The sequence below is a fragment of the Emys orbicularis genome, chromosome 2, assembly GCF_028017835.1.
Source record: "Emys orbicularis isolate rEmyOrb1 chromosome 2, rEmyOrb1.hap1, whole genome shotgun sequence".
Lineage (NCBI taxonomy): Eukaryota > Metazoa > Chordata > Testudines > Emydidae > Emys > Emys orbicularis.
In genome coordinates, this window is record NC_088684.1 from 293,065,486 (window position 1) to 293,209,664 (window position 144,179).

The window sequence follows — 144,179 nt, forward strand, 5'->3', positions numbered from 1 at the left end:
CAGTGCCTTCCCACAATTCCCCTGTGGGCCTAGAAGGACCAACAAGTTCTCCCAGAAGTCACTGGGAAAGAGACTACGAGAGCCGTTCAGCTTGCTGCAGGACTAAAGATGTGCCCCCAGAAGTCGTAGCGACACACAGGGGGGCACAGCACCAGTGCGGGTGGGCTTTATAGTGGGACTGCTCAGACCCAGGCTAGTCTAACCCAGGCTAACTCTGCAGTGAAGACACCCCTAATAAGGCTATTGGTAAGCACATGCCTAAGATCTCTGAACTTATGCCTTCTCCCCATGCTGCCTTTGCCTTTTTAGACTCTACACTTTCCAGGGCAGGAACTGAGCCCTTCTGTGCTTGGGATGTACCTAGAGCACCGTTCAGGTACTACTGCAACCAAACCAAGAGGTTATTTTTTCTTAGTCAATGATCAGTTTCCCATTGGGCTAGACACTGTGCAGACACAGAGAGGATGCTCCCTACCCCAAACAGGGCACAACATACTTGACATGGTTTTGTTCACGCCTTAGTTTTTCCCAGTTGCTTTTATTATTGCACCTGCGTGTCTATATGTAAAGTTGTATGAACAAGTTGCCTCATAGAGCGAAGGGTTGGGCTACAGACGGATTCCTCTTCTAGATACTTTTGGTGCCTTTCATCCCAACGATTTAGCATGGGGCTCCATCATTTCCATCTCTGGCACGCTCCTCTCCAGAGGCGGCTGCAAACATGCCATCAAAAGTCAAGGGAGACGGAAGAGTTTTCACAAGAACGTTGGGGCTGACCTTAATTTTCAGGTCCATGAAAACTTTAGCATCCATGCAGGACTTCAGTTTAGTATCACATAGGGTTGCCAACAGTCCCTTATTAACAGGGACGTCCCTTTCCCCGCCCTTCCATCTCTGTACAACACAAGCGGAAGTTGTGAGTGCTGCAAATAGCAGCAAGAAATACCCCTGGTGAATGTAGGCAAGTCCTGCTTTTTATTATTCATAATACTATTGGGAGAATGGGTGGGGCAGGGATGCTAAGAAAACAGTCCCTTATTTTTTAAACATCATGTTGGCAACCCTATAAAACGTTCTCCAACACAGTGGTGCACTTTGGAAAACCAAGCTGGTTTGGCACGTGTGGTGCTGTGGAATCAAGGCATTTTGAGGCCAATATTCAGGCTGCTCTGGGTAGCACAGCATTTCTCGTGGAGCTGAACGCCACAATGCAGTATCTTGGGTAACAGCGATGGGTGGCATCAAAATCTCAAGATCAGCATTTCAGAAAAATCTGGTTATTAAGGGACTTAAAGCAGCCCTACAAGTACCACTAGTGATTGGATGGATACAAGCTTGAACCATAAGAACGGCCATACTGGGTCAGACCAAAGGTCCATCTAGCTCAGTATCCTGTCTACCAACAGTGGCCAATGCCAGGTGCCCCAGAGGGAATGAACAAAACAGGTAATCATCAAGTGATCCATCCCCTGTCGCCCATTCCCAGCTTCTAGCAAACAGAGACTAGGGACACCCTCCCTGCCCATCCTGGTTAATAGCCAGGGCAGGCTCTACCTTTTTTGCCGCCCCAAGCAGCGAAGCAAAGAAGGGAAAAAAGAAAAAAAAAATCGGAGTGCCGCCCCCTCAGATTTGCCGCCCCAGACACCTGCTTCCTTAGCTGGTGCCTAGAGCTGGCCCTGCTAATAGCCATTGATGGACCGATCCTCCATGAACTTATCTAGTTCTTTTTTGAACTCTGTTATAGTCTTGGCCTTCACAACATCCTCTGGCAAAGAGTTCCACAAACTGTCTGTGCGTTGTATGAAAAAAATCCTTCCTTTTTTGTTTTAAATCTGCTGCCTATTAATTTCATTGGGTGACCCTTAGTTCTTCTGTTATGAGAAGGAGTAAATAACACTTCCAAGATTTTATAGACCTCTATTATATCCCCCCCTTAGTTGTCTCTTTTCCAAGCTGAAAAGTCCCAGTCTTATTAATCTCTCCTCATACGGAAGCCGTTCCATACCCCTCATTTTTGTTGCCCTTTTCTGAACCTTTTCCCATTCCAATGTATTTTTTTTGAGATGGGGTGACCACACCTGCACCATAACGGAACTTTCCAATAATGGGTTCTGAGATGGTCTTTTCTAGTCACCACATGTTCTGAGTTTTTCACAGATGTATTTAAGACTGGTCCAGAGAGCCAATTCTAGGAGTCTGGGGAAAGGCTCTGATTTGGTCTAAACCAGCCCATTGTTCTTTCTTCCTTAAACGTTAAGCCATGTTTCTAGTCCATGCAACTGTGATAAGCCACATCCCAGCATTGTATTATGCTGCAGTGTCTGCATTCAGACTAGAATCCCAACAGAGATCTTTCATCTCACGAGGAAAAAATAGGTCCAAGCCTTATTTTGGCCAATAGACACTCTGAAGCAAGCTCTTCACACCAGACTTTCACACAGCATATTGTGTTAGTGTCAGGGTGGATTTGATTTAAATCACTAGTTAGGAAGACTCAATTTAATCATGGTTTTCTACATAAAAGTGCATTCTTGTTGGTTGTTATAATCTTAATACATATTCTTCACAACTCAGAGATAGATGTAGGTTTCATTTTTAGAAGGTACACACTATATATTTTTAAACAGTGATTTATTTTGAAAACTTTTCAGATTATTTATCAAAAAATGAATGATCGTTTGGTTATTTCAGTTACCAAATGTAACTGAACCAGATATTTATGAAGTCGTTGGGAGGTGAACGATCTCCAGTTCAACAGGTTAATCATTACTATTTGGAGGATTTTCTTGCCATGCTGTCATTCAGTATTCTGGATTTTTTTCTTCAACAGCAAACATATAATATTTTAACAAAACAAGCATACGTCCCTCGCTTCTCACATATATTTCCAGACTTCTTCTCCTTGCCCAGATCTATCCTGCCCCCAACAATCTTCTATTCATTGAACTTTGCACTTTTAGAGAGAGGTAAGGGATTGATTCTGTGTACACAAACCAGCTAGCAGCCTCCCTCCTTATTCCCAGTGCAGAGTCCCAAGCCCCAGTACTCACAGCCCCATGCAGCTCTGGGCAGCCGGGATACTGGGTCCTTCTCGGGCGAGTCCCCCCGGCACAATGCTCCTCCTGGCTCCTGTCCTGGGGTGTCCCCGCTCGGCCCTGTCCTTCCCAGGCTCCAGGCAGGTTCTCTGCTGCTTCACTTTGTGAGGGGCTGCGGGCTGCAGCCCTTCTCTCTCTGGAGCTCCAGAGCCACCCCCTGGAGTTTCCCTCCATTCTCTCACTGCTCCCCCTCTCCCCTTAGGAAAAAGATTTAAAGGGGCCATGCTCTCTAAACCCAAAGGGGTTACAGGAGATTGAAAGCCAGTTGAAGGAATTGAAGGGTCCGCTCTTGGAGTTTGTTCTAATTGAGAGGGAGGTTGTAGGGACAGAAAGGCCTACAAAAAACATGACAACAGCGAAGCTGAGACCACTATCTGTTCTGCTGACCGACATGGTCTCATTGTTTCCTTGTGCTCCCCCATTTGTCCGTATCCGTGTGTTGTCTCTTGTCTTCGATTATAAACTCTTTGGGACAGGGACGGTCTTTTTGATCTGTGTTTGTACAGCACCTAGCACAGTGGGGTGCTGCTCCATGACTAAAGCTGCTAGGCTTTACGTTAATATAAAAGTGAGATGGTAAAAGTGCTGAAGTAATGTGAACTCAGGAGGATCAGGTAAGTACTATTATGGACCTAGTAATAGTTAAGGAGAATTAAAGGTCAGGTTGGCAACAGTTCTCATGATCTTGACTATCAAGTTTGGTAAATCTAGGAGAGAGATGCTAGGAAGATTAGCATTGCCTAGAGCTGGTCCCAAGAGTGGGCAGTATTTTCTGCAGTTTCAAAAGCACTTTCTTTTTAAGTGTGATGCATCAAATCCCGGAGAGATGTTCAGTTTTCAGATTTGTCCTCCCCAACGCCACCAGAAATGGGGGAGAAGAGGGAAGCCACAAAGACCACATGTTTATTTTGATCTGACCAAAAAAAAAAAAAAGTTTTGAAAAACCCAAATGTTTTTTGCGGGAGCATTTGTATTATTTGAACAGGCTTCCTTCAAAAAATAACCTTGGGGGGCAAAATTATGATGACTAACTGAGCTTCTTCTATCCCCTTCGATATATGAGTGAAATCCTGGGCCCAATGACAAAACTCCAATGGTCTTAAAAGGGCAGAATCCTGGGCCCTAGGAGTCTAATGAGGAAGTTATAGATCCCGGGGGTAGGGAGAAGAGGGTCAAGAGCAGTTAATCAACAGGACTATATGGCGCTGTGGTTTCAACCCCAGTGACACATAAGCAAAGTATGTGGGGGAAGCACAACCAGTCCGAGTTGGCAGCCTCTCTCGCTTTGCACAGCGCTAAGCAGGCAACAATGGAATCCGAAATGTCTAGTTATGGAGTTATTGGGTGAAATCCTCCCAGGCTGATCGTTCCCCTCTATTCGGCATTGGTGAGGCCTCATCTGGAGTACTGTGTCCAGTTTTGGGACCCACACTACAAGAAGGATGTGGAAAAATTGGAAAGAGTCCAGCGGAGGGCAACAAAAATGATTAGGGGGCTGGAGCACATGATTTATGAGGAGAGGCTGAGGGAACTGGGATTGTTTAGTCTACAGAAGAGAAGAATGAGGGGGGATTTGATAGCTGCTTTCAACTACCTGAAGGGGGTTCCAAAGAGGATGGATCTAGACTGTTCTCAGTGGTACCAGATGACAGAACAAGGAGCTATGGTCTCAAGTTGCAGTGGGGGAAGTTTAGGTTGGATATTAGGAAAAACTTTTTCACTAGGAGAGTGGTGAAGCACTGGAATGGGTTACCTAGGGAGGTGAATCTCCTTCCTACAAGGTTTTTAAGGTCAGGCTTGACAAAGCCCTGGCTGGGATGATTTAGTTGGGGTTGGTCCTGCTTTGAGCAGGGGGTTGGACTAGATGACCCCCTGAGGTCCCTTCCAACCCTGATATTCTATGATTCTATGAACCCCAGTACACAACTTCTATGGGTTCACTGCATGGACCAGAAACTCTGACACTCCCCAGGAGCTGAGAAATAGTGGGCAAGTCAGAGGAGCAGGAGGAGATCATAGCAACTGCCATGATTGCTAACGGACTGCAGCTGGGGTTGTCAACATTGTATTTCAAAAATACGGGACTTTTTTCTTAGCACCCTTATGGGGGAGGAGTACCCTGTACCCAAAGGTGCCAGGGGTGGGGTGCCCAGTACCACAGGGGGTGGGGAGTACTAGCCATGTGGAAATTAAGGAAACCTTCCACTCCACGCAGCAGTCAGGCAGTCTTGGCTGCCGGGACCCGGCTCCCTGCCCATCTGGCTCCCCACCTGCACAGGGGAAGTGAATAGGGCAGCACTACAGGGCCTGGTGTCGGGAAGGGAGTGGAAAGATGCACCTGGGAGTACTGACCCCCTGCTGGACAGGGCCCCCTCCTGACTACAGCCCTTGAGCATGGCCCTGTCTGCTTTCCCTGCACCAGCTTTGTCTGGAAGGGTAAGTGGATGGGGCTGCGTGCCCTGGAGCTGCGCTGAAGGGCCAGGCTCAGGAAGGGGCTGTCTGGCAGGGGGCTCGGTACTCCTGGGGTGTTGTCTTCTGTTCCCCACTCGCAGAGTGCCCACCAACATCCCCAGTAGAGGAGCATAACTGCTAGTTGGTGGCTGCTGCGGCAGGCAGGGAACATGGTGGGCAGGGCAGGGAGCCTGGTCCTGGCAGCCGAGACCACCAGCACAGAGCCCTGTCCATTTCCCCTGCCGGACAGAGCCCGCTCCTGACTCCAGCCTTTCAGCATGGCCCGTCAGGGCTTCGTGCCCCCAGCAATAAACTTACCATGTTCCCCCCCGGGGGGCATGCCCCATAGTTTGGGATCCCCTGCCCTATAGGTACATTGGTTCAGTAAGTCACGGGACCGATTCTGCATTACTACACTGTCTAATTGTACAAACTTTATAGCCTTGGACACCAACATAAGAAGACGACGACTGACTTTACGTCAGGAGAATAGTTTTAATATGTTGAAATACAGGACAAAAGGCATCCCGTACGGATTTAGTACAGGACAGGCAATTTGCCATGTAAATAAGCGACATCCCTTGTAATACAGACTGTTGACAACCCTAAAGCCTGCAGCCCACCTGCCCGGATGCCAGGGTCCAGCCTTTGTATTGGATACTGGAAGGAGAGGATTCCAGCCCCCCTCGATCCAGGCCCGCTCCCCACCTGGTCCCTACACAAAGTTTGCCTGCGCTGCTCTTGCTGAGGGAACTAGGATCTCGGCTTAGCCTTTGAAAGCAACATCTGTTCTCAAAGACTGGAGAGAGGTAGAGCGTCTGGGCCGGAGCCAGAGCCCGCGGAAGTTGGTGAAAGTCTTTCCATAAAGAACGTGCTTTGGATCAGGCCCTAAACGACTTCTCTCCAAAGAACGAAGCCTGTGAATTGAAGACGGGAGAGAACTTCCCCGCAGTGCCAGGGAAAACAATTCAGAGCAGTTAAGCACATTACATCATCATCAGAGCAGTTAAGCATATTACAACAGTGCCGCTTCTCCCCTGCGCCTCACGCTGTCTCTTGGCTTCCCTCCTGTCCTTAAAAGGAAGGCAGGTAAGATGAGCACCAACCTTAGCAGCAGCAAGTGCCAGTCAGGTGCCAGCAATCTGTAAGGCAGTGGTCTCTGCTGCCCATCAAACCCCACCAGCGACCCACCGGTGCTAATCCACCCTCAAACTCCCCTACCCTGAACTGCCTTCTTCCCGCAGCTCCATCTCATCTCTCCGCTGTTAGTTCCTGCTATAGCAGGGCTGGCTAAACTGGCTCACAAGCCACAGGCGGCTCTTTTACAGTTAAAGTGCAACTCACGGAGCCCCCCACCCCCGATTCTCCACCTACCAAACTGCAGGGGGCGGGGGTCGCTCGGGACCTCTGCCTTGCAGCAGGGTGGGGGGGGTAGGAGCTTCTGCCCAGTGGGGAGTAGGGTCTGAGGGCTTCTGCCCAGCAGGGCACAGCTGCCAGGGCTTGGGACTTCAGCAGGAGTGGGGCTGAAGCCCTGACCCACATAGGTGCACCCTGGCTCTTGAATTTCTTAAGATTGCCATATGTAAGTCTGGCCACCCCATGCTATAGCTCCAGAGCATTGTGGGAGCGGTCACGAAAGAGTCCATGAAACAGAACTGTGCTACCTAAGATACTTATATGGCACCCATCACCATTGCATCCCCGTGCTTCATAACCAGTAGTGTATTTATCCTCACGACGCCCCTGTGAGGCAGGGCAGTGCCCATTTTACAGACGGGGGAACGCAGGTCCCAAGAATAAGCAGCCTGCCCAAGGTCCTGCAGGAAGCCTGAGGCATGAACTTGAGCCCAAGAGCAGGAACGTGAACCCAAGTCCTAGGCCAGTGTCTCAACCACTGGGCCATCCACCCTCTGCGATGTGTCAGACCTCTAAACTCATCAGCACGGAAACGGGCCACTTAGTACAGGACTATTAACACTGATCCCCTTCTCCTCCAGAGAAGGATTAGACAACCCTCCATTTGGACGAGAGCTCACCAGGTGTCTGTACAGCACCTAGCACAGCAGGCCACTTTGGGGTTTTGAGGAGACCTCTGAGAGCTACTGGACTGCAAATAAAGTCAATGCAACCTGGCAAGACAGTTTACCTGCAATCAGCGTTTGGAGAGGCTTTTAAGATACCAAAGTTCACCTGCATTCCAAAACGCTCCAGCCGGGCTTGCAATCACACCAGGCTAGTCTAAAACTTCGCAGTAAACTCGTCGGGAGAATGACAGCAATTGTGCCATTTGCAGAGCACCCGGGCACGCTCTTCCACCGTGACTAATAAGCCTGGTATTTGTTTTTGCTCAGCCAGGGAGGCTTCCAATCCTGAGCTGCACGCAGGGTTCTGAATCTGGCTTCACCAAGCTACTGATCCCAGGTAAAAATCGGAGCTTCCTGCCTCGTCCGGGTCTGTCTCATTCGATACAGGAACAAGTTCCCACACAAACAGGCTCCAATCGGTCTGCTGAAGAAAGGTGGCTCCAGCTAGATTCTCCCCCTTCCTTTTGCCAGGGTCATCTTGCGTTTCTCCTAAGAGGTCTCAGGGCTCCTATTTTAACCTTGTGACACTGCTGAGGACTCAATTTCTCTCCCAGTGCTGCTGTATCTTACATTCACCAGTAGCACCAATATCCACCCCATCCCCGCCCCTAATTAAGACACCTTGAGCCCTCCCTCCCCTTGATAAGAAAGCAGAATGCCAATAAACCCTGCCTGTGGCAGACACTCCAGGAAATGCACTGAATTCTACCACCACTGGCACAATTAAAGGGCTCTCCACGTTCAAAAAGATTTCAACTGCATTTTACCGTGTCTATTTAATCCGGGGAGAGTCACCTTAAACACTCCCTCATGCAATCTGGCCATTTAAGGTCAAGCGAAGGCAGCTTTAACTACACACTGGTGGCTAAAATAACTTACTTTACATAAGATGAACAATCATGTTTTCCTTGGGCTGCTGCCGCTTCAGTTCCTCTGGGCTTCTGAGCGCTGAACTACCAGAGTCTCTGATCACCACACCCACAGCTCCCTTCCTCCCTCCCACAGCAAGTTGCCTACTTCGCTGAAACACAGATCCAGGCCTGTGTACTGGGCAAGAGACACAGGGCCCCGAGATAGAATTACCAAACCCTCAAAGGGAAGCTAGGCATTGGCTGCTCATTACCTTTGTTCTCCAGTTGCTTAGAAACAAAAAACCCCTGTCGCTTCAATCCAATGGGTCAATTACTGTTATATGCATGTTAGAGGCATGTAAAATAGAAGTATGATTTAAAGGGAAAGTCATTCAATGAATTCCTCTCCACTAGGTTACATCCCCTGGATCACCACGTCCAATATCTCCCCAGCTCCAGGCAACGTATTGCCTCCTCCTCCTGTGTATTTCGGTGCTTTCCATGATCCTTCGCCTTGCATCATTTACCTTGCTCGGCAATTTTCACACTTGTCTGGCTTCTGCTGTTAAGAGCAGCAGGAGAGTCAGATCAAAGCACTGGGAAACAGGAGAGCCATTGCTATTCAAAACACACTGTGCACATGTCTGTTGCACACTAAACATGCTTACATAATACATGTGTTCCCCACGGCAGCACACAAGCTGCTACACCTTCATGCGGTCAGCAGCAAGGGAAGATTTTTAACCACACCTCCTCACCCCCCCACCTCCCGCTGCCCTTCAACCTACCAGAGCCCTCTGCCCAAAAGCCCTTCCGCTTTTCTAATCAATCCATCCATAATTAACAAATCCATGCAATCCTTCATCAGGCAGCAAGCCTACCCCATGAGTGCTGCTAAACAAAGCCCCGCACTGTCCCAGCCTGCTTCGGGGAGCGCTGGAGAGCAGGAACAAAGCCCCATTCTCTGATTCCCCAGACGCTCCGACGCTACAATTCACTGGCTTTCCTCCCCAGCTGGAGGATTTACACGCCGCAGGAACTTACTAGCGCAGGAGGTTCAGGGCTCATCAGGCCATCACTCGGAGGATGCCCACTGCACAAAGGAGAGTGGAGGGGTGTCCAGGCTGGGGGAGCCTTTGTTGAGGGTGATTTATTATACTGACTTCCTCCCTGCTCCCCCGGAACTCCACGGTCCTTTTCAGCACGGCACCTGCACCATAATTCACTGTCCACTTCAGCGAGGGTGACTTGCCCAGCTCGGCTGTGCAGCAAGCAGTCCATATAAGGCATGCAAGTATACACAGAGCAGGGAACAATCCTATACCGCAAGATAGGTCCCTTTTCTTTTCCAGCCTCTTAGGTCCTTAATGTCACCCTCAGATTCGATCCATAAACTTATGGCAAGATGAAGGGGTTTGTGGTTAAATGCAGGGCTCCAAGCCAAGAAATCTAAGCCTTATTCTCGGCTCTGCCATATGTTTCCTTGGTCAAGTCACTTAACAGGTTACATCTGTGCCTCAGTTTCCCACCTCTGTCAAATGGGGAGAATACACCTAACTAAAAGGTGGGAGAAGAGATTTTGCTCCAAGGTGCAATGGGATGGCAGGGTATCATAAGCGGCATGGCTCTTCTTAAAGGAAAACTTTTGCTTCCTGTTTTCACCCGCTCAGGAAGTCCAAGGGTGGAGCGTAGGGAGCTATATTTGCCTTGGACCAACTCCTAGGAGCTGCTTTTGAAACATTCAATTGACGTGTTTGGTCCGCGGCTTGAAGAGAAGTCACTTTCCCTGGTGGTACACCACCGAGCAGAAATCGTCTTTCTGGTGCACAGCGCAAGGGGTTGCTTTATTTACAGGGCTCTTGTGGTCCATGCTCCTTGTATGAACACATTTCTCTCAGGCAGGGCTGGGCGGGGATCTGAACCCAACAGAAACCAATCTGAACTTCCAACAGCAGAGCCAGCTGGTACTTTTAATCAGAGAATCTCAAAGCTCATAGCATTAGCATGCCCCACCACTAGGGCCCCCCCCCCCCAACTGTCTAATGGCACAAACCCAAACACCCTTGCCCTGCCCCCTTCCTCGAGGCCCCGCCCCTTCTTTGAGGCCCTGCCCCCACTCACTCCAGCCCCCTACCCCCGTCGCTTGCTCTTCCCCACCCTCACTCACTTTCACCAGGCTGGGGCAGGGGGATGAGGTACAGGAGGGAGTGCGGGCTCTGGGCTGGGGCTGAAGGGTTCGGAGTGTAGGAGCAGGGCTGGCCTTACCTTGAGGCGAACTGAGGCGGCCACCTTAGGTGTCAGACTGGGGGGGGGGGGGGCGCCACTAGGACCCAGAGTGTAGAAAATTGTGTCTGCTGCTGGTGCGAGGGGGCATGGGGGCGTCATTTGAGCGCCCCGCCTCAGGTGCCAAAATGTTGTGGACCGGCCCTGTGTAGGAGGTGGCTCCGGGCTGAGCCTGGGGCAGGGGTGTGGGCTCTGGCAGAGAGTTTGGGTGCAGGGTGCGGGCTCTGGGCTGGGACAGGGGGTTGAGGTGTGGCGGCGCTTACCGCGGGCGGCTCCCGAAAGTGACCTGCACATCCCTCTGGCAGCGGCTCCTAGGCAGGGGCATGGAGCTCCACGCCCTGCCCCAGCCTGCAGGCACTGCCCCCACAGCTCCCATTGGCCACAGTTCCCAGCCAATGGGAGCTGTGGAGTTGGCGCTCGGGGCAGGGGCAGTGCGCAGAGACCCCCGACCCTCCCAGGGGCCACCGAGACAGTGCCGTTGCCGGCCGCCTCCAGGTGCAGAGTGGAGCGAGGGCAGGCAGGAGCCTGCCTTAGCCCCGCTGTGCCGCCGGACAGTTAGCACCCAAAATCTCCCGGTTTGGCTGCAGTAGCCTCCGGGAGATAGGGCCTGATTCTGGGAGACTCCCGGGGAAACCGGGAGGGTTAGCAACCCTACCCACCACCCCCCTAGGCCACAGGGAATCATCCTCCACTACTTTACAAGCAGATGTTCACGACACCCATTCCCTCCAGAGCTCAATGAACTTTGGACTCATCCGGTGCACTAAGTGCCTCAATAAACACATGGGTGCAACCAAAACACTTGCAGGTGCACACTTCCAAAACAATCAGGCTACAGCGGATCTCGGTTCTCATTTTCAAAGGGAACCGGCACAACACCTTCAAAAGAAGAGCCTGGGAGCTTAAATTCATAACTCCGCTAGATACTAAAAATCATGGACTGAATAGAGATACTGATTTATGGCTTATTACAAACAATCTAAAAGCCACTAACAGCCCCTCCCCACCAAGCTGCCTCCCCCCCCCCCCGCCCCGCCCACCCTTATCACTGGAAAGGGTGTTAATGGGCCACTTCCCCTTGAATGGTCCCTTGAAATGTGTTAACTACTTACACTAAAGAATCTGTTCCACCTTGTATTGAGCTGTGATGCTGTGGGCAGGTTTACACTGCAGTTAGGCACCTGCGGCTGGCTGGTGCCAGCTGACTCAGGCTAAGGGGCTGTTTAATTGCAGTGTAGACAAAGCCATTTGGGCTGGGGTTGCAGCCTGAGCTCCAGGACCCTCTCACCTCGCAGGGTCCTAGAGCCCAGATTCCTGCCCGAGCCTGAATGTCTACATCACAGTTAAACAGCCCCCCAGCCCAAGCCAGCTGGGTGACTAATTACGGAGTAGACATACCCTCGGAGTACATTTCCCAGCCCTGAAGGAGAGCTCTGTGTAAGTGTCTCTCTCACCACCAGAAGTTGGTCCAATAAAAGATTGCCTCACCCACCTGGTCTTTAACATCTGGGACAGGGGTGCCGGAATGGGAGGGTCAGGGGGCCATGGCCCTCCCCCTTTTTGAAAAGGGATGGGCCTGGCTCGTCCATGTTTCTCCACGGTGGACCCTGCTCCCTTCCCCACTTCTTCCCCCCCTGAGGTCCCACCCCCTCCTCAACCAGGCCAGCAGCTGGTGGAGCCTGTGCAGTTGTGGGAGCCATGCGGACCCTCCACCTGCCCGTGGTGTGCCCCCCCCCCCCGAGAGCAGCTCCCAGCCCGTGTCCCCGCCACCCAGGGCGGATGGAGGGTCTGCGCCGCAGCTCCCCACAGATGCTCGCATGGCTCTTACCATGCCCAGGCTGCAACTCTGAGGCCCTATCCTCAGGCCAGAGCCGGATCGGGGTAAGAACCATGTGGGCAGCTGTAGGGAGCCTGCATCCCTCCACCTGCCCTGGGCAGCGGGCCTGAGGGGGCAGAGAGACGGGGGCTGCTCTCGCACACACACACACACACACACACACACACACACCCCGCCTCCTAGGGCAGGGGGCGGAGCCTCTGAGGGAAGAGGAGGGGGGCCCCTGGCCCCCCCACTTTTGGAAAGGCTCTGCCACCCCTGATCTAGGGCCAGCACTGCTACAAAATACTGCATCCAAAATGAATACTTCATTCTGATGTTCCAAATGGAAGACCAACAAAACTAATTTTCAGCAACATACAGATGTTCATCATTCCTGACCAGCTCACGCAGGAAGTTGATGGCACAGCCAGAAATAGACCCCAGGCATTCTGATTTGACCTGGTCCTGTCCTTCAGCCATGAGACCGACCATCCATCCTGTATGACTGTCCACGGCAGACAGTCACCACCATGACACAACACGAATTCCTAGTACCCTCCCACGAGTTCTCAGAGGCGCCTTTACTCCCACTGTCCACCTCCCCTTCTTCCCCAGGCCTGGCTTCACTCCTCTGCCACTCACTCCCCACACACCACCATGCCACAGTTACACAAGCTTTGCACCCGCCCATCCTCCAATGTCTTCAGCCATTCTTGGATTTGAAGACTCCGGGATGAAGGATTGAATGATGTACTCACTCCAGGTCTGTACTCTGGTATAGCGGATAAGGCCTCGGCCTGTGTTCTATCCCTGGTTCTGCCACTTGCCTGCTGTGTCACCTTACCAAAGTCCCTTAATCTCTCTGCCTCTGTTTCCCCTCCCACCTTTTCTAGCTAGATTTTCTTCAGTGTCTCCTGTTCTATGTACGTTCATTTTCTAGCACAATGGAGCCCTGCAATCTCAGTTGCAGTCTCTAGTCATAATACAAGCAGCTACCAGCCTCCCCTCCTCACCCAGCTGGATGGGAGTGCAGGAGAACAGGGAGATCCAACATCCATATTGAAAAGCCGCCTAGTTCCGAATCCTTTTCTATCAAGGCCTTTGGGAGCAGCACATTTGCATGGAACATCCCCTGCCTATCAAAGGGCATCCTGGGGTACCCAGCCTTTAAGGCACCTCGCTGCACCTGCCTTAAGCGTGGGGAAGCGTTACCTGTACCTGCCAGGGCTCAGCTCCCTGGCTCTCCCAGCCTGCTGAAGCATAAGCACCCCCCACTCAGCCTCGCAGGCTTTGCTGTCCCTCAGGAAGGCCAGACACAGGGATTGGAGCATGCCTTAGCCCTCCAAGCATCCCCCTGCGGTGTCCAGCCCCTTATCCACTGGACACAGAATTATCAGGCTTGTGGTTCCCCAAGGAACAGGACACCGCAGCCTACACCTTAGAGCTGTTTATAGAGAAAACTTCCTCTTGCTTATTCAACAAAGAACAGATTCATACGATCGCAAACAAATACTCGGAACAAAGGAAAGGTTTGTAAGAACGAAAATCACAACACGGGCTAGAGCCCAAACTCAGCTAACAAGACGCACGGTTGTCTAATAAGGCACTGCTTACCCCCAAGTCCTTCTTCACAGCGTCTTTCACCCAGAATGGCTAAGACCCTGCTTTCCTGAGGCCAAGCCCCCTGGCAGCTTGCTTCTCTCTGACAGATGTCCACTGCCCAGGTTTCTTTCTGCACCCTCAGAGGTATCAGCTGAGAGCTTTGGTCTCCTCCCTTTGGGCCCTCAGGCTGTTTATCTCTTCTGGTTAGTTTTCCTTCTGAAGTCCCCACAAGCTGTAAATTAGCATTTGACTTCCTATGCTAATAGACTTCTATTGTAGGACACACAATACACAACATTCTGCCAGGGAGATGAGGGTCTCCCACCTCTGGTCTGGAGAAGTCGGTCTCAAGTCATGGTACCTTGAACTACAAGGCCTTGAGCATATACATTTCCCACCCACATCTTAGGCATTCTCCACACATACATTTTGCAAAGATTATGCTGACCGGTGCGCTGAAAACCTACATGACACTCTTTGGTGAGCTACCCTCCACCCCCCATTGGATCTCTGTAACCTGTATGCCCCCCACCAGTTGGCATCAAGGAGGTCCTTGGGTCACAAAGGCATTTACAGCTCTGATAGCAGGTAATGGAAAATCTCATCCTACTGCCACATGTTTATGATTCTACAAACCGACACCACAGACCAGACCCTCCAAGGGAACTAGCCTGGTTTGCATCCACTCAGGATGTGGCCCTGTGTCCCCAAAGAGGGTTTTCGGTAATGACGGAGTTATTTTCCCCTCCACCCCCAGTTGGGGCTTTAAGGAAGTTGGTTTATAGCTCAAGTTCCTCTGTTCTGTGGGAGTGTAGAAACTCCTTCTTCTCTGCCCTGCGGGAGGCGGGGAGGAAAGAGGTGTCAGGGCAGCTGATGACGTGCTGAGTCAGCACCAGAGGGAGTGGTTTGCAGACAATCCAAGGGCAGTGCCAGCTCATCTTACAGGAACTATTGGTTATTTAAGTTTTAGTTCGGGGTGATTTTTGGTTTCTAGGAATAACCTTACTTAAGACAATGCGTCACTGCTTCAGCTGAAGGCACCACTGAAGCCTGGAGCTGTACAGAGCCATCCCCAGCAGCTCACACTTGGGATTAATTCAGTGCATTCACAAAGCCTCAGCCCTGCTCAGGTCACAACAATTGAGAAGCCTTGCCTCTCCTCACTATAAGTAACATTTCATCATCCACCCTTCCTTCCAGAATGCTTCTGAAGAATGGGGGGTGTCCCCGGAGGATTTGGGGACGGGGGAGAAGAGATGTCATCCCCGTGTCAGATTATGATCCCTGCATGGTTAGTGTAATAACCCATGCCAAGAAGCTTATGCAAAGTATGGAAAAAAACAATCCCAACTATACGTACAGAATGATGGGGTCTAAATTAGCTGTTACCACTCAAGAAAGATCTTGGAGTCATTGTGGATAGTTCTCTGAAAATATCGGCTCAATGTGCAGCAGCAGTCAAAAAAGTAAACAATGTTAGGAACCATTAGGAAAGGGATAGATAATAAGACAGTAAATATCATATTGCCGCTATATAAATCCACGGTATGCCCACACCTTGAATGCGGTGTGCAGTTCTGGTCGTCCCCATCTCAAAAAACCATATTAGAATTGGAAAAGATGTAGAGAAGGGCAACAAAAATGATTGGGTTACAAAACAGCTTCCCTATGCAGAGAAACTAAAGAGACTGGGACTGTTCAGCTTGGAAAAGAAACGACTAAGGGGGGATATGATAGAGGTCTATAAAATCATGACTGGTGTGGAGAAAATATTAATTTACCCCTTCTCATAATACAAGGGCAAGGAATCACCGAATTAAATTAATAGGCAGCAGGTTTAAAACAAACATAAGGCAGTACTTCACACAATGCAGTGTCAACCTGTGGAACTCGTTGCCAGGGGATGTTGTGAAGGCCAAAAGTATAGTGGGTTCAAAAAACTAGATAAGTTCATGAAGGATAGATCCATGAATGGCTATTAGCTGGGATGGTCAGGGACGCAACCCCATACTCTGGGTGTTCCTAAGCCTCTGACTACCAGCCAGATGCTGGGACTGGATGACAGGGGATGGATCACTTGATAATTGCCCTGTTCTGTTCATTCCCTCTGAAGCACCTTGTATCGGCTACTGTTGAAGACAGGATACTGGGCTAGATGGACCATTGGTCTGATCCAATCTGGCTATTCTTATGCTACTGCCTCCAAGCAAATGGAGCTTGCTTTTAGATCCAGGTGTCCCAGGTTCAGTTCCCACAGAGGACCTGTCAGGTGCATTGTTACATTAGCAGAACCTTAGTGTACACCACAGTTCAATAATGCTCTGCTTAAGACGACAGGGATGAACTCATTCAAGGAAAACTAACCCACACCTTGGTCCAAATCTTTTTTCCAAATGAGCTACCTCCTAGCCTTGCTAAAATGTATCTCAGGAGGTTAGGCTAAGTCCCAGTGCTTCCCTGTGGTTTTAATCAGCCAATGCATTCTGGTTCATATCTCATTCGAAGCAGCCCCAGAACGATGTGGCTTTGAAGACAGCGGTTCTCAGGGGACTTGAGATCCCAAGCCAGACCTTCTCCTTCACAAATGGAATCAGATCTCAGAAATACATGCAAAGGAACGGGGAATTATCAAAGCCCCTAAAGTTGTTTACTTGTATTCCTGTTTTATGCAAACCTCTCTGTCCAGCCCTTGACAAAGGAGGAGTAATTCTTCCGCTCTACTCCACGCTGATTAGGCCTCAACTGGAGTACTGTGTTCAGTTCTGGGCGCCACATTTCAGAAAAGATGTGGACAAATTGGAGAAAGTCCAGAGAAGAGCAACAAAAATGATTAAAGGTCTAGAAAACATGACCTATGAGGGAAGGTTGAAAAAATTGGGTTTGTTTAGTCTGGAGAAGAGAAGACTGAGAGGAGACATGATAACAGTTTTCAAGTACATAAAAGGTTGTTACAAGGAGGAGGGAGAAAAATTGTTCTTCTTAACCTCTGAGAATAGGACAAGAAGCAATGGCTTAAATTGCAGCAAGGGCATCTTATGTTGGACATTAGGAAAATCTTCCGAACTGTCAGGGTTGTTAAGCACTGGAATAAATTGCCTAGAGAGGTTGTAGAATCTCCATCTTTGGGGATTTTTAAGAGCAGGTTGGACAAACACCTGTCAAGGATGGTCTAGATAATACTTAGTCTCTCCTTGAGTGCAGGGGACTGGACTAAATGACTTCTCAAGGTCCCTTCCAGTTCTATAAAGGGATGTGCTGGGAATTTCCTAACACAACCTGAAGCCAAGCAAAGCTTAAGTGTGAACTGGTGATGAGCCAAGTATGCGGAAAAGCTCATCATAACATCAGTCAACTGGGGGATGCATTTGCACAAGTCAAGTCATGTTCTAGGATGTTGACAGAATTTGATCCTAATGAGGCAGCAAAATTTGGTAGTTTTCATTGGGTTTAGAGGATTATTTTGAGTTCATTCAAATGCAACCCTCATGAGATTTAGGGTGAGACAGGAGGACAGACTCCAGTGAACTGAAACAGCAGAGTTTTGCAGGGCTGAATTGCTACCTGGCAGAATATAATCCAGAGCACAGGTAAATCAAATCAACAACAGATCTATAGATCCCAAGGCCAGAAGGGACCATTGTGATCATCTAGTCTGACCTCCTGTAGAATGCCGGCCAGAGAACTTCCCCCAAACAGTTCCTAGAGCCCATCACTTAGAAAAACATCCAGTCTTGATTTAAAAATGGTCAGTGATGGCGAATCTACCACAACCTTTGATAAATTGTTCCAATGGTTAATTACCCTCACTGTTAAAAGTTACACCTTATATCTAGTCTGAATTTATCTAGCTTCAATTTCCAGCCACTGGATAGCGTTAAACCTTTCTCTGCTAGACGGAAGAGCTCATTATTAAAGAGTTGTTCCCCATGTAGATACTTCGACTAATCAAGTCACCCCTTAACCTCCTCTTTGTTAAACTAAGTAGATTGATCTCCTTGAGTCCATCACTATAAAGCAGGTTTTCTGATCCTTTAATCATTCTCATGGCTCGTCTCTGAACCTCTCAAGTTTAATCGACATTCTTCTTGAACAGTGGCCACTGGTACTAGACACAGGATTCCAGCAGCAGTTGCACCAGTGTCAAATACAGAGGTAAAATAACCTCTGTACACCCACTTGAGAGTCCCCAGTTTATGCCTCTCAGGATCTCATTAGCCATTTTGGCTACAGCATTGTAGTGGGAGCTCATGTTCAGCTGATAATCCACCACAACTCTTTCAGATAGTCACGGCTACCCTGGACAGAGTCTCCCATCCTGTAAGTATGGCCTACACTCTTTGGGGTTTTTTTGTTGTTTTTGTTTTTGTTTCTTTGAAAAGGAGGAGGGGCAGCTCCGGGCGCCGGGCAGCCAGGGGCGCCGGCGATGACGGGGCTGGTGCCCTGCTGGGGCTCGGGGGTCCCAGACGCTCCTCCATGCCGGGCCAAGGGGCAGTCCCTCCGGACGTGCCCCATCACCCGGTAGAGGTAGCACCAGGCCTCCCCCGTGGAATAATGCACCCGGTAGCAGGCCCCCTGGTAGGGGACCAGGAAGGCCTAGGTGAATACACGTACCCATCTTAAAATGCAAATTGTTTGCTTTTGCCCAGTTTACCAAGCAATCCAGATTGCTCTGAATCAGTGTCCTGCCCTCTACATTATTTACCAGTTCCCCAATTTTTCGGTCATCTGCAAACTTTATGAGTGACTATTTTATGTTGCCTTCCAGGTCAGTGATAAAAATATTGACTAGCATACAGCCTAGAACCAGTCCCTGCAGGACCCCACTGGAAACATACCTGCTCAGTGATAATTCCCCATTTACAATTATATTTTAAGACCTATCAGTTAGCCAACTGTTAATCCATTTATTGTGTCCATGTTAATTTTATATCTTGCTAGCCTTTTTTTTTTTTAATCAAAACGTCATGCAGTATCAAGTCAAGCACCTTACAGAAGCCTAAGTATATTACATCAACACTATTACCTTCAATCACCAGACTTATTTAAAAAAGATATATATCAAGTTAGTTTGATGGGGTCCATTTTCCATAAACCCACATTGATTGTCACTAATTATATTACCCTCCTCTAATTCTTCATTAATCGCGTCCTATATCAGCTGCTCCATTATCTTGCCTGGGATTGATGTCAGACTGACAGGTCTAGAATTACCCAGGTCACTCCAGAACTGCGAACAGAAGCAGCCATTTCAGCAGAGGTGAGAGTCTTAGGAGATTAGAGAGGGGCCATTTAAGGAGCTCACACGCACACACATACTGGCAGCATGGGAGAAAGCATGAAATACAATGGACTAGCTAACTAGTGGGCAGCAGAGGCAGAAGGGATGTGGGTCAGGACTCGCAGAAGGTCTTCATCTCCCCCCGGCGCAAGTCAATGTTACATGCATCTCCCTGCTTCTCTCCTACTGCTGGTTCCCATGCCTTTTGTCAGGCAGAAATCAATAGGGCACCGACTTGTGCAGAAGGAGAGGGTTAGTTCCTGGTATCTATTGTGAGGATGGGCTGGATGGACTAGTGGATAAAAGACTAGACCCGAGCTTAGGAGAGGTGTGGTCTGTTCCTGGCTTGGCCACTGTCTTCCTGTGTGACCTTGGCCACTGTGCCTCAGTTTCTCCTTCCACACACCCCACCCCCATCTGTAAAATGGGCATAGCACTTCTATCCTCACAGTTCCCTGGGAGGTAGGGAAGGCATTAGTGACTGGGATGTGGTGAGTTTTTATGGTGTGATCATACAAGTACATAAAGAGGCAATGCAAGAGAAAAATTGTATTATTTGACAAGATTATTATAAATTACTACGTTATTGCCCTCCGAGGATTTTGAAGGGCTTTTGGAACACGAGTGGATTTCACCTCAACACACCCAGGAAATCAGCAGTGTCCTCATTTTATAATTGGGCAAATAAAGGCAGAGAGATGACAGTTTCCTCAAGGCCGCAGCCTGGCTGACAGAACAGGTTCTATCCCGGACTCCTTGTCTTGCGCCTTATGCAGGATCCCTCCCACTCAGCACCACTCTCCCACACAGCTGTGAGGAGATGTTTGGCCACAGGAGTGACCCAACCCTTCTGAAAAAATGTAGCTCCCTCCTGGGACAATCCACTCTGTTTCCCAAAATATCACTTGAATAGCAGCCTAGCTCGATTTTGTCCTAAATCAGCGTCACGCTAGCCGAAATGGAGCGAGACGCATTCCTTACCAGGGTGCGGGTTATCCGCCTGACCACGCAGCTCCATGGAGTGGAGAGAGAAGTTGTTGACAGGAAGCTGCCTGTTTTGACTTTTCAGCTACTTTATTTACTAGCTTTTTAAAAAAAAATAACCAAGAAGTCACGGTTTTATCCCAAGGTGCACTGCAAAACATTCCTTGTCAACATGGAAACCGCTGGCAGGCGGCCCGAGCTTGGCACGACTCCACATTAATGTTTAAACAAGTAACTTGACGCTCAAGTTGCTTTTACAGAATTTAAAAGGAAAGCGTATCTACAGGACACAGAGTATTTGGGGTTTCTGTATAAATAGACAGGGAAGTGATTCTGCCCTGACACAGAGATGTTATCATACTTCTGTGGATAGTTAGAGAAGGAAACGGTCGCTGCGGTATATATAGCTTAGCAGGGTCATAATTTGACTAATCAAGACTAGCAATACCATGTACAATCTCTATACTGCTCCTCCAGTGGACACATTTCAGGTTGAATCCATCACTGGGGCACGCCCTGCCTTCATTTGCCAATACTCTTCCTCCTGCATGTTAATTTTGTAATTGCCATTTATTTCCGTCAGTCTAGATAGCAAACTTTTCTGCCCTGCCCCAGTGACTGAGCTCCTCTGCCTTTATTCTCACAGCACCCATGAGAGAAAGCAATGCTATTATCCCCACTGCTCAGATGGGAAACTGAGGCACAAACAAGCTAAGTGACTTCCCCTAGGTCACACATTTAGCTAGGCTTGGCAAAAAAAAAAAAAAAAATTATTATTTCAATGAATATCAATGTTTGGGGAAAAATGCTTAAAATAATCTATCAATTTAAAATTTCCAAGTTGGAGGATATTATGAGTAGGGGTCTACCACATTTGCAGCTGTGAAACACAAGTAATGGACCGTGACAGCTGGTCTTTTGTGTACGTTTACCCTATATGATGGTAAAAATACACAGCCTCTCTCAAACTCAGGGTCTTGACCCCAAAGGGGGTTGCAAGTCTATTGTGGGGGAGGGGTCACGGTATAGCCACCTTTACTTCTGCGCTGCCTTCAGAGCTGGGTGGCAAGAGAGCTGTGGCTGCTGGCCGGGTGCCCAACTCTGAAGGCAGCACCGCTGCCAGCAGCAGCGCAGAAATAAGGGAGGCCTGGAATATACCACTGTATGAACACAGCCGCAAAAATCTGCTTTTGATGCCCTGACCAACCCGCAAAAAATGTGTGATTTCGCGGAGATTTAAGTAGACCCCTAATGATGAGGAGGTCAGACAATAACTTATGACAGTAGATGCTGACATTCAAAGTTAAAGCTATGAACTCACAAGTCCTGCAATATTCCCCAAAGCTTCAGCTCCTGGAGTCAGGGGATCCCATAAGAATCAGCTCTCAGTGAAGCAAGGAGTTTCTAGCCCTCATGGCTGTAGAGAAAAGCTTCAGAATCATGAACCCTCTAAAGACTTGGAAGTCAAAAGGCAAATAAAGAGAACTCAAACTTTTTTTTTTTTAAAAAATCTCATTTTGGGGGCCCTAGCTTGTTATTTTGGAATCCTTGGAAATGGCAATACTGCTTTTCAATGACCACAGCCAAAGGCAGCCCTTGGTAAACAAGCGTCCAAGTGCATTTGCTGCAAAGGTCTCGAGTTTGGGCCCTGAAAACTATACCAGTGTACTAATACCACAACTACAGCTGGGGTGGGTAAGATCTCGACTAGGGAGTATGCTCTCCAGGAAATTTGAAGATAGCTGCCATTCATCAAGCTTTCCAGGAGCAGGCCGTCTCTTACAAAGTTTGTACAGCACCTAGCACACTCGATGTTGCTTGTCCAGAAGTATTTTTAGGAGTCCTGAGGACATGTTCTCTGGTGGCAGGGCTAATTTAACAGTACCCAGGGAAGCGATAACTCCCTGAGACCCCAGCAAGTCAACCTCACACTCCCTTCAGTTTGGAAATTGGGGGGTTTGCTGGAAAAAAATATGAACTGTGCTGAAAAGGGCAGCTCTTCCGTGCCATAAACAAGACACTAGTATGTGTCTATTGCATCCCGCCTGGGTGTAGCGAAACACGTGAAGTTTGATAAAGATACGGTAGGTCCATTTTATTGTTATTCTAACAGATTTGGAGTCTAGCTGAGACTTCTTTTTTAAAAGAGATCATTAGGACTAGTTTAGTTCTTCTTCTACCCCAAGGGTTCATAAACCCCATTTGGAATCTGGGGAAAATGGACGAGCCTAGGCCACTGCTAACAGAGATCTGTTAGTCTTTAAGGTGCCACCAGACTCCTTGTTGTTTTTGTAGATACAGACTAACACGGCGACCCCCTGATAGTAGGCCACTGCTGCTGTATTATTTCCTGCCTCCTCACTGCCACATCATGACTTCTCTTGGTAAGGCAGGGAAATGTAGGAGGAGAGGATTTCCTACTATCACTATGTATATCCAGGGCACTGAATTGGCTGGCAGCATGGGAAGGGTCAGCATTTAGGCTTTAATGGGTGGTTTTCTCTAATGTTATACTTAGAGATTTCCCTCCTCCACTGCTCCCAGCTCCATAGGCTGATCACTAATGCGGACACAGGCAGACCAGCTTTGCCTAGATTGTTTGTAACTCACCATATATATATGGAAATATTTCCTTTTGTGCTTGATCTATAATCAGGGACCTGCGTAAAGCAACTAAGCCGTGATACAAGTGGCTAGAACACTTGGTGAGAACAGCAGATTTGAGAACCTGCACCTTCCCCCCTGTTCTTTATTGCTGGGGAGGTGATCCCACATTGCTCCAAGAACAAGCATATGTCCTTGTCTGACTCCTGGCCACACATGACCGGATCCCCTCCGAGAAAAAGAGCTACAGAGGGCAGGATGTAGTTACTAGTACAAGCATTCAAAAATCGTCATAGGCCCCATAAAATCCTGAGCAACTTAAAAAAATAAAACAAGTTTGGGGACTTCATTTACTGTTTTTGAGCCGGGGGGGGGGGGGGAGAGGGGGGAGGTGTGGAGGTGGGGGGGAAAGGTGGGGGCACAGTTTAAGCTTTTCCTCACAGCTCATTTGTTAGAAGCTTATTTGAAGGTGAAAGCCTAGATTGCCCTATACAACATGCCTCCAGGAGCAGGGACTTCAAGAGGACAAAATATCACAAGACACATGCTAAAAAAATCATTTGAGCTGGCAAGCCTGAATTACCCCTGAGGGAACGTGTCTAGAGCATCGGTCTTTTGACTACTGCTGGTTGGGAATTTCTCCTGGAAGTTTTTTTTTTTTTTTTTTTAAACTGGAAAATGCTGATTTGTTGAAACAAATGTGTTATGGGACCAGATTGGTGTCGATGGAAAACACTTTCACTGGGAAGGTCTCAGGTCCAGGATGGAATTTCTGGTAAAAAATGAGACTGAATGGCCAATAGCCTGATGGCAAGGGAGAGCCCCCCCACACCCAGTTAATCCCTGCTCACAGCAGAATTTCTCACCACCCATCATTCTGAAACAGGAGGAGAAGGGACTTGAACCTGAGGCTCTCACATCCCAGGCGAAAGCCCTGATCACTGGGCTATTAGCTATTGCAGGGTGCAGTCTGCCCCATTAAAAGATTTGAAAGGTCTCATTTGTTCTGCATTAGAACAAAGCCAAATTTGTCATGAAATGGAATTCTTGTTTTCCCGCCAGCCCTAACTTTAACCACCTTCTTGCTAACACACCTTGGTATCCGTTTCATCTGCATGATGGCGCCTGTAACAATCCACTGCCCCCGGGCAATGACTTAGTACCAACTCAACGGATAGTTTCCCCTACTAAATCAGCAGCCCGCACAGCTTCTTGCAGTATCCGGGAGTTCCGGGGAGGTCTTTGGTCCAAGTCATCTCTGATCAAACCTACTTAGGGCTCATTTACATCAAGAAGTTTACCAGCAGCTTTGTACGGCTACAGTTCTACCTAGACAGCATCCGCTGGGGAGGTTCTTCGTCCAGAATAAGTGTCTTTTTCCAGCTTAGTTCAAACCGCTTTCAGAGTGGCACAGACTTGAGATCAGATGGGGCCTGATAGCATATGGCTGCAAAGTCTTTTGGGATGAAAGATGCCTGATAAATGTAGCACATTAAGAACTCCTCTCTGCAGCTATTGACCCTGCCAGTATTAGCTAGCTACAACACGGATTACACAGAGCTTGGCTTCCTGCCAGTGCCAGGCTTACAATGGCTCCTGTGGCACCACAGAGCCAGGCCCATGCTCAGAAAGCGCCCCGGCCTACTCCGCTTGCACTGCACCCCGAGACCCCGCTGGCTCCCCCTGCCCACCGCTTGTTCCTCTTGGCCTGCTCACTGGCTGGCCGAGGGCTCCTCTCCGCCCCCCTGGCTCCACCCCCTGCTCCTCTCAGCCCCCTGGCCGGACCCCAGTGTACCTCTGGCTCCGGGAAGTCTGCTTCCCACCACCTGTGGGGCCCCGCCTGTCGCCCCGGAGCTGAACCGCCCGGACTGGTGCAGAAGCCCGGCCAGTCTCAGAAGTCGGGGGGGGGGGGGGGGGGGCTTGGCTGGGCTACTCCAGGCAAGTGCGTCTTGAGGGACCCCAGCCAGCGCCCTGGCCTGGCTGATCGCACCACTCCTGATGGGACGGAGCGATTCCCGGCCCTGGGACCGGCCCTGGCTGTGCTACCGGCTCAGCCCGGCAGACACAGTCACCTCCCAGCAGGGCCGGTCAGTGCGGCCTGGAGGCAGGGCTTGGGGAAGTGGGTCTGTGGAGCGTATGGGGAGTGCTGGGCTGTGAAAGGGCAGGGAGGATCTGTGTGTGTTGGGGCACTAGGGAGGGGGGTTCTGTGGGGGGTGCTGGGCAGTTGTGGTGGGGCTGTGGGCAGGGTTGTTGTTGTGCAAGGCACTGTGCATTTGTGGGTAGGTCTGGGGGGGGGCGCTGGGTATAGTGGGTCCGGGGGAGTCTCTGGCCATAGGGAGTCAGGGGGCGTTGGGTGGGGTGTGGCTGTGTGGTGTGGCATGGGACTACCCTCGAGGGGAAGGGGCACGCTGGTAGCACAGGGCCAGGCAGACCACTGTGCGTCTGGCAACTGCTGGTTTGTAAATAGTGCCCTCGCATTGGGCGAAGCAGGGCTGCCCCTGCCATGCCCCATTCCCTCTGGCTGGCCCCTCACTCCGGGGACCGACCCCCTCACGCCATGCTCCATTGCCTCCATGGGGGCCCACAAATATGTTTGGCACCGGGCCCACAAAAGGTTAATCCAGCCCCGCTTGCCGCCCTTCTGGTTAGGGAAGAGACATTGCTATCGACCAGCCAGGAGAAAACAAGACAGGAGAGCTGGAATCAGTCATCGGCTGTCCGGAAGCAGGGCTGTAATAAGTAAATAGCTTCCCTCTCTGGGGAGCGGGGTCTGATCTCCAGTCTCCACCTTGCTGGCAATGTTAGAGCTCAGAGCACTGCCACCCCTCGGCCCAGAGCAGTCTGTAAGCGACACCCATCTAATTAATTAATGACTCCCCAAGGCTGGCGCCGCAACTGCTGGACTGGAAAGCAAGGCTGCAAGGAGTGGAAAGGACTGCACGGGGTAGCTTCTGGCAGATGCCGAGAGTGCTGCTGGAAGCTAGCTGGCTATCAATCACCCTCCCTGCTTGGGCTCCAGTACAGAGAGCAAGCAAGAGAGAGAGACAGAGGAAATAAGATGGCGTGGGATCCGCATCCTCTCTGCTGGCGAAGGTGCTCTGCCCTCCTGCTGTCTTACTCCAGAGCGGCCATGAGCCAGTTAATAGAGGTAAGAGACCTCCCCCACTTGGACTGGGAGAAGGGGGGCTACTGGTGGAGCAGAAAGCAGGTTGCATGTAGCTTGTTTTCTTTGCATGTTACCCAGGAGGACCAATGTGGAGAGTGGTGAATTTAAGGTAGCTCTGAGGAGTTAGAGGTTTGCTTAGTTGAAGCTTGTTGCTTCCTGTGTTCGAGGGATGCACCTGGATACTACTGTACATTTAAGGTGGTCAACAGTCAAGCAAAGGCAGCCAATAGTTAGGAGCCATTTTACAGTGGCTAATGGCTATGACAAACTGTACCTCTGACTTCCCTTATTCCCTCATGCATCCAAAGTGATGCTGCCAAGAGCATCTTTCCACACCCCTCCTTCTCACTCCCTCCACTGGCTTCCTCTCCTTCTGCATCACACGCTAGCTCCTTCTCCTTTCCTTCAGCACCCCGCACAATTTCACCCTGCCTGCATCTCATCCCACTAGTCCCAGCCAAGGCACCCTCTAACCCGTCTCCTTTGTGCCATTCGTTCTCCTCTGAGGCCATTCCTTCACCTTCCTCCATGTGGCCCTCTTCTCGGAGCCCTTCACAATTCACCCGGCCAGCTCATTCCCCTCTCCGCACCCAGGGGGCTAGTCCTCCACCCCAAAACCTTCCAAGCTGTCAGAAGCCCTCTGTTGGGCCCTATGGCTCCCTAATAGGCCTCCCCTCTGCATTCAGCACTCAGGCGGTATACAGCACCTCCTACTGGGCAGGTATTCACCTGGGCAAACAGTCCTCTGAGCTCCCTGTGGAAAACACCTTGTCCTCTAGGTCACCCTCAACCCAGCTGGAGGGGGGAGGAGAACACATTGAAGAAACTTCATGGCTCATTACTACGAACTGGCAGGCAGTGGCTATAACTTATTAGTTCTGAACAGAGTCCTGCACTAAAGCACAAGCAAAAAACAAAAAACAAAAAAAACTACTGTCATAATAACTGTATCTAGCCCAGCAGTTCCCAGTCACTTCTGGCCAGACTAAGATCTGTGAGGGATCAGTCTATGCCTACTGCCTCCCATTCTCAAGGGATGCCGGCATGCAGAGCAAGCCAGTTTCCCCAGTGGGTCAGAGGATACGCTACCACCTCCACAGTGATTAACACACCAGGAACCTCTAAAGCTATAAGGCTTGAGCTACAAGATCCAGGGTCCATGCTGGGGGGCTGTAACACTCACCTCTGTGGGGCGGTTACAGTAGGACACATTGACCAGTGGGTGACACCTCACTGAGTGGGAGATTAGCAACACCAGCACAGCAGAGGGAAGAGAAACCCGAGGGCTGTATCAGCATGACATGGGAGCCAGTGATTAGCAGGCTGTGTTTCTATCCTCCATGTCACCTTGGCTGGGAACTTCACAGCCTGTGGGCTGCAGGTTAAGAACATAAGAACGGCCATACTGTGTCAGACCAAGGTCCATCTAGCTCAGTATCCTGTCTACCAACAGTGGCCAATGCCAGGTGCCCCAGAGGGAGTGAACCTAACAGGTAATGATCAGTGATCTCTCTCCTGCCATCCGTCTCCACCCTCTGACAAACAGAGGCTAGGCACACCCTTCCTTACCCATCCTGGTTAATATCCATTAACCGACTTAACTGGATAAATTCATGGAGGTTCTCTTTTAAACGCTGTTATAGTCCTAGCCTTCACAACCTCCTCAGGCAAGAAGTTCCACAAGTTTTAGTAGTTAGCCACTAGGTGACAGCTAGCTTGAGCTTTAGGTCACAATAGGGACTCCCAGGCTGTGACCTGAGCTTTGCCACTGACTCACTATGTGTCCTTGGTCAAGTCACTTAGACCAGTGTATTCAAATGGATCCACTAACTTCACATGTCAAGCTGGACATGCCTAGGGCTATTGCACCTGCAGCCTCCATTGAAGCCAATGGGAACAACAGCCCCATCTGAACACCAGGCCACAAGTGTCAGACTCTCCAGAGTGCTCCACACTCAAAGCTGACATGTTTCACAGAGATGCATCAATTTCCAAGGGAAGGTTTTAATGCTTCCAGGTCACTTCCCCAGACAGACACCCCAACTGAAAGCCAGACATCTCCAATCCAAAAACCAGCCATTTCGGGCCAGGCCGATTTCTAAAGGTTTTGTCTTCGTGTCAGTGTGGAGCAAAGACACATTTTGAAACCTTGAAATTTGCCCCAAGACTGAACTGTCAGCCTCCAGCCAGCTCTTTTCATGGCAACACGTACGGCCGGATGTTCAGAGGCCTCAGCAAGCAACAGGCCGAGCCCTCTGGAAAATCTGGCCGCATCTGGTGCCTCGAGAAGAGCAGAAGTCTTTCGAAAGCGCGACCTCCGTTGTGGGTGCTGGGTTCTTAAAACTCTGGTACTGTCCCCCCAAGTCAGGCACCCAGAAGGCAAAGCACCCAAGCCCAGTGAGCACATTTCAACTATTGGCCTTAGCATGACCGGGTGGAGCCCCCCTTTGGGGAGGCTAGCCCCCAGCTCTTTCCCTTCCACCCATGCCCTCCCCATGGCCGGAGCCCCAAGAACCCCCCGCCTCCCAGCCGGAGAAGCCCTGAGCACCGCCCCCACCACCAATGGCCAGACAGGCGTCGTGCCTTCCCTCCCCTCCCTGGACCCAACCCGCCCAGGGGAAAGCGTCTATTAGAAGACGTTTTTGATATGTCTCATGCAGGTTCCGGGGCAGCTGAGGAGGTGATATATGCCTCAGCCGCCCCGGAACCTTCATGGGGCATAATAAAGCAAAATCTTTGCTGCCAAACCCCGCAACTGGGGGTCCCGTGGCCACGGCAGAGCCTCCCCTGGCCTATTATACCCACCGCCCATGGGCCTTAGTCTCAGTCTCCATTTGTAAAGGCTGCGTAATTACAGGCTGTTCTAAACCACTGCAACAGCTAAGTGTTGTTACCTCAAATGACTCACTGGGCCTTAACAATGCGATCGAGAGATGGAAAAATGAGAGACCCAGCACCTTTAATTCCTGCTAAGCCAAGCTGTTCGAATGAACACTGCAAAGATGAAAAGCATTAAGCAGCAAAACATTTCACTGAGCTCAAGAGAGCCCCTTATGCAGGGGCGGCAAGTTGTATGGGCCCATGTAACACCAAAAGACCCTGGGACCTCTGGAGCTTAGTGCATGAGTCTCTACCGCATGAGCTAAAAGCCAATTTGCTGTTAGCGAAGGCTGTAGAGCAGACTCATTTTTTAATCTCTCGCTCTCTCAAGTGGTCTTGGTGCCACTAGATGGGACCGAGCACCACACCCAGGAGGTGTGTGGGCAGTGGTGAAAGTAAACTGGTACGGTCCGGTACGGCGTACCGGCAAGAGCCAGTATGCCGTGCCGGACTGGACCGGCTTCAGGGGCCGTGATTTAAAGCCGCTGCGGGGAGCCCCAGGCCCTTTAAATCGCCGCCGGAGCTCCGGCAGCCGGGCTCGGGCGGGGATTTAAAGGGCTCGGTGCGCCGGCCGCTGCGGGGATCCCCGGGCCCTTTAAAACCCCGCTGGAGCTCCGGCAGCTGGGCTCCCGTGGTGATTTAAAGGGGCCAGAGCCCCGCGGCCCTTTAATTCGCCCCTCCCCCGGGGCTTCCAGCCGCCTCTGCAGCTGGTAGCTCCGGAGTGATTTAAAGGCCCTGGGGCTCCCAGCCACAGCCAGAGCCTTTAAATCTTGAAAGGCCCCGCCTCTTCCGGTTGAGGCCACGCCCCCGCTCAGGACTCCGGCGTACCGGTAAGTCCTTTAAGTTACTTTCACCCCTCTGTGTGGGTTACATACTTTCCCTAGCTGAGGAAGCACGTCCCAAGCTTCAGAGACTTCCCAGCTGAAACTGCGGACAAACCCCCACTTGTAACGCCGACAGACCCCCGGTCGTCAGCAGGCAGGATTAAACCTGGGGCCTCTAGAGCTTAGTGCAGGGGTCGGCAACCTTTCAGAAGTGGTGTGCTGAGTCTTCATTTATTCACTCTAATTTAAGGTTTCGCGTGCCAGTAATACACATTAAAATGCCCTCATGCACCACCCCAGCTCCCCCCTTGCCTAGGGTTACCTTATTTCAACAATCAAAAGAGAGGACGGGGGGAGCCCTGCCCCAATCCACTCCCTCCCACTTCCCACCCCCTGACTGCCCCCCTCAGAACACTCAACCCTGCTCCTTGTCCCCTGACTGCCCCCTCCTAGGACCCCTGCCCCTAGCTGCCCCCCAGAACCCCACCCCCTACCTAAGCCTCCCTGTTCCTTGTCCCTTGACTGCCCCCTCCTGAGACCCCCCCACCCTAACTGCCCCCCTAGGACCCTACCTGTCCCCTGACTGCCCTGACGCTTATCCACACCCCCACCCCCAGACAGACCCCCCCCAGGACTCCCACGCCCCATCCAACCACTCCCCGCCCCTTGACAGGACCCCCAGAACTCCCAACCCTTCCAACCCTCCCCCTGCTCCCTGACTGCCCCCTGGGACTCCCCTTACCATGCCCATGCCAGTCAGACGCTGGCTCCACGTGGAGGCAAAACACGCTGCTGGGCTGCCGCGGGCACAGCCGCTCCCCCGCAGAGTGCTGAGGCAGCAGGAGGGGGGAGCGCCGGGAGGAGGGGCGGTGGCGGCTCACACTCCCAGGAGCCGCAGAACCCGAGCGCAGTGAGGGGGGAGCCGGGGGACGCACCTGCCCGGGCTGCGGCCCGGTGCCCCCCAGCGGATGCATGCGGGCGGTGGTCCCCGTGCGCCCCCCAGCTCCCCTCTCGCCACGCTTGGGCTCTGCGGCTCCCGGGAGTGTGAGCCGCCACCACCCCTCCTCCCGGAGCAGGCTCAGGGCCCCACGCCCCAGCAGCTCACACTTCCGGGAGCCGCAGAACTCGAGTGCGGTGAGGGGGGAGCCGGGGGGTGCGCCTGCTGCCGGTCTGGGGTCCTGGCCGCCGGCCCCGCTCAGCCTCCTGCCAGCCTGGGGTTCCATTCACTCAGCCGGCAGAGGGCTGAGCGGGGCCGGCGGCCGGGACCCTGGCTGGCAGCCACGTGCCAGGCAAAATCGGCTCGTGTGCCACCTTTGGCACGCGTGCTGTAGGTTGCCGACCCCTGCCTTAGTGCATGAGCCTCTACCGCATGAGCTAAAAGCCAACTGGCTGTTAGTTACGGCTGTAGAGCAGACTCATTCATTTCTTTTCAGAGTGGTAGCCGTGTTAGTCCGTATCAGCAAAAAGAACGAGAAGTCTTGTGGCACTTTAGAGACTAACAAATGCAGGCATCCGACGAAGTGGGTTTTAACCCACGAAAGCTTATGCCCAAATAAATTTGTTAGTCTCTAAGGTGCCACAAGGACTCCTCGTTCTTTCTTCATTAATCTCTCTCTTAAGTGTCTGGGTGGCCCTAGATGGGACAGAACCCCACACCCAGAAGGTGTGTGGGTTACACCAAGGCTCCAGCAACTTCAGGGCCCGAGGGGGGACCCAGCTCACCAATATTTGAGGCCAGGTCTCTCCCCCAGCCCCGCCCCCATGCGCCTCCCCCGAGCATCCCTGCCTGGCCTGGCCAGCGAGCGGCTGCCCCCTGCAGCTCGCACTGCGCTCCCTCACTGGCCGCTGCTGCAGCCGGCTACAAGGGAGCGGTGCAGGGGGTAGGCAGAGGCGGCGGCTCTGCGCCTGCGGAGGGAGGAGGTGCATGGCACACCCCCACACTACCCGGCAGGCGACTCCGAGTCATCTCCAGGGGGGACTTATCCTGGCTGGACCTCCTGAGCAGCAGCCTGGGGGGGTGGGGGGGTGAGTATCGTGCCAGGGAGGGGGGTCCCCCGTTTGCTGCTGCCAGCAGAGAGAGGGCTGGGAGTCATCCTCCTCTCTGGCCCCAAGCCCCGGGACAGCCTGCCTGCCACACCCCACACCCCCTCCTGCACCCCAGCCCTATCCCAGCCCAGAGCCCACACCCAGCACCCAAACTCTCTCCCAGAGCCTGCAGCCCAAACCCCCTCCTGCACCCCAACCCTCTGCCCCATCCCAGAGCCTGCACCCAGCACCCAAACTCTGTCCCAAAGTCTCGCACCCCTCTGGCACGCAAACTTCCTCCCAGAGCCTCCACTCCAAGCCTCCTCCCGCACCCAAACTCCCTCCCGGAGCCTCAGGTAGGTGTGTGTGTGGGGGGGGGGGGGGGGAGGACTTGGTCCCATTCTGGGCACCACCAAAAATTATACAAACCTGCCACCCCTACCTTTATGGAAGAGCAGAAGGATGGTCTAGTGGTTAGTGAGCCTTCCTGGGGCTTTGGAGACCTCGGTTCAAGTCCCTACACTCCCTTAGCCGCTCTACTCCACACATAGGGATAATAGCACTGCCTAGCCTCCCAGGGCTGTTGGGAGGATAAATACATTCATGGTTGTGAATCACTCTGATGCTATTACAAGGTGGGACAGATAGAGACCTCAGCTTGATGGAAAGGCTGTCTTCCAGAACACAAGACAGGGCTCCAGAAAGAAAGTCAAGACCTTGGCCTGTGTGGACCCTGGCAATTGAACGACAAAAATTTTGTCGCTCAGAGCTGCTAATCCCCCCCAACAGACAAAAGTTTTGCCACAGCAAGCGTCAGTGCGAACAGCACGTTGTCAGCAGGAGCATTCTATCGACAGCACGAACGCCAGTCGTTGGGGGTGGAATTAGGGTGACCAGACAGCAAATGTGAAAAACCAGGACAGGGGGTGGGGGGGGGTAATAGGAGCCTATATAAGAAAAAGGCCCCAAAATCGGGACATCTGGTCACCCTAGGTGGAAGTATTTTGTCAGCAAAACAGCAGCTACACTGCCCGACTTTTAGCGACACGGCCGTCTCGCTAAAAGCTGTGCGATGTAGACAAAGCCTAAAGGATTGTCAGGATCATATAGATATTTCCTACAGCCAGGAGAGGAGCTCGGATAGCTACAGTGCGTCAGCTTCCATTACACTGCACCCATTTAAAACCGCTTTGTAGCTATGGCCTGTTAGTCTGCATCATTTCTCCATCCCCCTCCTCCGCTGGCACAGTCCCAGTGGCGATCAGCTGTGAACTCCAGCGGTATGCAACTTACAAGGGGCAAGCTGGTAACAGCCTGCACCATGGTGCTTTGCCTACCAGGCAAGAGAGGCTGAGACCACTGAAGAGACCCCGGGGCAGGGCAAGGCAGGCATGCCTTACATCACTTCCTAGAACCGCCTCTCAGACATCAGCAGTAACATCAATGGAGTCAGTCCACATTTATACCAGGACAGAGTGTCATCCCCTTTGTGTTTTAGGGCCACCTATGGCTAGGCTATGAAAACATTATAGCTATTTGTAGGACAGGAGAATCATAAAGCTTTGCTTCAGAAAAGTATAGAGAAGTCTCTGTCCTAGGGTGACCAGATGTCCCGATTTTATAGGGATAGCTCCAATATTTTGGGCTTTTTTTTAATATATGGGCGCCTATTACCCCCCACTCCCATCCCAATTTTTCACACTTGCTATCTGGTCACCCTACTGTCCTTACCTGATCTTCTTGCTGCTGCAAACTTAGCCTACTCAAATGCCAAGTGGATCAGTCTGTGTGTCTCCCTGATCACTCCCATATTATCTTGCTGTTGCATCACTGATTTGCACATTCACCTTTTTATTCCTCTCCCAGGGCTTTTTCCACCCCCTTATTCTTTTTACCTGGACTTTGTCTTCTGCTAAAACCTTTCTGTCTTGTGCTCTGGGCCTGCGTCCTTACACTTTGAAGAGGCAAAGCAGCCTAGATGAAAACAGGAACTGGCCTGAGAAACAGAGTCCTCAGCTCCCCTTCCTTTCATTGATGCCCCCTCCCCTGCCATTTTAGGGCGGAGTTTGTAGCTATCAAACCAATGGTTGGCTTGAAGAGTTTGAACAGCAGATTTAACTCCACCCTAATGGGGAGAAGCATCCAGAAAGACCTCCTTAAAAAGGCCTGGATTGGGTGGAGGTGTCAGAGGGCTAGACGGTTCACCAGGTGTTTAGCATTCAGTGTCTGGTTTAGTCAGTTCAACCCCTCTTTAAGTGTCAATGTTGTGTTGTTTGAGGAGTGACCTAGCATTCTTGGTGTGAACTCTTGCAAATTCAAATACACACCCGGAGTTGAATTCTACCCTTTTTACTCTTTATTTATTAGGCGTTTAGAGCCAGATCTACAAAGGGATTTAGGCACCTACATCTCAGTTTTAGGCACCCCTGCAATCCAAAAAAAAACCCTGCTTAGCTGTCGCCTAATCCTGTAGAAGCTTAAACTCACTGGACACCTAACTGTTTGCTGTAAAAGGTCCCCCCACAGCTTAAGTTTCTGCCTTTGCCCATGCACCCTGCTGCCTGTCTCATCCCTAAACACCAGCACAAACCAGGAAAGATGAACATTCCTCTGCCTGCCTTCCTCAAAGGGGAAGGAGAAGAGATTTGACCAGGGATCCCCTACCTCTCAGTACAGTGCTCTAACCACCGATCTACAGAGTGAGTCTCATGCTGTGTCTGGCCCAATTACTATTTAATTATTTAATTGAAGTGGCCTGGCTTCAACAGGAAAGACTAATAAAGCCCCACCCAAGACTATCCCAAAGTGTTCACCCAAGATATGGGGATTTCCTGAGCAAATCCTGTCTCCTCAGCAGGTAGAGGGGAATTGCACTCCTATAGTCCAACTAGTTATTCTAACCACAAGGCTAATGGTTATACACTAGGGCAAGGGTAGTCAATTATTTTTTGTCAAGGTCCAAATTTCTTGGTCAAGGTATAGGCAAGGTGCTGACCCCAGAGGGGGGAGGGAAAAACCCCCCACCAATAATGATAATGAGTAAACAAAAAGTTTTCAGGGTCCATTCAAAAGCGTCTGGTGGTCCAGATTTGGCCCCCAGTCTGCCTAATGACTACTCCTGAGCTAGCCCCCCCCCTTCTTTCTTTGCCCATCCCCTGCCCCCAGCAGGAGCTTAACTCATTCTCGCAAGAAGCAGCTTAGGAGCCTAAGTCACCTGACTCAAGGGGAGGGGTTCCCAGCTATAGATTGCAAGAAGCACAAGGCATCTCGCTGCAGTCTGGTCTTAGGCATCAAACCAGGAGTACCGGAGCCCTCCCAAAAGTGTGGGGGGGCCCCCCACCCCCTGAGGCCCCCCACCCCCTGAGGCCCCGCCCCAGCCAAGCCAGAAGCCCCCCCCTGCCCATGTCTCAGGCCCACCACCCAGGGCAGGTGGAGGGACCCAGACTTCCCACAGCTGCCCGCACGGCTCTTCCAGACCCAGTTCTGGCCTCAGAACTGCAGCTCAGGATAGGTGGAGGGTCCGCGACTCCCCAGCTCCTCACAGCTGCCTGTGCAGCTCTTACCATGGCCGGGCTGCAGCTCCGAGCCCCCCCCCGCTGGAGCCGGGTCAGGGAGAGCCATGCAGGCAGCTGTGGGGAGCAAGCATGGAGTCGCGGACCCTCCACCTGCCCTGGGCCAGGTGGGGACACGGACCGGGGGCTGCTCTCAGTCCCCACCACACTGCGGGCAGGTGGAGGGTCTGCCATGGCTCCCCACAGCAGGGGTCCACCCTGGCCTGGCCGGGGTGTGGGGCCTCGGGGAGAAGAGGAGGGGAAGGGGTCCGCCCTGGGGAAAAGTGGACGGGCTAGTCCACTTTCAAAAAGTGGGTGGGTCCTGCCCCACCCCAGTTCTGGCACCAAATACCCAGGAGAGGGGCAGGATTAGAACACAGCCCTCTCAGCAGCATCTCCCATTGGCTGCCCTAGACAGCTCCCTACCTAGCATGCTGGCTGTTGGGGATCCCATTGTTAGGTACCTCTTTCTCCCCATTCATCGCCTAGATGCCTAACTCAGGCTTGAGATTCCAGTGTTGCTCTAGTGATTTTTCCAGGCTCCTAAAAATTAGGAACGCTCAGGTTTGCAACACCAAGGTCCCTTCGTGGATCCGGGTCTTCCCGCCTGTTGCTCTTTGCTGTTACACTCTGTTTGGACCAGGCATTTGGAGCCGCCCAATGGGCAAAGAAAAGTCTGTACCAAGAAATGATGCCCCAGACTGTGACCCCTCCTTACAACAAATAAACAAGACTCCCCTCCCCTGAAGCTATAAAGTAATAGACTCCTTGAAAGCTGTTTGTGGACCCCTAGGTCATGAACCCCTAGGTCATGAACCCAGAAAAGCGTTCCGCTTCTGGCCCACCAGCCTGCAGTGTCATTAATGTGTGAGCAGCCTGGACCTGAGAATGAAGGGAGCCCTCTTGTCTGCCAATTAGAAAAGAAGCACTGTTACCCACTCAGTTTAAGGCACACAGCCTATACCCTACCGAAGGCTCAAGGCGAGGCCTAGTCAATTTAGGTACCTGCCTTTCCCAGGGGACTCAGGGCTCTATGGGACTGCGGAACCTTTTCCCAGTGACAGAGCCTTACACAGCTGTGCTCTAAACATCTATTTATTAGCAACACCCACACCAAGCAAATCTCTTATCCTCACCACTCCAAATATACAGACAAAATTCACCCGATGGCCAGTCAGGATCCTCTCGTCTGGGGGTTTCCAGCAATGCCTCTGCACGTCATGGTCGTGCAGAGGGGTCAGAGTTCTAGCAGCTTGGTGTTAAATTCCAGTCTGGAGATGGTTCCCAAAGAGCATTGTTGTTTTTTTTTTGTTACATTATATAGGTAAAACTAGCTACTTCCTTTAACTTCACTAAACCTATCACATTATTCAGGACCCCAGGTAACAAAATTTAACCAATCACACACTGGCACCTATGTTTTCTCCTCCCTGCTCAACCCTTTTTACATTTTATCTTTCATGCCCAAATTGTCACTTATTTATGACCTTCTTTCTTTGTGCAGATGGTCAGCATAAATTCACTGGTCAGAGTTTATCTTATCTGTTTTACCAATTCTTGGGGGCTTTCATAGAATCATAGAATATCAGGGTTGGAAGGGACCTCAGGAGGTCATCTAGTCCAACCCCCTGCTCAAAGCAGGACCAATCCCCAACTAAATCATCCCAGCCAGGGCTTTGTCAAGCCTGACCTTAAAAACCTCTAAGGAAGGAGATTCCACCACCTCCCTAGGTAACCCATTCCCATAACCCCTTTCTGTTTCCTCCCTAAACTTCCCAGCGCCTGGGTGTCTCTACTTTACAACCCTTGGTGTTATAACGCCTGTTAGGGGCATTCCTGAGGTGGGGGCACCTTAGCAGCAGTGGAGCATTTTTTCCCCTTAATTTTAGTGGTGAAATCCTTGAGTTTCACCCAAGGCTGGTTGATTCATAGATTCATAGATTCTAGGACTGGAAGGGACCTCGAGAGGTCATCGAGTCCAGTCCCCTGCCCGCATGGCAGGACCAAATACTGTCTAGACCATCCCTGATAGACATTTATCTAACCTACTCTTAAATATCTCCAGAGATGGAGATTCCACAACCTCCCTAGGCAAGTATGGGGTGAGTTAAATCTCAGGCCTACAGCACCATCCCAGTGATGTGAGGCAAACCTGATCAGTCTTCAGAGAAAGGGGGCAGAAAGCCGAGGACTCTTTTAAAGGACTTTCCTGGGTGAGATAAGGAGACAGTTTCAGATGTCACTTACTCTTCCAGAATCTTCCTTGTTCGAATCACCATAGCTTGATAGACCTCTGTGATCTCTGCTTGATCTGTGTGGGATATGCTTAGCAGGAAGTGTACATTACTCTTGGATGTATGTATTGAAGAGCGTTTGTAACCTTCATGGGCTGCGTGTTCCCGTGGATGTCCATTATATGAAGGCGCAGGAGATCTCTTGACATCCCTTTCATAGATGAAGCCCCTGTGTACTTCAGCAGTATACCATTCTCGGGTCTTCTTATGCTAACCATAGTCTAGACTGGAGGTCTGTCATGTAGCAAGCAGCAGCTCGTTATGAACTAAATAACAGTGAGAGTAAGGATCCCTTCACAACACTTCACCCCATGTGCAAATATTCCCCTTTCAAGGGGATGGGGAGTCTGTGTTGCAAAATATTGTGATCCATTGAATTTATTATTACAGTCAGTAAACTGAGAAGCCATCTGATTGGCTAGTTAGTCTTGGCTGCATTACAGTAGTCAGGAAGGGTCTTTAATGGGTGCGAGGTCCAGTGAGCTAAACTTGACACTTGCAGCCTCTGGTCCTGATCCTGTGTGATAGTGAGGCCCTTCAGTTCTCATGAGAGATGCTCCACACCTGAGGCTCTCTTTCAGGTTAACATGGACTGAAGGCTGTATACCCCTGCAAGATCAGTCTTAAGGTGGGTGTCTCTCATTAGAGCTCACCTCCATTAAAGCTTGGAAGGTAGAATCATTGGCAAGCTTGGAGAACAGCGGAGAACAGGGAAGAGGTTACTTCTTAACCATGGGAGCTTATCAAGGTAGAGTTTTCCTTTTGATTTTTTTAAATTAGAGATGGGGCCAAGGCCTGACAGTCTGGATTTCAGGTGATTCAAATTATTTGGCTCTGGACTGGGAGGGAGGAAGACTTTGTGATTATAAATACCAGAGGAAGATCTAGGTTCAATCCTAGCACTGCTAAAAACTTCCTGTGTGATCTTGGACAAGTCACGTAATCTCTTTGTGCCTCAGTTTCCTTACCGGCAAACTGGGCATAATACTTCTTTTCTTGCATTCTTTGTTTGCTTTCTCTGTTTAGGTTGTGAGGTCTTTGGGGAAGGGACTGTCTCTCACTATGTGTATGTACAGTACCTATGTGAATGTACAATGGAGCTTTTGGTGCTAGTGTAAGACTCTCACAGTATATTAGCCGGTTATGATGACAGCAAGGGGGAAGCAGCTACATAGACTCATAGACTCATAGACTTTAAGGTCAGAAGGGACCAATATGGTCATCTAGTCTGACCTCCCGCATGATGCAGGCCACAAAAGCTGACCCACCCACAACAGAATCTTCCAGCCTGCGACCCCTGCCCTATGCTGCGGAGGAAGGCGAAAAACCTCCAGGGCCTCTGCCAATCTACCCTGGAGGAAAATTCCTTCCCGACCCCAAATATGGCGATCAGTAGAACCCCGAGCATACAGGCAAGATTCTACAGCCGGACCCTTATTTTACCCGCGATGGCACGTTAATGCCTAATTGACTAAAATCACGTTATCCCATCAAACCATTCCCTCCATAAACTTATCAAGCCTAATCTTGAAGCCAGAGAGGTCTTTCGCCCCCACATAGAAACAAGGTAATATTTTTAAATGTCGGCTCCAGAGTGGGGTTTGGATGCCAGATGCCCTCCAGTCGCAGACTGTGATCCAATTTGGGAGCGTAGTCTGGACTCAGCCCTGGTTTTAAAATAAACTTGCACTGAGATTTAGTGATGGAACCACTTTGGAGAAATCAGCTCCCCCTGTTCCAAACAACCGATAGGCTCGTAGTAAGTTTTTGAACAGGATGGTATGACAGGGCTGCCTGGGATGGCAGGGACTGGACTCAGTGACCCAGGAGGTCTCTTTTAACCATCTTCGAGCCAGTCTAAGCACAATACCAGGGCCCTCCAGCACAGAAAACAGGAGTCTCCACGGCTCGTGCTACAAAGCTGGGTCTGTACCAGCCTCGGGTGCTCTGTGGATCGGGCACAGACAGGGACACATAACACACAGTGACTAGTGGGTTACACAGGCAGAAGGCAGTGGAGGACAATGTAGGGGCTGTGTGAGAAGAACACTGTTCTCGCCAGGCTTTCGTCTCCTCAGTCATTCTGGGAGGCTACCCATGAAGTCACTGAAACCCACTGAACGCTTTGGACCTCATCCTGCAATCACCCCAGGCTGGTGGATCCCCTGTACCCATACAGAGCCTCATAGGTCTCTGCAGAAGTCCGCCTTCTTGGAGTTCGTTTGGTCTGCCTGTTACCCTCCTGCTACTTACGGGTGTGTGTGTGTGTGTGTGTGTGTGAGTGAAGCCCAGGCTCCCACAACAGCCTGTTACCTATAGAACCATAGAATATCAGGGTTGGAAGGGACCTCAGGAGGTCATCTAGTCCAGGGATTCTCAAACTGGGGGTTGGGACCCCTCAGGGGGTCACTAGGTTATTACATGGGGGGTCATGAGCTGACACCCTCCACCCCAAATCCCACTTTGCTGCCAGCATTTAGAATGGTGTTAAATATATAAAAAAGTGGTTTTAATTTATAAAGAGGTGGGGGGTCGCACTCAGAGGCTTGCTGGGTGAAAGGGGTCACCAGTACAATAGTTTGAGAACCACTGATCTAGTCCAACCCCCTGCTCAAAGCAGGACCAAGATATGCCTAATCCCATGCAATTAGTAATAAATGTTGTTTGTTCTCCAAAGCAGGTGAGTTGTAAGCACAGCATCCATCCGGGCTAATTACATGAGACATTTTAAAAGGACATTGAGGAGTGGTGTCTTTTAAGTTTTCTTTCGGCTCCATTGTGTAATGCTGCAAATAAAGCTTCTGTCCCTCCCAGCTATCTCCTTTTCCAGTTGGGCAAATATGATCTCTCCACCCTGCCCTTTGTCGGTTTCTGATGAATCAGATATGAACAAGGGTGTTTCTTTTGTGTTTGTTTGTTTTTTTACTTAGAAGGAGCAGTGTCAAATAGTTCTGACCTAAAACATGAACTGCTTGTAAAAGATTTAATGCTGTAGACCAGGGGTCAGCAACCTTTCAGAAGTTGTGCGCCGAGTCTTCATTTATTCACTCTGATTTAAGGTTTCGCGTGCCAGTAATACATTTTAACGTTTTTAGAAGGTCTCTTTCTAGAAGTCTATAATATATAACTAAACTATTGTTGTATGTAAAGTAAATAAGGTTTTAAAATGTTTAAGAAGCTTCATTTAAAATTAAATTAAAATGCAGAGCCCCCCAGACCGGTGGCCAGGACTCAATCAGTGTGAGTGCCACTGAAAATCAGCTCGCGTGCTGCCTTCGGCACCTGTGCCATAGGTTGCCTACCCCTGGTCTAGACCTGGTCAGCACTTTACAGTCCAGATCATTAGATTCTAATTGAGGTTCCACTTCAAATCCTGAGGGATAGGTTCTGCCCCCCAATTCCTGCAGTTTATAGGAGCCATAAAGGCCCCACAAGGGGCTGGGGGACTGAAAGGTCACTATGTTTCCCCTTCCCTGTCCCTCCAAGACCCTGCATAGAGGGAGGGAAGGGGGTGGATCAGGACAGGCCCGTAATGCTCTGGGGAGTCTAGTTTATACTTCAGCCCGAGAGAGGCTGTTGAACATTACAGCAGCCGGACACTTCTGTAACTTACACCCGAGGCCATTCCAGACCCTAGAGCAGCCCAGAATCCAGAGGCAAACTTTGCCCCGCCCCCTGTGCACCAGCTTTCCTGCTGCGCCCCCTAGAGGTGCAGCATAGAATTGGACCCTCAGGGTACAGCTTCACAGCCAACCCCCCCCCCCAAACAACCCTTAAACACCCCATGATATGGAGTTTGAGAGCCTGGGTCAACTGACTTGGGCTCACACTATGGGGCTAAAAATAGCAGTGTAGACGTTTGGGCTCGGGCTGGAGCCCGGACTCTGAAATCCAGCAGTGGGGAGGGTCTCGGAGATGGGTTCCAGCCCTACCCAGAATGTGTACACTGCTATTTTTAGCCCCGTTACATGAGCCAAGCAAGCCCAAGTCAGTTGACCTGGGCTCTGACACTCGCTGCTCCATTTTTTTAATTTGGATTTTGCTGTGTAGATGGACCCTACGTTACTGATAACCTTTTTTCTTAAACACAGAAATGATGCCCACAGCATATGCAGGGGCTGTGATGTTCCATACATAGTATTGTTTAGTGGTTACAGGAGGGATCTATGTTACCCGCAAAAAATCTAGGTTCAAGGCTCAAGGCGTGGTCTGGTCAATTTAGGTCCCTGCCTTTCCCATGGGGCTCAGGGCTCTACGGGACTGCGGAACCTTTTCCCAGTGAAAGAGCCTTACACAGCTGTGCTCTAAACATCTATTTATTAGCATCACACACAGAATACGTATACCAAGCAAATCTCTCATGCTCACCCCCCCCATATACAGACAAAATTCACCCAATGGCCAGTCAGAATCCTCTCGTCTGGGGGGTTTCCAGCGATGCCTCTGCACGTCAGGATCGTGCAGAGGGGTCAGACTTCCAGCAGCTTGGTGTTAAATTCCAGTCTGGAGATGGTTCCCACAGAGCATTAGGTTTTTTGTTACATTATATAGGTAAAACTAGCTACTTCCTTTAACTTCACTAAACCCATCACATTATTCAGTACCCCAGGTAACAAAATTTAACCAATCATGCACTGGCACCTATGTTTTCTCTTCCCTGCTCATCCCTTTTTACACTTTATCTTTCATGCCCAAATTGTCACTTATTTATGACCTTCTTTCTTTGTGCAGATGGTCAGCATAAATTCACTGGTCAGAGTTTATCTTATCTGTTTTACCAATTCTTGGGGGCTTTCATAGAATATCAGGGTTGGAAGGGACCTCAGGAGGTCATCTAGTCCAACCCCCTGCTCAAAGCAGGACCAATCCCCAACTAAATCATCCCAGCCAGGGCTTTGTCAAGCCTGACCTTAAAAACCTCTAAGGAAGGAGATTCCACCACCTCCCTAGGTAACCCATTCCCATAACCCCTTTCTGTTTCCTCCCTAAACTTCCCAGCACCTGGGTGTCTCTACTTTACAACCCTTGGTGTTATAACTCTTGTTAGGGGCATACCTGAGGTGGGGGCACCTTAGCAGCAGTGGAGCATTTCCCCCCCTTAATTTTAGTGATGGATATCCTTAAGTTTCACCCAAGACTGATTTGGTATGGGGTGAGTTAAATCTCAGGCCTACACCTAGGAGTCAGAGGTCATAAAAAGAAATACTATCCACCCCAAATGGAGGCTAATGGAACCCTGCATGAAAGGAAGCATGCCAGTGTGATGGGAATTGCTCTGAATCAGTCATCTTCATTAGGAAAGGACTGACGTATCTGTCGCCCAAAGAGAGGTGTAATTTGAGAGCGGCTCCGAGCTGAGTTCTCCTCTCCGGTGTTTGTTGCAGCTGTGTTAGAACTGCAGTTTCATGCACGGAGAAGGAAGGAGCACTACTGAGCATCAAACATTGTGCACTTAAGAATTCCCAACCCCTTCGGCATGTCTTTAAAGGACATTGCCAATTCAAATCTGGCTCTAAATTGAAATTTAAGCCAACAAAAATGTTTCTTTAACAACCACTTCAAAGATCCCAGCAAGTTTTGAACCTATGACTTGCTGCATCACAGAGCAGAGTTAATTAAATGAGGGCCGATCTGCACTGAATGCTTATGTCAGTGTAGCTACGTCACTCCAGGGTGTGAAAAATCCACACCCCTCAGGCTACGTCCTCACTACGGCGGGGGGGGGGGGGTCGATTTAAGCTACGCAAATTCAGCTACGCGAATAGTGTAGCTGAATTCGACGTATCCGAGCCGACTTACCCCACTGTGAGGACGGTGGCAAATCGACCTCCGCGGCTCCTCCGTCGACGGCGCTTACTCTTACCTCCGCTGGTGGAGTACAAGCGTCGATTCGGGGATCGATTGTCGCGTCCCGACGAGACGCGATAATTTGATCCCCGAGAGATCGATTTCTACCCGCCGATTCAGGCGGGTAGTGTAGACGTAGCCTCAGTGATGTAGTTATACCGACCAACCCCCCATGTAAACAGCACTATGTCGGCAGGAGAGTTTCTCCCACTGACATAGCTACTGCCTCTCTGGTAGGTGGATGAACTGCACCGACAGGAGACAGCGTCTTCATTAAAGTGCTAGAGCAGCCCATCCGCACTACTTAAGCGTAGATGGTCAGGGAGTGGATTAACTACAGAGACAGGAGACACCCCCGCTCCCATCACTGCAGTGAGTGTCTACACTGCAGACATGCTGCAGCTGCAGAGTTTTAAGTTCAGGCATAGACTGAGTAAAAGGATCAACTCTGTTAGCAGTAGTAGACTCTTATCTCCTACTAAGCCAGTTTCCAGTGAGTGCTGTGGCAGGTGCTTTGTTGCTGAGTTACATTCCCAGAATTTATTTTAAATCAGTTTTCAGTGGAAGCCATTGTTTTTAAATGAATATTCCCTTTTGGTGTTTGCAACCCAAACATAGAGACATGGCCCTAGTTCAGGAGGACCGAGACTCCGGCATTTAGAGGGCACGTCGTCACTACCCGCCGGATCGGCGGGTAGCAATTGATCTATTGGGGATCTACTTATCGCGTCTAGTGAAGACGCGATAAAATCGATCCCCGATGGCTCTGCCGTCGACTCCGGAAATCCACCGTGGCAAGAGGCGGAAGCGGAGTCAACGGCGGCACGGCAGCGGTCGACTCGCTGCCATCCTCACAGCCAGGTAAGTCGACCTAAAATACGCAACTTCAGCTATGCTATTCACATAGTGTAGACCTAGCCTAAGGTACTTATACAGCCTCCATTACCATAGTAACCGAGTGCCTCACAGTCTTTGATGTGGGTGGAGCTGGTTGGGAATTTTCGACGAAAGATTTTTTTGTCCAAAAATACTGGTTCGGTGGAATGGAAACTTTTCTCTGGAAAAGGTCAGTTTTCAAGCATTTCTCGGCTCAAAAACTTTGGGAAAAAAGTTTCCAAATTGGCACCATGGAACATTTTTGACATTTTCATAATGGAAAAATTCTGGTTTTCTGGTACAAAATCACTTTTTGTTTAGAAAGTTGAGCTAATTAGAGTAAACAAATGGTCAAAATCAAGCCACAATGCTTGGAAATGATCAAAACAAAACATTTTGACTGACCCAAACCATTTTCCCCTCTGGATTTTTGGTTCACACAAATTTTCAAGATTTTTTTTACTTTTGGTCCCGATTCAAGATAGGAAAACTTTGCAAAATCCCGAAATTTTTCACAGGATGAGTAAACCATTTCCTAGTCATGCCTAGCCTTTCCTCTCTCAGCACACCTGAGAGGTAGGGCAGTGTTATTATCTTCATTTCACAACTGAGGCACAGAGACACCAGCTGATATCCTCCAAGCTACATGGGGAATCTATGGCAGAGCTGAGCCTTGAACCTACATCTCCTGAATTCTGGTGGGGGAGTAACTGATAGGGCTCTGTTTTATGCTGAGAGACGCCTATGGTTTCTGTTGCTACTAACGTCTACTGGCCTTTTTCATAATTTCATGACTCTGAACCCCCTACTGATTTCGTAAGGGCTTGTCTACACTTAAAACACTGTGCCGGTGCAGCGCTTCGGTGAAGACACTATCTATGCTGATGGGAGTACTGTATCTAGTTTTGGGTCCCACACTACAAGAAGGGTGTGGAAAAATTGGAAAGAGTCCAGCAGAGGGCAACAAAAATGATTAGTGGGCTGGAGCACATGATTTATGAGGATCGGCTGAGGGAACTGGGATTGTTTAGTCTGCAGAAGAGAAGAATGAGGTGGGATTTGATAGCTGCTTTCAACTACCTGAAGGGGGGGTTCCAAAGAGGATGGACCTAGACTGTTCTCAGTGTGGTAGATGACAGAACAAGGAGCAATGGTCTCAAGTTGCAGTGGGGGAGGTCTAGGTTGGATATTAGGAAAAACTATTTCACTAGGAGGGTGGTGAAGTGCTGGAATGGGTTACCTAGGGAGGTGGTGGAATCTCCTTCCTTAGGAATTTAAGGTCAGGCTTGACAAAGCCCTGGCTGGGATGATTTAGTTGGGGATTGGTCCTGCTTTGAGCAGGGGGTTGGACTAGATGACCTCCTGAGGTCCCATCCAACCCTGAGATTCTATGATAGGCAATCCACCTCCCTGAGAGGTGGTAGCTAGGTCAATGGAAGAATTCTTCCCTCAGCCTAATGTTGCCTACACTGGGGGTTAACTGTGAATTTTTAATGCCCTTGAGCGATGTAGGTATACCAACCTAATTCCCTAGAGTAGACCAGCCCTAAGTAAGACAATGTGGGTGAAGTAATATCTTTTATTGGACCAACTTCTGTTGGTGAGAGAGAAAATGTCTAGTAAAATTATGAATTTAAGCTCACAGGTGTTGTGCATGTTTCCTTTGAGGATGGGGACTGAGAGGCCAGATATAGAGTGATCGCTTTGTGAAAAGCGTTTGCCCACCGGTGATATGGTCTTTTATAATTTTTCTGTGTGAGTTCGTTCAAGAGCGCAGGGATTGTCTGTCTGTTGTTATTGGGACAGTTAGTGCTTTGGATGGGGTACACCACAGGCCGTTGTTGGTGTCACTAGGCATAACCCTAGGTAACTCGGGAGGGTGGAAGACCACGAGTGTCGATGAAGCCTTCCTGCACTAGGCCTAAATGAACCAAAGTTCCTCCATGTTTAACTCTAATCGATCTCAAAAGCCAGGGGCAGAAATTGGAATGTGTAACAGTCAGTTATCAATTGCAACCCCACTCATACCGGTACCAAGCGGTAATAATGAGGCCTGTATGTTTCTGGCTGAAGGGGAGATAATAAATCAAAGGGAAACAGGACCAGATAACGGTTTAGAGAAGTGGTACTAACGAGCTAGACTTATAGCCGCCAAAATGATTTAACTGCTTAAATGTATAAACATGGCTTTTGTAGAAGAAGGGAGGGGGAATAGAGGGGGGGAAGAGAGAAGGGAGGGGGGAAGAGGGAGGAACTTAGCTGTGAAATGTATAAAAAGAGAAAAACTGCTTATGGTGGTGTGCTTGATCTGAGACGTGCCAGTCTCCTTGCACCGCTTTGAGATCTCAAATAAACTTTGTTTGCTTCTCCACCCTGGTGTGTTCATTGGCGCGAAGCACACCGGGCAACGAACCCCGTTGTTGCTGTCCTCGGGCCCTCTGTGCCGGCAACACCGTGATAGGGATGTGTCGGACTCCTGGATCTGAAAAGGTGGGTTGTGGAGGGTGTTGATCCTTGTAGCAGTGGAGATATGTCTACAGGTTTTGCATCCATTGTTCTGGGAGGGTCTGGTGCCACTTTGAATTGGTGTGTCCTGCTCTGTGGGGATCTTGCTTATGATGATGAGCTTCGGGAGAGGGGGAGGGTTGTCTGAAGGCCAAAAGAGGGAGTCCAGGGAAGATTTCTTTCAGAACGTGGTCCCCATCAAGTATGGGTTGTAATTAGGGCTGTCAATTAATTGCAGTTAACTCACGCGATTAACTCAAAAAAATTAATCGCGATTAATCGCACTTCTAACAATAGAATACCAACTGAAATGTATTAAATATTTTTGGATGGTTTTTCTACATTTTCAATATTGATTTCAATTCAAACACAGAATACAAAGTGCACAGTGCTCACTTTGTATTTTTATTTTTGATTGCAAATATTTGCACTGTAAAAATGATAAACAAAAGAAATAGTATTTTTCAATTCACCTCATACAGGTACTGAAGTGCAATCTCCTTATTGTGAAAGTGTAACTTACAAATGCAGATTTTTTTGGTTACATAACTGCACTCAAAAACAAAACAGTGTAAAACTTTAGAGCCTACAAGTCCACTCAGTCCTGCTTCTTATTCTGCCGATCGCTAAGACAAACAAGTTTGTTTACATTGACGAGAGATAATGCTGCCTGCTTCTTATTTACAACGTCACCTGAAAGTGAGAACAGGTGTTTGCATGGCACTTTTGTAGCCAGTGTTGCAAGGTATTTACGTGCCAGATATGCTAAACATTCATATGCCCCTTCCATGCTTCGGCCACCATTCCGGAGGACATGCTTCCATGCTGATGATGCTCGTTAAAAAAATAATGCATCAATTAAATTTGTGACTGTACTCCTTGGGGGGAGAACTGTATACCTCCTGCTCTGTTTTACTCGCATTCTGCATATCTTTCATGTTATAGCAGTCTCGGATGATGACCCACCACATGTTCGTTTTAAGAACACTTTCACAGCAGATTTGACAAAACACAAAGAAGGTACCAATGTGAGATTTCTAAAAATAGCTACAGCACTCGACCCAAGGTTTGAGAATCTGCAGTGCCTTCCAAAATCTGAGAGGGACGAGGTGTGGAGCAGGCTTTTAGAAGTCTTAAAAGAGCAACACTCTGATGTGGAAACTACAGAACCCGAACCACCAAAAAAGAAAATCAACCTTCTGCTGGTGGCATCTGGTTCAGATGATGAAAATGAACATGCGTCAGTCTGCACTGCTTTGGATCATTATCAAGAAGAACCCATCATCAGCATGGAAGCATGTCCTCTGGGATGGTGGTTGAAGCATGAAGGGATATATGAATCTTTAGCACATCTGGCAAATAAATATCTCGCAACGTCAGCTACAACAGTGCCATGCGAACGCCTGTTCTCACTTTCAGGTGACATTGTAAACAAGAAGCAGACAGCATTATCTCCTACAAATTATAAACAACCTTGTTTGTCTGAGTGATTGTCTGACCAAGAAGTAGGACTGAGTGGACTTGTAGGCTCTAAAGTTTTACATTGTTTTATTTTTGAATGTAGGTTTTTTTGTACATAATTCTATATTTGTAAGTTCAACTTCCATGATAAAGAGATTGCACTACAGTACTTGTATGAGGTTAATTGAAAAAGATTTTTTTGTTTTTTACAGTGCAAATATTTGTAATAAAAAATAAATATAAAGTGAGCACTGTACACTTTGTATTCTGTGTTGTAACTGAAATTAATATATTTGAAAATGTAGTAAACATTAACAATATTTAAAATAAATGGTCTTCTATTTTTTAATTGCACGATTAATCGCGATTAATTTTTTTAATCGCTTGACAGCCCTAAGTTGTAATTGCTTGTTTAATGATACCCCGTATGGTTTCCAGTGTGCTAAGTGACAGCTAGGGGCGTGCGGTTGGAGGGGTTTTATTCTGTATTGAAGTAGGTTCTCTTGGAGTATTTGCTTGGCCTGTTCATGAGGTGAGCTACTTCTCTGGTGGAGTGTCCTTGTTTGGTGAAGGCGGTTTAAAGTGCGTTAAGATGTATATCCCAGACTTTCTCCTTGGAGCATATTCTGTGGTATTTGAGAACCTGGCTGTAGAAAACAGATGTCTTGGTGTGTTTGGGGTGGTTACTGGATCTGTGAATGTAGCTGTGGTGATCTATGGGTTTCTTGTATATAGTTGTTTGTTGGGTTCCATTGCTGAAGCTGATTGTGCTGTCCAGGAAGTTGATGCTAGTGTGGGAGTGTTCTAGACCAGTGGTTCTCAAACTAGGGCCGCCGCTTGTTCAGGGAAAGCCCCTGGCAGGCCGGGCCGGTTTGTTTACCTGCCGCGTCTGCAGGTTCGGTTGATCGCGGCTCCCACTGGCCGCGGTTCGCCACTCCAGGCCAATGGGGGCTGCGGGAAGCGGCGCGGGCTGAGGGACATGCTGGCCACCCTTCCTGCAGCCCTCATTGGCCTGGAGCGGCGAACTGCAGCCACTGGGAGCCGCGATCGGCCAAACCTGCAGACGCGGCAGGTAAACAAACCGGCCCGGCCGTTCAGGGGCTTTCCCTGAACAAGCGGCGGCCCTAGTTTGAGAACCACTGATCTAGAGTGAGTTTAACGGATGGTTGTTGAAGTTGGGTGGAAATCTATGAGGGAGTTTAGGTCATCTGTCCAGAGCATGAAAATATCATCAATGTAGCTCAGGTATATCATTTGGTTTTGTGGTGCATTTATCCAGAAATTCTTCTTCAAAGTTGTCATACTGGGGAGCCATCCTAGTGCCCATGGCTGTTCCCATGGTTTGGACAAAGTGTTTGTTGTAACATTGTGATGGGTGAGGATGAAAGGGATGAGTGTCGTGATGTGTTTGGGATGGATCTCTGAGTGTTGCCTATTGTATGGTAGGTATTTGATGCAGGGAGCGATGACATCATTGTGGGGGATGTTGGTGTATAGGGCGATGACACCTGTGGTGGCGAGGATGGTGTTCGGAGAGAGGTTGTTATTGCTGTGGAGTATCTGGAGGAAGTCGGTTGTGTCCTGGAGGAAGCTGGTGCGTGATTTAACAATGACCCCTGATATCTTTCTAAATGAAGCTTTTGCAGGATTATGAACACATGCAGTCTACACTAAGGGGCACAGATGATGTAATCTAGTCTCCAGGTCCTTGATCTTCTTAAGCACATGCCTAATCTCAAGCACGTGAGCAGACCTGATGTGTTTACCCTTAAACACAATAGGACCGCATGAATAACAGCAGACATGAGCTTAAGTATCTTGCTGGATCAAGGACTAAGGCCTGGTCTACACTAACCCCCAAATTCGAACTAAGGTTCGCAACTTCAGCTACGTGAATAACGTAGCTGAAGTCGACATACCTTAGTTCGAACTTACCGCGGTTCAGACGCGGTCCACACGCGGCAGGCAGGCTCTCCCGTCGACTCCGAGGTACTCCTCTCGCCGAGCTGGAGTACCGCAGTCGACGGCGAGCGCTTCCGGGATCGATTGATCGCGTCCAGACCAGACGCGATCAATCGAACCCGGAACTTCGATTGCCAGCCGTCGAACTACCGCGGTAGTGTAGACCTGGCCTAAGAGACCTGGCTTCTATTTCCTGCCATGATACTGACACATGGGCCCAGATCCTCAGCTGGTGTAAATCAGCATGGCTCCACTGACATCAACATATGTCAGCTGAGGATCTGTCAACCTGCCGCACATCTGTGGAATAGGGTAACAATGCCTGCCCCTCTAAGTGCTTCGAGTCATCCAGCTGCAGGGCGCCGTGTACAAGGCAGAATTAGGATAGTCTTCCCCCAGTGCCTGTTAAGGAGCCCCCTGAAGGGAGAATTGACAGACCGTTTGACTCCCTGGTGAAGTCGCTGTCAGATCTTGAAATTTCCTGCTGTAAAACAAACTCAGTTATCTCAGAGCACAAATTATTGATGAGCTGATGCTTGCAGTGAGACTTCCTTCTGACCCGACCCTGGCTGTAGCAGTGTGATCTGTAACTGAGCCGCTTGGCAGGCTAAGCATGAACCGCCGCTAGAGGCTGAATTACATCTAGACTAACAGTACCAGGGGGTTGTGAATTACAGGACTAAAATTCCACCCAGAAGGGTCACCAGGAAACCATGCTAGGAAAACTCAAGGCAGAACGTCACAAGAGGCAATTGTCGACCCTGCACTTCTGCTGATGTCTCTGGTCTCACTTGGTCACCTCCCCTGCTCCTAACTAATCTTTTCATCTCTGCCCCCTGTAACGGGGTGGTCACTGCACCCTGCTGGGTTCAGCCTCCTGGCCCCGCTCCCCAATGAGTCAGGGCCACGGCAAGCTGGTGGCACACCCATGCTCTTTATTCCTGCGGCCGGTCCCCACCACCAAGCTCTAACTACGTACAGATTATTTACAGGTTTGGCCTAGCACAGGCCTCAGTGGCAACAGGGGAGCAGGCTCCTGGCTCCTTCTGAACCTGCTGTCCTGCCCTGGTCTCTGCCCCCCCCCCCCCGCCCCACCTTGGACTCGCTTCCTCCCAAGCTTTTAGCCCCTGTTAACGAGGCTGGCAGGTGTGGCCAGTTTCCAGGCCAGTCCTAGCTCGTGGCCCAGCTGAAACACCCGGTCGACAAGGAATCCTGATGGCTCCAGGTCGTTGAATGTCTGGTTCGCAGCGCCACAGCGGGGCTGGCAGGCTCCTGGCTAGCGCTGCACCGTGGCCCACGCGGCTCCCGGCTCCTAGCCTCAGGGGCTGCCAGGGCGGGTCCGCGTGCTGCCCCGCCTCCCGCCCTCAGGAGCAGCTCCCATTGGCTGGGTCAGGGCAGGGGAGGAACTAGCGCCACTTGTGAGCGCTCAGCAGGCGGCTGTTGAGGGGTCACCTGGTGCACGCTTCTCCCACTGCTGCCTGGCCTCTTCTCCTCGCGTGGGTCGGCTCGAGCTGCGGCACGTGCCCTGCGGCCAACCACGGTCTGTCTGTCGGCCCATCGCCAGCACCAGGAGTTGGAGGTGTGTGTATCCCCGTCTCCGAGTGATGGGAATGGGGCTGCACCCCCATCCCCCTCACTGCATCCCTCCCCGTACCAACCCCCCTGCACCCCCGTCCACCTCACTGCATCCCTCCCCGTACCAACCCCCCGCACTCCCTCCCTCTCATTGCATCCCTCCTCGTCCCAACCCCCCTGCACCCCCATCCCCCTCACTGCATCCCTCCCTGTCCCAACCCCCCTGCACCCCATCCCCCCATCACTGCATCCCTCCTGGTCACAACCCCTCAGCACCCCCATCCCCCCTCACTGAATCCCTCCATGTCCCAACCCCTCAGCACCCCCATCCACCTCACTGCATCCCTCCCCGTCCCAACCCCCCTGCACCCCCATCCCCCTCACTGCATCCCTCCCTGTCCCAACCCCCCGCACCTCCATCCCCCTCACTGAATCCCTCCCCGTCCCAACCCCCCTGCACCCCATCCCCCCATCACTGCATCCCTCCTGGTCACAACCCCTCAGCACCCCCATCCCCCCTCACTGAATCCCTCCCCGTCCCAACCCCTCAGCACCCCCGTCCACCTCACTGCATCCCTCCCCGTCCCAACCCCTCTGCACCCCCATCCACCTCACTGCATCCCTCCCCATCCCAACCCCCCACATCCCCATCCCCCTCACTGCATTCCTCCACGTCCCAACCCCCCGGCACCCCTATCCTCCTCACTGCATCCCCCCCCTCTCCCAACCCCCACACCACCTCCCTCTCACTGCATGCCTCCCCATCCTAACCCCCCTGCACTCCCATCCCCCTCACTGCATCCCTCCCCTTCCCAACCCCCCACATCCCTATCCCTCTGTCACTGCATTCCTCCCCATCCCAACCCCCCACATCCCCATCCCCCAACATTGCATCCCTCCCCGCACCCCCTCCCTCTCACTGCATGCCTCCCCATCCCAACCCCCCAGCACCCCCATCCAGTGGCGTAGCCAGCTTCTCAGTGCAGGGGGGAACAACCATAAAAAAGGCGCCCCCCCCCTTGGCTCCTCCTCTGGCCACGCCCCTCCTTGGCTCCTCCTCTGGCCGCTCCGCGCCCTCCCCCCCTTGGCTCCTCCGGCCATGCTGCGGCCATGCTGCGCCCTCCCTCAGAGGGGTTTCGGGGGGGGGGGGGGGCGGGCGCGGGGAAAGGGGTGGCAGGCGGGTGCTGCTCGCTTCTCACAGGGGCTGGGGGGAGTGGAGCAGTGGGGCGGGCAGCAGCTGGCGGGCAGATCCCCTCTCCCCGGCAGCTTTCTGGTTCCCTCGCCCGGGCAGCCCAGCATTTTTTTCAAAAGCGGAGCCTGCCGGGCCGCCGCTGGGCTCCTGCAGGCAAGGGGGGGGGGCAGCACGGCCGGACTCCGGAGGAACCATTTGGGGGGGCGGCGGGCACGGCCGGAGGAGCAAAGCGGCCGGGCTCCTCAGCCATCGTGCTCCACGCTCAGCGCGGCCGCCTCCTGCGGCGGCTCAGGGCTTGGCGGCTGAGCACTCCGCAGCTGGCGGGCAGATCCCCTCTCCCCGGCGATGTTGGGGCCGCACTGAGCGTGGGGCGCGATGGCCGAGGAGCCGGCCCCTTCGCTCCTCTGGCCGCGCCCCGCCGCCCTTCCTCAAATGGCTCCTCCGGAGTCCGATCGTGCTGCCCCCCCCACTTGCCTACAGGACCCCAGCGGCGGCCCAGCGGGCGCCGCTTTTGAAAAATGTACTGAGGGGAAGCGGCTGCTTCCCCTGAACCCCCCTAGCTACGCTACTGCCCCCATCCCCTTCACTGCATTCCTCCCCGTCCCAACCCCCCTGCACACCCATCCCCCTCACTGCATCCCTCCATGTCCCAAACCCCTACACCGCCATCCCCCTGACATTGTGAAATTTCCTTTTTTTAAAAAGAAATTACCCTTTTTGACTATTTTGCTGCCAGCTCTAGCGTCCTGTAACAAATAAAACCTGAATTTAGCATAATACAATAAATATGCCTGTTTGGGCCTTGGAGTGAAAATGATCAGGTGAGAGAGGGTCGGGGGAGAGCAAGTGACGGGGGTGAGGATGGAGTGGGCGGAGGGCGGGGCCTCAGGGAAGGGGCGGGGCAGGGGGCGGGGCAAGGGTGTTCAGTTTTCTGGAATTAGAAAGTTGGCAACCCTAGGCTCAGCCCCAGCCCATTTCCCCTGATTGGGGCTGGAGTGGCAGGAGCTGATTAGGGCTTCCCCTGCGGCGTCCTGCCACAACCCCTCACACTTGGCTCCGTGCTACCGTTCCATAAGCTTGGGGAAAAGTTCCTACTTCCTGTGGGTCAAACAAACCCCCTTGCTTTAGCTAAACTCTTTCTTTCCAGAGAGTCAGAGAATTTAAAGCCAGAAGGGACCATTATGATCCTCTAGTCCAGTGGTCCCCAAACTTTTCAGGTTACACTCCCCCCTTAGTCCTGTCCATGCCCCCACCCCCGGAGTCAGGGCCGGGTCACAGCTCCTGGGGAGGGGGGGGCGGACACGGACACGGACAGGGTAAAGGGGCTGAGGCTAGGGCAGGGCCAGAGCAGAGCTGGGAATGGAGTGGGGCTGGGTGGTGCCCCCCTCCAGACCTTTGGGGGCTGACCTTGGCCCCGTTGCACCCCCCCCGAATATTCCTCCATGCTCCTCTAGGGGGGCACGCCCCGCAGTTTGGGGACTTCTGCTCAAGTCTGACCTCCTAGCAAGAGAGGCCAGAGAATTTAATCTGGTTATGCCTGTTTTAATCCCAATAACTTGTGTTTGACTAAAGAATATCTTCCAAAGAAAGGAATCCAGTCATGATCTGAAGTAATCAAGAGGTGGACAAGCCTTAAAGCACATTTCTTCCATCAGACTTATCACCAGTGATCCATCCGAGAAACGGACTCAAAACACAGAGCCGGCAGCTGCTCCATAATTAAGTTTGCAACATGGGTTTTGTTCACCATACAGCCAGATTTGCTACTTTGCTCTCTCAAGTCTACAAACCAAAGGAGATGGCCTCAAAAGTGGAATGTTCGATTAATTCAATCCATGGGCAGAAGGGACCATTATGGTAGTTTCGTCTGACCTGAGACGAGCGGGGGTGGTTAATGAAAAGGAGTGACCCATTGCTCCATCCATGACCACATGCTACCTGAGGGCCCCACAGTTATTGCTAGGGCTGGGGAGGTCTTATCAACTTGCCTCCTTGTCCGTATCTTAAAATTGTGCAGCAAAATTGTGCAGTGTAAACCCATAAAATCCCTCATCTGTATTTATTTAGGAGTAAATGATCCACCTCAGCTGACATTGGACTTGATATGGGAAGAGAGGAGTCTATGCCTCATGTGAGATGTCCTCTGAAATGCACGTCCCCAGAGCTCCTTACGGTGGCCACCCTCTCCCATCCTTGACAGTTTAAGAAGCCATTGGGAGGCCAGGCAGTGGAGTGAGTGGCTGATAATCTGTTCCACAGCTGGTGCAGTGTCAGTCGCTGTCCAGTCTCCTCCTCGTCATGAGAGCGAGTGTGGACACAAACCTGCGGGCACATGAGCAGGGGAGGGGGTGCGGGCTCCTTAGAATCATAGAAGATTAGAGTTGGAAGAGACGTCAGGAGGTCATCTAGTCCAACCCCCTGCTCAAAGCAGGACCAACCCCAACTAAATCATCCCAGCGAGGACTTTGTCAAGCTTGACCTTAAAAACCTCTAAGGAAGGAGACTCCACCACCTCCCTAGGTAACCCATTCCAGTGCTTCACCACCCTCCTAGTGAAATAGTGTTTCCTAATATCCAACCTAGACCTCCCCCACTGCAACTTGAGACCATTGCTCCTTGTTCTGTCATCTGCCACCACTGAGAACTGCCGAGCTCCATCCTCTTTGGAACCCCCCTACAGCTAGTTGAAGGCGGCTATCAAATCCCCCCTCACTCTTCTCTTCTGCAGACTTCACAGGAACAAGGGTGCCCATTGCCCTGTACTCATATAAAACCCACATGAGGGGATGGAGATGCTGAGATTCAGCCCCTCCCCCCCCCAATGTAGCTCTGCATACAGGCCTGTGCCTCAGTGCTCACTATAGGGTCTCGCCCTGAGGAGTAGGTATCTGTGCGCAGAGGAGCTAGACAGGACCGGTGAAGGGGAGGATGCATCCGTCCCCCAGCCCCTCCTTCCCACCCACATCCACATGTCTGACCCCATTTGGACACGGGGGTGAGAGCTTCACCAGGTCTAGGGGGAGGGGAGGGATGGGTACCTGTTGGAAGCAACATGGGCCAGTGTCAAAGACACAGGCCTAGGTGTCAGGAGACTTGCTTCCATTCTTGGCTGTGCCACTTCCCTGCTGGGTGACCTTGGGCAAGTCACGGTCCTGCTCCGTGCCTCAGTTTCCCCACCTGTAACATGGGGATAATGATCCTGACCCTCCTTTCTACAGGGCTTTTGAGAGCTACAAGAGAAAATTGTCCCTGAGGGTGGCAGAGGTAGTAGTGGGAACAAGGGCACCATGGACCAAAGTAGCATAAGTTATGGCAGACGGGGGGGCGGGGGGGGGGCATCAGCTTTTGGTTAGATCCAGAGAAACCCAGGACATCTTAGCTACAGACGCCACCATAATCAGCCGGCAGCCCGTGACACAGGGTTTCCGTTCAGTCCCCATCACCAAAAAACTCACCCCAATTGTTAGTCGCTGCATGGGCCACGCAGACTGAAATAGTCTCTAGATGTTCTTCCTCCAGCGTGGGCCTGTGCGTGTGCGCTGGGGGAGAGCAGCTCGCACCACTGCTGTGCAGGTCAGATCTGCACTGTGGATCAGGGAGCTTTCGGTCTCCAGGGCTGGTCACCTGGTGCCTTTCGCCAGCACTGCAAACTCTCACTCAGCTGTGATACAATAACGCTGGCAGCCGGCCCGCTCCAGGGCACCCCAGCTCTTGTCTGAATTAATTAAGGCGGCTGTGATTGCTTGCCACATAGATTTCGACCACAGGGGGTGCCGCACCAGCTGCTCCCAGGAATTCAAGAGCTGCTAGTGAGGTGTAAGGAAGGGTAGGCAAGGATGCTGGGTGATTTCTTAGGCTGGGAAATGGGAGGCAGATTCATTTTCTCACAGCTGAGAAGACCCACAACGCAAGAGTCCCTTCCACAGCTCTGCCAATGTATTTCAGTCCTGAGCTACAGCGCCCTCTGCTGTGGGCGTAGCTGCCCCCCCGACAGGTTTAGAACCTGATCTGCAGCACCGTGCTCTTTCAGTCTTGGACCACCTGGGCTCCTGGGGGGGGGGGGGGGGGAACCAGGATTTTTTATTGCCTGTGCCACTTCCTAGGCAATGTAGAGTATTTATATCCCCCCGACCCTGCACACACTAACTCCTCGCTTAACGTTGTAGTTATATTCCTGAAAAATGCGACTTTAAGTGAAACAGTGTTAAGTGAATCCAATTTCCCCTAAGAATTAATGTAAATAGGGAGGGTTGGGTTCCAGGGACATTTTTTTCACCACACACACACACACACACACACACACACACACACACACACACACACACACACAGTATAAGTTTTAAACAAACAATTGAATACTGTACACAGCTATGATGATTGTGAAGCTTGGTTGAGGTGGTGAAGTCGGATGGTGGAAGAGGGTGGGATATTTCCCAGGGAATGCCTTGCTGCTAAATGATGAACCAGCACTTGGCTGAGCCCTCAAGGGTTAACACATTGTTGTTAACGTAGCCTCCCACTGTACAAGGCAGCACGAATGGAGGGAGGGGAGACAGCATGCAGACAGAGACAGAGACACACACCCTGTGTGTGTGAGAGAGATGCGCATTGCCCCTTTAAGTAGGCTGACCCAACTCTAAGTACATTGCCTTTTTAAGTAGATCAGCAAGTTGAGACAGCAGCTGCTACCAGCAAGCTCCCTCCATCCCGAGCCCTGTCCTGTCGCTCTGTGGAGATGGGATAAGCGGGGGGGGGGGGGGTCAGAAGCAGGGGGGAAGGGGACACCCTGACATTAGCACCGATCTCTCCCCCCCACCCCCTGCACAGCAAGCAGGAGTCTCCCGGGAGCAGCTCCAAGGCAGAGGGCAGGAGCAACACAGGGCAGTGGGGGGAGGGACGGCTGAACTGCCCGCAATTGATCGCCTGCTGGGCGGCTGCTGCACAGGGAACTTGGGGGAGTGGGGAGCTGATGCGGGGGGGAGGCTGCCGGTCCACCCTGGTTCCAAGCCCCCACCAGCTAGCTGCAATGGGCTGCTCTTCCTGCAAGCAGGTGGCTGCCAAACGATGTTAGAAGGGAGCATTGCACAACTTTAAATGAGCATGTTCCCTAATGGATCAGCAACGTACCAGTGTTAACCGGGACGACTTTAAGTGAGAAGTTACTGTACTCTCTGAGCACCTCACAACCTTTACCCTATGTATCCTCCCAACATCCCAGTGAGGTAGGGCAGTACTGTCTCTCCCCCCCCATTGAACAGAGGGGGAACGGAGGCACAAAGACCCTCCAAGGCATTTAGGGTCTCAACTTCCATTGATTTCAATGAAAATTAGGCACCTAAGTACTTTAAGGATCTGGGCCAGAGAGACTGAGTCACTGGCCCACAGTCAGAGAGAGTCTGAGGCAGAGTAGGGAACTCAACCCTGGTCTCACAGGTTGGTGCCCTAACCAGGGGACCGTCTTTCTTCTTGATTGCTTCCCCTGAGTCCCTGTAACTGCACCAAATGAAGGCTAGGAAAAGCACTCTGGGGAAGTATATGCACGACCCCACTAGGCAGTACCTCAGGGAAACCTCACCAAGAAGAGGGTGGTCCATGCCCACCTGGCAATGACAGAGTGGCACCTGGGGTGGGGGGGAGGATGGTCCCGTTAGAGCAGCAACAGCAGAGCAAGGGGCCAGGTGCATCGTACAGCGCAATCATGTTTTCTTCACAACAGCGCGGGCTAGAAAGATAATTTATTTAAAAACAAGGGCCGAGAAGCTGATGTCATCGTGTGAGTGCAGGAGACAGAGCCCTAGCTACAGAACGTTAGTGTCTGTGCCTTCATCCAGGCTTCATTGGGGTGGAGGGAATAGTTCAGTGGTTTGAGCATTGGCTCTACGAAACCCAGGGTTGTGAGTTCAATCCTTGAGGGGGCCATTTAGGGAACTGGGGTAAAAATCTACCTGGGGATTGGTCCTGCTTTGAGCAGGGGGTTGGACTAGATGACCTCCTGAGGTCCCTTCCACCCCTGATATTCTATGAGCTCTGTACATAGCTCCTATGGGTAGAAATCAGGAATGTTTTGTGGCCCATTCTCACTCCTGGGTGAACATTTTTGGCCCCAACTTTTTTTGCTGGCAAAAAATGCAGCTTCGTCAACACCAAAAAGTGTCCCAGCTTCGTGTCAGTTTCGCCAGATTGTTTCGGTTGAGAAAAAACGCCAAGAATTCTGGAAAATGTGGAACGTTTCCTTTGGCCATTTTGGAAATGAAAGACTTGAATTTTTCATTCAACATAACTTTGGGGGGGTTCAAGCTGGCCTTTAATTGTATTAAGCAAAAACATTGCAAAACAAGCAAAACTGAAACGAAACGTGACGATGTTGTCAAAACAAAATGTTTCATTCGACCTGAAATGGAAATGTATTTGACTTTTCAATTCACCAAAAATTTCAATTTTGGTTCGACCAGAAACTCCCCCCCCCCCGCCCCCGGAATTGACAGCAGATCAAACAATCCATTATTTGCCCAACTCTATTTCTGAGACTTCATCGAGAACTCAGACTGCTTCTCTTAATGCTGGAGCGGTGGCATGTTGTAGCAGGGACCCCATTTTGAACCTTTTACCTTTGCACTGAGTGGAAGCTGTATGACCTCTGTACGGGGTGGAGAAGTGGGGGCGACGCTCTAGGGCACTATCCTGGCAATGTACTTGACTTTCAGACGCTTACAAGCCATACAAATAAATAACTAGCGAGCCCAAAACAGTGACAAGGGTTAGCTACAAAGTACATCTGCTGGAGTGTTACTATCACCAGATGCTGCCCGGTGCATGAAACTCATCCTTAGTACATCAAATATTGATTCTCTGATGGTTACTAGAACAGGGCCAGATCTTTAGCTGGTGTAAATCAGGATAGCACCACTGTAGTCACCTTACACCAGTTGATGATCTGGCTCAGAGCATTTACTCTTTGAACCCAGATATTTTAGCCCATATAATAATGCTTTCCATCCATAGATCTCAAAGCAGCTTACAGGGATAGGAAAGTATCGTTATCCCTCCTCTTTAACAAGTGGGGGAAACTGAGGCACGGGGCGTTGCCGTGACTTGTCCAAGACGACACAGACAAAGCTGGATATAGAACCAAGATCTCCTGACTGTAAGTTTCAAGCGGTGCCCATTGGGACACTCTGTCTGTCTACTTATCTGCCCCTCCCCCATCACCATAACATCGGATTAAACATTAATACAAATACCCTGTGAAGTAGTAGTATCCCCACTTTAGAGATGGAGAAATAGAGATGAAGTGACTTTCCAATGGGCACACAGCATCTGTGGCAAGGCAGGAAGCAAAGCCAGCGCTCACAAGTCCTGGATCAGTGCTTTAGCCACAAGACCCTCCTTTAACCTTAAACTCAGATCTCATGCCCTAGTCCAGGGGTGGCCAACCTGTGGCGCCGGAGCCACATGTGGCTCTTCAGAAGTTAATATGCGACTCCTTGTATAGGCACCGACTCCGGGGCTGGAGCTACAGGCGCCAACTTTCCAATGTGCTGGGGGGTGCTCACTGCTCAGCCCCTGGCTCTGCCACAGGCCCTGCCCCCACTCCACCCCTTCCTGCCCCCTCCCCCTCCCCTGCCGTGCCCTCACTCCTCCCCCTCTCCCTCTGAGCCTCCTGCACGCCGCAAAACAGCTGATTGGGAGGTGCGGGGAGGGGGGGGGAGGCACTGATTGGCTGGTGGGCGGGAGGCGCTGAGAGCAGGGTGGGGGAGCGGATGGGGGGCTGCTGATGTATTACTGTGGCTCTTTGGCAATGTACATTGGCAAATTCTGGCTCCTTCTCAGGCTCAGGTTGACCACCCCTGGCCTAGTTGTAGGACAGACCTGTCTCTCTAGCCAGACTTCACACCAAGACCAGCGATTATTAGAGCACATTAAGAAACGTAAAAGAAAATTAGTGGCCACACTTGATGCCATTGATTAAAATGTTCTACCTAATTTTTTGGTCTGCCTCGATTCTTATTTGGTGCACGGCCAGCTAAATCCTATCTGAGTGATCTTGCAGTCCTCGTGCCGAATTTCCATGGGTGTTTGGGCAGGTGAGTGGGATGCCATGTGGCCATCCCCTCTAGATTCCAGACCAACACGATGGAATAACCAACGAGGAGACTTCCCTTCGCCGCCAAAGTATTCAGACCGTGTTTTACACTGAGCTCAGTTCCCTCTTTGACAGGACTTGGGGTATTCAGCGTGTGCTGAGCCGATCCCATGCAGAACAGTCTGGGATAGTTATGTACCTTACAGTCATACTAGGGGGCGTGCAGAGGAATGGCCGCTTTTGGAGGAGCACTTTTTGTGCCCACCATGGCTGGAGGAGCTGCCGATTCTCTTCCCCCTGCGGCCGGAGAAGCTGCCTCTCCCTGCTGCATCCCCGAGGTCACAGTCGGTGGAGCTGTCTCTCCTTCTCTCCCCCTGAAGCCCCAGGGCTGGACGAGCTGCCATCTCTTGCCCCTGGCCCAGGAGCTCACTCTCCTCTCCACGGCCCTGGAGAAGTCTGTGTCCCCACTGATTGGGGGTGCCTGTGCCCTTGTTTGCTCTCCTCCTTGTGCATGCCCTTATCACAGTCATGCCTGCAAGCCTCAGTGCTTTGACATAAGGCGTTCTCATTTTCTTTTTAAAGTAAAGCTGCGTTTCTTGCATCATCCCATGACTCTGGGAGCAGGGACTTTCAGAAAACCCCCTCCACAAAACATTGCGAGACTTGCTGTAAAATCGTGAGAGTTGGCAACACTGCTGGCACGCTCAATGAAGCCCACAGTGCCGTGCCTTGCAAGCTAGCCTCAGTGCGTTGATTTAAGGAGTTCTCGATCTTCGGGCGACGCAGCTCCATGGGTGAGGCCCATTGGTTTCAGTGCTGTGGGTGGGTGACCTGTCTTCCTCCGTCACTGAAGGGTTTCTGCTGTGTTATGGTGACATTTGCAATTCATTAACCGCTCTTCTCCCTCCTCCAGGCCACCACTGAACCCCCCAAAAAGAAACCGGACCCCGTCACTTCTGAGACCGTGGTTTTCTGGGGGCTACGCCTCTGGCAGGTGATTGGAATCTTTGCCATCTTTGTCCTGGCAGTCAGTAAGTCACAATTCTCTGCCCTCCACCCCCACACTTAGGACCCCATCCTGCTCCCTTCAGAGCCAAGGGCAACACTGCCATGGGTGTCAATAAGTATAGGATCGGGCCCTTCTTCCTGATACTTTACTGTGTCCGCCTGCAACACGAGCGTGGGCTGGTTTTTCACAGACACCCATTTCACAGGGAATTAGGTGCCCCTGGATGTGCCCATGTTATGCCAGCGGTCAGCCTAACTGATCATAATTAAGACTAAGATTTAGTCATGGGTATTTTTAGTAAAAGTCATGGACAGGTCATGGGCAATAAACAAAAATTCATGGCCCCGTGCCCTGTCCATGACTTGTACTATATACCTCAGACTAAATCTCTGGTGTTCTGGGGGTGCAGCTGCTGCTCTGAAGTGGGGGCTCTTGGGCACGTGCTGGTGCTGGGGGGGGGGCAGCTTTTTATTGAATGCAGGTTTTTTTTGTACATAATTCTACATTTTTAAGTTCAACTTTCATGATAAAGAGATTGCACTGCAGTACTTGTCTTAGGTGAATTGAAATATACTATTTAAATTAAATTAAATTAAATGTCCATGACTTTTACTAAAAATACCCATGACTAAATCTTTGTCTTAATTATGATTACTTGTCTTAGGTGAATTGAAATATACTATTTCTTTTGTTTTTTTACAGTGCAAATATTTGTAATAAAAAATAAATATAAAGTGAGCACTGTACACTTTGTATTCTGTGTTGTAATTGAAATCAATATATTTGAAAATGTAGAAAACATCCAAAAATATGTAAGTACATGGTATTCTATTATTGTTTAACAGTGTGATTAATTGCACGATTTATCGCGATGAATGTTTTTAATCGCTTGACTGCCCTAATATAAAGATTAGCCAAAGCTTTTATGAGGTCATCTTTTTACCATTTTTAAAGAACAAAAAAGTAATTTAACTCCTGATACAAAACTAGCTTTACATAAATGCTGTAAATAAAGAAATCTACAGGCATGTTCCCTTTGATTATTGTTTTAAAAGTTTATTTGTTGAAAATTTTGGTTTAACAACGTTTAGATTGAAAAAAACATTAGGAAAGAAAAAAAAGTGTCTGTGGTGGGGAAAAAATAGCCCCCTTATCTCTGGTATAAAGTGTTAACTCTTTTACATAGGCTAGTCTGTGTGGGTTTTGTATACCTCTAAAGCCTTCTTTACAATAGTTTTCCGTTAGGCAAAATTTTAAAGACAATCAATTTGCAAACACCTGGAAGCAGAGGCAACACATGGGTGTGTGTATGTGTGTGTGTGTGTGGGGGGGTGTGTGTCACATGGTGTATGTCAAGAAGGCTAATGGCATATTGGGCTGCATTAGTAGGAGCATTGCCAGCAGATAGAGGGAAGTGATTATTCCCCTCTATTCGACACTGGTGAGGCCACACCTGGAGTATTGGGTCCAGTTTTGGCCCCCCAACTACAGAAAGGATGTGGACAAATTGAGGAGAGCCCAGCGGAGAGCAACGAAAATGAGTAGGGGTTGGGGCACATGGCTTATGAGGAGAGGCTGAGGGAACTGGGCTTATTTAGTCTGCAGAAGAGAAGAATCAGGGGGGATTTGATAGAAGCCTTCAACTACCTGAAGGAGGCGTCCAAAGAGGATGGAGCTCGGCAGTTCTCAGTGGTGGCAGATGACAGAACAAGAAGCAATGGTCTCAAGTTGCAGTCGGGGAGGTCTAGATTGGATATTAGGAAACACTATTTCAGTAGGAGGGTGGTGAAGCATTGGAATGGGTTCCCTAGGGAGGTGGTGGAATCTCCATCCTTAGAAGTTTTTAAGGCCCGGCTTGACAAAGCCCTGGCTGGGATGATTTAGTTGGTGTTGGTCCTGCTTTGAGCAGGGGGCTGGACTAGATGACCTCCTGACGTGTCTTCCACCCCTGATATTCTATGATTCTATGTGGCTAGACCCCCTCCCTGAGGTTAGCTGAGCCAGAGAGCCGGGCAGGGAGTGGCAGAGGCAGGAGGAACAGCTGGAAGCTGCAGGAAGGGGTCGCTGCTTTCCAGGAGGGGGGACTGCCTGTGGGGGTCGTGACTCCAGCTGTTCTGGGGTTGTGGGCCCCCCATTTCCCCCCGATCAGCAGACACAGGTCATCTGTGCCTAGAAGATCGTAAGGTGATAACAACGAGGAGTCCTTGTGGCACGTTAGAGACTAACAAATTTATCTGGGCATGAGCTTTCGTGGGCTACAGTCCACTTCATCAGATGCATGGAGTAGAAAATACAGTAGCAGGTATATATACACAGTACATGAAAAGATGGGAGTTGCCTTACCAAGTGGGGGGTCAGTGCTAACGAGACAATTCAATTAACAGTAGAATACCAAGGGAGGAAAAATCACTTTTGTAGTGGTAATGAGAGTGGCCCATTTCAAACAGTTGACAAGAAGGTGTGAGTAACAGTAGGGGGAAATGAGTATGGGGAAATTAGTTTGTGTAATGACCCATCCACTCCCAGTCTTTATTCAGGCCTAATTTGATGGTGTCCAGTTTGCAAATTAATTCCAGTTCTGCAGTTTCTCGTTGGAGTCTATTCTTGAAGTTTTTTGTTGTTGAAGAATTGCCACTTTTAAGTCTGTTATTGAGTGACCAGGGAGACTGAAGTGCTCTCCTACTGGTTTTTGAATGTTATAATTCCTGATGTCAGATTTGTGTCCATTTATTCTTTTGCGTAGAGACTGTCTGGTTTGTCCAATGTACATGGCAGAGGGGCATTGCTGGCACATGATGGCATATATCACATTGGTAGATGTGCAGGTGAACGAACCCCTGAAGGTGTGGCTGATGTGGTTAGGTCCTGTGATGGTGTCCCTGTCACCACATACGGTGATAAGTAACGGTCAGCCTGGATTTGTCAAGAACAAATCATGTCAAACCAACCTAACAGCTTTCTTTGACAGGGTAACAAGCCTTGTGGATAGGGAGGAAGCAGGGGGTTTCGGACCCTGATCCCAGCTGCCACTGCCCCGGAAGCACTCTTGGTGAGGATGCTCACCACCGACAGAAAAGTGTGGACATGCCCCACTGCACTAAATGCTGCGGTGGCTGTAAGTCAACCTAATGTAGATCGACTTGGATTTGTAGTGTAGACATACTCCATGAGGGTCTGCGTGCTGCAGCTCTGCTGTCTGGAGCTCCAGACACACACACCCTGTCGCTCTCCCTGCTCCCCCTCCCCCAAAACAGCACTTCCTCTTCCCGGAACAATCAGCCCTTCCTGCCCTCAGCACAAAGATTGAAAGGGGCCATGCTCGCTAAACTCCAACAGGGTTACACATGGTTACCAGTAGACGAACGCATCAGTGTCTAGTGGCAAGGAATGACTCCGTCAGCAGCCGCCACTGTACAGGGAGCTGCCCCCCATCCGCCCAATCCCCCCCTGAGTCCCATTGCCCCTGCACCCAGAACCCCCCAACGAGCCCTTGTGCATCCAGATCTCCCCTGCTCCCAGGCTCCCCACCAAGCTGCCTGCACCCCGATTGCCCCTCACAGAACCCTCTCATCCCACACCTGGATCCCCCCATACTAAGCCCCTCCACACTTGGATCCTGCTGCTCTGAGCCTGCCTGCCCCACACCTGGACTGGGGCACAGGGCTGGGCGTGTGTGCGAGACTCTCGCTTGCTATTGAGGCGCGCTCGACGGGGAGTGGCAGGGCCCCAGGGTGTTTCTGGGGCAGGTCTAGCCCTTGCGCTGTGGCAGGGTTGGGTGCAGAGTCCGTGTTCCTTGGGGTGGGGGCCTGCAGGGCAATCCCCCGCCTCTGTGCAGCCAGTGACCCGCTGTGCTGGACCCTCCCCTCCCATTGCCTTTCTAATGTATTGTCGGCAACGATTTCCATTCTAGTCCAGTGACTGCACGGTGACCTGCCGAGGGCTACTCCGCCATGCCATCCACTACGGCCCCAATCTGGCAAAGCATTGGTTTCAATGGGGATACTCGGGGGCTGAACTTTATGCAACTATTCAACTTATTCATAAATGATCTGGAGAAAGGGGTAAAAAGTGAGGTGGCACAGTTTGCAGATGATACTAAACTGCTCAAGATAGTTAAGACCAAAGCAGACTGTGATGAACTTCAAAAAGATCTCACAAAACTAAGTGATTGGGCAACAAAATGGCAAATGAAATTTAATGTGGATAAATGTAAAGTAATGCACACTGGAAAAAATAACCCCAACTATACATACAATATGATAGGGGCTAATTTAGCTACAACAAATCAGGAAAAAGATCTTGGAGTCATCGTGGATAGTTCTCTGAAGATGTCCACCCAGTGTGCAGAGGCGGTCAAAAAAGCAAACAGGATGTTAGGAATCATTAAAAAGGGGATAGAGAATAAGACAGAGAATAAATTATTGCCCTTATATAAATCGATGGTACGCCCACATCTTGAATACTGCGTACAGCTGTGGTCTCCTCATCTCAAAAAGGATATACTGGCACTAGAAAAGGTTCAGAGAAGGGCAACTAAAATGATTAGGGGTTTGGAACGGGTCCCATATGAGGAGAGATTAAAGAGGCTAGGACTTTTCAGCTTGGAAAAGAGGAGACTAAGGGGGGATATGATAGAGGTATATAAAATCAGGAGTGATGTGGAGAAAGTAGATAAGGAAAAGTTATTTACTTATTCCCATAATACAAGAACTAGGGGTCACCAAATGAAATTAATGGGCAGCAGGTTTAAAACAAACAAAAGGAAGTTCTTCTTCACACAGCGCAGTCAACTTGTGGAACTCCTTGCCTGAGGAGTTTGTGAAGGCTAGGACTATAACAGCATTTAAAAGAGAACTGGATAAATACATGGAGGTTAAGTCCATTAATGGCTATTAGCCAGGATGGGTAAGGAATGGTGTCCCTAGCCTCTGTTTGTCAGAGGGTGGAGATGGACGGCAGGAGAGAGATCACATGATCATTACCTGTTAGGTTCACTCCCTCTGGGGCACCTGGCATTGGCCACTGTCAGCAGACCTGATACTGGCTGGATGGACGTTTGGTCTGACCCAGTATGGCCGTTCTTATGTTCTTAAGTGCTGGGCCAGATCATGACCCATCTTCACTCCTAAGGATGTGCTGCCCTTTGGGTATATCCACGCAGCAAAGAAAAACCCGCGGCTGGCCCGTGCGAGCCAACTCAGGCTCACGGGGCTTGTGCTGTGGGGCTGTGTGGGCTTCCGGACTGGGGCTGGCGCCAGGACTCTAGGATCCTTCAGGATGGGAGGGTCCCAGAGCTCCGGCTCTAGTCCAAGCCCCGGAAGTCTGCACAGCAATGAAATAACCCTGTAGCATGAGCCTCACGAGCCCAAGTCGGCTGCTGCCAGCCACGGGTTTTTCTTTGCTGTGTAGTGTAGACGTACCCTTAAAGTCTTCCGTGCTTGACATACAATAATAATATAGACAGATATACCTATCTCATAGAACTGGGAGGGACCCTGAAAGGTCATTGAGTCCAGCCCCCTGCCTTCACTAGCAGGACCCAGTGACTCAAACTGTTCTGGGGTTGTGCTCCCTCCTTATGACCATGCACTGATCATCTCTGCCTAGAAGATAATAAGGTGATAAGCAACAGCATGAATTTGTCAAGAACAAATCATGTCAAACCAACCTAACATCTTTCTTTGACATAGGGTGACCAGATAGCAAGTGTGAAAAATCGGGACGGGGGTGGGCGCTAATAGGAGCCCATATAAAAAAAAAGCCCCAAATATCAGGACTGTCCCTATAAAATCGGAACATCTGGTCACCCTATTTTGACAGGGTAACAAGCCTTGTGGCTGGGGGGAAGCTGATATCTGTGGTATATCTTGGCTTTCATAAGGCTTTTCATAATGTCTTGCATGACCTTCTGATAAAATAACTAGGGAAATACAACCCAAATGAAGCTACTATAAGGTGGTGCGTAACTGGTTGGAAAACCATTCCCAGACAGTACTTATCAGTGGTTTACAGTCAAGATGGAACGATGTATCAAGTGGGGTCCTGCAGGGATCAGTTCTGGGTCCAGTTCTTTTCAATATCTTCAACAATGATTTAGATCATGGCATAGAGAGGACACTTATAACGTTTGCGGACGATACCAAGCTGGGAGGGGTTGCAACTGCTTTAGCAGACAGGATTAAAATTCAAAATGATCTGGACAAACTGGAGAAATGGCCGGAAGTAAATAGGATGAAATTCTATGCAAAGTACTCCACTTAGGAAGGAACAATCAGTTGCACACATACAAAATGGGAAGGAGTTTGGCAGAAAGGGATCTGGGGTCACAGTGGATCACAAGCTAAATATGAATCAATAGTGTAACACTGTCTGTTGCAAAAAAAGCAAACATCATTCTGGGATTTACAGTAACTCCTCACTTAAAGTCGTCCTGCTTAACGTTGTTTCGTTGTTACGTTGCTGATCAATTAGGGAACATACTCATTTAAAGTTGTGCAATGCTCCACTCTTACGTTGTCTGGTTGCCTGCTTTCTCCACAGCTGGCAGCCTCCCTACCCCCCCACCCCAGTGACTCCTGGCCGCCAGCAGACCCCGCGGATCAGCGCCTTCCCCCTCCTCCCCCCGCCTCCTGCCTGCGGCAATCAGCTGGCTTGCGGCGTTTTGGAGGCAGGAGGGAGGGGGGAGGAGTGAGGACTCGGCGCGCCTCCCCCCTCCCTCCCCTGCCTCCCGAACGAGGCAATCAGATGGCTTGTGGCATTTAGAAGGGAGGGGAGGGAGGGGGGAGGAGCCAGGACGCTGCGTGCGAAGTAAAGGGGGAGGAGGTGGGGGGAGAGGAGAGCGGGTCAAGGGTGGGGGCTTGGGGGAAGGGGTGGAGTGGGCGGGCTGAGGGTTGAGTCCCCCGCCCCTGGTGCTTGCAGAGTAGGGGAAGCTGCCCTGGAACCTAACCTCCCCATTTACATTAATTCTTATGGGGAAATTGGATTCACTTAACATCGTTTCACTTAAAGTCGCATGTTTCAGGAACATAATTACAACGTTAAGTGAGGAGTTACTGTATTAGTAGGAGTGTTGTAAGCAAGACACAAGAAGTAATTCTTCCATTCTACTCCACACTGATTAGGCCTCAAGTCAAGTATTGTGTCCAGTTCTGGGCACCACATTTCAGGAAAGATGTGGACAAATTGGAGGAAGTTCAGAGAAGAGCAACAAAAATGATTAAAGGTCTAGAAAACATGACCTATGAGGGAAAATTGAAAAAATTGGGTTTGTTTAGTCTGGAGAAGAGAAGACTGAAGGGAGGGACATGATAACATTCTTCAAGCAAGTACAGAAAAGGTTGTTACAATGAGGAGGGAGAAAAATTATTCTCCTTAACCTTTGAGGATAGGACAAGAAGCAATGGGCTTAAATTGCATCAAGGGCGATTTAGGTTGGACATTAGGAAAATCTTTCTAACTGTCAGGGTGATTAAGCACTGGAATAAATTACCTAGGGAGGATGTGCAATCTCCATCACTGGGGATTTTTAAGAGCAGGTTGGACAAACACCTGTCAGGGATGGTCTAGATAATACTTAGTCCTGCCTTGAATGCAGGAGACTGGACTAGATGACCTCTCGAGGTCCTTTCCAGACTTCCAGCCCCATGATTCTATCTTTATAGAGGCTACAGGCATGATTCTGATCTGAACACAGGAGTAGTCTCACTTACTTCAATGGAGTCACTCTGGATTTACTTAAGAGCAGAGTTTGGCCCTGCTTGATTCAGTCTTTCCTGTGTTTTAGAACTAGGGTGACCACATGTCCCAATTTTATAGGGACAGTCCCAATTTTGGGGTCTTTTTCTTATATAGGCTCCTATTACCCCCGACCCTCTGTCCCGATTTTTCACACTTGCTGTCTGGTCACCCTATTTAGAACGGTCACTTTTCCACTATCACAAACTTAACAGTGATGAATGCTATCGAGTGGTTATCATTAATCTACAGTCAAGTAATGGAACTTCTCACAAGAATTAGCGCACAAAGAGAACTAAGATATTGAACAAGTTGGCCATGTAAGATTCACACAGGTGCTCTCAATTCAAACACACACACACACACACACACACACACACACACGCTTATATTCTAACTGAAGCGGACTCTCGTGTCAGTCTAATACAGGACATATATTTACAGGTAAAGGAAGTTATTTAACAGGAATTCACTGGTTTTCAACTAGATAACACCTTGCTCCCATCAGTGGCAAATTGATACGTAATTGGTTTAAGCCAAAGAGGCGTAGGTGGGAATCCAGTTTAGGGGTCCACTTCTCTGATTCTGCAGAAAACCATCTCTTTTGTCTGGGAAAGCTTTTTCTTTCAGAAATAAACAGGATGGTTTGAAGGCATTTATAGTTTTTCCCCTTAACCTAGGTAATTTAATTGATCTTATGACAGTGAGAGACAATACCAGAAAAGCAGCTATTAGGATAGATATTAGGAAAAAACTTTCTAACTAAGGATAGTTAAGCACTGGAATAGGCCTCCAAGAAAGGCTGTAGAATCCTGGTCATTGGAGGTTTTTAAGAACAGGATAGAAAAACAGGTCTAGATATAACCTGGTCCTGCCTCAGCACAGGAGGCTGGACTAAATAACCTCTGGAGGTCCCTTCCATCCCCACATTTCTGGGATTCGATGACTCTCCTCAACTAGCACAGTTTAAGATCAGAACCAGAGAGATTTCAGATCTTAGTAAAACTAGCTTATGTCTAAGCGACATAATATTTGCAAATGATTAGCTATGTAATTATGTAATCTAAACACTAAAAGAAAATAGGTTGTAATTAGCAAAAAAAAGCTATGTAAAATTAGCAATGTCTCAGATCATAACCAGAGAGAGACTGTTTAAAACTTAGTAAAATTAGCTTAAATCTGGGATTTTGTCATCAGCCCATGCCAACTTCATGTCTCTTTGTCCAGGGAAGTTTCCCTCTTCTTTGGGTTCTGGGTTCAGAACAGGCTGATGGTTCCCCGGGTTAGGAGAAGGAGAAGAAGTCACAGCTTTGAGTGGGTCTGTGCAGCTATTTCTTAATTGAGCTCCGAGACCTGCCCTTTGGGGTCTTGGTTTTGCTCCAGAGCACACGGCGGGGCTCGCTGTTTTCAGCCAGGAAGACAATTCAGGGGGTGTTTCCCATTCTTTAGCTGGAATTGAGGGTCACGGGCAGCTTGGGGGGTTTGTTTAGCTTTAAACTTCTTGGATCCTAGTCTGTTTCCAGACGCACCAACTCACTGGCCAGAGGAGGATTGTAGCAAAAGTCTCTAATCTTACTCAGAGGAGGAGCATCTTTCATAGGGTGGGTTTCTTCAGGGTTTTGGAGGGGTGTCTGGGTAGAGCCTGGCCCAGCTCCTATTGGTTTGACAGTCATACCTGTTTAGCAGGTGATAGCGTTTAGCATACTGGTTTCTGACATGTGTTCCTCACAGTAACCAGGAGGTGGCAGCCTTGTATTACAAATGTGTTTCAGTTCTTATTTCAGGGGATGACAGCAAGGTGACAGTCCAACAATCCAGCTGGGTTAAATTTCAAGGATTAATGAAAAAGAACATTTCACTTCTTTCTCTCTCAGGCATACCCTATCTATCAATTTATATGGACATCAAGGCTATCCAGAGACAGGATAATTCATGATAAAATGTTTTGGAAGGGCTCTTCAACCTCTTGCTTCAGGGTTTAAGACAAGCTCTAACTAATGGACAGCAGGATGAGAGCTCATGTGAGATGCAGTGTTGGTGTAGCCATGTTGGTCTCAGGATATCAGAGACACAAGTGGGTGAGGTCATATCTTTTATTGGACCAACTTCTGTTGGGGAGAGAGACCAGCTTTCAAAGAAGAGCTCTGTATGAACTCGAAAGCTTGTCTCTCTCCCCAACAGAAGTTGGTCCAATAAAAGATATGACCTCACTCACCTTATCTGGCTAATGTGAGAGGCAGATTATTCCATATCTGCCTAGAACATAAGAACGGCCATCCTGGGTCAGACCAAAGGTCCATCTAGCCCAGTATCCTGTCTTCCAACAGTGGCCAATGCCAGGTGCCCCAGAGGGAATGAACAGAGCAGGTAACCATCAAGTGATCCATCCCCTGTCACCCATTCCCAGCTTCTGGCAAACAGAGGCTAGGGACTCTAGTTCTTTTTTGAACCCTGTTATAACCTACTGAGGGGATCTTACATCTAGTACTGGCCGTTGTCAGAGACAAGGTATTGGAATAGATGGATCTCAGCTCTGATCCACTGAGGCAACTCCTGCGTTCCAATTTTCCTTTTTATGCTATTTCATCTCTTTTATTTAATACCATTCATAATCCTAAGAGATAATCAGTCTTCACTGAGTGTAACGATCCTTTACAGGAGACCTGTCACAGGTCCTTCTGGCCCTGTAAAGAGCAATACACATTGTACAGCTTTCACTAGCAGAGGCATCACTCGCAGTAATGAACAACCACCTAATCCTGTGTCAACGTGATTCTGATTTGTTTCTATAGTAAGTCAGTACAAATCAGGAAAAATAAAGGAAGCGGTAAGTTTCCACTCACTCAAAAGCATTTGTTTCTGTGTCTTGTAGGACACATTCTTCATTGCTTTAAACTGAGCTATGACCAGCTGTAAATGTGCCCCAGTGGGTCACAACTGAGGATGCCAAATTCAGGACAAACTGCTGAGAAATAGGGCAGATACAACCCAAAATGGGTGGTTATTTTTCCATAGGATATACCAAACCAGCCACAAAAGTAAACTCTTGTTTCACCACACTGGCTAACAAGAAGTCATAAAAGCAGTTTCCTTGGGCATTCCAGTTCTTATATCACCACCAAAAACCACTGGATTCACAGATGAGTGGTCTTTAAAACCAATTTCATCAAATGAAAGGTTCTTCTGATCCCAAAGGACCAGCCACACACCCAGGTCAATATGTAACTTAGATCTTACCCAAAAATCATGCTGATGCCAATCCTTTCGTATCTAAAATCTAAAAGTTTATTCATAAAAGAAAGAAAGAAAGAAAGAAAGAAAGAAAGAAAGAAAGAAAGAAAGAAAGAAAGAAAGAAAGAAAGAAAGAAAGAAAGAAAGAAAGGAGAGAGTTAAAATTGGTTAAAGGAATCAAATACATACAGTAATTGCAAAGTTCTTGGTTCAGGCTTGTAGCAATGATGGAATAAACTGCTGGCTTAAGTCAAGTCTCTGGCTGCTTCCAAATCATTGGAAGGTCCTCAGTCCCTTGGTTAGAACGCTCCCATTAGTATAGTCCATATTCCAGAGGTTTGGGCAGGAAAGAGGCTGGAGCAGGATAGAGGCAAAATGGAGGGGTTTCCAGGGCCTTTTATATCCTCTGCCATGTGGAGGGAAACCCATTGTTCTTACTGTGGAAAATTACAGCAACAAGATGGAGTTTGGAGTCACATGGGCAAGTCATATGTCCATGCATTTCACCTAGTCATTGCAGGAAGCCGTTACCTCTCCTCCAGACAGCACGTTTACAGGACAGTCCACTCAGTGTAGATGGGCGTCTCCCATGGTTCATTGTGAGTTAAATGTCCTTTTTATGGGCCACTCAATTTGAATAGTCCCTCCAAGATGGGTGCTGGCTAACTATTTCGTGGGCATTACCCCAGGAGCAAACATTTGAAATCCAGGTATAGAGCCAATACTCATAATTTCAAATACAAAAATGATACATGCATATAGATAGCATAATCATAACCTTTTCATAGACATCTTACGTGCCACATTTTGTACAAGATTTGTTGCAAATATATAACAGTGGTTGCAACAACGATCTACACGGTGATATTTTAATCAGTTAACGTCACATCAGCTAACATTCCAGAGCAGAGCTCTGGAGAAGATTTGAAAAGAAAGGCTGAACTAAAAAATGTGTAATACACCTCTACCCCAATATAACGCAACCCGATATAACACGAATTCTGATATAACACGGTAAAGCAGCGCTCCAGGGGGACGGGGCTGCGCACTCCGGTGGATCAAAGCAAGTTTGATATAACACAGTTTCACCTATAACGTGATAAGATTTTTTGGCTCCTGAGGACAGCGTTATATCGAGGTAGAGGTGTATATAATACCTGCCTTCCCCTGGGCTTTAATTTATCTTAGCATGTGTTAGAGTACACCTTGCCTTGTCTTTTGGCTGGAGTTTTAGAAGGGGTTGGACTGACATGAAACTAATTAGAAACCTTTAAATCCTCCTCAAGACAAGGCCTCAGAAGCCAACATAAATTCAATCATTTCTTAACATAAGAGACCCCGTGCCTGCCAGAGCACTCAGCAATGTCAGTAGCAGTGTATGGGCCTGGCTCTTCTCCTCTGGGTGGGAGCGATAAGCTAACCATAGACCACAGGGAGATTGTAGATCAGCTAGGAGGCGGTCCCTTATCAAATTGATCTAGAAGATAAAAGCCAGGGCATCTCATTTGGACATAAGCCAGGAGCCTGCAAGGCCATCTCTGGCATAGGGGGCTGGTTATCCATTTTTCAAGCAGGCCAGCATGCTGTTTATGTTACACACTGGACGTTACTTGGTTCCAAAGCAGACAGCGTATCTCACTTTATAAGGCTGTTTGTGCTGGGCTCCACCTAAACCAAAAGAGAACCAGACTGCTGGCATGTACAATTAAAAAGGTTGTAGAGGATTTTTTAAAACTAAGGGCTGGGAGAAAGCCGAGCGGCACGGAGGAGCACACAGCTTGGGGGGAGACATCCCTTAGGGATGAACTGATTAAAGGGGTAACTTTATATCCTAATAAAGAGGATAGGAGAGACTTGGTAAAGTACAGGTAGGAGCTGGGGAGGAACATTCAAACATAAAAGAGTCCCAGTTAAAGAATACACCTGAAGCGACTGAATATTGAGAAACTGTACAAGTTCTTATATACAAATGGTAGAAGTCTAAATACTGAGATGTGTGAACTAGAGTGCCTGGCAGTATTGATATTGATCTTATAGTCATCACGGAAACTTGGTGGAATGAGGATAATCAATGGGACACGGTAATACCAGCATACAAAATAGATAGCAATGACATAATAGGTCACACTGGTGGGAGAAGGGTAATATATGTGAAAGAAATTATAGTCAAGTAAAGTAAGCATCATAAATGAATCAAACTGTACCATAGAACCTCTATGGGTAGAAATTCCATGCTTGAACAGTAGGAGTATAGCAGTAGGAATATACTACCGACCACCTCACCAGGATGGTGATGGTGATCGTGAAATGCTGAGGTAGATTAGAGAGGCTACAAAGGCAGAAACGCAATAGCAAAGGAGGATTTCAGCTATCCCCATATTGACTGGCCATGTGTCACCTCAGCAAGGGATGCAGACATAGAAATTCTGACACCACAACTGCTTGTTGGAGCAGCTAGTCCTGGAACCCACAACGGGAGAGGCAGTTTTTGATGTAGTCCTAAGCGGAGCACAGGATCTGGTCCAAGAGGTGAATATAGCTTAACAGCTTGGTAATAACAACCATGATGCAATTAACGTTAACATTCTTGTAGGGGGGAAGTACCAAAGAAACCCACCACAGTAGCATTTCACTTCAAAAAGAGGAACTACACAAAAATGAGGAGCCTAGTTAAATGGAAATTAAAAGGAACAGTCACAAGAGTAAATTGCCTGCAAGCTGCATGGAGACAATTTAAAACACCGTAACAGAAGCTCAGAGTAAATGCATGGATCAGACGATGGTGTAGGGAGGCGGGGGTTAGATTTATTAGGAACTGGGGAAACTTTTGGGGAAAGGGGGAGCCTATACAGGAAGGCTGGGCTCCAACTAAACCAAAATGGAACCAGATTGCTGGCACTTAAAATTAAAAAGGTCGTAGAACAGCTTTTAAACTAAGGACTGGGGGAAAGCCGACAGGTGCCGAGGAGCATGTGGTTCGGACAGAGACATCCCTTAGCGGAGGAGCTATTAATGGAGATTCTCTATACTCTAGTAAGGATGAGAGGATGGAAGATGATAAAATACAGGTAGAATCAGATGAGAAACAGCCAAATGAAAAAGAGTCCCATTCAATTACATCATGTAATAACAGACAAATAAAAAGTGACGAGTTTTTATGTGCTAATATACAAATTCTAGAAGTCTAAATAATAAGATGGGTGATCTAGAGTGCTTCGTATTAAATGAGGATATCGATATACTAGGCATCACAGAAACTTGGTGGAATGAGGATAATCAATGGGACACAGTAATTTCAGGGTACAAAATATATTGGAAGGACTCAACATGTCATGCTGGTGGGGGAATGGCACTGTATGTGAAAGAAAGCGTAGAATCAAATGAAGTAAAAATCGTAAATGAACCAAACTGTACCATAGAATCTCTATGGATAGTAATTCCATGCTCTAATAATAAGAATATATCAGTAGAATATAGTACCGACCACCTGACCAGGATGGTGATAGTGACTGTGAAATGCTCAGGGAGATTAGAGAGGCTATAAAAATAAAAAACTCAATAATAATGGGGAATTTCAACTATCCCCATATTGACTGGGTACATGTCACCTCAGGACAGGATGCAACGATAAAGTTTCTTGACACCTTAAATGACTGCTTCTTGGAGCAGCTAGTCCTGGAACCCACCAGAGGAGAGGCAATTCTTGATTTAGTCCTAAATGGAGCACAGGATCTGGTCCAAGAGGTGAATATAGCTGGACCACTTGGAAATAGTGACCATCATATAATTAAATTTAATATCCCTGTGACGGGGAAAATGCCACAGCAGTCCAATACATTAGCATTTTATTTCAGAAAGGGGAACTACACAAAAATGAGGATAAAGAACAAGGAGTACTTGTGGCACCTTAGAGACTAACAAATTTATTTGCTTATGCCCAAATAAATTTGTTAGTCTCTAAGGTGCCACAAGTACTCCTTGTTCTTTTTGCTGATATAGACTAACACGGCTACGATTCTGAAAAATGAGGAAGTTAGTTAAACAGAAATTAAAAGGTACAGTGCCAAAAGTGAAATCCCTGCAAGCTGCATGGAAACTTTTAAAAGACACCATAATAGAGGCTTAACTTAAATGTATACCCCAAATTTAAAAATATAGTAAGAGAACCAGAAAGTGCCACCGTGTCTAAACAACAAAGTAAAAGAAGCAGAGAGAGGCAAAAAGGCATTCGTTAAAAAGTGGAAGTTAAATCCTAGAAAGGAGCATTAATTCTGGAAAGTGAAGTGTAAAAATATAATTAGGAAGGCCAAAAAAGAATTTGAAGAACAGTTAGCCAAAGACTCAAAAAATAATAGCAAAATTTTTTTAAGTACATCACAAGCAGGAAGCCTGCTAAACAACCAGTGGGGCCACTGGACAATCAAGATGCTAAAGGAGCACTCAAGGATGATAAGGCCATTGTAGAGAAACTAAATGAATTCTTTGCTTTGGTCTTCGTGGCTGAGGATGTGAGGGAGATTCCCAAACCTGAGCCATTCTTTTTAGGTGACAAATCTGAGGAACCGTCCCAGATTGAGGTGTCATTAGAGGAGATTTTGGAACAAATTGATAAATTAAACAGAAATAAGTCATCAGGACTAGATAGTATTCATCCAAGAGTTATAAAGGAACTCAAATGTGAAACTGCAGAACTACTAACTGTGTTTTGTCGCCTATCATTTAAATCAGCTTCTGTACCAAATGATTGGAGGATAGCTAATGTGAGGTCAATTTCTAAAAAGGGCTCCAGAGGTGATCATGGCAATTACAAGCCAGCAAGCCTGACTTCAGTACTGGGAAAATTGGTTGAAACTATAGTAAAGAACAGAATTGTCAGATACATAGATGAACATAATTTGTTAGGGAAGAGTCAACATGGTTTTTGTAAAGGGAAATCATGCCTCATCAATCTACTAGAATTCTTTGAGGGGGTCAACAAGCATATGGACTAGGGTGGTCCAATCAAGATAGTGTATTTGGACTTTCAGAAAGTTTTGACAAGGTACCTCACCAAAGGCTCTTGAGCAAACTAAGTAGTCATGGAATAAGAGGGAAGGTCCTCCTGTGGCCCCCTAACTGGTTAAAAGATAGGAAACAGTAGGAATAAATAGTCAGTTTTCACAATTGAAAGAGGTAAATAGCAGGGTCCCCTCAAGGATCTGTACTGATCTATGTATGATCTAGAAAAGGGGGTAAACAGCGAGATGGCAAAATTGCTCAAGGTTATTAAGTTCAAAGCTGACTGTGAAGGGTTACAAAGAGGTCTCAAAAAATTGAGTGGCTGGGCAAAAGAACAAAACGGCTGATGAAATCCAATGTAGATAAATGCAAAGTAATGCACAGTGGAAAAGATATGCCCAACTATATATTCAGAATGATGGGGCCTAAATTAGCTGTTACTAATGGGGGAGAGGGATAGCTCAGTGGCTTGAGCATTGGCCTGCTAAACCCAGGATTGTGAGCTCAATCCTTGAGAGGGCCATTTAGGGATCTGGGGCAAAAATCTGTCTGGGAATTGGTCCTGCTGCTTTGAGTAGGGTGTTGGACTAGATGACCTCCTGAGGTCCCTTCTAATCCTGATATTCTACTCAAGAAAGAGATCTTGAAGTCATTGTGGATAGTTGTCTAAAAACATCCACTCAGTGTGCAACAGCAGTGAGAATGCTGACAGAATGTTAGGAACTAGAAGCAAAGGAGTAGCTAAAACAGGAAACATTATAATGCTGCTATATAAATCCATGATATGCCCACACCATGAATTCTGCATGCAATTCTGGTTGCCCCGTTTCAAAAAAGATATTTTAGAATGGGAAAAGACACAGAGAAGGACAACAAAAATTATTAGGGTTATGGAACAGCTTCCTCATGAGGGAAAATTAAAAAGACTGGAACTGTTCAGATTAGAAGAGAGATGACTAAGGGGGGGAATATGATAAAAGTCTATAAAATCATGACTGGTGTGGAGAAAGTGAATAGGGAAGTGTTATTTACCTCCTTCACATAACCCAACAACCAGGGGTCACCTAATGAAATGAATAGGCAACAGGTTTTAAATAACCATAAGGAAGTACTTCTTCACACAACACATAGTCAACCTGTGGAACACATTACCATGGGATGTTGTGAAGGCCAAAAGTATACTGGTTTCAAAGAAGAATTAGATAAGTTCATGGAGACTAAGTCCATCAATGGCCATTAGCCACGATGCTAATAGCTCCAGGTGTCCCTAAGCCTCTGACTGCCAGATGCTGAAAGTGGATGACAGGGGAGGTATCACTCAATAATTGCCCTGTTCTGTTCATTCCCTCTGAAGCATCTGGCAGAGGCCACTGTCAGAAGACAGGATACTGGGCTAGGTGGACCATTAGTCTGACCCAGTGTGGCCTTTCTTATGCTTCTGCATCACTTAGTTCACTCTGGAGTGAGAAGAGGGCATGATCCCAGGGGGAAGATGGGAGAGCAACATCTGGGAGAGGGCTTGAGATGAGCTAGCATGAGGAGGAGGGCATAAGAAGAAGCCCATGTTGTGAAGAAGCAGCAGTGCCTCCTCATAACCAATCCTGACCTGTGCTGAGCCACTATCCCAACTCACCATGTAGAAGGAAGATGGGGTTAAGCGAGCTATGCAGCAGGGAGAAGCTCCATCTCCTAACTACCAGGTTTTGCAAGCTTACCCAGGCAAAGTCGAGTGTCAGGATTTTGGCTGAATGGGGTGGGGTGGGTCAGGCATTGAAGAGGCAACATGTCGCCAAACCCTGCCCTGTCTCCATGGTGATTTATTGGGCTAAGTACTGGGGGGAGCTTTGATTTCTCCGCTATCCGTGTTGGCAAATGCTGAGCTGTTAATGGCAGCCATTGGAACCGGCAGAGCCTAACTCACTGTGGAACTAGGCCCGATCCAAGCCCTGCTGCTATGGGAACAGTGTTAGCACCTGCTCTGCTGCAGGGTGGAGCTCACATGGCTGACTCGGAAGTGGATCGTGGCAGGATACTGGGGCTCAACGGAGAAGCTCATCATAGGAAGATGCAGCCTGATTTTGACCTTCTTTGGCCTGTCTCACCCACCACTTCAGTGGAGCTATTTCTGATTTACACCAGCGTCAGATGAGAATTGAGCCCAGGCCAAAGAAGCTGGCCAATTGGCTTTAGCGTCAAAACGGCCAAGAGCGTCTGTGCTACTGAGGCAAAAATGAGCAATGAAACCTTGCAAAAGGGCCGCTCCAGTATGAGAAGCAGAGGGTGAAATTTACCCCTGCTCTGGCCCCTCTATGCAGGAGTGAATTTCAGCTCCACAGTGCCGTAGCAGCCACAAAAGCCGTTAGTATCAGAATATCAGCACATGTAGCAGTGGCTGGGAACCGCAGTAATAAGATACAGTGCTATTTTGATCTATCTTCTGGCCTGTCTACACTGGGAGACATTACATTGAAGTCCCTGTGGTTGCACTGGTGTAAAAGTAGTGAGAGATCAAAATGGGACTCATGTTTATTATAACTGAACACATATGTTCACAGGAATCAGCTATTATTTAACAGGCATTAACAAAGCTATTACAGTTAAATTGCACGCACAGTTAATTCAGTTCCAGGATGCTTCATCTGAAGCGTTATGGCTTTAATTTACCTCCTTGCCGCTGGCATTGAAGTATAAACGCCAGGCAGGAGATTTACACCATTAAATAAGCATTACTTTGTGGAAGGTAAAAATGGCTAGGCCAGATGTTTCCGCCAATGTGCAGAATTCCATTGAGCCATGAAGAACGGAGGATGGCTTAAGGATGTTTTACATGGTGCTTGGTAATGGAGATTTTATATATTCAAGTGCTGATGCAGCAGCAGCAGAAAAAGTCTTGCTAAATTAAAGTACACTATAACAGTGGAAATACTCAGTTGAAAGTACTACAGTACAGAATGTACAGATGTCATTGCTCATGTGTATTTGCAGTTGTGTGCGCACTCTTGCCTTCTACTGGATGGCATGTTAGACATGCTCAAATGGGGGTGTGTGACTATGTATAGGCTGGAGGCCTGCAATGGGGCTATAAACTCAAATCCCACTGATGCTAAGGCCACGTCTACACTACCTGCCGGATCGGTGGGTAGTAATCGATCTATCGGGGATCAATTTATCGCATCTTGTCTAGACACGATAAATCGATCCCCGAATCGTGCCCGTACTCCACCTCGGCAGGAGGAGTAAGCGGAGTCGACGGGGGAGCCGCGGCGGTCGACTTGTCGCCGTGAGGACGGCCAGGTAAGTTGAACTAAGATACTTCGACTTCAGCTACGCGAATAGCGTAGCTGAAGTTGCGTATCTTAGATCGATCCCCCCCTAGTGTAGAGCAGCCCTTAGGGTGATGCTCAAGACAGATTTGCAGAAGTGCCTAGGAAATTTGTCCTGTGTGCTGGCCCTGGTTTGCTTTCATTCTCCATTTGCTCAAGTCATCGAGGGCTGTGGGTTTTTATTTGATTGGAGCAGGGTTCTATTCTGATTGACCCACGTGGGCAGTAGAGCAGATGGACACAACCTATGTATGAACTGTAACCTGTGCATAGCAGCAGCACAAGGTCTATATACCACTTAAGACCCATTAACATAGGTGTAGGCATTGTGCTGGCCTGCTGACGGGGTGAATTTCACTTTGTGGGCCAAATCCTCAGATGGTGTAAATCAATTTAGCTAACAGAGCTAATTTACACCAGCTGAGGATCTTGTCCTAGGGCAATATGGGACCACACTCACTTACAAGACGTCAGTTTGGTTGGGATAGACATGGTTGCGACTGGATCTGGGTCTGGTTCCGATCTTCCCCAGGTTGGTGAGCGTTTGGGCCCAGGATTTTTGCCCCCTCTGGAGGTTATAGTGTCAGTTATTAGCAACTTTTAAAAAATAATTCAGCTAAGTCTCAAACATGCTGACTGCTTTGCTTGATAAGTTCCTGGTTGCTAGCTCTGTCACTTATGTGCATTTTTCCTGATAGCCAAAGGATCATTGTTAAATTCTGCATCATAATGTTAGTGTTTGTGCCTTGATGCGCTGTCATCGAGTAGCGATGCAACATCACAGCACTCACCTCAACAGAGGACTCTGATCCTCTTGGGATGCAGGACAAACTGATGAAAATTCAGGAAAAGTAGTAAACTCCCTGGCAAAATAATGCATGTGAGTTAGGAGACATAAAACAAAGTGCCTTGCAAATAAAGTAACTGCTTGTTTCCAGTTTGCTTCAGCTGCCTAGGGCAGCTAAGTCATCCTTAGCATGAAACAATGTCTTGTTTTGCAGTATTCTTTTTTTCATAAATCCATAGATTCCAAGGCTAGAAGGGCCAATTGTGATCATATAGTTTGACCTTCTGTATAACACATGACATAGAAGTTCCCTAAAATAATTCCTATTGCGCATTTAAAGCATATTTCAAGTCTGTCTGCCTACAACTGCTCAGTGATCTGGATTCTAGATCAAACTTTCTTCTTTAATAAGCTGAGATCAGTTTTTTATTTTGCAACTTTGTTGTAGATTTTGAAACTAGAATTTAAAATCATGATGATTCTTTCCCCAGTTAAAAGCATATGATAAATAACACAGCCAATACATTTGAATGCTGTCACCTATTTATTATTATAGTTGCCCTTGCAAGTTGTAACTAGAGATAGTTGGCATTTTTCCCGTGGAAAGTTTTCCTGATGAGAAAATACAGTTTTGTCCCAAAGCTGAAATTTTCCCAGGAAAATGTCCAGTCTGATAAAAACAAATATTTCTCAGTGTGAAACGTGGAAGTGAAAATTCTCATTTCATTTCAATTTAAAGTGATTTTTGTTTCTTCTGTGGTGTGAAAAATACCAAAGCATCATTCTAAATCAAAACTAAATGAATTCATTTTGTCTCCAAAACACTGATTCCAAATGAAAATTATCCTGTCAAATCAGTTTGAAACTTCCCATGGGAAAAACCAACATTTTTCAGCTGAAATTTTGAGCAAAGATTTATCATTACAAATTTCTCGCCGGAAATGTTTTGGTGTTCTGATCTGTTCTGGCCTCAGTTGAGATCTGGGCCCCATCATGCTGGATGCTGAACAGACTGTGAGAGGCAGTCTCACCTGCCTGGAAGAGTTTACAATCTAAACAGATAAGTTGGACAAAGGGCAAAAGAAAGGGTGTTTTATTATCTAAACCCAGATACAGAGAGATAGCAGATTGGGATCAAATACACCTCTACCCCGATATAACGCGGTCCTCGGGAGACAAAAAAATCTCACCGCGTTATAGGTGAGACTGCGTTATATCGAACTTGTTTTGGCCCCTCTGTTCCTTGTTCCCTGACCGCCCCCTCCAGAGACCCCTGTCCCTAATCACCCCCAGGATCCCACCCCCTACCCAACCCCCCTGCTCCCTGTCTCCTGACTGCTCCGACCCCTATCCACACCCCCTGACAGGCACTCACCGACAGCGGCGGGAAGTGGAGCAACGTGGCCCCAGCCCGCTCCACTCCGCCACCTCCCAGCTGCGGCACTCCGCTTCCCACCGCCGGTGAGTGTGGGGAGGTTGGGGAAAGGACGCCTCCCGTACTCACCTGCAGCAGGAAGCAGAGCGCCGCAGGTGGGAGCTGGCGGAGTAGAGTGGGCTGGGGCCGGGCTGCTCCGCTTCTGCCGCTGCCGGTGAGTACGGGGGGGATCCCCTTCCCTGAGTGAAACAGCTGGGGCCGGGGCGAGGAAAGCGGAGCGGACTGCTCCCGGCCCCCCGCTAATCCCCCGGGCCACTCTGGGATTGCGGGGCCCCAATAAGTGCCCCCCCCCGCAGCTCCTGCCTCCCAGGCCCTGGAGGGGGGAAGCCCCTGACCACTCCCGAGACCCTCTGCCCCTTATCCAACCCCTCAGCCCTGGCCCGGCCGGCACCCTTAACACGCTGCTCAGAGCAGCGTGTCAGAGCTTTACCGCGTTGTATGCGAACCCACGTTATATCGGGTCGCGTTATATTGGGGTAGAGGTGTAAACAAAATCTGTCCCAAAACTTCACTCAAACACATCAAACATACCAAAACATTTTTAGGTTCAAAGAGTTTGGGTGACATCTTTTGTTTTCCTTTTGTCGCAATATACGGAATCTAGTCTCCATGGAGTTTAATTCCACTTCTCACATGATGATCTACAGAATCACAGTCCTGCTTAACATAGGAGGCATTTATTAAAGAAAAAAATAACAAACTATAGATACAAACAGGCTTCCACTCAGCTTGAGTTCCAGCTTTTGTTTACCAAGTTCCACACATCCTGTCGGGAACTCAGTATTCCACAGAGAGACATCTAGGGGGTGAACGATATACTTCAAATAAGTACAACAGGGCAGTTTTGACCAACCCAGAAGCAATACTGCCACAATGCCCTGACTGTGCTTTCCAAAGGAGACTCAATATTGTCTCTGCTTTGTTCATCAGGCGGTATAGAGTGCAGACATGCATTGACCAAGGTCACACAATGAGTCAGTGCCAGAACTGGAAACTGGAACTGTGATCAGTTCCCTACTCTGTCATGCTTAGTGTGTGATTTCTAAGAAGGGCCAGATTTTTAAAGGTGTAGAGAAGAGCCACATGGGATTTTCAGAAGACCCTGTCTGTATCTCAGTTCCCATCTATAAAATGCGGAAACCACTTCTCTTACTCATTAACTATTGTGAGGTGCTCCGATGCAAATTTCAAATGACAAATTACCTTAAAGTGCATTAAATAGATGTAATTAACCAGGCAGCCCAGGGGCACATACCCACCTTCCTGTGAATGTAATGAACGAGGAACCTGGGTCTTTCAACAACATCTTTAAATAAGATTGCTACCGTTAACTTGCTTGAATAAATCTGCATTAATTGCTAACGTTATTAGCAACGGAATGGCTTCTTAATTGCTTCAGTGCAGCACAGGCTACTTCGCTAAACATTAATTAAATGCTCCATTGATTGTCTATGGCTTGGAGGGGGAAGAAACCCTAAGGTGTATTTCAGTCACTTAATTCAGTTAATTAGTGGAACTGCTTGGTTTTCATTAATATGCTAGTTACTAAATTATAACAAATGCTGTCTAGCCGGGAGTCTTCGTTTACATGCTTCCTTACCCCTAATAAATCTGATTCTCTTGTCACTTACTGGTGAATCAGGAGTAACTCCGTTGCAATGAGGGGTTAAACTGGCGTGAGAAGAGAATAGGGCCCAATAAGTTAAGGGGTGACTTTATCACAGTCTATAAGTACTTATGTGGGGAACAAATGCTTAATAATGGGCTCTTTAGTCTAGCGGACAAAGATCTAACACAATCCAATGGCTGGAATTTGAAGCCAGACAAATTTGGACAGGAAATAAGGTGTCAATTTTTAACAATGAGGGTAATTAACCATTGGAACAATTTACCAAGTGTGGTGGAGTCTCCATCACGGGCAATTTTTAAATCAGTTGGATTTTTATAAAAAGATCTGTTCTTATTCAAAAAGGAATTATTGGGTGGCGGGGGAGGGAACGGTCTATAGCCTGTGTTATACAGGAGTCGATAGCTGATGTTTTTTCTTAAAGTTCCAGCTCCTGGAGTCACGTGAATACATGAGAGTCTCAGGTCTCGTTTAAAAAGAATCACTGGGGTCCCTTCTGGACTTGGAATCTACAAAAGTAATTGATGTCATAAATGCACATGAAGATTTCACAGAGGCACTTTTAGCCTCTGCTATTTTAGAACATTAGCTGCTAATCAGATCAGCTCTCTGAAACATCCGTGTCTCTTAGTGTTTGCATATCCCTAGGAATTGCCTTTAACAGAAATTAGGGGTAAGCCAACAGGTTCAAAAACAATTCTATGCCCTCTGCCCCAATGCCAGGAGCTCAGATGGTTTGGCAATGGCAGTTTTGCTAATCCCCAGTGTTAAAAAAATAACCATGAGACTGGCCTCCAGAAAATCTTAAGTTAACTTAAAATAAGTTAAATGAATGTTGGGTTCTTTTTGTCTGCCTTCTGCTTATTGAGATTTCCGGCAGTCATGTTGTCAAGCTTTTTCTCTGCAACTATGAGGCCTATCCACTTCTTTTTAAATGAGACCCGAGAGTCTCATGTAATCACGTGACTGTAGGACCCAGCACTTTAAGAAAAAGCATCAGCTATTGTGAGAGTCACACTACAATTGTAGGACCTGGCCATGCTGGGGTAGGTGAGAACCTGAATAAAACTGAACCTATAGCTGAATTTGAAGTAGACTTTATGAAAAATATTCTGAAGTGGTAGAACCCTGGGATGTTCCGTGCCCCATCTTTGGTGTGAAAGCCTGACTCCACAGAAGTCAAGGGGAGCTTTGCCATTGACTTCTTAGGGCCAGGATTTTGACCCCAGTCCCTAGCCAGCTGGCAGCAGAACCCCCCAGAAAGGTTGTTCCTGCCATCCTGCACTTCCCATTCTCGGGACGCTTCTGGGATTGGAAGCAGGAATATCCTGAGAAAGCTTGTACTTCAAAGGGCAGGTCTTCACTACCCGCTGGATTGGCAGATAGTGATCGATCTATCAGGTGTCAATTTATCGCGTCTAGTGTAGACACGATAAAATCGATCCCTGATCACGCTCCCCATCGACTCTGGAACTCCAGCTCGCGAGAGGCGGAAGTGGAGTCGACGGGGGAGCGGCAGCGGTTGACTCGCCACCGTCCTCATGGCCAGGTAAGTCAACCTAAGATATGCCGACTTCAGCTACCTAACCAGATCAGCTACAACATCACCAGTTCATTCACCTGCACGTCCACCAATGTTATATATGCCATCATGTGCCAGCAATGCCCCTCTGCTATGTACACTGGCCAAACTGGACAGTCACTACGTAAAAGGATAAATGGACACAAGTCAGATATCAGGAATGGCAATATACAAAAACCTGTAGGAGAACACTTCAAACTCCCTGGCCACACAATAGCAGATGTAAAGGTAGCCATCTTACAGCAAAAAAACGTCAGGACCAGACTCCAAAGAGAAACTGCTGAGCTTCAGTTCATTTGCAAATTTGACACCATCAGCTCAGGATTAAACAAAGACTGTGAATGGCTAGCCAACTACAGAAGCAGTTTCTCCTCCCTTGGTGTTCACACTTCAACTGCTAGCAGAGGACCTCACCCTCCCTGATTGAACTAGCAGAGGACCTCACCCTCCCTGATTGAACTAACCTCGTTATCTCCATTCTTGCCAGCATATTTATACCTGCCCCTGGAAATTTCCATTACATGCATCCAACGAAGTGGGCATTCACCCACGAAAGCTTATGCTCCAATACATCTGTTAGTCTTAAAGGTGCCACAGGACTCTCTGTTGCTTATTCCTGGGACAGTGAGTGGTGAGCGTAGAAGGGTTCTCTCTCCAGCAGGGGGAGCTAGAAACCAGTTCTCAACTGGCAGGCCGGACCTGGATACGAACGGTTGCCGGGTTGATGGCACTTACCTGCGAAGAGCTACAGAAACACTATGGGGATCCAGGCACAACCAGTTTGCTCCTTCCCCCCGCTACTGCCTCCATCCCTCACCTATCCCAGAGCAGCAACTCGGTCATGCCCCCACCTACCCAACAGCACTTTCCAACCCACCGAGCTCCACAATGTGCAGACATGGGGCAAAAGAGAAGGCTGGGAGAAACCACACCCAACAGCACCTGGCCCCTCACCCCACTAGCTCCTCAGTCCACAGCACCAGGCCCCTCCAACCCAGCTGCACTAACCCCTGTACTTCAGCAGCTCTCCACCCCAGGAGCTCTAACCTCCCCTATCCTATAAGTCACCCACCCAGCAGAATCTGCCCCCCCCCACACACATATCTTTTTTTGACCCAAAACAAGGCTGAAAACAAATTATCCCATGATGAACCAAATCCCATCATCCTTTGTGCTCGCAATGGATTGTGGGATTTGGGTCATTAAATGATGTCATTTCAGCCACGTGGTGGGTTGTCGACCCTAAGAGACCAAGAACAGTAGAGCTAAGAAGAGCTTCATGCCCATGGTAAGAAATCACATTGGATTCATGGGGAAGCCGCTGTGGGGCAAAGAGTCCAGCTAGTCAGCCCCCTATACCTTTTTAACCCTTCCCAGGTGAAGCTCGCTGCTCAGTTCTGTCCAAGCATCAGCAGTAACTGCAATAAAGATATTCTCCTGTTAAACCTTAAGTGACCATTATATTATTTCTCACCATTCTGCATTTGTACCATGGGAGCAGCTAGAGGTCTCTCCACAAGATGCTGTACAGAGTAAATGACCCAGAAGTGGTTACAGGCTAAGAGACATGATGTAACAGGTGGATGAGATACACAAGGGTGCAGGATGGGGTGGGGGGAAGGATAACAAAAAGAGGATGTGTGTGCAATGCTTAGCCAATCAGGGCCAGCCATCGCATCCTGCATTTGCCTCCCCATGATCAGGTTGAAGTTTGCCGGCCGCATTCCAGAAGAGGTGAGTTTGAGGAGGGACTTGAAGAAGGACGAGGTGGTGGCTTTGGAGATTTTGATTGGGAGTTTTCCCCATGCGGGGGCCAGAGGGAGAGTATTTTTGGCCTGAATTTCATAGATTATAAAGGCAGAAGGCACGGGCGGCGGGTGTAAGAGGCCTGGGGAGGCTAAGCCTCTCCAAACCCAGGTCATGTCCCGCCTTCGCTCCCCCTCTCCGCCGAAGCCAGCAGGGGCTTAGCTTGGGGCTTGGCCAGCTGGGACGGGCAGGCCGGTTCTCGGGATGGCTGGGGCTGATGGCCTGGGACTTGAGGAGGCTGGTGCGGCTGGTGCGGGCCAACTGGCAACCTGGGGCTTGGGGTGGCTGGGGAGGGAGGCCTTGGGGGGGGGGGAACCACAGGGCTCTGGAGAGAGAGGGGGGCGGAAGGGGCAGGATAGGGCCGGGCCTCAGGCCGAAGTGTCGGGGCCGGGGGGCTCGCCTCCCGGATGGGGGGGTTCACGTGCCGCTCTTGGCAGAAGGGCCACCTCATCTCATCTGGCCTCCTGCGTAACATCCCCTGAATTAATTCCTGTTTGAACTAGAGCATAGCTTTCAGGGGGAAAAAATCTAATCTTAATTTAAAAATTAGTTTCCATGGAGTGTCCACCATTGCAGCCAATCATTTTTGGTGGAGTCATATCTCAGGCCCTCCCACGATTTGTCGCACTACCCTATGAGTAATCGTTCCCCTTTGAAGTCCTTGTCTCTTTAGAAATAATGAAACAAGTTAAGATTCAGGAAGGAGCAAATGCGTTCACGAATCCCATCAATTCCCATGCCGAAATCTTCTAGGATTGCGATAAGGAAAGGAAAGCATGCCGGTCGTTTTAGCTCCTTTTTTGTAATACACGCTTCTTTGGGCCTGTGTTTGAATCCATATTTAATAAAGGAACAAAAAGTAGCTTGTTGTCAAAATTACACTTCCCTTTCCCAGCCTCCCAGCAGTGAAAAGTGATTTCGCACTTTGATGGTTTGAGAGCTGAACATAGAAAGAAAACATCAAAAGCGGGATCAGAGCTGATTTTTAATTTAAAAGGGAGATGTTTTTTCAGAGGAGGTGGCTGCATTCAACTGTGTGTGTCGGGGAACTGGAAAAGATGGTTTTCAGAAGCCAAATAGCAAAGAAGCCAGCAGCATGTTAATGCAAAGATAAGGCAGAGATTTAAATTGCGCACAGAGGGGGGGAATATTTGTTATTTACAAGAGCAGGTTTCGGGGGGGGGGGCACCAAGCAGGGCCAGCATTAGTTTTGCTGGGGCACAGGGCAGAAAGCCAAAATCCCACCACATGGGGCTGAAGTTCAGGGCTATGAACCCCACCACCCGGGGCTGAAGCTGAAGCCTGAACAATGTAGCAGCCCCTGTGGCAAGGGACCCCAGGCAATTGCCCTGCTTGCTACCCCCTAATGCCGGCCCTGGCTTTTATATGCAGAAAACAAATTATTGTGGCACAGGTGGTCGGTGGAGTTTTTATAGCATGTGAGTTGGGGGGCTCAGAAGAAAAAGGTTGAGAACCCCTGATTTGCAAGGTGTCACCAGTTAGTCACTGGCAGGCCGGGATCTGCCCATGGCACAGGAGGCAGGACAAAGGAGGATGGACCAGTTCTTCAGGCCCCATGGGTATTTATTTCACTAGCACTTGCATCCACTCCCACAGCCCCGTAAGTTTTCAGTGTGCTCGCAGTCTGTTCCCGTCAGAGGAGCCCCTTGTCGCTACATAGGCAAACCACAGCCTGTGTGGGCTCATAGTCCAGATCCAGTCCCTTCTTTTCAGGCTCCGCCATGCTTCACTGCGCCACCAAAGTCTGACCTGGTGCTGCCTTGAGCCGGGGCCATTTCTCTCTCCTCTCCCTCACACTGTTTTACTGGCACACATTTCCCTGGCGCCATCTGCCCTCCAAGTCAGAGGAGCCTGTATTTTATGGGGCCACAGGCTCCTCCCCCTCCCAGCATGCTTTGCTGAAAGCATATTAATAGCCAGGGCTCCCTTCCCCAGCTCTATCAGAGGATGAAACCAGCTGGATTGTGCCAGAGCCAGGTAGGCACAAGGCTACTTCCTGCTAAGTTTGGCTTCTCAAAGGGTATTTTTTCCTTCTTCCACTGTGACAGTCGCTTTGTCAATCCAGGGCTCTGTGCCGTCTCCTTCCTTTTCCTGATGCTAGAGCAGATCAGTTTCATGAAGCTATAAAAGTCTATATGATGCGCTATTACAGAGTTACATTTTCGGGTGGGGAGGGGAGACAGACATGTTATTTCTGCCTCCACCGACTGCATAAGCGCCACCTACTTGAGACAGAACCTCTCAATTGCCTGCAAATGTTCAAACTATGATCAAATGGACTGTGCTGGGCTTCACTCCCCTTCAGTGGGATTTTTCTACATCCATGTGGTTCCCTCCAGATGTGGCTTCTCCTTAGTGGGGTTCAGTTGATCCTCTGGGCTCAGCTCCCCTCCCCTCATTGGGGCTTGGCTGTTCTGCCAGGATCCTTGGAATTAGCTTCTTCCGGGCTGGTTTAAAAGAAACCAAATGGTTTCTTCCAAGTAGCCCCTGCTCAGGATATCAAAATGAGCTGTCACTCACATTACTTGGTGCAGCTCTCCAGAATCCGAGCCTCTCCCTTCTCACCTGCTTTGATCCCCACAGAAAGAGTGAGCAACGCTGATGTTTAAATTGTCACCATTGAATATCCATGTCCACACACCAGGGAGATGAACGGGGGAGCTGACACCTGTCAGAGCTCTTGTCTCAGGCACTCTGCAAACTCAGGCAGGCGTTACTACAAGAGTTCCTATTTTGAAGGTTTCCTGCCCAATCATAAGGGTCAGAGGCTTTAAAAAAAAAAGAAAGCTGAAATTCTGGAGAATAAGATGGGAACTTGAAAGAGGTAACGGTACATCCTACTGCTCTGTAAGTCAGCGAGGAATCGCCAGCCTTGCTTTATTGACCCAAAAGGATCCAGCTAAATGCACAGTGACTCAAACTACTCTCCACCACCCAGTCAGGATTTTGCTCAGCCATCATCTTCCCCCATAATAAGCTGAAGCTATTCATAATATAGTTCAAAAGGTGGTCATATGACCTTGCGGGGGCGGGGGGAGTTTTTAGGTCCTTCCAAGCAACTACATTTCCCAGAAAGCCTACTGTTAAGGGCCCAAGAGCTACAACAGGTGCACTGGGGTTCATACCTGTGCCCGAAAGCCCTGTTACGTGGCCCAGCCCTAATCCTGCCCAGTTGTGGGAATAGATACAACAAAAGGTTAAAAAGCCGACATAAAGGATGAGTATAAAACCTTGCATCGTAAGATACTCTCAGGCCTATGGGGAAATGATACAATCTCCTACACAGACAGAGGACTGTGCATTAACTAATAGCTTACATTTCCAGGTGATCTTCCCAGTGAAAAAGGTTGGAAACTTTCCATTCCAAGCTGACATTAACTTGGGCATTTAGAGAGTCCAAGAATGCTTTGCTTTGATTTCTTGTGTGATGGTGGAACAGCAAGATATGCAGGAAATGCAATTACATCAGACTGGTTTGAAGGGGGCAAGCCCATAAAATACATGCTAGTTAGAGCAGAAATTGTCCTGAAATGCACCCATCCCCGTCCTAATACGCAGCCCAGGCTCTCACTCTTATTAAGAGAGAAAATGGATCACACAGAGTCCAAAGTGAAAGGAGGCGGAGTACAGCATGAGTAATTACTTCCCATGAGCAAGGAAGAAATACAGAATCATCTTGCTGCAGTGCTCTGATGTACCTGGTCCCAGATTTTAGTCACCGGCCTATTCCTCATTTTGCAGCTAATAATGGTAATATTTAATAACCACCCCCAGCATGTGGCAACATCACAGGACTCAATCCTCAGTTGTGACTGGCGCTCAGCGGCTCTTGGGTTGGGGGACGTTTTGTTATCCATCTCTGGGTCTGGGCTGGAGTCGGTTCAGTTCAGTCCCCAGCCCTATACACTCATGACCTGCTGCAGCAGCCTCCAAGTGGCTATTCCTCCTGCTCTGATTAACCAAATGGGTCCCAAAATGTTTTGCAATGTCATATGTGAGCTGATAGGCAGGACTGGAACTGTGATACGGTGGTACAGCATTGTGCAGCGAGCGCTGTATGAAGTTTGCACAGCCATCCATAGCCAGGCTGCCGTGTGGTCTAGTCGCTCGTGAACTGGGGGCGGGGAGGGGTGCAGAAGACCTGGGTACTATCTCTGACTCTGTGACCTGAGCCAAGCCTCTGTGCCTCAGTTTCCCCATCTGTAAAATGGGGGTAATGATACTGCCCTTCTTGCTAAAGTGCTGTGACTGAAAAGTGCGAGATAATTACTACGTATTCTTATAAACCATCTCCTGGGACCGAATCCTTTATAGCAACAAACCATGAACTAAAGAGCTAGGGTCCAGATCCTCAAAGGTGTTGGTAAATCTCATTGATTTCCCTAGTCCCATGGTCCCGGGCCAAACACCACTATGTTAAGGAGAGGCTTTTCATTGATTACAAAGGGCTTTGGATCAGGCCGTAAGCCCTCTGCCTGGGAGCTGTAGCAGAGCCTGTGGGTCAGGCACCAAGTGAACTGCACATCCTACACTGAACAATGTGTTACAGTCACCCGTGTGCTTTGTAGGAGTGGTCAGTCACCGACCCACCGGTCAGCAACATCATAAGGACACATTCCAGTCTCTCATCCTCAGTTACCTGCAGTCTATGCTGACAGCACAAAAGGACAAAGGATAAAAGCGTCTAGATAACGGCCAGACTTAGATCACGATGCCAGCAAAACGCTTTACAGTCCCTAATGCTTACCTGCGATTAACCTTTGCTTCAGATTTCTCCTTTCCTTGTGACTTTCCAGTGCCCCTTGATGCCAGTGAGATTCCATTATGATTTCTCTGCCGTTAATTGTTTAAAGGGATGGATAGTTTCTGCAACACACCCCAGAAGCGGGAGCAGTTGCTCCGGTTTCACTGACAGCCCAACACGGACGACGATGTAGGCGCTGGAAATGATCACATCCCCCTGCTCTGTTCGGTGAAATGAAGGAGTGTCCCTCTGGAACCCTTTACTTTTTGTCAAAGCGACCTCCCTGCTCAGGGGAGGCCAGACGGATGTAGCACAAACTCTGCCCCTGGGGTGAAATTCACCTTTGCCAAAAGCCTGTGAACTACCCGAGTCCTGTTTTGAAGGTTTAAGGGGGACATATGTGATGCTGAGGTACTTTCCTGGCCCTCTGTGCAGGGATAAATTCCACCCATAGTGAATGAGAAGTGCCAGGCAGCCTATGGAGAGGGGAATGGAGTCTCACCCCCTCGCTCTTCCCCCATCTCCCCAGGTTAGCATGAAGGGCCTGATTGTGAGCTCACAACAACAGGGAGGGATAGTTCAGTGGTTTGAGCCTTGGCCTGCTACACCCAGGGTTGTGAGTTCAATCCTTGAGGGGGCCGTTTAGAGATCTGGGGCAAAAATCTGTCTGGGGATTGGCCCTGCTTTGAGCAGGGGGTTGGACTAGATGACCTCCTGAGGTCCCTTCCAACCCTGATATTCTATAACTCCGTTGATCCTGATCCTCTGGTGCTGAGGAAGGTAAATCAGATGCTTCTACTAACTCTCATAATATAAGGGGGGATCCAATTAAAGGCAGCAAATTTTAAATGGAGCAAAGGGAATCCTTTTATACGCAGCCCATGGAACTCATTGTCACACGATGTCATTGAAGCCAACAGCATAGCAGGAGTCAAAAAAGGATCGGATGTTTGGGCACGGCGAACGGCCAGAGTTACATTAGAAAGAGTTGGGGAAAAGAAACTCAGAAGTTTCAAAGGGATACAAACGCTTGTGCTTCTGGGTATAAACTAATTGGAGGGTAGGAGGGAACGATCCCTGTGGGCGTGGTATTTTATAATTGCCTGCTTTGGTGCTTTTTGCACCTTCCTCTGCAGCAGCTGATGCTGGCCACCGTCAGAGACAACGCATAGGGTTTGATAGACTATGGGTCTGATCAAGTATGGAAATTCCCTTATTCTAGGCAAGTATACACTAGAGAGAAACTCTGGAGTCCTAGAGACGAGAGAAAAATTCTCATCAGATGTAAAGACCCGGGGCCAGATCGTTCGAGCTGGTGTCAATCAGCATAGAATCAGCATAGCTCAAGGTATGGCTCAACCACCCGCCAGTTCGCCTGTCTTTGAGATGTCCTTTTTGGTCACTTTTGCCACCACAGGAGAGGACGATGGAATCTGTTTGGCATAAAAACAACAAGGAGTCCGGTGGCACCTTAAAGACTAAGTTTTATTTGGGAATAAGCTTTCGTGGGTAAAAAACCGCACTATATAATTATATAATGCCTGCATCTGTAATTTTCACTCCATGCATCTGAAGAAGGGAGGTTTTTTACCCACGAAAGCTTATGCCCAAATAAATCTGTTAGTCTTTAAGGTGCCAACGGACTCCTTGTTGTTTTTGTGGATACAGACTAACACGGCTACCCCCGATGCTTGGCATAATGAGTGGTCAGCGATTACAGTCATTAATCACTCTCTCATCACTGACCCAACCATCTGCCCACCAGGTTTTGACCTGCCAAGACACCCGTGGCCATTCCTGAACCAGTTTCGAACAGGACAGAGCAGTTGTGCGGCCGATTTCTTCAAAGAGGTTTTTTCTAACGACACACGGTCAACTTCAGACTATGTCGCGTCTCCTTGATGAGTGCCCACTGACTTACTTCGACGGCGGGCTACCGGCTCTTCAGCCGGCTGGGCATACTGCGCATATGCTGAGAGATATAGCGTCTAGGCTCCGCTACAAACTCCCCGTGTGGTTTTTGGGCAAGTCACTTAATCTGCCTTGTGCCCCAGCTGTGAAATGGGGATGCTACTAACGTAGCTCACGGGGAGCTTATGAGGGTAAAATCAGTTGAGCATTGTGAGGAGCTCAGATTCTGTGATGATGAAGGGGAGATAAAAACCTAGACAGACAATTCTAGTGAAGTCAATGGGGCCGGATTTCCAACTGGCGTAGCTGCACTGAGATCTGCGTTCTCCCACTGATATCTGTTGGCTGTGATCTGGTGAACCTTTTACTTGTGCTAGCAAACTTAACTGAGACCAGCTCTCTCCTCTCTCCCAGTTATAACCCTGTGCTGTATCTTCAAGTGCCGGATTCCACGGACAAAGAAAGAGATCGAGGCCCGGTATGCACAGCGGCAGGCAGCCAAGACCTACGCAGACAAACTGGAGACCGTACCACCGCTCAACGAGCTGACGGAGATCCCTGGAGGTACAGCCACACCTCCGTCTCTTCTCCCTGGGTTTCTTTCTGCATGCGCAAAGCGCCAGCTTGTCCACAGGCACAAATCTGTGTTGCTCCAAGCAGTTCAATGGCAATTTGCACCCATGGAAGATCTGGCCCTGTAATTTACTGTGCAAAGCTCCTCTGCTTTGCATGCGCTCTTTATATCATTTAACTTTTGTTGCAGAAAGCACTATCATTAAGATCAAAGGGCCAGATCCGCAGCTGGTGTCAATCCGCATAGCTCCATTGAAGGCAGTTGGCCCAGATCCTCAGCTGATGTCAATGATCACAGCTCTACTGAAATCAACAATTTAAACTAACTGAGGATCTGGCCCCACTCCTTTTCCATTCTGAAGGCCAGATTCTGAGGTGATGCCCAAGGGGTAGCAAATGAGTTGTTAACTAGAGTTGGGCAAAAATTGTCTTGATGAATATTAACGTCGCTGAAAAAAATGCATTTTTCAGGTCGCGGAAACACTTTGCGAATTCAGGTTGAATTTGGCAAACAGTCAGCCAAAAACAAAAAAGGCGGAAGAAAAATGTTGAAAAAGTCAAAACGGTTCGTTTCTGCCACTTTCATTTCAGCTTTTCGTTTTGAAATGGCACTTCGTCTAGAAATGTTGCTTTTTTCCCCAAAAGGGGTGGGTAAAATACCTGAGAAAGACTCAAAACAAAAAGAAAAATTGGAAAAAAGTTCATCTGGAGTTGAACAAAGCATTTTGTTTGACCCCAAATGAAATTTTTGGGGGGCAGGGTTTGGCCTCCAAACTGAAAAATCAGTTATTCACTCAGTTCTATTAACATTTCCGCTGCCCCTTAAATGGCCTGCCAGTCCCTACTGCCAAGTGCATCTCTGTCACTATGAGCTTGTCATGGCTTCCTCTCCTGTCACTCACCTCTCGTAATTCTATACTCTAGGCTCTACTGAAAACCTCCCAACTCTCTCTGGTCATGTCCAGTCCAGACCTCTCAACTCTCTGCCTGTGGTGAAGGAAGAAGATGAAATGGCCCTACAAGGAAACTAGGGGGAATGTCTGTCTGTCTGTCTCTTTGGCGTCTCCTTTCCATGGCTTCCCAGAGGAGATGTGGACTTTGGAACTCACTGTTCTCCTTTCCTTTCCTGTGTTTCACCTTCACTCTATCTTCTTCCTAAGGGCTTTCTTTTTAACATTGCTCTGTAAGCCCAACCAGTGGTCACTAGACTATAGAGGAGCTTGGAGCCTTATTGCCTCAAGCCTAGATCTTCAAAGGTATTTAAACTGCCTAACTTCCATTGACTTCAATGGGAGTGAGGTGCCTAAATATGTCTGAGGCTCTAGGTCTCATAGTATCACAATCCAGGATATGGAGGGGCGTGGGGAGGCAGATAAGGAAACAGAAGGAATTCAGGCCCTGATCCAGCAAAACACTATGAACATGTCCAACTTTAAGCACAGCAGGTCTGATCCAAAGCCCACTGAAGCCAATGGAATGACTGTAGGCTAAAGTCCATGAGTCTCCCCATTTCAATCAATGGGTCAGCTCCTCAGCTGGTATAGCCCTATTGAATGCAGTGCAGCTATGCCTGTAGACCTGGCTTCATGGGATTGCTCACGTGCTCAAGTGCTTTGCTGGGCTGGGGCCTTAATGAGTCAGCGCGAATTCAACAGACGCTGGGTCACGCCCCATTCCTCGTTACGTCATGGAAGTCAACAGGCCGACTCCAACCTCAAAGTAAGGCCAGTGAAATCAAGGGATGCATTTGGCCCAGTGGGGTTGGATGGGTATAAATGACAACAGAACTGGGCTAGCCATGGAAGTAGGAAATCATATTGAAAGGTGTCTCCGGCTCCATTATTAATTACACCTGAGATCATGACAATGGGAAGATGAGAAATGTCCAGGGCTCAGTTATCTGCTACTTTGCAGCTGGTGTCAACATTTATAGCTAAGCAAAGAGAGTGTAAAATCCTACCATGCTGCCTTCGCAGTGTTTTACACCTAATTTGCCCATGTATATGTGATTTCTTCATTCATTCAGTATGATTGATTATTTGTTTGCTTTGCTGTAACACCTAAACATAGATCATTTTGCTAGGCGGTGTACAAACAAAAATACAAGTGCCTGTTTTGTACAATCGGTGTCACAAGCTGCAGGGCAGGGAGGAATCAAGCCCTCCTGTTTGTTTTTCCACTTTTTAGGCTGTGTGTATTCTCTTCTTCTTCTTTGCATTTCACTCAAGTTACCAGAATAAGTGGTCTGGTCAGTTGCACTTTCTGAACCACATCCTTGGCTGTGTAAACTGATGTAGCTCCATTGACTTCAAGGTTGGGCCCTTTTAATCTACCAAATGGTAAGATGGGAGATTTGCTCCATTCACTGCCATGGAACAATGCTGATTTACACCAGCTGGGGACCTGGCCCTAAATGGGTGAAATTTGCCCCTGTGCAAAGGTCCTGAATGAGGTTTATGCACCACTTAAGTTTTATGGAGTTAATCTGGTTTCAAACTGACTTAACAGAGCAAAATTTAGCCCCAAAACATGTAGGAACAAATCCTCAAGGGGTATATATTAGTATAGCCTCACTGAAGTCAAAAGACCCATGTCAGATTGCACCAGATCAGCTTCTGCCATGTAGTTTGATGGTGCATTTATTCTTGTGAACAGGCAATAGAAAGAAGTAGTTATTTTAATGAATGAATGGTCATTAAGTGCTGTGAAGTTGGAAATCGCTACTTAAGTACTAAGTGCCAATCTCATTATGATTATTAAATACTATTAACCGTTATTGCTTGTTGTTATTTGAACCTCTCTATCCCACTGTTACTGCTATCATGGAATGTCCCAACTGATGGCTGGTTCTCTGAGGACTTCTTGATTGTACAGCATGGGGTGACATCTCTTCTGGACAAAAACAAGGGATGACTTCAGATTGTGCATATAAATCTCGCTCACCTCATTGACATAGGTCATCTTGCTCACGTCATGTGAGCAATGCAAGCAGGGTTTGGCCCTTGCTCTGATTGGTGACGGGACTGCGTGTTTTAAGGGCCTGATCCAGTTTCCAGTGGCTTGGTTGGGAGCTGGATTGGTTCCTGTAATGGTCATAAACAAGGAGGCGATCCGTCTCTCCCAAACTTTCCTCCAAGGTGTCCGAATTTCCCTCCAATTAAAAGAAAGAGGCTGCATTATTTTCACTTTGCAGATCCCTTTGAATAATTACCTTGTAGATACATTATAACTGCTGTGTATTGATCACAATCTTCCATGGCCAAAGGGTGTTATTTTTCTATAACACATTGTGTGCACTTGTGGTGACTGCTTTGGGGTGAAATGAACACAATAAAGACAGGCCCGATACTTAGCTGGTACAAATTGGTGTCGCTCCATAAGTCAGTGGAGAAGCTATGGATATTTAAACCTGCTGGGGATCTGATTCTGCAGATTCGTTAGCAGTAAGCTTTTGGGCAGGAATGTAGCCTCACAAGAAACGTTTTGGGGACACATGCCTCTATCTAACATTTGGGATTGTCAGACGAGCGGTTGTGACAAAAAGGTCGTTTCTGGCAGATCTTTGTCATCATTTTGCACAATGATGTAGTTTGGCAAAGTGTTGTATTCCTCCCCACCCCATAGAAATGTGAAATTTGATCTTTGATTGAATGTTATTTCATAATTTGAAATAGAAATTCAAAACGTCAAACTTTGTGCTCAAAAACGCAGGGGAGAAAAACAATCCCATTTTCTTTTAAAGAAAATTGTTCATTATTAAACCCTTCGGCAGAATTAATGAAGGGTTGACACATCTAATACTTAAGGGCCAAATTGTGACACTCTTACTCCTGCTGAACATTAGCCTACTTTATTATAGTAACACCTAGATTCCTCAGCCAAGATCAGGACCTCATTGTGCTAGGTGCTGTACAAACACATAGTAAGAAATAGTCCCTGCCTCGGAGCTCTTACCATATAAACAGGCTCAGAGAAGTGAAGTGATTTGCCCAAGGCCACACATTAGGTCAGTAGCAGAGTCACAAGTATTAGCCAGGTCTCCTAACTCCCAGTCCAGTGCCCTTTCCAATTAACCACACTGTTTGTGGAATGAGGTGCTACTTGAGATGAGTAAGGGTCTCCGAGTCTGAGCCTAAATAAATAAGAGGCATAAGGCAGAGATTTGCAGTTCCTGCTCTTTCCCTGGACTGTAGTCGGCACTGAGGACTCCAGCGAAGCAGTACCCATAAAGTGTTAACCAAAGACCTCCCTGGGTCCCCCAAGACCTTCTGCTTTATCTTACTGTTAGGACACTGAACAAAACAGGGCCAAACCTTCATAGAATCATAGAATCTTAGGGTTGGAAGGGACCTCAGGAGGTCATCTAGTCCAACCCCCTGCTCAGAGCAGGACCAACCCCAACTAAATCAGCCTTCAGCTGGTGTCAATGGCGTTAACCCCAGTGAAGCTATGCTGATTTAAACCAGCTGAGGATTTGGCCCAAGATAACTTTTTATGCAGTGCTTAATTTGTAATGAAAGAGGTGCTGGTTTTTTTACATTCATAATGGATGCGGCAAGCCCAGAGGTGCCGGAGCTATGAACTGCCAAACCTAGAGGTGCTGGCAGGGCCGACTCTGGCTTTTTGGCTGCCCCAAGCAAAAAAAAAACAAAAAAAAATGGGGCGGCCAGAACGGCAAAGCAAAAAAAAAAACCTGCGGCGCGGCCGGAGCCCGGGTGTAGGGGGACCGGCTGGGGGGGGGGGGGGGGGTGGGAGCGGGCGGGAGAGAGAGAGAAGGGGGCGGCCAGGGCTACAGCAGGGGCGCTGCCACGTGGCCCCTCCCGCTGCGCCGCCTCCTGCCGCCTGCCGCGAGGGCTCCGCTCCGGTCGGCGGGGAGGGAAGGAAGAGGACTGCCCTGCAGGGCGCTCTGGTTCTCCGTGCCGCTGCCCCCTACAGGGCGGCCGGAGCAGAACAACAACAACAAAAAAAGCGGCCGTGCCGCCCTAGGATTGGGCAGAATGCCGCCTTGAACAATCTGCCGCCCCAAGCACCAGCTTGCTCAGCTGGTGCCTGGAGCTGGCCCTGGGTCCTGGGGCTCAGCCCTGACAAGCCCTGGCACAAATTAAGCACTATGTATTTGTAACTATAGTTAACTCACCTCTGTCTAGATTCCTAGTTAGAACTACTAAGGAGACAGGGAAATGATATGAATGTTTTATTGTTACCATTACTTTAAATGGCAGAAGTGATACAGGGTAGTCGGGAATACGGCTGGGCAGGAACCAGATTACTTACGACAAGGGAAATTCTGTGATTTAACTATTCCTATTACTACTACTAAATAATAATTCTGTTCCAAAAGGGAACGAAAACAAGTGACATTTCCCGCGAAACAAGTTTCTGAAATTTTCCTTGCCTGTCACTCAAAACATTTTCTTTTCATAAAATGGAAACATTTTGTTCTGATTTTTATCTTTTAACGTTTAAGCAAACGTTTTATATAAAAATAGTGAGTTTGCTTTCAAAACCTGTTTTGAAACAAACAAACAAAAGCAAAACATTCTGTTCCAAAAATGTCAATCTCATTGGAATCCTTCATTTTGGGGGGTTGGAATGAAATGTCGTCCCACCTGAAATGTTTTTCTAAACAGCAATTTTCACTGAAAAATGGTTTTGATAAAAAAAATCAGCGGTCAGCTGTAGTTGGACCAGCTCAAGCAATCCTCTTGTTCCTCACTCTGCAATGCACCATTGAGGCTGTCTGTCTATCTGCTCAGCATAGTAAAGATTCTTCCTGTATTTACAACACCCAAGGCCAGTCTCTTCTCTTCTGCAAGGGACACGCCACCCCACAAGAAAAAACCCAGTTTGGTTTTAAAACAAACCAAACAATGGGGGTTCTGCTGCTTCCCTTGGGACACTGTTATACATTAGGCCTTACTATTAGGGAATACTCCTTGATTGTCTTCTTGGGTCCAATCCCGGTCCTGTTCAAGTCAATGGGATTTTTTTGCCACTGATTTCAGTGAAGCCAGGATTATGATTAGCTTTATCCCATTCTTCCTAATATACCCATAGATTAATAAACTGATGTTTAAATGCAGCAAATCAGGGAGCCAAAGGGAAATATGGAGGGTGTTGGATTGTTAGATTAAAGTGATTTCTGATCTCCCTGATTTGCATGAGGGCTGCAGGAATTGTATCTCTTATGGTGAAAGCTACCCCAAAGTAACTTACTTTGTTTTCTTTCCCCCTTCAATCCCTACAGCTCACGTGGCAGAAGAGAAGAAAGAGGAGGTGCCCACCGTCTCAGGGAAAGTGGACAGGGCCCAAGGCAAGAAAGAAGGTTCCAAGGGATCCAAGAAGAAAGAGGGCAAAAAGGAGCAGAAAGAAGGGTCCAAGAAAGAAGGGAAAGATGAGACCAGAAAGAAGGAAGGAGGGAAGGGTGCAGGTGAAAAGAAGCAAGGAGGTGGAAGGAAAGGTGAGAAGGAGATGGACAGAGCTAAGGCAGGAGGCAGCACCAAGGCTGGCAGCAAAGCTGGGGGGAATGCCAAGTCCTCAGCAAGGAAACCCCAGCAAAAGAAGTGATCAGACCAACAGCGGAGTTGCTGATACCCCCTCTCCCAAGCACGTGCAATGCTGCAGACCTGCCGTGGGGAGTGCAGTGCTAATGCCTTGGAACTGGCATGGTGGGAACAGGGAGGAGACAAAGTCCCTCCAGAATTTGAGAGCATAAGCTTTCGTGGGTAAGAACCTCACTTCTTCAGATGCAAGTGAAGAAGTGACGTTCTTACCCACGAAAGCTTATGCTCCCAATACTTCTGTTAGTCTTAAAGGTGCCACAGGACCCTCTGTTGCTTTTTACAGATTCAGACTAACACGGCTACCCCTCTGATTCCAGAATTTGAGGTTATCTGGAGCTACTTGACTGATTTCTTTAAAAGCAAAATCGCCATTTCTACAGAGGTGATGTTTCTGCCAAAGGAAAACCTGCCTCGTTGGCTAGAAAGTTCCCTGTGAACAGAATGTCCTGTACAGTGCTGATTGTGTTCCAGCGTGCAGGGTGGAGCGAGAAATAGGAGCACAGATGGATTCATAGCCGCACAGAGCTGCCGAGAGCCAGAACATCAGGAGTGTGTCTACATTGCAATCAGAGGTGTGACTGCAGCATGGATAGATACACCCGAGCTAGCTTCGATGTAGCTGGCTCGAGAACCAATCGCAGCGAAACTGCAGCAGCAGGCGGCGGTAGAGCCCTGCCTGGGACCCTGGTATCTACTCAAGCGGCCAGCCCATGCTGCTGCCCGCCGTGCTGTGACTTCACTGCTTTTGGTGCCCGAACTAGACAGATCAAAGCGGGCTCAGGTCTGGCTACGTGTGCTGCAGTGCGTCTCTGGCTGCAGCATAGATGTGCCCTGGGAGGGTACTTGGCCCATTCCATCTGAGATCAAGATACTCGACAAGCATTAGCTAAGCCTCACACCAGTCTTCTGGGGTAGGTGGCATTCCATAGAGGGCATGGGCGGCGGGTATCACAGGCCAGGGGAGGCTGAGCCTCCCCAAACAGCCAGGCGTGGCCACGTCCACGCTCCGCCCCTAAGCCCCCTCCTGCTTCCGGCTCTTCCTCCATGGCCCGGGCTGTGCCCGGGACTCAGGGCAGCTGGGGCCAGTGCTCACGCCACGCGGGGCCGGGGGCCATGCCACCCAGTGATCCGGGACTGGGGGCGCTTGGGCAGCTTTGGGCTCCGGTACGGGGGGGAGGAGGGGGCTCAGACAGAAGGGGCTGGGCTGCAGGCTAGCCTCCCCGAGTAGCCGGTTCACATGCTGCCCAGGATAGAGGGCTAAACTCAGGCACCAAATAATTGCTGGAAGGCACAACCCATAGGATGAAGCTCTCTAATCTATGGCTATATTAGAGATGTCTCGGGAGAAGGCTTTTCTTCCCCATGCATCTCTTCTTAACTGTTTGGTGTTTCTCTCTGTCTCAAAGATGCTGACAGAAGCACTTTCCTGACATGAGCTAAACACACTTTCCAAAAGCCTTATCCTCTGTTTTTTACAAAAAGTGTCATATAAATGAAACTGCATGCCAAATATAGAATAAAGAAACAGACATCCTTTGGATGTGGGTGATGCTGTCTTCAGTCCTTCAAGTCGTACTCATCATGGGTGTGATGCTGGCAGACCAGCCAACTCATGCCAGAGCCCCAGGCCAATTCACTTGTGTATTAGTATAGATCAAAGTGATTGTTAAATGTATAAGAGTGTATTTGGTGTTTAAACTTCCTGAAAACTAGTGGGATCTTATCTGCAATGTTTTCACTTATCTGAATCCTGTGATAATGTACTAGCAAACATTTACATTGTGTATACCCCTGTAACTAAATAACCCATCGAACGAGAAAGAAGCCTTGTGGAATGCAAATGAGGACCTCTGACGGAAAAGTGCTCATTTCAAAGCAAGTGGTCATTGTGTGTGATGACTGGAGGTCAAAGACTCCAAATGCATTCCTCACGCTCTGTCATCATAGTGACACCATCAGAAGAAGTTATACATATGGATTCCAGGAAAGAGCGTGCATCTCTGGGCTGTTTGGACTCTTACAGGAAAGTGTATCAGATGCAAAGTGGAGATCCCCAAAGACAATCTGCATACCCTGAAAAGGCTTTTGGGAAACTGGGAGTTTATTACATCACTGCCACCATTTGGAATTATAAACTGTGACTCACCTGTGCATATATTTTACCTGCTTTAACCTCTCAATAACTCTCACTTCCTTTTCTTAGCTAATAAATCTTTAGTTAGTTTACTATAGAATTGGCTGCCAGCATTGTCTTTGGTGTAAGTGTAACCTTTGTGTGGGCTAGAGTTCACTTCATTTCCCGTCTCCAGTGCCTTAAAAAAAAAAAAAACTCCCATAGAAAGTAGCTGGAGTCTAAAACAACATCTTCCATCCACTTGCTTGTAGGAATCTTCAGCTGGAATCCATGCAGACTCTTCCTCTGCGGAAATCACTGCTAGCCAGTCAGCGGACTGATTAACCAACCACTCAGTTACGTGCAGGGGTGAAAGTAACTTAAAGGACTTACCGGTACGCCGGAGTCCTGAGCGGGGGCTTGGCCTCAACCGGAAGAGGCTTGGCCTCAACTGGAAGAGGGGGGCCTTTAAATCACCCCCGCAGCTATCAGCTGCAGAGGCGGTTGGGAACCCCGGGGCTCCGGGATGATTTAAAGGGTCTGGGGCTCCAGCCGCCGCTACCGCAGCATAGCTCCGGGCCCTTTAAATGACTGACGGAGCCCTGCCGCCGCTACCCCGGGGCTCCGGTAGACGGGCTCGGGAGGCGCTTTAAAGGGCCCGGGCTCCTCGCAGTGGCCGGAGCTCCGGGCCCTTTAAATCACCAGCCTGGGGAAGCCGGTCCGGTCCGGCACGGCATACAGGCTCTTGCCGTACCAGACTGTACCAGCTTACTTTCACCTCTGGTTACGTGTCTAGATTTAAAGAAAACCCTGCTGCAAAATGCTTCCGAGCTAGGGACACCTGCCTGCTTCCGGCTCCTGGACTCAGCTTCTCCCAACTCACACAGGGCACATGGCCTGACCGCTCGCCCTCATGGAGTCTGACCCCAGCAACAGGGAACCTATTGGAGCAGACCCCAAACTACCACCCCCAATTCCAGAAGATGTGGCGTGCTAAATCTGGCTAGCAACAATGACCCAGACACGACTCACTCCTGCCTCCCCCCAATGGGTCTCTTAAAGAGATATCTCCCTATTAGGTACATGGGTTACATAAGATCTGTAGTACCACTTGATCTGGGGACAAGTGACTGGTCTCTTGGGACTGGAAGCAACCTAAATGTGATGCAATTTTTGGTATAGGTGGCCCTTTATCCCAAAGCCCAGTTTGTCTGGGTGACAAGACGGGAGAGTCTAAGGCAGAGGTGGGCAAACTTTTTGGCCCAAGGGCCACATCGGGGTTGCAAAACTGTGTGAAGAGCCAGGTAGGGAAGGCTGTGCCTCCCCAAACAGCCTGCCCCCTGCCCCCTATCCCCCCCTTCCACATCCCATCCCCTGACTGCCCCCCTCAGAACCTCCAACCCATCCAACCCCCGCTGCTCTTTGTCCCCTGACTGCCCCCTCCCGGGACCCCTGCCCCTAACCGCCCCCCAGGGACCTCACCCCCATCCAACCCTCCTGCTCCCAGTCCCCTGACTGCCCCAACCCCTATCCACACCCCCACCTCCTGACAGGCCCCCTGGGACTCCCATGCCTATCCAACCCCCATCCACTGACCGCCCCCTCCTCAGAACCTCCGCCTCATCCAACCGCCCCCTGTTCCCTGTCCCCTGACTGTCCCCCGGAACCCCCTGCTCCCCGCCCCCTTACCATGCCGGAGCCAGCCATGCCGCCGCGCTGCCCGGCAGGAGCGGTGGGCCAGAACGCTGGGGAGACAGCGGGGGAGGGGCCGGGGGCTGGCCTCCCCAGCTGGGAGCTCAGGGGCCAGGCAGGACGGTCCCATGCACCGGATATGGCCCACGGGCCGTAGTTTGCCCACCTCTGGTCTAAGGGGACTGTCTGTGACTTCCCGGTAAGACAGGTATAGTGATGCAGGAGTTCACTTTGGTCACAGGCTTGTTGAAATCGAATTATAAAACACACCTCCAGTTTGGGGTCTCTGCCTGTATTCTGACAGTCTGCCCTGAGGTCGGCGCTCACAGTCGTGAGACAAGCGGACCCAGTCCTGTGAGGCCTGCAGGTGACAAGTGCTCCCAATTCCCACTGAAGTCAAAGGTGGTTGTGGTCGGTCAGTCTTTCAGGGCAGCGGGCTATGTGTGGACAAAGCGTACGCTTGCTTGCTTGCTTGCTCTCTCTGTGACTAAGCTAGTCTTTTTGCTCCAGTTTTAACTTGTTGGTTGATTACCAATTTCTGCCTGTTAGCAGACACATTTGTAAACACCAGTCTAGACGCTCCACAAACGTTTGTGTTCTGAAACAAGTGTTTGCGGAGCATCTGGACTGGCATTTACAAACACATGAGCTAATTGGAGTCAATTGGCACGTAGTTAACATAAGGTAAAAAGGGCCTAAAGCTAACCCCCTCTCTAGTACACACACACACACTGTGTCAGAGAGAAATCATGCCGGGAATCCAACCACCTCTTCAAAATACGCAGCCAACGTATTTCCCAGTTGTAACTTTTTGACTGCCCTCTGATTAAGCTGGTGTAGGGGCTGAAAGTAGCATCTTTAGGGAGATGTCCCGGGAACTCACAAGTAGGTACCATTCCCATTCAGCCTTCTCTCCAATCTGCATCTTGTGGAGGATATCGGTTGGAAAAAAGATTTGGCTTTCGCTCTGCAATTAGACCTTCAGCACTGGGTTTCCTGCTGGCTCGTATAAAGCATCCCACGTCTCTTGCTAGCCACCTAGATCCCCCCTCTTCCTCACCGCCACAACTGAGCGCCTCACAAACATCAGTGTAATAAGTCTCACCACTACCCTGTGTCAGGATCGCAACAAGGGCAGTCAGGGCCAAGGGTCAAAGCAGGGGCAAACCTGAGGCTAGGAGTAGCCGAGGAGTTCGTAGTCAGTTTCAGGCCAGGGTCAATCCCGAGAGAGAGTCCAAGTGAGGTTTCAGGGTCTTAGTCAAGAGGCAAAGTCCAAAACAAGACAAGGTCAAGCCAGGAGTTCAAGAGCATAGAACAGGACCAGTCATGACAGCTACAGAAGATCTACACTGTTGCCTAGACACTTCCTGGAACACCCGTTGGGTTTACATAGGACAGGGAGCCAATCAGGAGCCACAGGGCTGCTGCTGGTCAAACTCTTGAGGTGGAACTTCCCATGGTCTGTGTCCACAGGAGCTCATGGGAAATGGAGCGGAGGGTAACTATAGATGCTGCTGAGTGGTAGATGGGAGCTGTTCACTACCTCCTAGCTCTATAGGCCTGGGTTCTAGATCCATGGGGCCTTACACCTTGTGAGGCCAATAAGTATTGATGGGCCAGATCCTCATTGTAGTGTAAATCACTGTGAGTCATTTGAGCTATGCTGATAGACACCAGTTGTCAGCAGGCAGGATTGAATCTGGGGCCTCTGGAACTCAACACATGAGCTAAAAGCCACATGGCTCTTAGCCAAGGCTGTAGCAGACTCATTAATCTCTAGATGACGGGCAGGCAAACTTTTTGGCCTGAGGGCTGCATTGGGTTTCGGAAATTGTATGGAGGGCCAGTTAGAGGAGGCTTTGCCTCCCCCAACAGCCAGGCGTGGCCCGGCCCCTGCCCTCTATCCAACCCCCGCCCCGCTTCTTGCCTCCTGACGGCCCCCCCGGGACTCCTGCCCCATCCACCCCCCCGTTCCCTGATGGCCCCCCCCGGGACCCCTGCCCCATCCCTCCCCCCTCCCTGTCCCCTGACCGCCCCTGGAACACCCACCCCTGCCTGCCCCCGTCGCCCCATCCAACCCCCCCTCCTTCCTGACTGCCCCCTGGAACCCTGCCCCCATTCAACCCCCCTGTTCCCTGCCCTCTGATGCCCTGACCCCTATGCATACCCCGAACTCCCCTGCCCTCTATCCAACCCCCCCTGCTCCCTGCCCCCTTACCGCGCTCTGGGCCACCGAGAGCGGGTTCGGGCCCCGGTGAAAACTTTTTTTTGGGCCCCCCAGCAAGGGCGGACCGGCTAAGCAGGGCCGACGAGAGGGGGGGAAGCCGGGCCCGGAATTTTTTCGGGCCCCCCAGCAAGGGCAGACCGGCTAAACAGGGCCGACGAGAGGGGGGGGGAAGCCGGGGAAGCCAGGCCCCGAGCCCCCTTCCGGACCGCCGGGCCCCAGTAATTTGTATTGGCTTCCTCCCCCTCTCGTCGGCCCTGACCGCGCTGCCTGGAGCACCGGTGGCTGGCGGCGCTACAGCTGTGCCGCCCGGCTGTAGCCAGCCACGCCACCGCGCAGCACAGAGCACCGGGTCAGGCCAGGCTCTGCAGCTGCGCTGCCCGGCCCGGCAGCCCAGAGCATTGCGCCAGCGGCGGAGCGAGCGAGCTGAGGCTGCAGGGGAGGGGGAACAGCAGGAGAGGGGCCGGCGGCGAGCCGCCAAGGCCAGGAGCTCAGAGGCCGGGCAGGAGGGTCCCGCGGGCCGGATGTGGCCCACAGGCCGTAGTTTGCCCACCTCTGCTCTAGATGATCTAGATACCACTAGAGGGGGACAACGTGCCACACCAAGCAGGCCTGGGTTACACTGACCCACACCAGCTGGAGTTCTGGCCTGTTATCTCTGTTTTACAGATGGCCAACTGAGGCACAGAGAGATTAAGTGGCTTGTATGAGAGCAAAGTCTGGAACTGAATGTAGATCTCACCGTCCATATTACTATTCCAGTGCCCCTGAGAGCAGGATCACACCCAGAAGAAATAACATAAAGCACCAGCGCTAATCTTATCGTCCATCTGCAGGGACAGCAGCTTGGTTTGGGAAGCAATCTATATTTGGAAGGATTAGATTTTTATCAGTAAATGTCGGTAAACATCGATTTCACTGCACACACATGGAAAAAATATTTCCCTCGATGATAAAAGAAATTTACAGACAGGCAAAGTCAGAAACACGCTGCTTGAGAACTTACTGGAGTTCGATTCAAGGACCTTTGCTTTGTATATTTTGACACGTGATGTTGACAATTTGTGTTTTAACGATTATAAAGCTTTAACTTTTTGAATCTCAACATCTACTGTCGTTATGTAATTATTACCTGACCCCCCCCCTTTTAATTTCCCTGAACTGTGAAAATTTTAATCGATGAAAATAATTTAAAAAACAGCTTAAACCCCACGCTTTTGCACTACTGTGAAAGATTAAATAGATACATCCAGAAAAAAAGGCTACAAAATAAACATTACTATCTGTCGAAATTATAAAAAAATTAACATCGAATTCCGCCAAGCTTACCCAAATTCCTAGCTCCTGTAGGCAGTCAGAGGTCATTGATTTCACTTCCCAGGGAAGCCCTGATTGTGAATACGAAACAGCAGTAGCTATAGTCTACCCCAAAGACTTTCATTTAACTGACTTCACTTTCAGGGAGTGGGAAAAATACAATTAAAAAGGCGAGCAAACGTTTTAAAGCCTGATTCTGCAGACCTTACTCACATGGAGCCAGATCCTCAGCTGGTGTGAATAGGTGTAGTTCCATTAGCTCTACACCAATTTACACCAATGAGTATCCGGCCCATGGTGCATTTTGAGGGCTTAAGTGATGTGCAGAAGTGTTGTGAATTTCACCTCACAGGCATAAGTGCTGCAGAATGGGGCTGCTCATTCTAGTCTTCAACTGTGCTTCTAGTTGGCTAAAGATTCAGGGCAACCTGGTGAAAACTGGCAAAACACCACTGACGAAGCTTTGTTCAATGTACACCTACTGAAGATCTGGCCCTGAGCTCAGTGTTAAGTATGTGTGTCACAGAGCATCCCTCAGAATATATTTTCTTCCCTTCAAAAAAACCAAAACAAAATCTGGGACTACGGGGGCTTTTGCATACTCCTGTGATTTTGAAATAAATATTCATTAATTTAGGACAGGCTTAGAAGGAACACACTTTCAGAACACAACTTGTTAGGGCATATTCATTTTGTTTCCTACCTGGTGCAACACAAACAAGCTGTGATGTTAATTTCAGAGTGATGTCTCTCCTTTGAGAAGAACCAAACATGGATCACCTGGGGATAAATCCCAGAATGCTTCATTCTATCAATCAGCTTGTCTCTTGTTAGTGGGAGCGAGAGCGTGTGGGCGGATTGATGTGTATGTATCAGCACAGTTCTCAAATCAGAATGAACATTACGCTTAATGAAACTTCTCATTAACTTTAAAAACTCTCCAGTAAAAAGATTTGAAAGGGACATGAAATCAAAGGAACAGCCCATTATCTACTTAGCCATCTAGCTGTCTTTCTGACATCACAGGCATTTATTTATACTCTATAGCACTGCTCTTTTACAATAGCTTAGGATCTGCCCCTGAGCATCTACATGAGATTGTGCAAAAATACACAAGCAAAGCTTTGTAAAATTGATCATTAATTTAAAAAAATCACAGACATGTTTAATTTGATTAAAATTAAAGCATTAATTGTCCTAATATATTGAGGCCAAGAGTTTAGTAGGATTTAATCCAAAAGGATCAGCCACCTACGTCGATAATAGAAACATCTATAGCTACATTAGACAGGGTTGAAAAACAACAGCCCTGAAAGGAATATAAACTCCAATGCTTCAGAGCACTAGCCTCCCTTAATCGATAAGAATTTGGAAGAACCTTCTCCCATTAGCATGTTATTCCATAAATTGCCCACTAGAGGGTTTCTTGTTCTTCCTCAGTCCTATCTGCTCTGAGCAAGGTTTAACCCTCGTTTCTGCTGAACACACTTTGCCTTATAGGTGAAGTTAAACAATGCCCAGCGCCAGCTTAGCTGCACCTGTTGTGGAGGCCTAGTTTAAACACAACTCTAGAGGCCTGGGACCTGCCTGAGAGACTGTTCTCTCCCCCAGTGCAAATAGGGTGACCAGATGTCCCGATTTTATAGGGACGGTCCCGATTTTTGGGTCTTTTTCTTACATAGGCTCCTATTACCCCCCCACCCCCATCCTGATTTTTCACACTTGCTGTCTGGTCACCCTAAGTGCAAAACTGCCAGCTGGGATCAATGCAGATCCATGAGCGGGACCCCAGGGGCTGCTGGCAGGACAATTTCCACAAGAGGGCCCTTCAGCTTTAGGACTCAAAGGGATGTGGGAGGGCCAGACCCAAAGCTCCCATTGACTTTAATGGGTGTTGGATCAGGCTAAAGTAGCGCTAGTGTGGTGACCTTTAGGGCTTGCTGACAGCTGGTGGGCTGGGGTAGTGGGGCTTGGTTTCCATTCTCGGTTGGTTATTTGCTGGTTTGGGAAGGAGGTCCCCATATATTGACTCAAAAGCATAGCCAATTGGTTCAGAATGTCCAAGAGACCAGCTAACCACGCTTAGCCAAATGTATGGCCTAAAGACAAAACAGTACATGCGGGGTGATTCTTACCCCCTTTAAAACTGATTTACAAGCCATTTCACCTGCCTAGCTGGGGTTACTGTAGCTAACCAAACATGTCCCATTTGTAGTACTAAATGCGCATTGATTTCCCATGACACCGGAATGAATTACTTAACACTTTTAGCAGCTCTGTAGAGACAGCTTTGATGCTTTTGGCGGTTTGGTGCAATGAATTCTTCTGACTGTGGTGCTGGGGGTTTTTTTTTTGCACAAAATTGTGATAAATTCAAAGCAGCATCCAGCCCCTCCTTCCAGGAAACCATTCTGATCTTGCAACATGTTCACCTCCGCTTCAAAGGTAGACCCTCAAACACGCGTCTAGTTACACTTTGGTTTTTTTACATGCTAAAAGCCTCCTGTTGGTCACTTAAAGTTTAAGTTTAACCCGCCAGTTTGTGCCTGGGTAACTCCCTGTACCTTCCCATATCTCGTTTGGAATACTACACTCCTGGTGTTGATGAGCCATGGAAGTACGCCCCAGCTGTACTTGGTGCAAAGTATTCCTGCATCTTTGCTCTGACAAGATTCCTCTTTTCTCATGCCAGAGCTGACGTCAGCTTTGCCAAGGATCGGGGGTGCCTGACGTCAGGGGCGGCTCCAAGCACCAGTGCAGGAAGCACGTGCCTGGGGCGGCAAGCCGGGGGGGGCGGGGGCGGCCTGCCGGTCGTCGTGAGGGCGGCAGTCAGGGAGCCTTTGGCGGCGGTTCTGCGGGAGGTCCGCAGGTCCCGTGGCTTCGGCGGCAATTCGGCGCGGGACCGGCAGATCACCCGCAGAACCGCCGCCGAATCCACATGACCGGAGGATCTCCCGCAGAAACACCGCCGAAGGCTCCCTGACTGCCGTGCTTGGGGTGGCAAAAAACAGCCCTACGTGGGTGAACAGGATTGTGGGAAGCGCGTGATACATTCACTTAACATAGCTTCCCAACACTTACATACGTAGGCGATATGTAGGGAGGGATGTGGGGTCAAATGCTCCCCCCCCCAGATCTCTGCTTGGCTTGCTGGGGGGGAAGGGAGGGAGGGAACCCCAGTCCTTCTCCCACTGTGCCTGCTGCCGTCCCAGCCAAGGTCTCTCTCAGGCAGCTGCTGTACTGCACAGAGTCAGTGACCCAGAGGTCCAGCTTCAGCCGCTCCCTGCCCAGGCCCGGCTGCTAGGAAAAGCAGCTGATGGGGCAGGGAGGGGCAGCAAGAGAAGGACAGACCCCCCCCCCCGCCCCCGCCTGTAGGTAACTTGGTGGAGAGAGTCCAGCAGCCCCAGGCTGGGCGCAGGGCGGGGAGATCGCTGGGCAGAGGAGACCCGTGGTGGGGGCAGGTGTCATGTGTCTGGGCCTGTAGATTGTGCGCCCCCAGTATCAGGAGGCACGAATCGTCTATGTATAATGTCTATTAATTCCGTGCACATAGTGCCTATTAATGTGCTGTATGTTACACCTAACGCATTGGTACTGGCTAACAACATGGACAGGCTGCTGGTTTCCTTTCCTTTCTTGCTATGATGATGCTTTTAATGGACAAAGAAAGCAACGAGAGGGCCAAATTCTGTGCTGAGCTCCCAGTGGATGCAGCCCAGATGCTTAGCCCAGGGCTGGGAAAATGGCTTTCAACCATCTTTGTGCCTCCCAGATTCTGGCCAGCTCTGAGCGACGAGGCCTCTTGGTGTACGTTAGAGCAGCGCCATGAGCTGCTTCAACTTACAGTGGGGTTGCTTGTGATGGTGGGTGGCAGGGTTCAACAGCCCTGGGGTTCACTTCTGGTTTATGTCTTAAAAGCTCATGCTTCAGGGTTTCAGCCGGGCACCTGCAGGGGTCAGGAAGAAATTTCCATCCCCTTCCCCCAATGTATTCTAGGAAGTTTCTTTTTTAGCTCTTTCCTCTGAAGCATCTGGGCTGGCCATGGCTGGAGATGGGACACTGGGTGGGCCCAGGCTCTGAGGTGGTCCCAAGCATTCTCTCTCTCCAGTGCTTGGCTGGCTGGTTCTTGCTCACATGCTTGGGGGCTAGCTGATCCCCTTATGTGGGGCTAGAAAGGAATTTCCCTCCAAGTCAGACTGGCAGTGACCTTGGTGGTTTTTGCACCTTCCTCTGCAGTGTGTGGGTCACTTGCCAGGATTATCTGGCTATATCTCACTTAACCATTCCGCTATCATGCGGGGGACTCGGGCACTAGTGAGGCTATTCTCAGCTTGTGGCATATGACAGTCCAGTCTCCTGTGGGCTGTGATACTTTGGTCTCACCCCGGTGGTTGGTTTAGTGTGCGGATGCTGGGTGGCGTTGGTGGCCTGTGAAAGCCAGGAGGTCAGATCAGATGATCTGGTTGTCCCCTCTGCAGCTGGCATGTGCCCCATTAGCTACACTGACCCCTTCTACTTCAGACACCACGAGGCAGCGTTTAGTATGTACGTACGATTCTGTGCTGCTGTAGTCCATGTTCCCTTCCTGGGACGCTCTGGCCTTGCTGAGAGATGATACGGCCATCGCCTTGTTGAAACTCCCTCTCCTCTCACTATAAAACTGCCTGTCTGAAGTAATTTCATGGTCGTACATTTCTAGTTGGGGATCGCTCTACAGCGGAAATGAATTCTCACTTACAAGCTGTTGGCATGAAGAAAGAGAGAGAGAGCTCACGATGTGCCAGGGGAATCAATTTTGTTTTGTTTAAAGGGAAGTTGAAAAATCTTTGGTGAGAAAAAAGCGGTGGAAATCATTTGTAACCTGCCGTCTCTTGTGTTTGTAGCACTGCTCTCCAGAGCTTTCGGGACGATGGAAGACAAAAGCTTTACGACTGCTGATCCTTCAAGCGACAGGTATGACCAAGTCGAAGGCTTTTGTCTTTGCTGCGGTCAGCCACCAGTGGGCGACATGATCACATGCACTAAGCCAATGTATTGAGATTGCCTCTTCCAGCAACGAGAGCAATCTGAGGCAGACCTTGAGTGGGGACACAGGGGTGTGCGGAGGAATTTATATTTGACCCCTTTGGGAGGGGCACATTCTGTGCCTCCCCCAAGGAGCTTGTTCTCCCCCCCAGTCCCGGGGGGAGCTCGCTGCCCCTCACCGCCAGGAGCTCGCTCTTCCATCTCCTACCCCAGCCCTGGCCCTGGTAGGAGCTCGCTCTTTCCCCTCCCCCACTCCCTGCCCCGGCAGGAAAAAGCTCTATCCTCCCCAACCCCACCCAGGCCCTGGAAAGAGCTTGCTCTTCCCTTCCTCTGCAGCCCCGGGGCCAGAGAAGTTCTGTGCCCCTGACAATTACTGGCGGGCGTGTCCCTGCTTGCCCCCTCTTGTGCACGCCCCCCGAGTGGGGTTAGCAAACCACAAGCTGCAGCCAGGGCTGGTGTAACCACTAGGTGAACTAGGCGGCCACCTAGGGCGCCAAGATTTGGGGCGCCAAAAAGCGGTGCCCCCAAAATTTTTTTTACACTACAGTGGAGTCACATTAGCGGGCTGAGCAGGGCCGGCGGCTGGGACCCCGGCTGGCAGCGGGCTGAGCGGGCTGAGTGGGGCCGGCAGCTGGGACCCCGGCTGGCAGCGGGCTGAGCGGGCTGAGCGGGGCCGGCGGCTGGGACCCCGGCTGGCAGCGGGCTGAGCGGGCTGAGAGGGGCCGGCGGCTGGGACCCCGGCTGGCAGCGGGCTGAGCGGGCTAAGCAGGGCCGGCGGCTGGGACCCCGGCTGGCAGCGGGCTGAGCGGGGCCGGCAGCTGGGACCCCGGCTGGCAGCGGGTTGAGCAGGTTGAGCAGGGCTGGTGGCCAGGACCCCGGCTGGCAGCAGGCTGAGCGGGCTGAGAGGGGCCGGCGGCTGGGACCCCGGCTGGCAGGAGCCGGCGGACGGAACCCCAGGCCAGCAGCGGGCTCAGCAGCGTCCAGGACCCGCAGCCTGCCATTAAAAAAAAATCAGCTTGCGTGCCACCTTTGGCACGCGTGCCGTAGGTTGAGGACCCCTGTTCTAGTGTATACAGTGTATACGGTATATGCTGTGTGTACTGTACTTTATGGTAATTTTCACTATACGCGATTTTCCTCTTACACTCTGAGCTTAGAACCTAACCCCCGCGTAAGAGGTGACTCCACTGTATTCATTTTTGAAAGTTTATAATAAGCGATGCTCCGGGGGGGTGGGGGTGGGGGCGCAAGGTGGAAGTTTCGCCTTGGGCACAAAATATCCTTGCACTGGCCCTGGCTGCAGCCTTGTGTTGCTGGAACATTGCTCCGCTCCTTCAGTTCTGCAATGGAGGTGGGTTGTCCCGGCTGCCGAGTCGGGGGAAAGGTCACGGCTTCCCTCTGGTTTCGGTGGGGACGCTCGCAGGGGAAGGCAGTGCTCCGCATTGCGTTGCTCTCAGCAGCAACCGTGGCCAGCCGTAATCCCCCGGCCTCCTCCTGCCACATGCACTGAACGATCAGCTCCAGGGTTTGGCAACTTTTCTGCTGGGGACAATGTTTGCCAAGTGTACAAATGCAGGATCCGTCTGGGCCATGCCCTCAAGAGGCTGGGGACATCGTCACGGCACACCTGCAGCGACGGGGTTAGCTCAGAAGAAAAGTAAACGGGCACTGGGTCTACTAGGGATCAGAGGTTGCATGATTTTGTCCAATAAGTCCACCGGCCTCACTCAGGCCATAGCAGAGTGTTTGGAGAGGGAGCAAAAATATAACCCAAGCCGGCCCCGCCTGTGTCACTGACCCCTGTGTGTGCGAGGATGCTGGCCATGGACATGTGCTTTTGCTCCTTGATGGAGGCTGAGGGCTCCAGACACCTCCTGGCGGTGGCTGCGCCCAGGTGGCAGATTCCTAGCTGTTCCTTGCAAAAAGAGTTTGTGTCAGATCAGTGTGTTGCTGTGACAATCGCAGTGCGGCATTCCCTGGCTGACCGCAAAGGCGAGGGGGTGCTCCGGACACCGTCGCGTGGACCAGTGGTCAGATAACGGACTGCACGTCTGGCACAGCTCATTGGGGGACCAACAGCAGCGCTGGCCCCACACTCACCCTCAGGCGACAGCTCACCACGCGGTTTGTAGAACAGCGCCGTGAGGCCGGCAGACGAGGTGCCCCAACTGAACACTGACAAACACAGAGCTGGGATCAGCCTGGCTGCCCTGTGTGTTGGTATTGTTCAAATCAGTACTAGGATTATAGGGACATGTTTAGACTTCCTGGAATGCTTGTGAGCTGCTGCCTACGTTAATCTCACTTATATCGGCAGGTAATATTTGAGCGTTTCCATTGTAAGCTTCTGTCAATGGTGTAAATCACCAGCCAGGAAAGAGACATTGACTAGTGCAGAATGCTGGCCTCCAGCAGAAGGTGTTACGTCCTGCCCGACAAGAAAGGCCCATCAGATGGACTAGAGTGGAACATTCACCAGGAGAAAAGACTTTGTTGTTTACTCTCCCTCACCATGAAGATGAGTCTTGCAGGTGAATTCCTCCCATCAGCCGAGTTGGTAGCTCAAAGCAGAAGGGGGGAAGGCTATAAAAACCCTTAACAAGGAGGAACAGTATCTTTATGGGTGACAAGGATTACTAGGCATAAGCAAAAGATCCCCAGTGCTTAGCCTGGGTTAGCCCTAAAACACATATAGAGCTTGCTTATCATAGACACTTATTTTACTTTTTGAAATGTAAGACTGGAATTTATTTATATGTTTACTTGCTTTAACCTTGTAAATAACTGTCTTGTTTCCTTTTCCTATATAATAAATGTTTAGATAGTTTATTATAGGATTAGCTACAAGTGTTGTTTCTGGTGTGGAATCTAGCCTGCAATTGACCTGGGGTAAGTGACTGGTCCTGTGGGACTGGGAGTAACCTGGATGTTGCTGTGATACTTAGTGTAAGGGACCATCTGTCACAAAGGGAAGCTCACCTGGGTGGCAAGAGAGATCGGAGTACCCAAGGGGACTGCCTGTGACTCCATATCAAGGCTGTTACAGTGTTTGAGGAGTTTACACTTGATAATGGGTTGGTGAAATCTAAGTATAGAACTCACTGCCAGTTTGGGGGGTGTGCCCTGGTTCTTAACAGTCTGACCTGAGGTTGGGACTCATGCTCCTAAGCCACTGCAGGACAGCTTGTCAAGCACCAGTCCAGGAATGCTTTGGCCCCAGCGTGTGCTGCCACGGAGAAGCAGCGAAAGCCGCTCGCTCGGATTGAACACCACAAAGGCAGCGCACCGGGGTGGATTCCCGCGTGTCCCTTGCCTTGCTCGCTGCCTTGGTCTGGTTGCGAGGGAATTTCTGGAGAGGGAATGCTTAGGTGCCAGGCTCCGTTCTGAGCAGCCAGGAAGCTCCGTGGCCAGTTCAGGCAATCCTGTCCAGCGCACCACACGCTCAAGAGCTGCAGGCTGCGTTCCCTCGGCCAGGCCAGCAGAGGTGACCGGGTGGAGCTCCACCTTTGACTCACTGCAATGTGAGTACAAGCAGAAAGCGGCATTGCAGGCATTCTGCGACCACAGGTCCCCCTGGCACAGACGGACATCAGCCTCCGCTTGTCGCCCTCCCGCCAGCTGTTCCTGGAGAAGCGGATCAATATCTGACGGCACGTCGATGAGGCCACAGAGCTGGCCAGCAGGGACGATGCAGCAATCGGCCAAGTAATTCCCTTCTGCACCCACTGGGGAGAGAGCTGATACATGTGCAGACCCTCTTCCACCAGCTGAATGAAGGCCCTGAGGAATCACTGCTGGGAGTCATGCTGTCTGCTCTCCTGGGAAATGTCCATCTCCCAAGCCATCAGGCAGAACGAGTTGTTGATGACAACACAGCTTCCCCCCCAATTCAAAAGCACCATGGCTTCCTTCTTTGCAGGTAACAGGGAGGCCAGTGTATTCCGCTTGGAAAACAGCTTGGGCGCCACAGTGGCTGACATCATTGCTTGTGGCCCTCCAAGACATGGACACAGCATCTCTGCCAGCCGGAGGCAGTAGGAGGGAAGTACCACCATGGGTGCCGAGGGAGAGAGGAACAGGTCCAGTTGGGATAGCCTGGAGGTGTCTCTTTAGATGCTATAGCCGCTGACAGGAGCACACATCTCTTGGCACGGTATGTGGAGAGGCTTTCATGCCCCTGAATGAAGATGCTGGCTTCCCCAGGAGCGCACCCTGACAGAGGACACCACAAGCAGCCTGGTGGAAGACCTTGAGGCCAGGGCTGGAGAGAAGGCTAAGGAGACCTTTGAGGGGATTTTCATGCATTAGGTCCTCTTGGGGGCTGGGAGGAGTTGTGTGAGCCAACGAACTCCCCTGCCCTTTGGCTTTGGCCTTCTGTTTTTTAAATAATGTGAAACCAGCACTTGGGTGTGTGCCCACCAGCTCAGGTTTCTGTGCTGTTCGGTGTAGGCCTGCCACAGAAAAAAACTCAACTCGGAGATTTTTTTCAGACTCTCTCACATCTGGTCTGGCTCCGGTTTCAGTGTAGAAGCCACAGCAGAGGTGGGTGGAGAGTAGGCTTGGATTGGTTGGGTATGCTGGGATGACTTTGGATCCTCTCTCGGGTAACAGTAGCCCGCAACTCAACAGCAGAAGCGACAGCTAGCATTTCCCATTTGTTGTTTTAGAAAACAGCTCCCTACACGGCACAAAAGCTTATTTACCGTGAGAAATTTGACACAAGAAAGGTTTCTTTAAATTGTCTTTAGCGTTTAAGTAATAACAGAGAAACAAAATTAACATGACTATTAACTATTAACAAACAACAACATTTAACAACTAACTTTTTGTTTTAAATAAGCAAATGTTAAGGAGGGAACCATCCCCACTGGACCTATTAAACCTCCCCCTTTCCTCCTCCAAAGAAGGGCTAGATCCATCTGTGATGGGTTGGATCACAGAAACCCCCTTGGGAGCTGCCACCTGATGTGCAAAGACTACCCCTGCTTCTGTTTTCCCTGCCAGCTCAGGACTCCAGCACCCTGTCTTGCTGAACCAGACACTCCCGTCTGGCTCCAGACACAAACCCATGGTCTGAATCACTTGTCCCAAAGCTGCAAGTTTACCTGAAAACCAGCTCACAGGAGTGTGCTTGTCTTTAGCACTCAGATGCCCAACTCCCAATGGGGTCTAAACCCAGATAAATCCGTTTTACCCTGCATAAAGCTTATGCAGGGCAAACTCATCAATTGTTCGCCCTCTATAACACTGATAGAGAGATATGCACAGCTGTTTGCTCCCCCAGGTATTAATACATACTCTGAGTAAATTACTAAATAAAAAGTGATTTTATTAAATACAGACAGTAGGATTTAAGTGGTTCCAAGTAGTAACAGACAGAACAAAGTAAGTCACCAAGCAAAATAAAATAAAATGCGCAAATCTATGTCTAATCAAACTAAATACAGATAATCTCACCCTCAGAGATGCTTCAGTAAGTTTTTCTCAGACTGGACACCTTCCAGGCCTGGGCACAATTCTTTCCCCTGGTACAGCTCTTGTTCCAGCTCAGGTGGTAGCTAGGGGATTCTTCATGATGGCTCCTCTCCTCTCTCTTCTGTTCCACCCCTTTATATATCTTTTGCATAAGGCGGGAACCCTTTGTCCCTCTGGGTTTCCACCCCCCCCTCACTGGAAAAGCACCAGGTTAAAGATGGATTCCAGTTCAGGTGACATGATCACATGTCACTGCAAGACTTCATTACTCACTTGCCAGCACACACACATACAGGAAGACTCACAGGTAAACACAACCATCTGCAGACAATGGGAGTCATCAAGATTCCAAACCATCATTGATGGCCCACACTTTACATAATTACAATAGGCCCTCAGAGTTACATTTTATATTTCTAGTTTTAGATACAAGAGTGGTACATTTCTACAAATCGGATGATCACACTCAGTAGATTATGAGCTTTGTAATGATACCTTACAAGAGACCTTTTGCATGAAGCATATCCCAGTACGTTACATTCACTTATTACCGTATTTTCTCTAAAACTATCCCAGTTACATTATATTGACTTATTATCAAGTTTTTATAAAACCATATAGACTGCACAACGTCACACCATCTCCCCCCATACCTGGGGCAGCGGACAGGCTGGCTTAGGAGGCTACCTCCCGGCTGAGCAGCTCGTCTGTAGGCCTCACCTGAAAAATCCAGGGACACCTCTTGCTCCTGTGGGTATTTCTCCAGAGTGCACTTGTGGGCCTCCACCATCTGCTCCCATTCTAGCAGCGCTCTGGCCTGAGCCTGCAGCTCCTTCCTCTCCTGCTCCATGGTGGAGACCAGCTCTTTACCCTCCTCCCTCGCAGCTTTCAGGAGCGGTTGTGCCTGGCCTCACGCCACGAGGATGAGACCCAGGTGAGTTCTTAAGGCCTCCACCGGGTAGGGTTACCAGACAGCAAATGTGAAAAATCGGGATGGGGGTGGGGGATAATTGGAGTGTATATAAGAAAAAGACCCAAAAATCGGGACTGTCCCTATAAAATCGGGACATCTGGTCACCCTACCACTGGGGGACCTGGGGGAACAGGGGCTGGGGAGCCAACCCAATGTTGCGGTGGGCAGCGGTGGCTGATGGCTCTGGGGATCGGGTGCTTTGGGTAACCCCCTGCACCTGTGGGTGCCCATTGCAGAGATACTGGTCTCAGACTCTCTCCCTGTGACCACAAGGGAGCTCCCTTCTTGGCAGCAGTAGAAGGTTTTTCCCCTTTTCCCGCCTGTCTCAGTCACTGGCGATCATCTCTGTCAAGGTATGAAAGTGGGTTTTATTTACTCTGGCTGAGAGTCACTCCGGTCTAGATGTAAGCGGGGGAATGGTCCCGCTATTGTGGGGAACTTTCCTGGCTTCTGCACTACCCCGGTGAAGTGGGCTAGCGAAAGGATCCGAGTCTTCGCTCCCACTTCCTTTACCCAGAGGCCTCCCTGCCCTTGAGGACTCCCCTTCCACTCTCCTGTCTGGCAGAGTCCTCGTAAACCCCGACAAGGCTGGGCCCAGGATTCCTGGGGGGCTTGACCCCCAACCCTGCTGTGGTCACCTAGGACAGGGGCTAGGGTGTCCCCACTCCGGGGTACTCTCTTTGCACTGGGCACCTCCCTGACCCACTGATCATTTTATACAATTTAAAGCAAATACAAGTTGTTTAATTAACAATTACTTTTAAAAAAGAATAAGGAAAAATGGAAAAGGTTAAAGGAAAACCCATCACCCTGCTCTGTGGCAGGGATCATCACAAGCAGTGTCTCTGGAACGTCAGGGCAGTTCACAGTCTGTTCCTTGTAGGTCCCGGGCCTCCTTCTCAGGCCCTGGCTGTGCTGCAGAGACGCTGTGGGTTGGACACTTGCTCTGGCGGTGGCCACACGCTCTCAGGCTCTAGGTGGCAGGACCCTTCTTCCCAGCGTCGCCCCCGCCCTGTCAGGGTTACGATCCCCCTCCAAGTCTGGCCTGCAAGGCCTCTTGGCTGAGGTATCTCCCTGCGCTGGGCCCACTGCCAGGGTCCCCCTCACTCTCCCCAGCTGCTCACCGCACCCGGCTCCGGACTGCTCCAGCCCCAGCCCCAGCTCCACTCTGCCTCAGCACGGCTGCTGCTGCTGCCCTGCCTTCAGCTCCCTGGGCTGCTTCTCTGGCCTCTCTGGCTCTGGTTGCTACAGCTCTGCCCCCAGGACAGGTCTGCTCTGCAGGCTGCTTCTGTGACCCTGCTCCCAGCTCTGACCTGCTTCCTGGCTGCTTGTCTGGCCCCTCTGGCTCTGGTTGCTGCAGCTCTCCTCCCAGGGCAGGTCTGCTCTCTCTGGGCTGTGCTCTGGCTTTTGGGGCTGCAGCTCTGCTCCCAGCAACTTAGCTCGGGCCCCTGCTCTCTCCTTAGCTCAGCCCCACTCTGTCTGACCCAGGCAATTCCAGCTCACACGGAGGACGGGACCCCCCTCGCCTCCTGACTCCCTGATTAGCCTGCCCGCCCTATCAATCAGGCTGATCTGGAGCATTGGCCTCTCTCCAGTGTTCCTGGGGACTGTCAGTCTCAGGCTCCTGATTTGCCTTCGACCCTTCCCCTTTTAGTGCTGGGAGCTAGCCAACCAAAACACCCCCACTGAATGTTAGTAAGGGGGCAACAGTCCCCTTACATAGAGAACAGGGTTCCATTATTCCCTCTGGGAGTGGAGGCCCCGGGGGTCGAGGGCGAGTGGATTCCCTGAGGGGTCCCACGGCGAGAAACAGGCGTGCTAAGGCACGGTTCCAGGAGGTGGAGGGGCTTAACCCCTGAGAGAGCGTGGACCCCCGAGAAGGGCAGTCTCACTGAAGGGGGTACCCCCCATGGACTGCACAGTGCCAAGAGTTGGCACAACCTGTGAGTCCATGACACAAGGCAGTTGCTCAGCCCTGTAGGCAGATGTTCCCAATAGAATACCGTGCTCCAAGCGCCGCCTGGTTCCCCCCTCCATCAACAGCCATGGAGATGGAGGTGGGTCTGCCAGGAGATGCTCCTAGAGGGCTGCTGTCCCTCAGGGTTTGTTTCCTGTGGGCTGACAAGGCAGGTTTTCTCAGGAGACATTTCCCAGTGATGACACAACAGACAGGTTGCGTGGCATCTGGCTCGCCCCATTCCAACGGGCCCGTTGGAGTCGTAATGGGGCTCTGCGAGCCCGGGCTTTCCCGCAGCCGGCTAAGAGCGAAAACCAAAAGGGCAAAATGTGTATTCAGCCCATTCATTAATAACCAGAAATCCACAACACAAGCAGCCCTCAGTGTGTCCCCCATGCAGCGTGTCGGCTATTCCCATGGGCACACCCGTTACTGCACATTCCAGCTGGGATGGGGCTTGGGCCCTACACAGAGGTTTTGTCCTTTCCCAGCTCTCTGACTCATCAGACAGAAAGCCATAGAAACGAAATGATTTGGCTCTATTTATGTACACACGGGCCATTTATCCCAGGGCCTGTTTTATGGGCTGGGGGATGTGAATGTGTTTCCTATGTAAAGTCAAGCACTGTGTGTGAAATGCTAAGCTCCTGTTTCACTCCCCCCTGTATTAGACTCCCTGTCTTCTTACAGGAAGTGCTAATAAAGTCTCCAGGGATGTTTAAAATGATTTAAAAAAATATCCCCAAATGGAAACACTAATGTTGCTAAGACACCCCACTGTGCGATAACACCGAGCCAGGGAATATTTGCAGGGCAGTAAAATAAACTCATTAAACCAATATTCTGAATGCACTGTCTATGACACAAGCACATGGCAAGTATTTGGTATCTCTTGATTGAAGGGAAATGGGTGATTGGGTGAGGAGGCCATCACTGACAAAGATCAGACCTCGTTAGCCAAACGAACCGAATAGCTAGAAACAGGCCCTCTCTGCAAAGTGTGTCCCTGGATTTAAACTATGCCGAAGTTCAGGGGCTTGGCTTCGAGACCCCCCCTCTACAAATCACCCATTGCGATCAAAAACAATAGGACCGTTCAATCCATCGAAGACACGCTTCTCAGGGGCGGGAGGCTTTCAACACGGCTAATACTGACCACGAGTCCAGAACGTTCGAAGAGCGTTGTCAAGTGACATGGAATTCACAATCGTATCGGCCTGATCCTCAACTGATGTAAACTGGAATAGCTCTACAGATTTCAACTTACATTAGCTGAGGATCTGGCCCCTGGACGGCGACATGTCTCCTGACCCAAGGAGCTTGCAGTAGAAGACAAGGTTGTGCATTTCAACTGTACAGCTAAGGTTAAGTCGTAGGCACTAGGTAACAGACAGTGGGGCTTGGGGAAGGGTAAATACACCAGCAAAGTGGGAAGGATGCATAGAGCCGGGCTACCAAAGGGGCTGATAATGCCCTGCTAAACGCAAGGCTAGGGAACCTTCTGGTGTGGGGCTCCCTCAACCGCTCCTATAGGAGTTGTTCCACTTTCATTAAATAATGTCACTATTACTTTACGAAAGAGTTAGAAGGACTCTACAGCCTAGTGGTTAAGGCTCTCGCTGAGCGGTGGCAGATTGGTTCTCCTCATCGGGTACATAACGGGACTCAAACCAGGGATCTCCCACATCCTGGGATAGGCACTAATCACTAGGCTAAAGGTCATGAAAGGGCTGCCTACCAGTGTTCCCGCTAATATTTCCCACCCATGTGCGGCAGGTCCACCAGGGCTGGGTTCCCGGAGCACCTGCGTGGCGCTTAATGGGCTGCTGCACGGCCACGCAGCTTACAGGGAACTTAGCTCCCTGGCTGTTTTATGTGGCGTTAGGCACCGACTGCATGGGGCCTTACATGCGATTTAGGCAACCGAACGCCTATTTTCCCCCGTTCGTGAATCACAAGCAGAGAGAGCTGCTGAACACCGGGACGGGGCTTAGCACACACCCGTCTGGGTGGCATCTCCCATTGGCTAGCTTAGGCAGCTCCCCGCCCAGTGTGCTGGCTTTGTGAATCACATTCAGAGGTGCCCATCTCTCCCCATTCATGGCACATGGGACCTAGGAACCTAGCTCAGGCTCTGTGGATCGCAAGGCTGTGCCTGAGATTTTCTAGGTGCCTAAAAGTTAGGTGGTGTGATTCTGAGCATCAGAGACAGAACACCTTAAGTCTCTTAGGTGATGGGTTTGAAGGGTTAAGGAAGAATGAATAACTGAAAACCATCCTGTACCTGATCATTGCAGACCAAAGGGAGTGGAGAAGCTCGTAAATGTATATAATAAATGAAAACCTCTTTTTTGTGTATAGGACACCCAAAAACCCCAGCCCTAACAGAAACACCATATCATGGCTAGGTAGCAGTTCTGCAGAAAAGGACCTAGGGGTCACAGTGGACGAGAAGCTGGATATGAGTCAACAGTGTGCTCTTGTTGCCAAGAAGGCTAACGGCATTTTGGGCTGTATAAGTAGGGGCATTGCCAGCAGATCGAGGAACGTGATCGTTCCCCTTTATTCGACATTGGTGAGGCCTCATCTGGAATACTGTGTCCAATTTTGGGCCCCACACTACAAGAAGGATGTGGAAAAATTGGAAAGAGTCCAGCGGAGGGCAACAAAAATGATTAGGGGTCTGGAGCACATGACTTATGAGGAGAGGCTGAGGGAACTGGGATTGTTTAGTCTCCAGAAGAGAAGAATGAGGGGGGATTTGATAGCAGCCTTCAACTACCTGAAGGGGGGTTCCAAAGAGGATGGAGCTCGGCTGTTCTCAGTGGTGGCAGATGACAGAACAAGGAGCAATGGTCTCAAGTTGCAGTGCGGGAGGTCCAGGTTGGATATTAGGAAACACTATTTCACTAGGAGGGTGGTGAAGCACTGGAATGCGTTACCTAGGGAGGTGGTGGAGTCTCCTTCCTTGGAGGTTTTTAAGGCCCGGCTTGACAAAGCCCTGGCTGGGATGATTTAGTTGGGAATTGGTCCTGCTTTGAGCAGGGGGTTGGACTAGATGACCTCTTGAGGTCCCTTCCAACCCTGATATTCTATGATTCTATGATTCTATGTCTGATCCACTAATACATCTTTATTCTTTCAGCAATTTCTTCAAATCTGATTGCCCTGCTATCCTTCAAAAGGCTGCTATAACTTTTCAGAGAAATCCTCCAAACTGCATCGTTTATTCTCTTATGTACTGACCTCCCCACCCCCCAAAAACCCTAGCGACAGTTGTTTTTAATCTGCTAAAAGGGCATACATGCAGTGGCTTGATCTTTGCGTGCTTTCAGAAGAGCATGTTGGAGGCATAGGAAGGACAAACCACAATTAATCTCTCTAAGGGATTAAAGGGGATTTGAAAACAAAATAAATTCCATTTTATTTGGTCTTTTGGCCTCAGCAGCATTCTAAGTTTCACACTCGCCACTAATTTTCTCTTGGGGTTTAAAGATCATGTGTTAGTTTGACTGAAAAGGAGCCTCTGGAAACGGCTTGAATGCTGTAGTGCAAATCCAAAGGAGACATGAATGCTGATGAGAAAGGGTTTGATTGATGCTTACGTGCGAGGAAGGAGAGTTCACCTTCAGCATCTGGAAAACCCAGTAAGTCAGATGCTCGATTCAGAGCATATGACCTAGGTGAGCAAACTTATGTAACCCTTCTGCCAGGAGGAGCCAGCAGCAACAAGGGCCGGGTTCAGTATCTAGGGTTTCCTCTTCAACAATACAACACAAAACGGGCTCGAGCCCCCACCCAGTGACTTGGGACAATTACACACCACCCCCTGGGCGCCTCTAAGAGGCAATACTTCCCCACTAGCAAGCACAGAGTCTGAATGTAGCCAAAATTTTTAATAAAAGGAGGGAAGTAACTCAGTATTAATTTGGGAAAACACCACAATTAGGGTTCATAAACATAAACCATGAGTAAAAGACCCACCCCCAAGCAAGTTGGGCAGTGTCCTTTTCCCCTCAGGTTCTTAAGTCCGGTAACCCAAAAGTCCCTTTAACGTGCCCAACCCTTCTCTGTACCCCACTCACAGTTGCTGTCCTTGGCCAGTGCAACCCCAGAGTTCAGACTTCACAGAGTTCACCTCCCACCCTGTGTGGAAGGGGGTGGGTAAGAAGGCACCTTACTCGCTCCACTGCTCGAGCACTTGCTCATCGCCCCAACAGCCAATTGCTGCACCTCTCTGGGGGGCTCTGCTCTGACCCTCTCCATCAGCTGCCCTGCTGGCCGCTTGCCACACCTCTCTACCAGCCACCCAGCTGGCCACTCACCAAGATGTCTTCAGGGCCCCCCACTTAACACAGCTCTTAGTGATTCAACTGTTAGTGGGGGAGCCTCACTGTTGGTGCATACTGGGAAGGTCTCTTGCAATAAAGACACTGTCTCAAAGTAGGTTTAATACTTAGACCTAGGTATCAGTGATTTCAGCTCTGAAGCATGTAACAAGACTCTCAATCAACTCTAAATTAGCTCCTTTATTATACCATAGAGAGAGAAAGGATCAAATTGTATCTAAGACCCCTAAGCAGCCCACACCACCTAGTTTAAATACCTATCCCCACTCACTCTCTACTCATTGGGCTTTGGAATCCATGTCCCCTGACTAGGAAGTGCTGTTCAGTTGAGGGTGAGTCCCTCAATCGGGGTATGCCAGGTTCTGCTGCCCTCAGTTCACATAACAAGAATAACAATGCTTTATCACTCCTGCCCCAATAACAAGGAGACTGGGGATCCAACACCAGCCACAAGTGATCATTTGGGCAAGCAATCCCATCATGCTGAGCACCTGGACAGGGTGGGTGTGTCCATGCAAATGAGATCAGCACCTGAAGTCCTTTTCCACAGCTCACCATTAGATGTCAGGGGAGAGCTCATTCAGACTCTGCTAACACTTACATGCAGCAGAGGACTGTGTTACCAGACATACATGCAGTCTCCAGTCCTGGCAGTCCCATGTGTTCAAAAATCATGAGTCAGACTCTCCAAAATTATGCGACTGGTTTAAAAATCATGAGATTTTTGAGGACAATAAAGCTGGGGTTCTTTTTATTTGACTTTGTGGTTTCTGAGCCTTCAGAGGGCACTCGCTTTGTGATTTCAGGCGTTTCCCCGCAGCCATGAGGGCTAGAAGCTTTTTTTTTTAAATGAAAGGTGAGACTCTCTGTTCCCAGAGCTGGGGCTTTAAGAAAAACAGAAGCTACCTTCAGATTCATAATAAAATCATGAGATGGAAACTGTGTTTGCTAAAATATACATAATCTGTCAGTCACTGCCTTTGTGCGTTCAATGGAATGCGCCCAAACTTTCAGTCAATTCCAGTCCTCCCAAATAAACTCTCTCTTATCTCCCAATGTTCACAGAGCTCGAGGTTATAAACTTGCTCCAGTTGAATTAAACAGGAGCAAAAGGCTGCATGGACACGCTTATTTGGGTGTCCTTTATGTCGATTAGGACCAACTTTAAGCTAAACTGAAATGAAAGTCCGTACAACTTTTTGCACCTGTTAAAATCACACCGGAAGTTAAACCAGTACCATTCTGGATACAGACAAGTTCTAAAACCTTGGTCATGCTGGGAATATTTTGCCCAGAAATTCAAAATAGTAGCAGGACTATACTACAAGAGTGATGGTCCAGTAGCTAAGTTCCTAGCTTAGGCCTTCAAAGGTGTGGGTTCAAGTCCCTGCTCTGCCATAGACTTCTTATATGCTCTAGGGTAAGTCACTTAACTGCTGTACTTCAGTTCCCCATCTGTAATACAGGGAAATAGCACTGCCCTGCCATGCAGGAGGGCTGTGAAAATAAAAATACATTAAACCCTGCACAGCCCTCAGATGCCACAGTAATGGGCCCAGCGACGGTTCACAGGTATCCAGGGCAAACAAGATGCCGCTGGCAACTCGTTTAGTTGACCCTTGTGAAAGGAGATTGAAACAGGTGCTAAGGCTGGTTCTGGTGGCTGGAGACTTGTCTAAATAGTAACTCTAACCGGTTTCAAACCCTGCCTGAGTCCTGGGGGGAAGCTTTCATACTGTAGAGAAGACCATGTTGAGCCTCCCCCAGAAGTCAGTTTCCCTTTGCAGACACACATATAATGGCTGGATGAACTACTTCCCCCTCGCCCAGTACCTGGAAGGGGCTGGTTCTGCTTCCCAGTACTGCCAACGCTCAGCATTCAAAAATCATGAATCAGACCCCCAACTCCCTCCCCACTGCACACTCAGGCCCCTCGCTCCCTCAGCCCCCCTCTGGCCCCTCCCACTCCCTCCAGCAGGTCCCTCCACGTTCCCCCAACAACAAACTTCTTTAGCAGGGTCCCAAAGCTCCCCATTCCCCCCTTGGCAGTGAGCGTGCGCCCCCAGATCCCCCAGCAGGCTCCTGCAGCCCCACAGCCCACAGCCCTCCCCCTCTGCACCCGAACACCTGGCTCCTGCAGCCCCGCTCACTTCCCCCCACACACACACCTGGCAACCGCAGCCCCTCTCCCCCCCATCCCCCAGGCTCCAATGGGAGCTGAGGAGCCGGCGCTTGGGGCAGGGGCAGCACGCAGAGTCCCCATGGCTGCCCCTCTGCCTAAGATCCGAAGGGACATGCCGGCCGCTTCCCGGGAGCCTGCCAGCCCTGCCAACCGGACTTTTAACGGCCCGGTCAGTGGTGCTGACTGGAGCCACCAGGTCCCTTTTCAACCAACTGTTCCGGTCAAAAATCGGACACCTGGCAACCCTACGCACGGCCAGACCAGCAGGGGCTGGGATGAGAGGCACAGGTGCTGGGGGGAAGGGCTGCCGCATCCCCTGGCTTGTCATTGTTTCCATCATACACAGGGTTTACATTTTGGTTAAATGGCTCTCAGCACCCCCACTATACAAATTGTTCCAGCAGATTCCCGCTGCAGGACTGGCTGAGAGAGGGCTAGCCAGCTGCTCCCTGATCTGTCTGGGGCAGGGGGAAGCAGCTGGGGGAGCAGAGGTTGGCACCAGCGTGGGCAGAGCAGAGAAATTACAAATGGTTCTGGTGGGGAGCTGGAGGCATCACGGAGCAGGCTGGAAAGTGGCGCCCAGATCTGCAAACGCTTGTCCAAACCTGGGTCATCTCTCCCCTTGATCCCTGCTACCCCCATCTCTCTGCCCCTCCCCCCCCCCCCCCCCCCGATTCTCACATTGCACCTTTGGTGTTCAGAGCTGGCTCCTGGCAGGGGCAGACCTCTGCTTCTTTCAGTGTCAAAATTCTAACAGACCTGCATTGTCTGTCAGCCTGAGTCCCTGCATATTACAAGAAGTGGTTACCACTGGCTCTTGCCAGAGCCTCCTAAAGGCACAGTTCCCCACATCTCCCTTCCCCCACCAAACAAAACAATAACAATTAACCATATACAGACTTTCAAATGCTCAGAACAAAACTACTAACCAAACACTGTTCAATTAGTCTCCCAGGTGCCCTGCACGGTAGTTCCTACTTGGTCCTCCATCATACACGTCCGTCTGGAGTGACAACCTCATATGATCTCTGTGCCACCTCTTGTGACCCCACTGCTGTGTGTGAGCCTTGTTTCCCATCACAGAGACGCACAGCATCATTCCCATAGGATGGCAGCAGCTCTTGGGACCCCGAATCATACTGAGTGTTTTTGTTTGGCCTTCTCTGTCTCCCAACACATCTGCTAGTCCCCAGTGACTCTGACATCAGTTTCGACCAGGGCAGGCCTTCTTGCTATCAGTTTTCTGTTGAACAAAACATCACTTTGCTGATCTCCACAGTCACAGAGTTTGCTGTTTGCCCTTTTATCCGCGAGTACGTTTGCAGTTCCAGAAACACTTCACAAGCTTTTGCATGAGAGCTCATCCACCCAGATCTAGACTGCAGAACTCAGGTCTCCAAGGGGAAAGAACAACTCTCACCGCAGTCAGAACCAATCGCGAAACATTGGACTTCCATTTCTCCTGAATAGCTCTTCACCCAGAGACACCCACCCAGCCCCGTTCATTTGAACACACTCCAACTGGACGGCCCGTTCCAGTTTCCTCCTCCTACAGGAGGAGGGAAAAATAGAATTTATTTTTGTAATTCTTATTTTTGTTTTTTAATTGTTCAGGAGGTGCTCAGATAATATGGTAACAAGAACCATGTGGGCACCCAAAAGAGCCAGAAGCAAAAATTCATACTAGAACATGTGTTTGACATTACTCCCTGTTCACAGATTCATAGGTATTAAGGCCAGAGGGGACCATTAGACCCGCTGATCTAGCCTCCAGTATAACACAGTCCAGAGAATTTCACCCAGTTATTCCCCAATAACTTGTGTGTGACTAAAACATTTCTCCCAGAAAGGCATCCAGTCTTGATTTGAAAGCTTTGGGTTGGAGAATCCACCACTTCTCTTGGCAGTTTGCTCCCATACAGAATCACCCTCAATGTTAAAAATGTGTGCCTTCTATTCACTGTTCTCGATAAGTCATTCAGGGGTTGTTATTCACCTCTCTAAAAAGCATCAGACAACGAATCAGGGAGCAGAAACAATACCATGTGATGCTGCCAAAGTTTGGATCCGGATTTTACACATAGGGCCTGATCCAACCATCTTTAGTATGGGCTGAACCAAAACCGAACACCGGTGTTTGAAATTTCCAGTCTAGATCCAAAGTTTGCAATTTAAGCATACTTTATTGGTTCCTGCTCTCTCTCTCTCAATTAGTATTTTATAGAGGGTTTTGTTTTGTTTGTGTTAGCATATAAGCCTGCATATAAGCGTGTACCCCGGGTTGAGAATTACTGGCCTATGTTATATGGGAGGTCAGACTAGATGATCAGAACGATCCCTATCTGAATTTATAATCTATGCATCTATACGTTTATTGCTGATACTAGATACCTAGATACCATGATGAATGCTTTAGAAATGGTGTGGACAGACAGACAGATGCCAGATTCACCAGCCTGGAAACAGATATCCTTTCCTTATCCATAGAGCAGATTTCATAAGAAGAATTCTTTCTTACCCTTGAAATTTGAGGATGAGTATAGAGTGGCAATGCATCTCCCGAGCCCTTTTAGAGCGACTAAACTAGCACTGAAAAGATTTACCTCTGGAATTGGGACAGCTTAGAAGATTCCATCCGAGTGTCTGTTTAACAGGGTTGTGTGACTCAAGGATAAAATGCTGACAACGGTGAGGTTTGAGTTTAAAGTGCAGTGTCGCTCACTTGACGATATCCCCCCTGAGTGGAGTTTGACATCCAAGTGTTTTAAAACTGCTCTGCATCCCCATAGATCAGAACCGGTGGCTCTGTTCATGCTTTCCTCCCAACTCCGTTTCCTTCTCTTTAATCTCCCTGCTTCTTGGGACTTTACAAATCGCACCTGGACCTGTCTTGTCTTGGGAGAGCTAGGCAGGCTTTTGCAAACATACCCTTCTATTCTGAGATGCAAACAGGAGGAGGGAAGAGGGAAAAGAGGGACAAAGAGGAAAGATAACACAAAGGATCCGACCCTGCTCCTTTTGCAGTCAATGAAACGGGAGCAGGATAAGCCCCAAGGTTTTAGAGAAAGACTGGAGGCCTGATCCAAAGCCCATTGAAGTCAGTGGAAAGACTCCTATTGACTTTTAAGGGCTTACGATTCTGGGCTCTGCCACAGATTTCCTGTGTGTCCTTGGGCGTGTCATATGATCTCTCTGTGCATCACTTTTCCAGGCTGTAAAAATTAGGATAATTCTTGCCCATGTCTGTGAAGTGTATCGAGTGAGAGTGAAGGAAATGAGATCAGAGCTCTAGGCCGGAGTAAAAGCTGTGCAGGGCTTTGAAAACAAGTACAGGGCTTTTAATTGTGATGTGCTAGGCAAGGGGCGATTCCAAGGGAGGGAAAGGGGGTGGGGTGGTGATACAGATGTGCAGGAAGAGTGGCCCCTTTGTGGCTGGACTGAAGAGAGGAGAAGATGGAGGTGTGGAAGAGGGTTGGAGAGAGAAGGAGGTTGAAATAACTGAGATGGGTGACAGTCAGGGGCATGGATGAATGTAAAAGTTGAATAAGGACCTCAGATTTGGGCCCACACTGTATATACCTCGCACACAGTTAGCAGAAGTAATAACTGCCCGCTGATTTAAGTATTAAAGCTCCAAACAGCTGAGTCTGAACTTTATGCTAATTGAAAGTTCATGGGCTAGATCCTACCTGGTATGACTCGGTGTCATTGCATTGAAGTCAATGGGGCCAGAACCTGGGCTCGTGCAAATCACCACTGTTTCATTGACGTCAACAGAGCTATGCTGATTTACGTGAGCTGAGGATCTGGCCACACATCTGAAAAGACTTTCTATCAGCCGGAGAAGTAGAGGGAATGTATTTCTGCAAAGCCACCTTAAATCAACTTTTGTTTTATGTTTGTGTGGGTGGACAGCCTGTTAACAGGGAACTGGTTTTTCTACTTATACCAATGGAATGAGATCCCTACATTCTAATGCTATTTTATCAGTTGATTCCTAGATCTCTCTCTCTGGAGACCTGGTACTTCCTAATTATGATGTTTATCTGTCCAACTTCAGGAAATTCCAGCAAAGTCTCAGACCAATAAAACCTTTATTAGAAAAGCAGCAAATCCACATATAATTAAGACCTGATCCTTCAAGCCTCTTGTCCATGACTATAACTGGAGTCAATAGAAGTTCTGTGTTTAGAATGGCTACAGAACTGCTATTTGTTTAAAATAAATAAATAAATTAGAGAAATAGGTGTTTGAGTTTAGGGAGAGTACTTGTGGGAAGAAAACTATACGTCCTAATGGTCAAATATTTGCTGAATGCAAATTTGAAATTGTGCCCTTGATTGAAACATTTGCACTCTGGGTTAGTTAGATCAGTTAGTTAGTTCTGGTTAGTTAGATCAGTTGTCCAATCAGAGACCAGAAACAATACCACCTGACTTACGTAACTCACCAGTGTCACCTCGCAGCAAATTGTTTACAAATGATCTGCAGATAAAGGCTTATTCCCTGGAGAAAGTGGCAAATCATTTTCAATGGCAAGTAGTTTGGAGAATTTTGCTCAGCTTTAGTGGCAAATTGGAGAAGAAAACCGAAGCCAGATGATTCCTCACGCTAAACGTGATTGTGAGATGAACTCTAGTGCCACAGGGTCAGGTGGCACTTTAAAGGGCCTCACCTGGTGTCAGGGTTTCCCCCCCCCCCAGTCTGAACTCTGGGGTACAGATGTGGGGACCCGCATGAAAGACCCCCTAAGCTTATATTCTACCAGCTTAGGTTAAAACTTCCCCAAGGCACAAATGCTTTCCTTGTTCTTGGACGGTATTGCTGCCACCACCAAGTGTTTTACACAAAAATTCAGGGAAGGGTCACTTGGAATCCCTATGCCCCCAAAATATCCCCCCAAGTCCCTTCACCCCCTTTCCTGGGGAGGCTTGAGAATAATATACCAACCAATTGGTTAGCAATGTGAGCACAGACCAGACCCTTTGTCTTTAGGACACTGAAAATCAATCATGTTCTTAAAAGAAGAACTTTATTATAAAGAGAAAGTAAAAGAATCACACCTGCAAAATCAGGATGGAAGGTAACTTTACAGGGTAATAAAAAGTTTTAAAACACAGAGGACTCCCCTCCACAGTTACAAAAACAGGAATAAAACTACCTTTGTAGCATAGGAACATTCACAAGCCAAAACAAAAGATAACACATTTCCTTGCCCTACTTACAATTTCTGTAAATTTAGATGGATCATTCCAGGTATATTTTCAGGAGATGTTGAACCTGCTTGGTCTCTCTCTCTGTCCGGAGAGGGAACAAACAAAGAGAGTCACAAACAAATTTTCCCCCGCCCCAGATTTGAAAGTATCTTCTTTCCTCATTGGTCCTTCTGGTCAGGTGCCAACTAGGTGATTTGAGCTACTTAAACCCTTATAGGTAAAGTGATTTAGTTCAGCTGCCAAGGAGGGATTTTATGCTACCCTTATCTCTATATTTATGACACCTGGGTCATAGAATCATAGAACCGTGGAGTGAGAAGGGACTGCAAGGGTCATCTAGTCTAATCCCTGCCAAGACACAAGATTGGTTGTGTCTAAACCACCCAAGACGATGGCTGTCCAGTCTCCTTTTGAAAACCACCAGTGAAGGAGCTTCCACGACCTCCCTAGGCGTCTATTCCATTGTCCTACTGTTCTTACTGTTAGGAAGTTTTTCCTGAGATTTAATCTAAATCTGCTCTGCTGTAGTTTGAACCCATTGCCTCTTGTCTTGTCTGGTGGTTTAACCACCTCCCCAGGTGCAGGCAAAGGTGTCATGTGATGGGAGCCCTCTGACTTTTATGCCTTGGCTTCAGGGTTAGCCCAGTGATGGGCACCTGGATCTGAGCACCCACCTTAGCCTCGCCCGGTGTGAGCAGCCTCACTGCAAAGCTCTACAGTGTGTCCTCACTAGTGTCCTCACTAGTGCTGTGTCCTCACTAGTGCTGGATTCAGAGTTGGTAAGACAACTCCCACCTGTTCATGCTCTCTGTATGTGTGTATATATATCTCCTCAATATATGTTTCACTCTATATGCATCCGAAGAAGTGGGTTGTAGCCCACGAAAGCTTATGCTCTAATAAATGTGTTAGTCTCTAAGGTGCCACAAGTACTCCTGTTCTTTTTGCTGATACAGACTAACACGGCTGCTACTCTGAAAAGTTTTCCCTGTGTGTGTCTCTAGGACTTCAGGGGTCCTATAGTGTCACAAACATGCTGGGGCAGGTATATTACATCTGCATCCGACCAGCATCTCAGTATATCACCGAAGGAGGTGGTGTGGGGTCACTAACGAAAGCTAACAACCAGCTGGTTGCAGGACGCTTATATGAGAAACATCTTTAGACTTACATTACCAGTAGAATATTGGTTTCCTAAACGGGTGGAGATGCAACTTGCCACCTAAGGCAGGGTGGGTCTCAGAGCTGATTCAGCAAACATTGAGACCCACTGACATCCATCGACCCAGCCCAGGCCTGTATTCACAGTCTGGGGAAGATGCAGACTTGAGCTTTGACAAAGACAAAGGTCTGAGAGTGTCTGAGAGAAGGAATGAGGGCACACAAGCGTAATCCATTACAGAGGCAACATTCTGCCGGAGGGAGTGTCTCATGCAGAATAGATCTTTGGACGGTAAGAAATACCATTAGACAGGACTTATGAACGAGTAGAGGCTCTAGATTGCTTCTCATGGTTTGCTTTTACCTGCAACCTTCTGTTTCCAAATCCTTTCAGTTGCTTTCAGTTAACTCTTTAATTCCAGTTTAGTTAAATAAACTTCAGTTTGGTTTTACTATAGACCCGCCAAGTGCCTTTTGCTAAGGAGAGCGTTGAATGGAAGTGAAGCCAGTGAACTGGGATGCGCTGCTTCCACAAAGGCAGCAGATCGATGTATGCTGCGGGTGCCCAGAAGATAAGGGACTGGGCGCTGGAGTGTAACAAAGTGGGGTGTGTAAATTGTTAGCCTGCAGAGGGAAAGATTGGGGCTTGTGGAGCCGAGTGCTCGTGCTGCCAGCGGAGTTTGGAGGATTTCCCCCGGTGGGCACGGATTAGGCTCTTTCATGCTCTAAGCAGGTGGTAGCGATTTGCCCCGAACACCTGAAGCGTCACACCCTTACCATGTTTTTTTTCATAGCAGTGAACTGAGCCACTGTATCATTATCTCCCAGTGAATTGTGGGGAAACTTGTCTGGGCACACAGGGGAAGGCAATGGAGGACTATCAGCACTCAAAGTCATTTAGCCCATGTCCACACAGCAAAGTGGGTGTGTTACAGAACCCAGGCTGTAACCCACAACCCTGGTGGCGCCTGCTACACAGGGTTGAAAGCATCATTGGAACTGAGCGAATAATGGGATTTTTTGGTTTTGGCGCTGAACTGCAAAGCCCGGACAAAAAATTGTTTCCGTTCAAACCAAAACTGAGGGTTTTTTATTTGCCAAAAAAACCAGTATTGCTGTGAATGGAACAAAACATTCCATTTGACCCAAGCCTAATTTTTGTCATGGTTTTTCATTTAGTTTTGGATAATTTCATTTTTTTTTAAATTAGCTAAATTTCAAAATGAAACTCCGTTTGGAAACAAAGTTGAAACTTTTTGTTTCAATATTGTCAAAACAAAACACTTCAACATTTCCAGTAAAACCAAACAAAACATTTTTTCCCGGCTGGAACTATTTGCCGAATTTGCGAATAGTTTGCCCCTGCCCCCGGCCCCCAATGGCATTTTAAAGCAAATTTACTATTTGGCCAAAAAACAAACCAAAAAAAATTGCCCAGCTCCAAGCACCACTAAACTTGGGCAAGAGGATTTTGCATGTGGATAGGAGTGTGGTTGGGGGTTAGTCCGGGCTAACTTGGCAGTAAAATCATACCCTAACCAAGCTTGCTAGGAGATATAAGGACAACCTGTGTTAAATAAGGGAAGACATCAAGGGATAGCAGGCCTGGGAGTGAGTTCTCCATTAAAGAGCTGGGAGAAGAGCCAGGGAAAGGACAATGAGGAGGCCTGGCTGAGTGCACCAGAAGAGGCCCTGGGAAAGCGAGACAGGGAAGTTTGTGTGACAGGGGTCAGATAGATTGTTTGGCATCCCATGGCTGGGAACCCATAGGAGAGAGTGAAGCTGAGTAGCTCTCCAGCGCTCCAAGGTAGAAGGCCTGGGAGAGAATAGTTCAGGGAACCAGAGCCGGCTATGGCTGGCTAGATGGGAAGGGGAGAAAAGCCACAGTAAGGACTGGCTCAGATCCCTGCCTCACGGGTGGTGAGCCAGCTAGGAAGCTTGGGTGGAAAAATCTCGTGCTGTTGTGAACTTTATGTTAATAAACCAGACTCCCAAATGGGGAGGGTTATTGAAAAAAATGCCCACTGTGGGAGTTTGGTTAACTGGGCAGGATGGGGAAACTGAGGCGGAGGGTGGGCTTGAAGCCAGACTGCTTAAGGCCCAGCTATTACTAATGAGCAAAGAAATTCGGAACTGTCCCCTAGGGCACTTTGGCAGGGACACTGGGGGATTAGTCTGCTTCTGAAGCGTTGGATTTACAGAAGATGGGTGTGTTGCGCTTAATCACCGGCTATCACAAGGCGGGTGCTGGAACAATTTGTATAGTGGGGGTGCTGAGAGCCATTGAATCAAACTGTAAACCCTGTACAGTAACTGCTCACTTAAAGTCGTCCTGCTTAACACTGTTTCGTTGTTACGTTGCTGATCAATTAGGGAACATACTCATTTAAAGTTGTGCAATGCTCCACTCTTACGTTGTTTGGCTGCCTGCTTTCTCCACAGCTGACAGCCTCCCTACTGCCCCTCCACCCCAGCGCCTCCCGCCCGCCAGCAGACCCCGTGGATCAGCACCTTCCCCCTCCTCCCCCCGCCTCCTGCCAGCGGCAATCAGCTGGCTTGCGGCGTTTTGGAGGCAGGAGGGAGGGGGGAGGAGCGAGGACTCGGCGCGCAGATTCCCCCTCTCTCCCTTGCCTCCCGAACGCGGCGAGCCAGCTGATTGCCCCGGGCAGGAGGAGCGAGGACTCCCTCCCCTGCCTCCCGAATGAGGCAATCAGCTGGCTTGTGGCATTTAGGGGGGGGGGGGGGGGAGGAGCCAGGACGCAGCGTGCAAAGTAAAGGGGAAGGAGGTGGGGGGGGGAGAAGGGGTGGAGTGGGCAGGCTGAGGGTTGAGCCCCCCGCCCCTGGTGCTTGCAGAGTAGGGGAAGCTGCCCTGGAACCTAACCCCCCCTATTTACATTAATTCTTATGGGGAAATTGGATTCGCTTAACATTGTTTTACTTAAAGTCGCATTTTTCAGGAACATAACTACAACGTTAAGTGAGGAGTTACTGTATATAATAGAAACCACTTCAAGCCAGGGGTTGCTGCCGTACCCCCAGCACCTTTAGTTCCAGCACCTATGATCACAAGGGTGGGAGACAGGAATCGGTGGACTTCAAATCTTGCTGTCACCTTCTGTGCTTCAGCTTTGCCATGACAGTGAAAGCAAAACAAAAAGGCCAGATTTTGTAGGCATCTTATAAACCCTAAGAAAACTGCACAAAGAATCAAGATTATTGCCAGAGACTTGCTTTAAATTCACACCCTTGAGCACAGAAATAGGGCAGATTCTCTTGCAAAAGTCTCCGAGAGTTGCCCTTTACGTAAGTGAAGTGCCATACATTTAAATCCAAGGCCCAGACTTTAGGAGGAGCAGCCTTGCTCCATAATGACAATGTTCTAGTGTAACACTTAAAGAAGGAAAACAGCCATAAATGTCATTGCTTGCTGAGTGCACACGAATTCCTAGCTTCCAAACCCTTCCTCCCACATCCAGCAACCATTCACAGACCTGACCAAAAGACCTTTACATTACGGTGTAGACCTTGACATTAAAAAAGTCTGATACTTTTCAGGTGAAGCGTAGGCATTCACCTGAAAAGTCCCTCTGTGGAGGTCTATATTTTTCTCGCTGTAGTTTTCAGATCATATCCACTTGGTTTACAAGATGAAAAGTATTCTATTCCCCTAATTTCCAGTGGCTCACACTTAACATGGGATCTAAACCTCATGCTATACCCTTTCGTGACTTGTCTGTCCAAAAAGTCTGCAGTCAGAATTGAGCCAACAATTTTGTTGATGATGTATGAAGTCGATTAGAATCCAGCTTGTTTTTCCACTAACTGCTTTGTTCTCTGCAGGACTAACAGGAGTCAAATATTGGCTCTGCCTGCTAAGCAAGCAGCTAAGACTCAAAGACATATTGAAACAGATGTTTTGGATACGGAGCTTGCAGTTTGACATAAGAACATAAGAACGGCCATACTGGGTCAGACCTAAGGTCCATCTAGCCCAGTATCCTGTCTACCGACAGTGGCCCATGCCAGGTGCCCCAGAGGAAATGAACAGAACAGGGAATCATCAAGTGCTCCATCCCCTGTCATCTAGTTCCAGCAACTGGCAGTCAGAAGCTTAGCCATCTTGGCTCATAGCCATTGATGGACCTATCCTCCAGGAACGTCTCATTCTTTTTTGAACCCAGTTATACTTTTGGCCTTTGCAACATCCCCTGGCAACGATTTCCACAGGTTAACTGTGCATTGTGCGAAGAATTACTTCCTTATGTTTATTTGAAACCTGCTGCCTATTAATTTCATTGGGTGACCCCTGGATCTCATGTTATGAGATGGGGTAAACAAAACTTCCTTATTCACTTTCTCCACGACATTCATGATTTTATAGACCTCTATCATGTCCTCGCTTAGTCGTCTCTCTCCCAAGTTGAACAGTTCCAGTCTTTCTTCTCATATGGAAGCTGGTCTGTACCCCTCATCATTTTTGTTGCCCTTCTCTGTACCTTTTCCAGTCCTAATATATCTTTTTGAGATGGGGCAACCAGAGCTGCACACAGTATTCAAGGTGTGGGTGTACCATGGATTTATATAGCAGCATTATGATATTTACTGGCTTATTACATATCCCTTTTCTAATGATTCCCAACATTCTGTTAGCCTTTTTTTCTGCTGTGCCACTGCACGTGGAAAGGATGTTTTCAGGAAACTATCCATTATGTTCTTATGTTATGGTCTTAAGGACTCTAAGTATATTCAAGTCCCTGCTTGAAAACGAAAGTAAAGGAGTAAATATTATGTTACATGATCACTTTTCTACCTACAGTCACACTTTAACTCTCAAAGCAATGCACCGAGGTGTGACGAATGCTGTTATAAAGAGGGCTAAAACCTGCTTTGGAAGTCTCTGGGCAAGCAACGGTATATTGTCAACAAGATGTGAGGGCTTCGTCTCTTTAAAACGTTGCTCTTGGCTACAATACAAGCTTTTGTTTTTACCAACAACTAACAGGGGATTGAAGTTTTAGATTAAGTTTGGACTTTGATAAGTCTCTGGTCCCATTCAGTGAATGCAGGCTCAAAGGCCGAAATCCTTAAAGGAGAGGATTGAGAATCTGGGTGTTTGTCCGTTGTCTTTACTAGAAAGAAAGGTGCTAACTAAGATGTGGTAACTAATGGCATATCTACACTACAAACTTTTGCTGCCATAAGTTACTTTAGCATAAAGCCACTGCAGTTAGTATGTCACTTGCACATGTGCATACTCATGCACCAGTATTGTGCATACTCACCAGGAGTGTTTGTTTCGATGCACATTGTGGTGCACCATGCGTCGGTATCCCAGCATGCAATTTGCCTTTTCCACCACACTGTGTTTTGGGAAGTTTAGACAACGTAGGGTGGGGCAGAAACAAATCATGTTGGGGTGACTGGGACTGCGGGGTCAAGTTCCCATCATGCAACTTTCTCCATCCCATAATGCCATCTCAATCCCATAATTTTCACTCCTATTTTGAAAATCCCACAAACCCACGCAGGACTTGTTGCTGGCCGCCATCTCTGACAGAAGCATGGAACCTGCACAGCTCTGCACGATTGTCATGAGCATTGCAAGCACAGGAGGCATGCTCATCTGGCATTTGCAAAGCTGCAAGAAGAGCCAGGGAGGACATGGTGATTTCCTGGAGAGCAGATTGCTGTGGGACATAGCGAGAACCAATTCTAGGTTATTGGTGACGTTCACAGATCAGGTGCAAATGGTGGAGTGCCACTTCTGGGCACTGACTGGTGGGATCGCATCGTAATGCAGGCTTGGGATGACAACCAGTGGCTGCAGAACTTTTGGATGTATGAGGCTACATTCCTGGAGCTGCGTGCCAAGCTCGCCCCAACCCTCCAGCGCAGGGAAACCAAAATGAAAGCTGTACTGACAGTGGAGGAGTGAGTGGCAATTGCACTTTGGAAACTTGCAACGCCAGATTGCTACTGGTCAATGGGAAATCATTTTGGAGTTGGAAAATTCACATTGGGGGCCATTGTCAGTCAAGTGTGCCGGGCCATTAATCATCTCCTGCTATGATTGTGACTCTTGGCAATGTGCAGGACATCACAGATGGATTTCCAGCAATGGGGTTCCCGAACTGTGATGGAATGATAAACAGCAACATATCCCTATTTGGGCACCAGACCACGTTGCCACAAAGTACATCAACAGAAAGGACTATTTTTCCATGGTTTTGGAAGCGTTGATGGATCACTGGGGGTCCTTCACTGACATCTTTAAGAACACAGGAATGTTCAGAAAGCTATAAGCAGGGACTTTCTTTCCTGGCCAATGGGTTACCATTGGCAATGTTGAAATGCCAATTGTGATCCTGGGGAAACTAGCCTACCTCTTGCTCCTCTGGCTCATGAAGCCATACATCGACCACCTCGACAGCACCAAGAAAAGAGTCACTACCAGCTTAGCAGATGCAGAATGACAGCTGAATGTGCCTTTGGAAGACTGAAGGGGCGCTGGTGTTGTTTAGGCACAAGATTGGATCTCAGTGAGAAAAATATCCCAATGGGTATAGCTGCCTGCGGTGTCCTACATAATATCTGTGAAGCAAAGGGGGGAAAGTTGCCACAAGAGTGGAAATGGAGGCTGAGTTTAAACAGCCAGACACAAGGGCTATCAGAAGAGCTCAGCACAGAACTATATGGTTCAGGGAGCCATGAAAGAGCCCTTTAACACCGAGTCACAGTAATGTGTTGTGGTGTACTGTTCTCGACCTGATCTTGCAGTTTGGGGGCCTGTTAGGAACTGTGTGATGTTTGGTGCACATCTATGAATATAATACTGACAATGCACCTATTAATTTTGTGGTGCTTGCTGTACATTTATGATCATTACACTCTGTTTGTCACTGATCCTATGAGTTGCATCACAGTGTACGATAACAAGTAAGTGGGTGCTTTCACTAACACCAGGCATTCTGCAACATATGTTGGGAACAAATAAAGATGAATTATTTTCCAAACAATCCAGTTTTATTGAGTAACGAAAACACTTAAAAAATTCTGTGCAAGTTAAAAGCAAATACATTAAGACCTTAACAAATGTATGGAACAGAGCTTAAAGAAGGGGAGGGATCATTGGCTTGCTAAACCCAGGGTTGTGAGTTCAATCCTCAAGAGGGCCATTTAGGGATTTAGGGCAAAAGTCTGTCTGGGAATTGGTCCTGGTTTAAGCAGGGATTGGACTAGATGACCTCCTGAGGTCCCTTCCAACCCTGATATTCTATGATTCATGTCCATTTTAGCTACACAAACATCAATGGCCATTAGCTAAGATAGCTAAACCTCTGCTGGGACTGGACAACAGGGGATGGATAATTCAATAATTGTCCTGTTCTGTTCATTCCCCCTGAAGCATCTGGCATTGGCCACCATTGGAAGACAGGATATTGGGCTAGATAGACCAGTGGTCTGACCCAGTATTGTCATTCTTATGTTAACTGTGGCTCTCACAGGTCAATGTATGTGAAGCTGTTGTTGTCTGTAATGACCCCCAGGGTGGAGTGGTAGGGGTAGGGATGCGGCCACTGATGCCATGTGGAATGTTGAGGGGACTGTAGGGAGGTGCAGTAATGGAGTTCTCCATGGATTGCAAAGGGAGGCGAGCCCAGGATTATTGAACCTGTAGGTCCAAAAGAGTCGGCAGCATCTGTCTTTGCTGCCAGAGAAGCCCCATTATGCCCTGGTGTATCTCCCTCTCCTTTTCCTGCCCTTTTCTCCTATCTGCTCTTTCCTTCTCCATACAGTCTGCAACATTCATCCTCCAGGCCCTCTGTTCACAGTCTGATGCAGCACTGGCTTGCAGGATC

At 49.2% G+C, this 144,179-nt stretch overlaps 1 protein-coding gene across 1 annotated transcript; it reads left to right on the top strand.

The window, feature by feature from the left end:
• The first annotated feature begins 26,109 nt into the window (after positions 1-26,109).
• Positions 26,110-102,640, top strand: TMIE (transmembrane inner ear). The gene is made up of 4 exons (XM_065397678.1): positions 26,110-26,199; positions 62,206-62,323; positions 95,915-96,064; positions 102,321-102,640. Exons 1-4 carry the CDS (start codon positions 26,110-26,112, stop codon positions 102,638-102,640), a joined length of 678 nt encoding a protein of 225 aa, XP_065253750.1.
• The last annotated feature ends 41,539 nt before the right edge of the window (positions 102,641-144,179 follow it).

Bases quoted from the DNA above. Each gene is read 5' to 3' on its own strand.
- TMIE (XM_065397678.1), top strand. From the start codon at position 26,110: ATGGCGTGGGATCCGCATCCTCTCTGCTGGCGAAGGTGCTCTGCCCTC. The intron at 62,324-95,914 runs GTAAGTCACAAT...CCTCTCTCCCAG, and splicing joins CATCTTTGTCCTGGCAGTCA to TTATAACCCTGTGCTGTATC. The intron at 96,065-102,320 runs GTACAGCCACAC...CAATCCCTACAG, and splicing joins GCTGACGGAGATCCCTGGAG to CTCACGTGGCAGAAGAGAAG.